Source organism: Oncorhynchus mykiss, chromosome 7, assembly GCF_057628025.1.
Source record: "Oncorhynchus mykiss isolate SJ-2025 chromosome 7, ASM5762802v1, whole genome shotgun sequence".
NCBI classification, from domain to species: Eukaryota; Metazoa; Chordata; class Actinopteri; order Salmoniformes; family Salmonidae; genus Oncorhynchus; species Oncorhynchus mykiss.
Window position 1 is genome coordinate 66,473,259 of NC_143028.1, and position 114,837 is coordinate 66,588,095.

The 114,837-nt window shown below is 43.9% G+C and overlaps 1 protein-coding gene across 1 annotated transcript; it reads right to left on the bottom strand.

Annotated features, from left to right (window-relative positions):
- Window positions 1-775: 775 nt before the first annotated feature.
- Window positions 776-104,560, bottom strand: LOC110528436 (ERC protein 2). Its single transcript, XM_090241801.1, has 20 exons — window positions 104,463-104,560; window positions 95,069-95,902; window positions 54,503-54,664; window positions 53,976-54,242; window positions 51,225-51,299; window positions 48,728-48,883; window positions 47,129-47,296; window positions 44,037-44,204; window positions 38,486-38,623; window positions 34,488-34,628; window positions 34,114-34,254; window positions 29,299-29,334; window positions 26,779-26,999; window positions 17,989-18,129; window positions 4,366-4,498; window positions 4,127-4,287; window positions 3,693-3,840; window positions 2,633-3,256; window positions 1,233-1,303; window positions 776-966 (listed from the first exon to the last, which is right to left on the bottom strand). Exons 2-19 carry the CDS (start codon window positions 95,741-95,743, stop codon window positions 1,277-1,279), a joined length of 3,582 nt encoding a protein of 1,193 aa, XP_090097927.1. The 5' UTR covers window positions 95,744-95,902; window positions 104,463-104,560; the 3' UTR covers window positions 776-966; window positions 1,233-1,276.
- Between the last annotated feature and the right edge of the window lie 10,277 nt (window positions 104,561-114,837).

A 114,837-nucleotide genomic window follows, 5' to 3' on the forward strand; every position in this document is an offset into this window, starting at 1 on the left:
AGGTAAGCAAGGTGGAGTTAGGAGAGTGAACCAATTAGGCGCAGGTTGGTGAGAATGGGGGGGCAACAGGTGAGCTGAGCAGCTTGACAACTGGGCCAGAGTGGCTGTGTGAGTTTGGCTGTGTGAGCAGGACCACGGAGCTGAGACCAGACAGCTCGTCCGTCCGTCCGTCCGTCCGTCTGTCTGTTTGTCTGAGGGGGACCCAGTCTGTCCAACCCAGTCTAACGTCCCAGAAAGCACCTCTGTGTCTGTGTAGGGCCACTCATCCTCCACAGAGTCACTCTCAAAGATCTGGCCAGTTTCTCCAATGTCTGTAGAGTGCTCTTCACATGATGGCTCCTCAGTTATCTGTAAAAATACACATAATGGTGTAATTAACACTAGAGTCGTTCCTGTCCATTTACAGTGATTGTCAAATGAACACTAAACAATAATTCACAGTGCTTTATTCTATATATATCAATCAATATATATATATAGCCCTTCTATCTATATCTATAGTCCTTCTTACATCAGCTGATATCTCAAAGTGCTGTATAGACCTTCGGTAAGGGGACAAGGATTGCAAGATTCAGGTATCTTTCCAAACATTCCCAGATTTTCCTGATATCCCAGTTGGAATATTCCTGGAATTAGGAGGGAATAATGAGGAAATCCAGGAATCTTCCAACCGGGATTTCTGGAAACCTAGGGGATTCTTTCAGAAAGTTACCACTAAAGGGGACCCTCCAAATCAAGTGTTACTGAATCTAGAAATACGTTTTACCTGCTCAACCATCAGTCTCCTCGTCTGGCCTTCCCACCTGCTTCATCCCTCCTCTTCTTCATCATCTTCCTCATCCTCAGTAAAAATAAAGGCCCCATTTTGAAGTGTGGATTGTGTGGCGGTAAAAAATGTTTGGTCAGGTAGTCAATGTGTTTCAGCATCATGGCATGGCTGTGCTCCTCCAATAGTGACTGAATCATCTAGGATTCAGAGAGATGAACAGAGAGAGAGAGAGAGAGAGAGAGAGAGAGAGATGTGGCGAGGGAGGCAGGCAGGCAGGTTTGGGCGGGAGGGAGGGAGGGAGGGAGGGAGGGAGGGAGGGAGGGAGGGAGGGAGGGAGGGAGGGCAAGAGTCAGTCAGCTAAACAAATAAATCCACAGCACACAGAGGTTTGGAACAGAACTGAAGAGAAAACAGGAAGTGAAAGCGAAAAGGTACGAAAAAGCAGTGTTTCAAAACATCTCACCCCTCAGAACAACATCAGAGCTTTGGTTGTCATCGTTGGCACGATTATGCCCAAATGCCCTCCTCGTCATCCTATTGGTGAGAGTGTTATAGGCCGGCAGAAAAGGTTAGCAGGAAGTGAAGAAAGGGTTATCAAGAGTTAGCATAGGTCAAAGGTTATTATATGTCATGAGTAGGTAAATATGCAGGAGAGAAATGATTGAAAGCACTATATTAAGGGTCATGATAATGTTACACTGTATATAGGATTCATATAGAGAAGAGCAAAGGCATAAAGGCATTGTAAGTCTGGTTTTTGCTTTTCAATCCAATCTGCATTGCATAGGTTAATTACAGGCCCACTCTGTAATATTTACAGACAGTATTGGTTGAATGGGCTAACACTGGTCAACTTGATCCAGGCATGAATGTTGAACAAAGCTGAGAATAAACATTGGGTCTATTTTGACCTCACACCAGGAAGGCCCTACAGTAGAGCGGTCATAGAGCCCTGGTCAACAGTAATGCACTTTAGGGAATAGGGTACCACTTGAGACACAGCCTTAGAGTTCATCTAAACATAGATTTAAATGCACAATGCAACAGTCTAGCCATTAGACCACCACACCACAACAAGGATAGGAAACAGATGGACAGCCTGCTTTTTGTCTAATAGTGTTCAAAAAAACATCTGTAATGCCTCCCGGGTGGCGCAGTGGTCTAGGGCACTGCATCGCAGTGCTAGCTGTGCCACCAGAGACTCTGGTTTCGCACCAAGGCTCTGTTGCGACCGGGAGGTCCGTGGGGCGATGCACAATTGGCCTAGCGTCGTCCGGGTTAGGGAGGGTTTGGTTGGTAGGGATATCCTTGTCTCATCCCGTACTAGCGTTTCCTGTGACGGGCCTGGTGCAGTGCACGCTAACCAGGTCGCCAGGTGCACGGTGTTTCCTCCGACACATTGGTGCGGCTGGCTTTCGGGTTGGATGCGCGCTGTGTTAAGAAGCAGTGCAGCTTGGTTGGGTGTTTCGGAGGACGCATGGCTTTCGACCTTCGTCTCTCCCGAGCCCATACGGGAGTTGTAGCAATGAGACAAGATAGTAACTACTAACAATTGGATACCACGAAATTGGGGAGAAAAGGGGGTAACATTTCAAATAAAAAACATAATGGCAATGCAATTCATTCTGAGTAAATACGAGAATGTGGTTTGGAATAAGTCAATTATGTGCTTTAGTAGCTACAAAGAGTTAAAGCCTTACAATCAGAATTCTGGGCCCATAGTCATAAAACATATCAGTTTTGCCTTTTAGATCATATGATTATATGGACAGGGGGGACCTGATCCTAGATCAACACTGCTGGTCTAAGATGCTTTATAAATCCAGCCCCTGATTGTAAACACAAGAAAGGGAGACATGTGACCTGGTCGTGGGAGGGGCGGTGGCCGGCATGGGGGGGTCCTCTGGCAGGCCCTGGTCCTCCGCGGTGGTGTGGGGGCGTGTGGCGGGGGTGGCCGCCTTGCTGTTGCGGGGCATGGGGTATGGGGTGATGGGGATGCTGCTGGGGGTGTTGGGGGTGTGGGTGCTGGGGGTGGGGGGCTTGCTGCAGGGGGCCGTGAAGGTGTGGCTGTGGGTGCTGTTGGGGGTGGGGGTGCTGCTGCTGTGGCGGAGGCCCGTGAGGATGCTGTCCTGGATGGGGGTGTTGTTGTTGTTGTGGGTGTGGCTGCTGGGCTTGCAGCGGGTGCTGGGGCCGTGGTTGGTGTTGGGGCTGTTGGGGGTGCCCCTGCGGGTGCTGTTGGGGATGAGGGGAGTACTGCTGTTGAGGCTGCTGGGGGTGAGGGTGTTGTTGGGGTGGGGGCTGGGGGTGCGGGGCATGGGGGTACGGGGCGTGCTGCTGCTGGGGATGTGGCGGGTGCTGGTACTGGGGCTGGGGGGACTGAGGCTGGAGGCCCGGGTGGGGTTGCTGGGGTAGGGAATGGAAGGGAGGATGGGGGTGGTAGTGGTCGTCTTCATAGTTGTCTGCCATCAGCTTCATCCTGCTCTGTGTCTGTGGAACAAAACACAAACATGTAAGTTCTACAATTTAATACGAGAGACCCAAACACTGAGTTAGTCATTATGAATGGAAGGAATTGATTGAGTTAGCAAAGAGAGAATAGCAACTGAGTAGCAGAAATAAGCTTAGAACGGAACAACTGCTGCTATTGTGAGCAGGTCCTTCCTGCAAAAGAGACTTTTTGGATCTCAATGAGACAAACCTGTGTAAATAAAGGCAGGGTTGGAGTCAATTCCATTCAAATTCAGTCAATTCAGGAAGTAAACTGAAGTTCCAATTCCAATTAAATATTTCTAAATACTTTTCAATGAGAAAGAAATGGAATTGCCATTTCAGTTTACTAACTAAATTGACTTAATTGAAATGGAATGGACCCTGAGTAAAGGTTGAATAAAATGTCTACCTGAGTTGTGTCACCAGTCCTGACCTGCTGTTTTAGCTGGTGCATCAATCTGTCCTTCTCCCTCTTCAGAGCCAGAACCTCTTCCTGGGTCTTCTTCTTCCCAGAGGCAGACAGCTCTAGCAGAGCGATGTTAGCATCCTTCTCACTGATGGCTGCCAGCAGGGCCTGTTGTCTATAGACAAACAAGAGAACAAGATACCAGTCAGCACAGCTGAGACAAAACATGCATCTTTCCCACATATGAAGATAACATAATTTACCATTTCTCACTATTTACGTGAAACAAAAAAGTATTGACATGGCGTTTGAGTATTCACACGACCAAGTTTTTCTTTATATCCTTGACCTATTTGAATAATTCCAGTGCAGTTCTTTTGATTACCATTGTTAAACAGAATATGAACATAAATATGAACATGTTTCATTGCTCTGCTGATGTACGACATCCCATGACTTACTTCATCTCCAGGATCTCCTCCAGCTGTTTCCTGCGCTCCTGTCTCATGTTGGTCAGGTGACCGTCCCTCTCCTGCAGGGACTGCTGGGTAGACGAGAGGCGCTGCTTGGTGGCATCCAGCTCCTGTCTAGTTCTCTCTAGGGTGTTCATCATCTCCTCCAACTGACACACACACAGGAATTACAGACACACTGTATTTTCTATGTCTCACACGCACACACACACACTTTATAAACAGACCTTCAGATGCTGACCAAGGTCCATGGTGTTGTCTTTTCGAGGGTCCCCCATTATCTGACCAGGCTTCTTTTCCCCCTGGGGGCCCAGTTTGAGGTTGGGACCCCCCTTCTTAGTAACCTGCTCCTTGGTCTGCCTGTATGGAGAACCACAGATTATGTCAGAGTTCAACCCTCTATCATACTAGTCACCGTCTTACCACACCACTAGCCGAACAACTGGTATCAATGGTTCATACATCCCCTTGAGGCATTACTAAGGCATTACTAATACTTTGTCTACTGTACTTTATAAGTAAATGTAGACACACAGAACTCACATACCACACATACAGGGTTGGGTAGGTTACTTTCTAAATGTAATCTGTTACAGTTACTAGTTACCTGTCCAAAATTGTAATCAGTAATGTAACTTTCAGTTACTTTGAGATTACTTTCCCTTTAAGAGGCATTAGAAGAAGACAAACATATATTTTACCAATTGAATGAAATCTATTGCAGGATAAATCAATATTATAATTTACATAGCTGGCTATTAATGGATGTTGGATTTTACTTTATGGGTTGGTTACGTAGGCTTCTTCTAACCGATTGCTTTTTACAAAAGATACGATTAGGCTACACTGTAAAAAGTGTCAGATTTACAGTCATTCCAATTGATGTAATATCCTTTGATCTTCAAGAATATGACATAGAAATCTGTAAATACAGTATATACTATGAAACATTTTAGGAGATCTCAGTTGGGGTCTCAGCTTACTGTTCAGAGTCAGAATAGTAGAATACACAAGGTGCAATTTAGAAATGTGGTTGTGCATCAGAAGTTTTTCACTTGTTATGTCAATCACTGACTGTCACTCAACTAGCCATATCAGCTAACAATTATTAGATTTGTAAGTTAGTCAAGCCAATTATCTAAACTTGTATTAATCATGGCTGACTACCGACTGGGCACACAGGGTATGTACCCAGGGGCCCTGACCTCCAGGGGGCACCCATTGATTTTGTTAGTCACTCTCACTCAGATATCATTTACATGGCATAAGTTGAGGCAAAATGTGTAGAATTGCAGGTAATTAGCCCTGAATCAGTTACCCAACCAAGGCAGGGCCCCCTAACTTCTCTCCTCCCCACATCTGATGATTAGCAGAGCGGCAGCAGGCTATCTACACTCATAGAGAGCTGGCTCCTGTGGTTGGCGGTTGCAGTAAAAAAATATATATATACACATTTCCATTTTTCTCTGCCTCTAGAGCCCCCTACGGGCTTGGGCCCGGGGCTTCAGCTCCTGTAAGCCACTGCATTAAGCAGGCCCTGGATTTGCACTATGCAGCTGTTGCAAGAGCACATTTTTCACTGGCTGTCCACTGGTTGCAAAAATAATAATTGGTAGTCAGCTTAAACTTCTTTAGTTCAACCACTATTGAGTTAAAATACACATGTACATTTGTGAACAGCCACCCACTACAAATACAATACGTAAGGTGCATAAAGTTAAATGAGAGAGCAGCAGTGTGATTCACTTGAATTCGCTATGTAGATGTCAATAATAAGTGATATCTGTATCGCCATAGACTACATGTCACGCCCTGACCTGAGTATTCTTTGTTTTCTTTATATATTTTGGTTAGGTCAGGGTGTGACGAGGGTGGTATGTGTGTTTTTGTCTTTTCTAGGGTTTTTGTACTGTCTAGGGGTTTTGTAGATTTATGGGGTTGTTTACATTCTAGGTGTTTATGTAGGTCTATGGTTGCCTAGATTGGTTCTCAATTAGAGGCAGGTGTTTATCGTTGTCTCTGATTGGAAACCATATTTAGGCAGCCATCTTCTTTGGGTATTTCGTGGGTTATTGTCTATGTCTAGTTGCCTGTGTTTGCACTTTTGTATCATAGTGGCACGTTCATTTTGTTATTTCGTATAGTTTGTTTAGTGTCTATCTTTATTAAAAGTTTAATGTATTCTAACCACGCTGCGCTTTGGTCTACTCCATACGACACGACGATCGTGACACTACACCACTGCTGTCATCCTTACCTCAAAGCCTTTATTCAAATTGATTATCCTTGAATGCCTTTGACAGCAGTCGCACCATTGGAAAACATAGCTTGGACTGTAGCCTTTAAACGCCTATTCCTGCTCTTTTACCGCGATCAAGCAAATACGTTTAGTGTGTCATCATAGTGGTCAGACTCGCTCAGGTGGAACACACTTAAACGTGAGCCTTTTTTCAATGCTGATTTGAATGTTGTGAGTAAACAGAAAGGTGTCTTTTTTCTTGCAAACTTCCTTTATGAATTAAAAAGTATTCCTAGAATAAATCACCTAGTTTTTCAAAAGTATCTGAAGTCTGATGATAATATTATTTTTGATAATGTAATGTATTAAAGTGTTTGTTTTTTTGTAATCCATTACTCCCCAACCCTGCACACATATACAGTTGAAGTCGGAGGTTTACATACACTTAGGTTGGAGTCATTAAGTCATTAACTTGTTTTTCAACCACTCCACAAATAGCTTATTAACAAACTATAGTTTTGGCAAGTCGGTTAGGACATCTACTTTGTACATGACACAAGTCATTTTTCCAACAATTGTTTACAGGCAGATTATTTCACTTATAATTCACTGTATCACAATTCCAGTGGGTCAGAAGTTTACATACACTAAGTTGACTGTGCCATTAAACAGCTTGGAAAATTCCAGAAAATGATGTCATGGCTTTAGAAGCTTCTGATAGGCTAATTGGCAAATTTGAGTCATTTGGAGGTGTACCTGTGGATGTATTTCAAGGCCTACCTTCAAACTCAGTGCCTCTTTGCTTGACATCATGGGAAAATCAACGATATTAGCCAAGACCTCAGAAAAAAAATTGTAGACCTCCACAAGTCTGGTTCTTCCTTGGGAGCAATTTCCAAACGCCTGAAGGTACCGTGTTCATCTGTACAAACAATAGTACGCAAGTATAAACACCATGAGACCACACAGCCGTAATACTGCTCAGGAAGGAGACATGTTCTGTCTCCTAGAAATGAATGTACTTTGGTGCGAAAAGTGCAAATCAATCCCAGAACAACAGCAAATGACCTTGTGAAGATGCTGGAAGAAACAGGAACAAAAGTATCTATACCCACAGTAAAATGAGTCCTATATCGACGTAACCTGAAAGGCCGCTGAGCAAGGAAGAAGCCACTGCTCCAAAACCGACATAAAAAAGCCAGACTACAGTTTGCAACTGCACATGGGGACAAAGATCGTACTTTTTGGAGAAATGTCCTCTGGTCTGATGAAACAAAAATAGAACTGTTTGGCCATAATGACCATCGTGATGGAGGAAAAAGGGGGAAGCAACATCTCAAGACATCAGGAAGTTAAAGCTTGGTTGCAAATGGGTCTTCCAAATGGACAATGACCCCAAGCATACTTCGAAAGTTATGGCAAAATGGCTTAAGGACAACAAAGTCAAGGTATTGGAGTGGCAATCACAAAGCCCTGACCTCAATCCTATAGAAAATGTGTGGGCAGAACTGAAAAGGTGTGTGCGAGAAAGGAGGCCTACAAACCTGACACAGTTACCCCAGCTCTGTCAGGAGGAATGGGCCAAAAATCACCCAACTTATTGTGGGAAGCTTGTGGAAGGCTACTCAAAACATTTGACCCAAGTTAAACAATTTAAAGGCAATGCTACCAAATACTAATTGAGTGTATGTAAACTTCTGACCCACTGGGAATGTGATGAAAGAAATAAAAGCTGAAATAAATCATTCTCTCTTCAATTATTTTGACATTTCACATTATAAAAATAAAGTGGTGATCCCAACTGACCTAAGACAGGGAATTTGTACTTGGATTAAATGTTAGGAATTGTGAAAAACTGAGTTAAAATGTATTTGGCTAAGGTGTATGTAAACTTCCGATTTCAACTGTATGTGAGTAATACAATGACGACTGTTAGACTCATTAGAAACACATGCAGATGGACACAACAAAACACAAGAAGAATTAACACAAATATAGTGCCTTGCGAAAGTATTCGGCCCCCTTGAACTTTGCCACCTTTTGCTACATTTCAGGCTTCAAACATAAAGATATAAAACTGTATTTTTTTTGTGAAGAATCAACAACAAGTGGGACACAATCATGAAGTGGAACGACATTTATTGGATATTTCAAACTTTTTTAACAAATCAAAAACTGAAAAATTGGGCGTACAAAATTATTCAGCCCCTTTACTTTCAGTGCAGCAAACTCTCTCCAGAAGTTCAGTGAGGATCTCTGAATGATCCAATGTTGACCTAAATGACTAATGATGATAAATACAATCCACCTGTGTGTAATCAAGTCTCCGTATAAATGCACCTGCACTGTGATAGTCTCAGAGGTCCGTTAAAAGCGCAGAGAGCATCATGAAGAACAAGGAACACACCAGGCAGGTCCGAGATACTGTTGTGAAGAAGTTTAAAGCCGGATTTGGATACAAAAAGATTTCCCAAGCTTTAAACATCCCAAGGAGCACTGTGCAAGCGATAATATTGAAATGGAAGGAGTATCAGACCACTGCAAATCTACCAAGACCTGGCCGTCCCTCTAAACTTTCAGCTCATACAAGGAGAAGACTGATCAGAGATGCAGCCAAGAGGCCCATGATCACTCTGGATGAACTGCAGAGATCTACAGCTGAGGTGGGAGACTCTGTCCATAGGACAACAATCAGTCGTATATTGCACAAATCTGGCCTTTATGGAAGAGTGGCAAGAAGAAAGCCATTTCTTAAAGATATCCATAAAAAGTGTCGGTTAAAGTTTGCCACAAGCCACCTGGGAGACACACCAAACATGTGGAAGAAGGTGCTCTGGTCAGATGAAACCAAAATTGAACTTTTTGGCAACAATGCAAAACTTTATGTTTGGCCTAAAAGCAACACAGCTCATCACCCTGAACACACCATCCCCACTGTCAAACATGGTGGTGGCAGCATCATGGTTTGGGCCTGCTTTTCTTCAGCAGGGACAGGGAAGATGGTTAAAATTGATGGGAAGATGGATGGAGCCAAATACAGGACCATTCTGGAAGAAAACCTGATGGAGTCTGCAAAAGACCTGAGACTGGGACGGAGATTTGTCTTCCAACAAGACAATGATCCAAAACATAAAGCAAAATCTACAATGGAATGGTTCAAAAATAAACATATCCAGGTGTTAGAATGGCCAAGTCAAAGTCCAGACCTGAATCCAATCGAGAATCTGTGGAAAGAACTGAAAACTGCTGTTCACAAATGCTCTCCATCCAACCTCACTGAGCTCGAGCTGTTTTGCAAGGAGGAATGGGAAAAAATGTCAGTCTCTCGATGTGCAAAACTGATAGAGACATACCCCAAGCGACTTACAGCTGTAATCGCAGCAAAAGGTGGCGCTACAAAGTATTAAATTAAGGGGGCTGAATAATTTTGCACGCCCAATTTTTCAGTTTTGGATTTGTTAAAAAAGTTTGAAATATCCAATATATGTCGTTCCACTTCATGATTGTGTCCCACTTGTTGTTGATTCTTCACAAAAAATACAGTTTTATATCTTTATGTTTGAAGCCTGAAATGTGGCAAAAGGTCGCAAAGTTCAAGGGGGCCGAATACTTTCGCAAGGCACTGTATACACTGAACAAATTATATACAAGATGTAATGTGTTTTTCCCATGTTTCATGACCTGAAATTAAAGATTTTCCACATGCACAAAAAACATATTTCTCTCAAATTTTGTCCACAATAAATGTACATCCCTGTTGGTGAGCATTTCTCCTTCACCAAGATAATCCATCCACTAGACAAGTGTGGCATATTGATTGAACAGCATTATCATTACACAGGTGCACCTTGTGCTGGGGACATTAAAAAAGGCCACCCCAAAAAGTGCATTTTGTCACATAACAATGCCACAGATGTCTCAAGTTTTCAGGGAGCTTGCAATTGGCATGCTGACTACAGGAATGGCCACCAGAGCTGTTGCCAGAGAATGAAATGTTTCTTTGTCTACCACAAACCGCCTCCAATGTAATTTCAGAGAATTTTGCAGTATATCCAACCGGCCTCACAACCACAGACCATGTGTAACCACGCCAGCGCCGGACCTCTACATCCGGCTTCTTCACCTGCGGGATCGTCTGAGACCAGCTACCCGGACAGCTGATGAAACTGTGGGTTTGCACAAACGAAGAATTTCTGCACCAACTGTCAGAAACCGTCTCAGGGAAGCTCATCTGTATGCTCGTCGTCCTCACAAGGGTCTTGACCTGACTGCAGTTCTGCATTGTAATTGACTTCAGTGGGCAAAATTCTCACCATCGATGGCCACTGGCATGCTGGAGAAGTGTGCTCTTCACGGATGAATCCCAGCTTCGACTTTACCGGGCAGATGGCAGACAGCATCACGTGGACGAGCGGTTTGCTAATGTCAACATTGTGAACAAAGTGCCCTATGGTGGTAGTAGGGTTATAGTATGGGCAGGCATAAGCTACAGACAATGAACACAATTGCATTTCATCGATGGCAATTGAATGCACAGAGATACTGTGACAAGATCTTGAGGCCCATTGTCGTGCCATTCATCTGTACACAATTCTGGAAGCTGAAAATGTCTCAGTTCTTCCATGGCCTGCATATTCACCAGATACATAAGCCACTGAGCATGTTTGGAATTCTCTGGATCGACGTGTATGACAGCGTGTTCCAGTTCACGCCAATATTCAGCAACTTCGCACAGTCATTGAAGAGGAGTGGGACAACATTCCACAGGCCACAATGAACAACCCAATCAACTCTATGCAAAGGAGATGTGTCATGCTGTATAAAGCAAATGGTTGTGACACCAGATACTGACTGGTTTTCTGATCCACGCACCTACCTTTTTTTAAGGTATCTGTGACCAACAGATGTGTATTCCCAGTCATGTGAAATCCATAGATTATGGCCTAATGAATTTATTTAAATTGACTGATTTCCTTATATGAACTGTAACTGTAACATTTTGAAATTCTTGCATGTTCAATTTATATTTTTGTTTAGTATATACAGTGCATTTGGAAATTATTCAGCACCCTTGACTTTTTCCACATTTTGGTACATTACAGCCTTATTCTAAAATTAATTAAATATTTTTTTCCCTCATCAATCAAAACACAACACCCCAAAATGACAAAGCAAAAACAGGTTTTAAGAAAACATAAATAGTTTATTTACATAAGTATTCAGACCCTTTGCTATGAGACTCGAAATTGAGCACAGGTTCTGTTTCCATTGATCATCCTTGAGATGTTTCTACAACCTGATTGGAGTCCACCTGTGCTAAATTCAATTGATTGGACATGATTTGGAAAGTCCCACACCTGTCTATATAAGGTCCCACAGTTGACAGTGCATGTCAGAGCAAAAACCAAGCCATGAGGTCAAAGGAATTGTCCGTAGAGCTCTGAGACAGGATTGTATCAAGGCACATATCTGGGGAAGGGTACCAACCAATTTCTGCAGCATTGAAGGACCCCAAGAACACAGTGGCCTAGATCCTTCTTAAATGGAAGACATTTGGAACCACCAAGACTCTACCTAGAGCTGGCCGCCCGGGCCAAACTGAGCAATCCGGGAAGATGGGAGGTAACCAAGAACCCGATGGTCACTCTGACAGAGCTCTAATTCCTCTGTGGAAATGGGAGAACGTTCCAGAAGGACAACCATCTCTGCAGCCCGCTTGCAGTTTTCCAAGAGGCACCTAAAGGACTCTCAGACCATGAGAAACAAGATTATCTTTGGCCTGAATGTCAAGCATCACGTCTGGAGGAAACCTGGCACCATCCCTACGGTGAAGCATGGTGGTGGCAGCATGTTGTGGGGATGTTTTTCAGGGGCAGGGACTGGGAGACTAGTCAGGATCAAGGGAAAGGTAAATAGAGCAAAATACAGAGAGATTCTTGATGAAAACCTGCTTGAGAGCACCCAGGACCTCAGACTGGAGCGATGGTTCACCTTCCAACAGGACAACGACCCTGAGTAAACAGCCAAGACAATGCAGGAATGGCTTAGGGACAAGTCTCTGAATGTCGTTGAGTGGCCCAGCCAGAGCCTGGACTTGAACCCAATCTAACATCTCTGGAGAGACCTGAAAATAGCTGTGCAGCGACGCTCCCCATCCAACCTGACAGAGCTTGAGAGGATCTGCAAAACAGTTTGTGAGAAACTCCCCAAATACAGGTGTGCCAAGCTTGTAGCATCATACCCAAGAAGAATTGAGTCGTTAATCACTGCCAAAGGTGCTTCAACAAAGTACTGAGTAAGGATCTGAATACTTATGGACATGTGTAAATGATAACTTGCAAACATTTTTAAATTTTTTTTTTGCTTTGTCATTATGGGGTATTGTGTGTAGATTAATGAGGGGGGAAAACTATTTTATCCATTTAAGAACAAGGCCGTAACGTAAAAAAATGTGGAAAAAGTCAAGGAGTCTGAATACTTTCCGATTGCACTAATATACACTCAGGTTAGACATGCAGGTACTGTAGTTGACACGGAAATTTAAATGCAAAAACAATGAACAACATTCAGGAGATATGAGACACAGATGAGATAAAGACAAGTCCATGTTAATACAGTATGTTCAGAGATCTCTGAAATGACTCACAGGTTTAGGCACCAGATTTAGAATAGTAGGGGGGAAGTCGCACCTCTCAGGTGTACGGATGGGGCCGGTGGTGGGGGGAGGGGGATTCTAATGGAGGTTCGCTACTTACCTGGGAGCTAGGCTGCAGGTGGAGAAGAGGAGGAACAGGAGGAACAGGAGGAGGAGGTGTAAGGAGGGATGGCAGGACAAGAGGAAACAGCAGACAGAAACAGGAGACAGGAGAAGAGTAAATAAATGTAACATTAGTATCATAACAGAAAAGAAGGACAACAGAGGACCCATAACCAGAATAAAGTGTACACAATCAGAGACAGACAGGGAGAGATCATCATCATCATAAGAGGCACCAATGAGAAACAGTCACTGGAAAACACAGACATAGCTAACGCGGGATGCACAGGATACACCTTCTCCTCTGACAGCCAGGTTAGAGCCCTGTATTAGCTGCTGGCTGCACAGCCTGTGAGTGCGGGGCAGGCATGCAGTCAGTCAGAAAAGGGGACAGAAGACACTAGCTGTGATAGAGAGAGGGGGGGGTGAGCGAGGTTAGGCTAGGAGGAGGGGAGGGACAAGAGAGCTAGTATAGCTAAACAGCAAGGAGAAGAGGAGACCAAGTGGGCAAGGCAGCAAGGGAACCAGTCAAGGGAGCCATGGCAGACAGCCAGACAGAGGGGGACCAACCAAACAACTGGGGGGGTACAGTACATACAGACCCTACCTACTAAACAGCTCACTCACTGAGCAGAACATTGTTGACCTGGAGAACAGCAGCTCTAGTCATGCAGACAAGCCTACTAGGCTGAGAGCTAGCCTTTACATTGGGCACAGCAAGCCAGACAGGGAAGTGGAGAGGGCAGGGAGATCAGGGCGGAGGTCAGTGTAGAGAAGGTGGGAATCACTGTTAGTAGTAGGGTGGAGGTATCGAAGCAGTGAAGAGTGAGGATGGTTCTGGAGGAGGGTTAGGGATGAAGGTATCAGAACAGACAAGAGTGAAGATGATTATGGGGGAGGGGTGGAGGTATCAAAACAGAGAAGGGTGAGGGTGGTTCTGGGGGAGGGTTAGAGGTGGAGGTATCGGAACATCGAATGGGTTGGTTCTGAGGGAGAGTTTGGGGTGGAGGTGGGCAGATGGGGGTCAGGAATGAGCAGGGGAAGCAGCGTGCCCACAGCAGTAGAAGGACTAAAGACAGGACCTTCCGACTCTCTTAGAAAAAAAGGTACTAGAACCTGAAATGATTCTTTGGCTATTCCAATAGAGTTGTGGCCAAAAGTTGCGAATGACACAAATATGAATTTTTACAAAGTCTGCTGCCTCAGTTTCTATGATGGCAATTTGCATATACTCCAAAATGTTATTAAGAGTGATCAGATTAATTGCAATTAATTGCAAAGTCCCTCTTTGCCATGTAAATTAACTGAATCCCCAAAAAACATTTCCACTGCATTTCAGCCCTGCCACAAAAGGACCAGCTGACATGTCAGTTATTCTCTCGTTAACACATGTGTGAGTGTTGATGAGGACAAGGCTGGAGATCACTCTGTCATGCTGATTGCGTTTGAATAACAGACTGGAAGCTTCAAAAGGAGGGTGGTGCTTGGAATCATTGTTCTTCCTCTGTCAACCATGGTTACCTGCAAGGAAACAGGTGCCGTCATCATTGCTTTGCACAAAAAGGGCTTCACAGGCAAGGATATTGCTGCCAGTAAGATTGTACCTAAATAAACCAGTTATCGGATCATCAAGAACTTCAAGGAGAGCGGTTCAATTGTTGTGAAGAAGGCTTCAGGGTGCACAAGAAAGTCCAGCAAGTGCCAGGACCGTCTCCTAAAGTTGATTCAGCTGCGGGATCGGGGCACCACCAGTACAAAGCTTGCTCAGGAATGGCAGCCGGCAGGTGTGAGTGCATCTGCACACACAGTGAGACGAAGACTTTTGGATGATGGCCTGGTGTCAAGAAGGGCAGCAAAGAAGCCACTTCTCTCCAGGAAAAACATCAGGGACAGACTGATATTCTGCAAAAGGTACAAGGATTGGACTGCTGAGGACTGGGGTAAAGTCATTTTCTCTGATGAATCCCCTTTTCGATTGTTTGGGGCATCTGGAAAAAAGCTTGTCCGGAAAAGTCAAGGTGAGCGCTACCATCAGTCCTGTGTCATGCCAACAGTAAAGCATCCTGAGACCATTCATGTGTGGGGTTGTTTCTCAACCAAGGGAGTGGGCTCACTCACAATTTTGCCTAAGAACACAGCCATTAATAAAGAATGGTACCAACACATCCTCCGAGAGCAACTTCTCCCAACCATCCAGGAACAGTTTGGTGATGAACAGTGCCTTTTCCAGCATGATGGAGCACCTTGCCATAAGGCAAAAGTGATAACTAAGTGACTTGGGGAACAAAACATCAATCTTTTGGATACATGGCCAGGAAACTCCCCAGACCTAACTTAATCCCATTGAGAACTTTTGGTCAATCCTCAAGAGGCGGGTGGACAAACAAAAACCCACAAATTCTGACAAACTCCAAGCATTGATTATGCAAGAATGGGCTGCCATCAGTCAAGTTGTGGCCCAGAAGTGAATTGACAGCATGCCAGGGCGGATTGTAGAGGTATTGACTCTTTGCATCAACCTCATGTAATTGTCAATAAAAGCATTTGACACTTATGAAATGCTTGTAATTATACTTCAGTATTCCATAGTAACATCTGACAAAAAATATCTAAAGACACTGAAGCAGCAAACTTTGAAAAATAACATTTGTGTCATTCTCAAAACCTTTGACCATGACTGTAGGAGAACCCTTTGAAGAACTGTTTTTGTTTCCAAGTAGAACCCTTTTGGTTCGAGGTAGGACCCTATTGGGTTCCATGCAGAAACCTTTCCCCAAGAACCAAAAAGGATTATCCTAGGGGGACAGCCATTATGGAACCAATTTTCTAAGAGTGTACAGAAGCTACACAAAACAGCCAAAACACAAAAGGCCACAGACAAAATGTGTGTGTGTGTGTGTGTGTGTGTGTGTGTGTGTGTGTGTGTGTGTACATGCGCGTATGTGTGTACATGTGTGTGTGGAATCAGTGTCTGGTTATTGTCTATGTGTAAAGGTACATGGGAGCTGTACTGCATTTGCTACAGTACAGATCCCATAATGGTGCTATGTTGTAATGAGAGTGAGTTCATGGTAAAGGGAGGGAAGAGGGCATACAGACTGTCAAATTAAATATCATCCAGGAAATGAAAAGAAATACATATGATTCAGTATATACGGTGCAATCGAAAAGTATTCAGACCTCCTGACTTTTTTTCACATTTTGTTTTAAGTTATCCCGAAGCCACTCCTGCGTTGACTAGGCTGTGTGCTTAGAGTCGTTGTCTTGTGGGAAGGTGAACCTTCGCACCAGTCTGAGGTCCTGAGCGCTCTTGAGCACGTTTTTGCTCTGTTCATCTTTCCCTCGATCCTGACTAGTCTCCCAGGCCGTGCCACTGAAAAACATCCCCACAGCATGATGCTGCCACCACCATGCTTCACCGTAGGGATGATGTTATGTGCCTTTTACTGAGGAGTGGCTTCCATCTGGCCACTCTACCATAAAGACCTGATTGGTGGAGTGCTGCAGAGAAGGTTGCCTTTCCAGAAGGTTCTCCCATTTCCTCAGAGGAAATGGGAGTGACCATTGGTTCCTTGGTCACCTCCGTGAACAAGGCCCCTCTTCCTTAATTGCTCAGTTTGGCCAGGAGGTCAGCTCTAGGAAGAGTCTTGGTGGTTCCAAATGTCTTCCATTTAAGAACGATGGAGGCCACTGTGTTCTTGGGGTCCTTCAATGCTGCAGAAATTGTTTGGTACCCTTCCCCAGATATGTGCCTCGACACAAGCCTGTCTCAGAGCTCTACAGACAATTCCTTCGACCTCATGGCTTGGTTTTTGCTCTGGCATCTAATGTCAACTTTGGGGCCTTATATAGATAGGTGTGTGCCTCTCCAAATCATTCCCAATCAATTGAATTTACAACGGGTGGACTCCAATCAAGTTGTAGAAACATCTCAAGGATGATCAATGGAAACAATGGAAACAGGATGCACCTGAGCTCAATTTCGAGTCTCATAGCAAAGGATCTGAATACTTATGTAAATAAAGTATTTCTGATTTTTAATACATTTGCAAAAAACTATGTCATTATGGGGTATTGTGTGTAGATTGATGAGAAAAAAGAAAACAAATCCATTTTAGAATAAGGCTGTAACGTAACAAAATGAGGAAAAAGTCAAGGGGTCTGAATGCTTTCCGAAAGCACTGCATGTGTTGAAACTGACATACTGTATATGAGAAATATATGACATCCTTATGGCTTTCATATGTGAAATCATATGAATACAGTAGAAGTTCAGTATTAATACAAATATGAAAGTATTGATTCATACATGCTACTACAGATTCGTTTTTTGATATAGTTTGTTTACCTGGCTCCTTGTTTAGATGGCAGGTAGCCTAGTGGTTAGAGTGTAGTACTAGTAACCGAAAGGTTGCAAAATCGAATCCCCGAGCTGACAAGATAAAAATCTGCCGTTCTGCCCCTGGACAAGGCATTTAACCCACTGTTCATAGGTCGTCATTGAAAATAAGAATTTGTTCTTAACTGACTTGCCTAGTTAAATAAAGGTAAAGGAAAAATATGTTAGATTGAGTCGTAAAGTGTGTGCAGGCATGGGTGGAGAAGCAGGCTGAAGACATGCGCAGACACACGTGCACAAAGATGCATATACAACATGACTACTGGCGCAGGCTTTTGCAAGACTACTGCTGTAGAGGTTGCACAACATATCTAGTGATCTTTACATAACACGGATGGGCCGATGGGCTTCCAAATCAAACCAAATCAATTAAAAGGCGAGACCATATGCAGGTGCAGTCGCAGACGTAAACCACGAGGGCAGCCTTGCTGAAGTGCCAGGGGAAGAGCACTCACTTTCCCAGGAAGTCCCACACCATGCCCCCAATCTGCTGGGGGGCAGCGGACACAGGGGGGAGCGGGTCAGGGGGAGCTCTACCACCGGGACCGTGACGAGGGACGGGGCCAGGACGAGGGACAGGGGCAAGGTGAGGGGGGCTGTGACAGGGGGAGTAGGAGGAGAAGCATTGGTGAGGGGAAAGTGTTGGAGAGAGAGAGAGAGAGACGGATATGGAAGAAGAATGAGAATGACACACTGAAATGCAATGGCACCGTATTACTGCTAAGGGATGCTCATGTGGCGAGCACATACAGTTTGACCTACCTGGACATACCCTTTTCTGAAAAATTGTACACTAAAATGGCCAATCCAAAGTCTAAAGATGAAATGTTCTATTCATCAATACTCATACTAGGTATGATGTAGATTTTCACTATCAGCCAGCATAGTACCCGGGGGGGGGGGGGGTACAGTCCAAGATTTACAGGATGACGTGACATCCACATATCAACAAAGACCGGATGAGAGAGTAGATTAACTACACAAGAGCACATTTAAGCCAATTTGCACAGAGTTATAGGAATAGCAATAAATAGACAGGGCCTTTTGGAGAGGACCATGCACATCCAGTGCCTTGTCATACAAATCCAATGAGCTTTCACCTTCACTGCACATTGTAGGGGTTTCACCCATAGCCTTGCTTGCTCACTAAAAAAACTATCAAAACCTCCATTCATACTGTGACTCAATCAAGTGATTTGTAGTAATTAAATAAGACTTTCAAACATTGCATTAACAGTAAGTATGTCATGACTCCCACCAAAGGTGGCTCCCCTGCCTGTTCGGGCGGTGCTCGGCGGTCATCAATCCCTTTTCCTTTTTCTGTTTGTTTTGTCTTATTAGTTGCACCTGTGTCTAATTGTGTTTTCCTGATGTGCTTCCTTATTTAAGCCTAGTAAACCCGCCCTTGTTTTGTGCGGGATTAATTTTGTGTTACGTGTTGTGTCGTTGGGTGTGTTAGTGCTCCGGACCGCGTACCCTGTGTTTTGGGTTGGTCAGTATTTTCGCGCCCTGTGTTTTGGGCATTGTATTTTGGTGCCAGATTAAAGTGCACTTTTCCCTTTGGAACTCTCTGCTCTCTGTGCCTGATTCTTACCTCACACACCCAGTCAGCCGTGACAGAATCTTCTGTTATGGAATCAGCAGGAGCAGCCGCACCTCCTCTCCCATCGATGGAGGAGAGGGTCCTCCATCACACCACCATTCTCCACCGAATAGGATCGGCAATGGATCTGATAATGGAGAGGATTGACCGATGGGAGAGGAGTGGCCTTCCCACCTCATCTCCAGCGCCCCCTCCACCAGCACCACCTACCCCTGCTTCAGCATCCGGCTCCAGGGGGCCCTGCGTCTGGCGCTCCCCAGGGAGTATGATGGGACGGCGGCTGGGTGTCAGGGGTTCCTCCTCCAACTGGAATTATACCTGGTGACCGTCCGTCCTAATCCCTCAGGGGAGGAGAGCGTGAGTGTCCTCGTCTCCTGTCTGAAGGGACGAGCCCTGGAGTGGGCTAACGCAGTGTGGAATGGCCCAGACTCGGCGAAGGATCACTACCCCGAGTTCACCTGCCGATTCCGAGCTGTGTTCGATCACCCACCAGAGGGTCGGGCGGCGGGTGAACGGCTTCCACCTGTGACAGGAGACGAGGAGCGCGCAGGACTTTGCCCTGGAGTTCCGGACCTTCGCCGCAGGAACAGTGTGGAACGACAGGGCTTTGATGTAGCCTCAGGGAGGACGTCCGCAGGGAGCTAGAGTGTCGGGACACCACCCTCACCTTGGATGAACTCATAGACATGTCCATTCGTCTAGACAACGTGCTGGCTGCCCGCGGGCGTCCGGAACAGGCCCTGTTGTTTCCACCCCCAGGCCCTCCTGCTCCCATCCCCATGGAGTTAGGGGGGGCTGCATCGAGGGGGACCGGAGGAGGAGTTTCCTCCTGCACCAGTCGTGGTCGGCAAGGACACACGGCCGACCGGTGCTGGAGGAGCTCGTCTGGGAGTCGGGAGGGCAGGCGGAGCACTGCTCGGTCACCCCAGGTGAGTCAGCACCAGACTCACCCAGAGATTCCTGTCGGTCATATGTTTGTGTTAACCTCTTTTCCTGGGTTTTCTCCCTCTCTACAGCATTAGGCGCTAGTCGATTCAGGCGCAGCTGAGAACTTCATGGATCGTGGGCTCGCGTTAAGGCTAGGGATTCCCCTGGTGTCGTTAGACCTACCTTTCCCCGTGAACTCCTTAAATAGCCGACCATTAGGGTCAGGAGTGGTCAGGGAGGCCACGGTGCCACTGGACATGGTAACGCAGGGGGGTCATGAGGAGCGAATTACTTTATTCCTTATTGATTCACCTGCGTTTCCAGTGGTGTTGGGAATTCCCTGGCTAGCTCATCACAACCCGGTGATTTCATAGCGACAGGGGGCGCTTAGAGGGTGGTCAGAGGAGTGTTCAGGCAGGTGTATAGGAGTTTGCGTTGGTGCGACGACGGTGGAGAGTCCAGACTAGGTTTCCACCGAGCGCATTCCCTTTGAATATGCCGATTTGGCTATCGCCTTCAGTAAGAGGAAGGCGACCCAATTACCACCCCATCGTCGAGGGGACTACGCAATAGATCTCCTGGTGAACGCTGCACTTCCTAGGAGTCACGTGTACCCATTGTCCCAGGAGGAGACCGTGGCTATGGAGACATATGTTGCTGAATCGCTGGGACAGGGGTACATTCGGCCCTCCACATCACCCGTCTCCTCAAGCTTCTTTTTTGTGAAGAAGAAGGAGGGGGGTCTGCGTCCGTGCATTGATTATAGAGGTCTAAATTCTATCACAGTGGGGTTTAGTTACCCACTACCTCTCATCGCTACGGCAGTGGAATCATTTCACGGGGCGCGCTTCTTCACAAAACCTGACCTGAGGAGTGTGTATAATAAGGTGCATATCCGGGCGGAGATGAGTGGAAAACCTCATTTAGTACTACATCTGGCCATTATGAGTACCTCATCATGCCATATGGGTTGAAGAATGCTCCAGCCGGCTTCCAATCCTTCGTAGACGAGATTCTCCGAGACCTGCACGGGCAGGGAGTGGTAGTGTACATCGATAACATCCTGATCTATTCTGCCACACGCGAGGCGCACGTGTCTCTGGTGCGTAAGGTATTTGAGCGACTGCTGTAGCATGACCTATATGTCAAGGCCGAGAAATGCGTGTTCTTCAAAAAGCCCATTTCCTTCCTGGGTTATCGTATTTCCACCTCCGGGGTGGTGATGGAGTGTGACCGCGTTACAGCCGTGCGTAATTGGCCGACTCCGACCATGGTGAAAGAGGTGCAGCAGTTTTTAGGGTTTGCCAATTACTACCGGAGGTTTATCCGGGGTTTTGGTCAGGTGGCTGCTCCCATTACCTCACTGCTGAAGGGAGGTCCGGCGCGCTTGCGTTGGTCAGCAGAGGCGGGCAGAGCTTTCAGTCGTATGAAGGAGCTGTTCACCAATGCGCCCGTGTTGGCGCATCCGGACCCCTCTTTAGCATTCATAGTGGAAGTGGACGCTCGGCCGCCCTTGTTCTTTTCTTTTCGAAGAAGCTTGGTCCAGCAGAGCGAAACTATGACGTAGGGGACCGGGAGTTAGTTGTAGTCAAGGCTCTGAAGGTGTGGAGACATTGGCTTGAGGGGGCTAAGCACACTTTTCTCATCTGGACTGACCATCGTAATCTCGAGTATATCCGGGCAGCGAGGAAACTGAATCCGCGTCAGGCTAGATGGGCCATGTTCTTTACCCAGTTTCGCTTCACCATCTCGTACTGGCCAGGCTCCCAAAACACTAAAGCTGACGCGCTGTCCCGCCTCTATGATACCGAGGAGCGGTCCGTCGAGCCGACCCCCATTCTTCCACCTTCATGTCTCGTGGCACTGGTAGTATGGGAGGTGGAAGCGGAGATAGAGAGGGCATCACGGTTAGAGCCTGCCCCCCCTCAGTGTCTCAGTATGTGCCGAGGGGTGTCCCTGATAAATGAATACATTGGGCTCATACTCTACCCTCCTCGGGTCATCCTGGCATCGAGAGGACAGTGCGGAGTCTTAGGGGGAGATACTGGAGGCCCACGTTGGCTAAGGACGTGAGATTTTATGTCTCCTCCTGCTCAGTTTGCGCTCAGAGCAAGGCTCCTCGACATTTGCCTAGAGGGAAGTTACAGTCACACCCTGTTCCACAACGGCCGTGGTCATACTTGTCGGTGGACTTCCTCACCGATCTTCCCCCGTCCCAGGGAAGTACGACGATCCTGGTCGTTGTGGATCGGTTTTCTAAGTCCTGCCATCTCATCCGGTCTCCCTACGGCCCTGCAGACTGCGGAGGCCCTGTTTACCCATGTCTTCCATTTACTACGGGGTGCCTACGGACATCGTTTCTGATCGGGGCCCCCAATTCACGTCCAGAGTTTGGAGGGCGTTTATGGAGAGGCTGGGGTCTCAGTCAGCTTGACCTCGGGTTTACACGCCGAGAGTAATGGGTAGGTGGAGCGAGTAAACCAGGATATGGGCAAGTTTCTGTGGTCATATTTCCGGGACCGGCCAGGTGAGTGGGCGAGGTATGTTCCTTGGACTGAGCTTGCTCAGAACTCCCTACGCCACTCCTCAACGAACATGTCTCCCTTCCCGTGTGTGTTGGGCTACCAGCCGGTCCTGGCCCCATGGCATCAGAGCCAGACCGGGGCTCCTGGAGGAATGTGTACAGCGCTCAAAAGACACCTAGAAAGCCGTCCAGGAATCACTGAGACTGGCCGGGGGGACGGCAGAAGAAGAGCGGGTCTGGCTCTCGACCCGAAACCTGCCCCTCCGCCTGCCCTGCCAGAAGCTGGGGCCGCAGGGTGTGGGGCCATTTAAAGTCCTGAGGAGGATAAACGAGGTGTGTTACAGGTTACAACTTCCCACTTATTATCGTATTAACCCCTCGTTTAATGTGTCTCTCCTCAGGTGGCTGGTCCCCTTCAAGAAGGTGAGGTGCCTGAGGTCCCTCCGCCCCCTCTGGACATCGAGGGGTCCCATGCGTACACAATACGTGGCATACTGGACTCGAGATGCCGGGTGGGGGGCCTACAGTACCTCGTGGACTCCCGCGCTGCGGGAGCTGCGTGTCGGAGGGGGGGTTACTGTAACGACTCCCACCGAAGGTGGCTCCCCTGCCTGTTCGGGCGGTGCTCGGCGGTCGTCAATCCCTTTTCCTTTTTCTGTTTGTTTTGTCTTATTAGTTGCACCTGTGTCTAATTGTGTTTTCCTGATGTGCTTCCTTATTTAAGCCTAGTAAACCCGCCCTTGTTTTGTGCGTGATTAATTTTGTGTTACGTGTTGTGTTGTTGGATGTGTTAGTGCTCCGGACCGCGTACCCTGTGTGTTGGGTTGGTCAGTATTTTCGCGCCCCCGGAGTTTTGGGCATTGTATTTTGGTGCCAGATTAAAGTGCACTTTTCCCTTTGGAACTCTCTGCTCTCTTCGCCTGATTCTTACCTCACACACCCAGTTAGCCGTGACAAAGTAATAGTATTGCTTTAGACGTTAACCCAGGTATATGGTGTTAGTCTGATAATCAGTTCAATAAATATGCTAATCTTTATCTATAATTCTGTCTGTTTCTCTATCCATAGCACTTCCATGCTTACGCCACACCTCCAACTACTCAACATCAATATATATATTTGTCTATTATAAGACATACAGTGCCTTCAGAAAGTATTCAAACCCCTTGACTTTTTACACATTTTGTTACATTACAGCCTAAATCTAAAATGTATTAAATAAATAAAACTCCTCAGCAATCTACACACAACACCCCATAATGACAAAACAAAAACAGGTTTTTAGAATTTACAGTGCCTTGCGAAAGTATTCGGCCCCCTTGAATTTTGCGAACTTTTGCCACATTTCAGGCTTCAAACATAAAGATATAAAACTGTATTTTTTTGTGAAGAATCAACAACAAGTGGGACACAATCATGAAGTGGAACGATATTTATTGGATATTTCAAACTTTTTTAACAAATCAAAAACTGAAAAATTGGGCGTGCAAAATTATTCAGCCCCTTTACTTTCAGTGCAGCAAACTCTCTCCAGAAGTTCAGTGAGGATCTCTGAATGATCCAATGTTGACCTAAATGACTAATGATGATAAATACAATCCACCTGTGTGTAATCAAGTCTCCGTATAAATGCAACTGCACTGTGATCGTCTCAGATGTCCGTTAAAAGCGCAGAGAGCATCATGAAGGACAAGGAACACACCAGGCAGGTCCGAGATACTGTTGTGAAGAAGTTTAAAGCCGGATTTGGATACAAAAAGATTTCCCAAGCTTTAAACATCCCAAGGAGCACTGTGCAAGCGATAATATTGAAATGGAAGGAGTATCAGACCACTGCAAATCTACCAAGACCTGGCCGTCCCTCTAAACTTTCAGCTCATACAAGGAGAAGACTGATCAGAGATGCAGCCAAGAGAACCATGATCACTCTGGATGAACTGCAGAGATCTACAGCTGAGGTGGGAGACTCTGTCCATAGGACAACAATCAGTCATATATTGCACAAATCTGGCCTTTATGGAAGAGTGGCAAGAAGAAAGCCATTTCTTAAAGATATCCATAAAAAGTGTCGTTTAATGTTTGCCACAAGCCACCTGGGAGACACACCAAACATGTGGAAGAAGGTGCTCTGGTCAGATGAAACCAAAATTGAACTTTTTGGCAACAATGCAAAACTTTATGTTTGGCGTAAAAGCAACACAGCTGAACACACCATCCCCACTGTCAAACATGGTGGTGGCAGCATCATGGTTTGGGCCTGCTTTTCTTCAGCAGGGACAGGGAAGATGGTTAAAATTGATGGGAAGATGGATGGAGCCAAATACAGGACCATTCTGGAAGAAAACCTGATGGAGTCTGCAAAAGACCTGAGACTGGGACGGAGATTTGTCTTCCAACAAGACAATGATCCAAAACATAAAGCAAAATCTACAATGGAATGGTTCAAAAATAAACATATCCAGGTGTTAGAATGGCCAAGTCAAAGTCCAGACCTGAATCCAATCGAGAATCTGTGGAAAGAACTGAAAACTGCTGGTCACAAATGCTCTCCATTCAACCTCACTGAGCTCGAGCTGTTTTGCAAGGAGGAATGGGAAAAAATGTCAGTCTCTTGATGTGCAAAACTGATAGAGACATACCCCAAGCGACTTACAGCTGTAATCGCAGCAAAAGGTGGCGCTACAAAGTATTAACTTAAGGGGGCTGAATAATTTTGCACGCCCAATTTTTCAGTTTTTGATTTGTTAAAAAAGTTTGAAATATCCAATAAATGTCGTTCCACTTCATGATTGTGTCCCACTTGTTGTTGATTCTTCACAAAAAAATACAGTTTTATATCTTTGTTTGAAGCCTGAAATGTGGCAAAAGGTCGCAAAGTTCAAGGGGGCCGAATACTTTCGCAAGGCACTGTATTTCAAATGTATTAATATGTATCTTATAAGTACTCAGACCCTTTGCTATGAGACTCGAAATTGAGCTCAGGTGCTTCCTGTTTCCATTGATCATCCTTGAGATGTTTCTACAACTTGATTGGAGTCCACCTGTGGTAAATTCAATTGATTGGTTATGATTTGGAAAGTCACACACCTGTCTATATAAGGTCGCACAGTTGACTGTATATCAGAGCAAAATACCAATCCATGAGGTCGTAGGACTTGTCCGTAGAGCTCCGAGACAGTTTGGCCACCTGACCAAACTAAGCAATCAGGGGAGAAGGGCCTTGGTCAGGGAGGTGACCAAGAACCTGATGGTCACTCTGACAGAGCTCTAGATTTCCTCTGTGGTGATGGGATAACCTTCCAGAAGGTCATAAGACACATGACAGCCTCTTGGAGTTTGCCAAAAGGAACCTAAAGACTCTCAAACCATGTCAAGATAGAACTCTGTAGCCTGAATGCCAAGCGTCATGTCTGGAAGAAACCTGGCACCATCCCTACGGTGAAGCATGGTGGTGACAGCATCATGCAGTGGGGATGTTTTTCAGCAGCTGGGACTGGGAGACTAGTCCGGATCGAGTAAAAGATAAATTGAGAAAAGTACAGAGAGATCCTTGATAAAAACCTGCTCCAGAGCATTCAGGACCTTAGACGGGGACGAAGGTTCACCTTCCAACAGGACAACAATCCTAAGCACACAACCAAGACAACTCAGGAGTGGCTTCGGGACAAGTCTCTGAATGTCGTTGAGTAGCCCAGCCAGAGCCCAACACAATCTAACATCACTGGAGAGACCTGAAAATAGCTGTTCAGCAACAATCCCCATCAACCTGACAGAGCTTGAGAGGATCTGCAGAGAAGAATGGGAGAAACTCTCCAAATACAGGTGTGCCAAGCTTGTAGCATCATACCCCAAAAAACTCCAGGCTGTAATAGCTGCCAAAGATGCTTCAACAAAGTACTGAGTAAGGGGTCTGAATACTTAAGTAAATGTGATTTTTTATTATTTTTATTTTTATAAATGAGCAAACATTTATAAAAAGCTGTTTTTGCTTTGTCATTATGGGGTATTGTGTGTAGATTGGTGAGTGAAAAAAAAAGATGTAATCAAGTTTAGAATAACAAAATGTGGAAAAAGTCAAGGGGTCTGAATACTTTCCGAAGGCACTGTATATACTTGATATATCTGTAAATATAAAGCACTTCCGCTGAGTACCATAGAAATGTAAAGCTAAGGGTAGTATAGCCCAGTTACCTTTCCAGCTCGGCGATCTTCTTATCCCTGTCGTTCTTCTCAGTCTCCACCTCTCGGAGGATGGCTAGTAGCCTATCCACCTCGGCCTGGGCCTTGCCAGACTCCTCCTTATAGTAGGAAACCTCCTTCTCTAGGACCTTGACTCGCTGCTCCCGCTCCACATACTCTGGGTTCCCCCTGGAGCCCACTCCCACCTGCTGCTGCTGGACCTCATGGGCCTTCTGCATGGTCATGGAGAGAAAAAGAAAAGAAGAAAAAAAACACACACACAAATGGAACACACGCACATACATGCACACACGCACAAACTCTCACAAATAGGAGAAAGGGGAGAGAACCCAGAACAGACAAGCTCAACAGTTAGTGTCTTTTATGAACTTCTCACTCTCCTCTCTCCCTCTTTCCCTCTCTCTGTAATGTATAAATAAAGCATAGTGAACAGGGGACATCAGTACTGCTATGGCTCATTAGCTCTGACTGAGGCTGTTATTTAGCTCAGTTCTGTGAGACTAGTGTACCATAGCGATTAGAACTAAAGGCTGCTTGTGCCTGTTACAATATGCTAATGCTAACTTGAAAAACAAGCGATATAGAACAGTTGAGATTTGTACATCTGTCATTTAGTATCGTTAGTTTTCCTGATTAGCTTCTTACAGACTTGTTGACCTCATGACAATAACTTTTTAGGAGCCAAAGTGGACTGTGGGACAGTTTCTCAGACACAGATTAAGCCTAGTCCTGGTCAAAAGAGCACTTTCAATGGAGATTCAACATTTAGCATGAATTCCCTTTAGTCTAGAAGCAGGATTAATCTGGGTTGGGGAAACAGGCCATGTGTGTATAGGAAGGACAGGACCAGGGCCTGTAACCACAAAGCATCTCCCAGTAGGAGTGCTGATCTGCGATCCATATAATCATATTCATTATGATCTAAAATATTAAACTGATCCTAGATCAGCACTCCTACTCTGAGCCCTGTCCTTCCTGTTATAATCACTTGGTAGAATCACTCATCTCTGCTCTCATGTCTCTCTGGATAATCACACCTGATCACCTCTAGTGTGTCTAAGTCACTGAAAGAGGAAAGGCTTTTGACCACCAGTCAGTAAAAACTGAACAGCTTGAGTCATCTTTCAAACACACAGAACAGAAGTACACAACACAGATCAGAATTACACAACACATCGACAACGCTGACAGTCACAGAGCAACACAACAGTCCCAACACAACAGACCCAACACAACGGACCTAACACAACAGACCAACACAACAGACCCAGCACAACAGACCAACACAACAGACCCAACACAACAGGCCCAACACAACAGACCCAACAGAGCAACACAACAAAGCAACACAATAGACCCAACAGAGCAACACAACAGACCAATACAACAGACCAACACAACAGAGCAACACAACACAGAGCATGACTAGATAAATATAGACCCCCACAGTGAGCCACGGTAACCATTCCCAGTGTTAGAAGGTTAATATTAGGCCTCTGTTCTATTGACCACTTATTAACATGGAGACAGTGAAGGGGGCCAAACAGTGACGAGCAAACAAAGCATGCGATAATAAGGAGGACAAATTATAGCATGCAAACCAACACAGCTGGGAAGACAATCTTTGCAATGCTTTCCACATGAACCGATTTAGGTCAATCCAGCAGTGACAACAAGTGACATATTTCAAGCATGAGGAGTAAAGTGAGCACCAACAGTTTGGGGGGAATCTAAAGGTCTCAGAAGTGGGTGGCGTGTACCTCTAGGACTTGCCTGTGGGCCCTGCTCAAAAGTAGCGCACTATGTAGGGAGTAGGCTGCTGTTTGGGACACAGTTCTATAGGCAAACTAACTGTATGCAAGGCCTACAGTTAGATAAAAAATGTGTCGATTATTAATTCTGAGTTTGTTAAAATAATGGTACAGAGCTGACTGATATCTTGGCATCTTACTATCAGTCATGATGCCGGATGTGAGAACACTATAGAAGAAGAAACTATCCGTAACTTTCAGTTAACTCAGCTTTTTTTGCTATGAAGCTTTGTAAGAAACATTCAACCACAGTAAAAAACACATTATATCACCATTGTACAGGTCTTTGTACAATTCTTTCTAACAGAGACCAATGGTTGAGCAACAACAGTAGGTTAGGCTATCAAGATGCAAATAAATAGAACCGCAACTGTGTGGTCATACAGATTAAAGCTATGCTAAGATAAATGCTAAGATAAACGATAAGCTAAATGCTCACTTCACATTCTGTTCACCCAGAACAGAGGCTAATGTGCGTGCAGTTGGAGAGCTAAATCATACTTATACAGTGTAAAGATCAACATGTCTACATTATCTGAAAGAGATACCAGGGACAGTGGGACTGAGACCATGTGGCCATGACACGATTACGCACTAGCTAGCTAGCATGTTCCAGGGTTTTAGAGAAGCTTTTGGTGGGTGTCCTCATGCTTTCAATATGTGCCACCACAGAGAGCTCCAGATGGAGCAAAGGACTTACAGGGTTGTTCATCTGAGTGAACAGCTGCTCTGCTTGCTACATTGCAAAGGAAGGTGGTGAAGGGGGAGACGAGGAGGGAGGGGGAGGGGGGAGATCGGGGAAGATAGCATTAGCATGTAGCTACATTAGCCAGAGGAGAGTAGAAACAGCAGGATCCGGGGAGAACAGACTAGCCTGGTACCAGATCTGTTCATCCCAAACAGACAATGACCAAAGGAGTTGGCAAGACAGCACAAACAGTTCTGGGACCAGGCTAAGAAAAATTATGTTACATGTTAGCCTACATGTTACATGTTAAAGGAGTGTCAATATAGAGAACATGTTTAATGTACATCTTGAACAGTATGTTGAGACCATAGAAATAAAATTACACCCAATTTGGAAGCCGGTCCATCCATCATGGAACATTGACTTGATTTTGTAATTGGATTTCTATGGTTGAGACAGCTAGGAGGAGGATGAGGAGTGAGGAGTGAGGAGGATACAGAATGGGTGGTTATGGGACAGAGAGACACAAGGAGGAGATCTGATGGACATCTTTGCTCCCCATCTCAGGGGTTCTACGGTGTTGTAGGAACATTAGGTGAACGTTATCCAGACATAACGATTTCCACTAGTTACCACAGCAACAAAATCAAAATTGTCTGTATGTCACCCGTTTCAGGAAACTAGGTGTACCTCACACGAGAGACATTTAAATGTAATCTTTAAAATGCCTTCTGGAAAATGTGAACTTTCATGTGCCTTAATAACAAACATGTATGCCATCTGTAAATACAAATAAAATTGTTAAATTACGAGCCTAGTTGGTTTAGCCACAGAAAAGCCAGTGTAACCGATGTGAAATGGCTAGCTAGTTAGCGGTGGAGCACGAAGAGCTCTCCAGTAGGTACCAAAACATTCAAAGGCCATTTTCTCAAAAGTGAGGCTACAAGTTCATTCAAAGCAGAATTACTTTCCCATTGTTCCTCAAATGCAGTGTATGATATACTATTTTGTAGCTCTGTGTCTCTGCTTTTATTCAATGTAAAAAACATAATTAAACATTTTGTTACATAATACCGAATCAAGCCGGTCACTCACATACTGTAAAAATGTATAAAAACAAAAATGTATTTAAGGTTAGGGTTAGGCTTAAGGTTAGCATTGGGTTTAAGGTTAGGGTTGAGGTTAGGGTTCGGTTTAAAATATATTAAGAAGAGAAACGGTAGAAATAGGCAGGGTTTATTACTTTGCGATTGTGGTAACTAGTGACGACCAGACATAACTGGTCCAATAGTATCCCGTTAGTAAGTTAATTAAATGCAGAAAACTCAGATCCGGGTTTTACATTCAGGTGATTGGTCAAAACCAAATTATTTGATTGCGTTGATAAGAGGGTTATAACAAACAGAGAATTTATGGAGGATTGGACGTTTTCACAATGTTGCTACAGCGTTGTATATGCATGTGCTAATAGTAGCAGCAGCAGCATTGAATAAAGGATGTGTGTTGGCAGGGACTGATGAGGAAGTATACATTAGACATGCTAATAGTAGAGAATGCTCTAAAATTATCCACCAGGGTTTGATTCAAGTTCAATCGAAGGTAGTCAATTCAGGATGTAAACTTAAATTCCAATTCAATAATTGATCAAAAAACCATCTACTGTATTTTCAATAAATTCTCAATAAACTAAAAGCTATTAACTTCTTGAGTGTAGGGGGCAGGATTTTCGTTTTTGGCTAAACAATGTACCCATTTGAAACTGCCTATTTCTCAGGCCCAGAAACTAGAATATGCATATAATTGACAGATTAGGAAAGGAAACACTCTAAAGTTTCCAAAACTGTCAAAATATTGTCTGTGAGTATAACATAACTGATATTGCAGGCGAAACCCTGAGGAAAATCAAACCAGGAAGTGGCCTCTATTTTGAAAACTCCATGTTCCATAGCCTGCCATTGCACCATTTAAAGGGATATCAACCAGATTCCTTTTCCTATTGCTTCCTAAAGGTGTAAACAGTCTTTAAACATAGTTTCAGGCTTTTATTTTGAAAAATGATCGAGAAAGATAACATTGTGTCATTGTATGGCCAGGTGCCAACAGCGTTTTGCTTGGCGTAACAGAGTTTGGGCAGCCATTGCCTTTCCCTCTCCTACTGAAAAGGACAGTTGCGGTTGATATATTATCGATTATATATTTAAAAACAACCTGAGGATTGATTATAAAAAACGTTTGACATGTTTCTGTGGACATTACGGATACTATTTGGAATTTGTCTGCATTGTCGTAACCTCTCTATCCTGTGGATTTCTGAACATAACGCGCCAAACAAACTGAGGTATTTTGGATTTAAAAATAATCTTTGTGGAACAAAAGGAACATTTATTGTGTAACTGGGGGGCTCGTGAGTGAAAACATCCGAAGATCATCAAAGGTAAACTATTAATTTGATTGCTTTTCTGATTTTGGTGACCAAGCTACTTGATACAAGGTGTTCATAATGTTTTGTTGAGCGATCGATACATTTACATAAATGCTTGTCTTGCTTTGGCTGTAAAGCATATTTTCAAAATCTGACCAGACAGGTGGATTAACAAAAGGCTAAACTGTGTTTTGATATATTGCACTTGTGATTTCATGAATATAAATATTTTTAGTAATATTATTTGAATGTGGCGGTATGCAATTCAGGGGTTGTTGATGACAATTATCCCGCTAAAGGGATGGGTAGCGTCAAGAAGTTTTAACCATACCCGTATGTCCAAGATTTTGTGTCCAACAGGTGAATTACAGAAGAAGGTGATTCACTCAATCCAACCAGGAGACTGGGTGTGGATCCAGTCCCTGAGGAGAAAAGACTGGAAGCAGACCAGTTGGGAAGGCTCATACCAGGTTCTGTTAACCACCGCCTTTGCCATTAGAACAGCTGAGAGAGCCACTAGGGACCACGTTACCCACTACAAAAAGGTAGGAACACATACAAGCACCGCTGATCACACACAGAGTTAGGGGAAGAACCGAGTACCAACAAGGTTCGGGGGTTACCTCCTTAACGAAGATCCCTTATTCCGACCTCTAATTACTGTGTGTGTTCTTAGAAGTGTGAGTATGGGGTGGTACCTAGCAGACTGACTAAGGGCAGGAGAGGGTTGGCGGTTTTTGGGAATATTAGGGACTCTGAGCTGCATCATAGTCTTGGTAATCTTTCTGATACATTCAGATCCACCACCTTCCTGTACTAACTATATGATGCCGTTGTCATTGATAAGAAGTAAAAGATAAACTATATAATACACTGACCATCAAGGATGAGTGACTTACAGAATAGGAGTCAAATAAGTTATCGGAGAACTCTGGGGTGGATACCTCACTGACTGGGTGGTTCGACAGTATGTTTGGAAAATTGATTTTTTTAATAATTACTGTGTTATGAGCTGCTTTCACCTGTATGAGTGTGTTGGTGTTGTGTGGTTTCTGTTTGATTCCGTGTGTGAGAGGTTTAATTACCAGGACTCTAGCGAGATCGATGACGCAGCAAATGATGAGGTGACAACTACATGCCTCCAAACCTAGTAGATGCCACTGATTCCTTCAACCATGAGGAGCCCATGCTGGATGAGACGATCTTCAATGTTTAGACAGACTGTTTATTTAATGAAGATTATAATGAAAATCCTAAAAAGAAGAGTTATTATTGAATATAGGCCTAGAACAGTCGTTGATGAGTATATGATGTAAATACATGTATTGGTTTTGTTTGCTTTTGTGTGACATTTATAATTCCAATAAAGGTTGAAATATTAGTGTGTAATATTTAGTTAAAGGGTTGATTGATAAGATCATTTATATGTTTAAAGTAATGACTAAAGGATTCCACCCTGAAATCATATAATTGTATAAAATGTGTTAAGAGTCATAGTCTAGGAGTTATAAAATGACTGTTTTTGCATTTTTGACTTCAGAACATTCTCTGAATAAAGAACCAACCTTTTGCAGAAATCTGGGACTTTGCCTAATTCTTATTAACCCTAGCTTTACAACCTAGGGGGGATTGTTCAAAGTTATAGTGATTGTTATCATATTTTGGATTGAAAATTCTTGTGACAGTGGTTTAAAGGAAAGTTCAGTATTTTCCAACCTAATGTAAGATGGCTCCTCGTACTGAAAGTAGTCTACGGGCCAGGATATTCTGTAATACATGGTTCGGTTTTCTTTAAACAGCCACTACAAACTTCAGCTAATTTTAGCCACAGCTAGCTAAAAAGCAACGGAAGTGATAGGGGAAAACACACAATACTGAACTTCCCTTTTAATGTGACTATCCATGCCAGCTGGACTTGATACAGGGTAAAATAAAAGTCTTCATCAGCCATACAGGTATAACACTGTCTACATACTGCAGGGTTAGACTGAATTGTAAAAATGCAACTGAAGGTAAACAGATTAGTAGAAGACATTATCATGGTATAAAAGGGATCTCTTCCACTTGTTTCCTTGAACCATTTAACCTAATACTTGCTGAACTGTGCACAATGCACTGTAGGTTTCTCACCGTTACCAAACACTGTAAGTAAGCTCTGTACCATACAGTGTTACTACAAATCCTTGCCATCCCTTTAACAGGGATTCTAACAGTGATTTTAACTGACAGACTAAATCATTGAGGCCGTCCCAAATGAGTTGTTCAGGTGGTCATTGCTAGTTTACATAATAGACATCAGAATGAAACCGCAAAGGCCTCTGGGAGTATGCTGTATTTTTGAATCCCAGCCATGCATTCCCCACTTTCATTTACACTTTTAAGTTGTGCAGTGCTAGGACACCTACCTTCTGTAACTGTGTCTCCAACTTGCTACACTCCTCTTTCTTCTGCTCGATGGCCATCTCCAGAGACTTGAGCTTGGATTCTTTCTTCAGGCTGGAGGAGGCCAGGGAGGAGGCATGCTCCTTCAGGTCAATGAGACAGGACTTCAGGGGGACAGACAGGGACAGCACTGACAGTTAGGACCAGTCCAGACCAGGTGGCACAGCACAGTAAAAACACTGAACAGTCCTAACTGGGTCACGCTACCAGAGGGAGCAGCGTTCCATGTATTGGAAAGGGTACAGTTATTTTGCTCACTGTTCACTGCCAATTGTTCATGCAATACACATGTACTGTATATTCACACAAACAAATACACACGCACACACGCACTGACCTCCTTCTCTGTTAATTCCATATGGAGGGTGTTGACTTTCTCCTTGAGGTCCTTGTTCTCCTTCTTATAGGACTCCACCTCGTCAATCCTCTCATTGTCCTCCCTCGCTCTCTGCTCCTTCAGTCTCTCTATTATCCGCTCCTGAGAGAGACACACATACACACATCCACACATTATGTCCACCATCAACACATTATGTCCACCATCAACACATTATGTCCACCATCAACACATTATGTCCACCATCAACACATTATGTCTAGCACAACACATTATGTCCACCATCAACACATTATGTCCACCATCAACACATTATGTCTAGCACAACACATTATGTCTAGCACAACACATTATGTCCACCATCAACACATTATGTCCACCATCAACACATTATGTCCACCATCAACACATTATGTCCACCATCAACACATTATGTCCACCATCAACACATTATGTCCACCATCAACACATTATGTCTAGCACAACACATTATGTCCACCATCAACACATTATGTCCACCATCAACACATTATGTCCACCATCAACACATTATGTCTAGCACAACACATTATGTCCACCATCAACACATTATGTCCACCATCAACACATTATGTCTAGCACAACACATTATGTCTAACACAACACATTATGTCCACCATCAACACATTATGTCCAACATCAACATATTATGTCTAGCACAACACATTATGTCTAGCACAACACATTATGTCTAACACAACACATTATGTCCACCATCAACACATTATGTCCACCATCAACACATTATGTCTAGCACAACACATTATGTCTAACACAACACATTATGTCCACCATCAACACATTATGTCCACCATCAACACATTATGTCTAGCACAACACATTATGTCTAGCACAACACATTATGTCTAGCACAACACATTATGTCTAACACAACACATTATGTCTAGCACAACACATTATGTCCACCATCAACACATTATGTTTACCATCAACACATTATGTCCACCATCAACACATTATGTCTAGCACAACACATTATGTCTAACACAACACATTATGTCTAACACAACACATTATGTCCACCATCAACACATTATGTCCACCATCAACACATTATGTCTAACACAACACATTATGTCTAGCACAACACATTATGTCTAGCACAACACATTATGTCTAACACAACACATTATGTCTAACACAACACATTATGTCCACCATCAACACATTATGTCCACCATCAACACATTATGTCTAACACAACACATTATGTCTAACACAACACATTATGTCTAACGCAACACATTATGTCCACCATCAACACATTATGTCTAACACAACACATTATGTCTAACACAACACATTATGTCCACCATCAACACATTATGTCCACCATCAACACATTATGTCTAGCACAACACATTATGTCTAACACAACACATTATGTCCACCATCAACACATTATGTCCACCATCAACACATTATGTCTAGCACAACACATTATGTCTAGCACAACACATTATGTCTAGCACAACACATTATGTCTAACACAACACATTATGTCTAGCACAACACATTATGTCCACCATCAACACATTATGTTTACCATCAACACATTATGTCCACCATCAACACATTATGTTTACCATCAACACATTATGTTTACCATCAACACATTATGTCTAGCACAACACATTATGTCTAACACAACACATTATGTCTAACACAACACATTATGTCCACCATCAACACATTATGTCCACCATCAACACATTATGTCTAACACAACACATTATGTCTAGCACAACACATTATGTCTAGCACAACACATTATGTCTAACACAACACATTATGTCTAACACAACACATTATGTCCACCATCAACACATTATGTCCACCATCAACACATTATGTCTAACACAACACATTATGTCTAACACAACACATTATGTCTAACGCAACACATTATGTCCACCATCAACACATTATGTCTAACACAACACATTATGTCTAACACAACACATTATGTCCACCATCAACACATTATGTCCAACATCAACATATTATGTCTAGCACAACACATTATGTCTAACACAACACATTATGTCTAACACAACACATTATGTCCACCATCAACACATTATGTTTAACACAACACATTATGTCTAACACAACACATTATGTCCACCATCAACACATTATGTCTAACACAACACATTATGTCTAACACAACACATTATGTCCACCATCAACACATTATGTCTAACACAACACATTATGTCCACCATCAACACATTATGTCTAGCACAACACATTATGTCTAACACAACACATTATGTCCACCATCAACACATTATGTTTACCATCAACACATTATGTCTAGCACAACACATTATGTCTAACACAACACATTATGTCCACCATCAACACATTATGTCCACCATCAACACATTATGTCCACCATCAACACATTATGTCCACCATCAACACATTATGTCTAACACAACACATTATGTCTAACACAACACATTATGTCCACCATCAACACATTATGTCCACCATCAACACATTATGTCTAACACAACACATTATGTCTAGCACAACACATTATGTCCACCATCAACACATTATGTCCACCATCAACACATTATGTCCACCATCAACACATTATGTCTAACACAACACATTATGTCTAGCACAACACATTATGTCTAGCACAACACATTATGTCCACCATCAACACATTATGTTTACCATCAACACATTATGTCTAGCACAACACATTATGTCCACCATCAACACATTATGTCTAGCACAACACATTATGTCTAACACAACACATTATGTCCACCATCAACACATTATGTTTACCATCAACACATTATGTCTAGCACAACACATTATGTCTAACACAACACATTATGTCTAACACAACACATTATGTCCACCATCAACACATTATGTCCACCATCAACACATTATGTCTAACACAACACATTATGTCTAGCACAACACATTATGTCTAGCACAACACATTATGTCTAACACAACACATTATGTCTAACACAACACATTATGTCCACCATCAACACATTATGTCCACCATCAACACATTATGTTTACCATCAACACATTATGTCTAGCACAACACATTATGTCCACCATCAACACATTATGTTTACCATCAACACATTATGTCTAGCACAACACATTATGTCTAACACAACACATTATGTCTAACACAACACATTATGTCCAACATCAACACATTATGTCCACCATCAACACATTATGTCTAACACAACACATTATGTCCACCATCAACACATTATGTTTACCATCAACACATTATGTCTAGCACAACACATTATGTCTAACACAACACATTATGTCCACCATCAACACATTATGTCCACCATCAACACATTATGTCTAGCACAACACATTATGTCTAGCACAACACATTATGTCTAGCACAACACACTATGTCTAGCACAACACATTATGTCCACCATCAACACATTATGTCTAGCACAACACATTATGTCTAGCACAACACATTATGTCTAACACAACACATTATGTCCACCATCAACACATTATGTCCACCATCAACACATTATGTTTACCATCAACACATTATGTCTAGCACAACACATTATGTCCCCCATCAACACATTATGTATACCACAACAAAACGATCTATATCAAAATCCGTAATACTTTTGAAAACATACAGTCTCTCTTCAGAGGAAAGACGAGCCACAAAACAACACTGAAAGCAAGTTATTGATCTATTGTGTGTTGCTCACATTTCCATCTTAACTCAGTAATGCATATCCAGGTCATGTGATCTGAAATTGTGGGCTCTGGTTCTAAGTTCTCCTACTGTAAAACTCTGGGCCCTGGTTCTAAGTTATCCTACTGTAAAACTCTGGGCCCTGGTTCTAAGTTCTCCTACTGTAAAACTCTGGACCCTATATTTCAAAGTTCTGTACCTTCTCAGAGAGTGCCTCCTCCAGGGTGGCCAGGGCAGTGTCAGTGTTACTGGAGTCAGTCTGCAGAGACTTCACCCTGTCCTTCAGGTTCCCCAGCTGCTTGTCCTTATCACACAGCTGCTCCTGCAGATTCTCAATCTGGGGAGGGGAGATAGAGAGAAAATTAGCATGAGGTCAAAATAACTGTAGATAGAGAAACTGCATTAAAAGTTAGTTAGTGTGAGTGATGTTCGTAGGCTAAAAGACTAGAGGGACTGTGGTTGTGTCCCAAAAGGCACTGTATTTGATATAGTCAAAAGTAGTGCACTATATAGGGAATACAGTGCCATTTGGGACATATGACTGTTATGGACTTTTTAAGCCTGTGAGAGGAAGTCTTTATTATTTTAGCCAAAGACATCAAATACTTTGGGATCTCTGAATTTAATTTAAGCTCTTTTAGATTTGCTGGTAATTGAGGGAGAGGAAAGAGAGAGAGACACAGTTTAGATGTAAATGACTATATACGGTATCTCCATTTTCACAGTGAGATGTTTTTCAAAGATAGTAAGAAATAAAACAAGATAGTCTAGCCAGAGAGAAAGAAAGAGAAAGAGGGATATCTGAGAAAGAAACCAATCAAAAATACAGAGACACCTTGTACTGACAGAGAGTATAGCCATAGCAGAAAAAGAGACAGAGAGAAAGATATAGTTAAAAGAGAGAGAAAGAACGGGAGAGAGAGGGAGAAAGAGAGATGGCCAGGGTGAGATAATAACCCTCAGTGTATATTTTTAGAACACATTAGAGGCAGTGTGGCAGAAACTCCCTCGTATCCTCCTTTTCTGTGTGTGTGTAGACACACTTTTAACCTGAGAACAGCACAGAGACACTTGATGGACAGAGCTACAACCATCCATTTGTATCCTCAGAGACCAACTAGCCCAAGCATGTGTCCCAAATAGCACCCTATTCCCTATTCAGTGCATTTCTTTCGACGAGGGCCAATAGGGGAGGCAACCCAGGTCTCAGGGAGACAGGGATCCAACCAAACAACCTGCACTGATATACAGCAAGCTCTCAAATAGGTTCTATGTAACAATTCTCAAGATTTTTCTCATTTCGGGGGAGGGCTTTCTTGTTGTTTTTTAAAATTTCATCTTTATGTAGGCTAGTTGAGAACAAGTTCTCATTTTCAAATGCGACCTGGCCACGATAAAGCAAAGCAGTATGACACAGACAACAACACATAGTTACACATGGAGTAAACAATAAACAAGCCAATAACACAATAAACAAGTCAATGACACAGTATAAAAAATAAAGTCTATATACAGTGTGTGCAAAAGGCATGAGGAGGAAGGCAATAAATAGGCCATAGGAGCGAAAAAATTACAACTTAGATTAACACACAGATTAACACTGGAGTGATAAATGAGTGGATGATGATGTGCAAGTAGAGATACTGGTGTGCAAAATAGCAGAAAAGTAAATAAAACAAAAACAGTCTGGGGATGAGGTAGGTAGATTGGGTGGGCCATTTACAGATGGACTATGTACAGCTGCAGCAATTGGTTAGCTGCTCAGAAAGTTGATGTTTAACTTCTTCGATATAGGGGGCGCTCTTTTAATTTTTGGATGAAAAACGTTCCCGTTTTAAACAAGATATTTTGTCACGAAAAGATGCTCGAATATGCATATAATTGACAGCTTTGGAAAGAAAACACTGACGTTTCCAAAACTGCGAAGATATTGTTTGTGAGTGCCACAGAACTGATGTTACAGAAAAAACCCAGATAAAAATACAATCAGGAAGTGCCGCATTTTTTGAAACCGCCTTATGGCAATGACTCCTTATATGGCTGTGGAGGAGCTAGGAGTCAGCTTACCTTTTCCACGTTTTCCCCAAGGTGTCTGCAGCATTGTGACGTATTTGTAGGCATATCATTGGAAGATTGACCCTAAGAGACTACATTTACCAGGTGGTCGCTTGGTGTCCTCCGTCGCAATTATTGCGTAATCTCCAGCTGCAGTACTTTTGCGTTTGCTACTGAGGAGAAACCCAACTGCCACGAATGATTTATCATCGAATAGATATGTGAAAAACACCTTGAGGATTGATTCTAAACAACGTTTGCCATGTTTCTGTCGATGTTATGGAGCTAATTTCGAAAAAAGTTTGGCGTTGTAAGTGACTGCATTTTCGTTTTCTTTTCTTAGCCAAACGTGATGAACAAAACGGAGCTATTTCTCTTACACAAATGAACATTTGCTATCTAACTGAGAGTCTCTTCATTGAAAACACTCGAAGTTCTTCAAAGGTAAATTATTTTATTTGAATGCTTTTCTTGTTTTTGTGAAAATGTTGCCTGCTGAATGCTAGGCTTAATGCTATGCTAGGCTATCAATACTCTTACACAAACGTGTCACGTTCTGACCTCTATTTCTGTTGTTTTGTATTTATTTAGTATGGTCAGGGCGTGAGTTGGGTGGGCAGTCTATGTTTGTTTTTCTATGTTTTGGGGCATTTCTATGTTTTCGGCCTAGTATGGTTCTCAATCAGAGGCAGGTGTCATTAGTTGTCTCTGATTGAGAATCATACTTAGGTAGCCTGGGTTTCACTGTGTGTTTGTGGGTGATTGTTCCTGTCACTGTGTTTGTCGTCACAGGATAGGACTGTTTTGCGTTCTCACATTTCTTGTTTTCGTTAGTTTGTTCATGTGTAGTGATTTATTAAAATATGAACAACCACCACGCTGCGCTTTGGTCCGCTTCTCCTCCTCCTACAGACGAACGCCCTTACAAAATGCTTGTGTAGCTTTGGTGAAAGCATATTTTGAAAATCTGAGATGACAGTGTTGTTAACAAAAGGTTAAGCTTGTGTTTCAATATATTTATTTAATTTCATTTGCGATTTTCATGAATAGGAAACATTGCGTTATGGTAATGAGCTTGAGGCTATGATCACGCTCCCGGATACGGGATTGCTCGACGCTAGAGGTTAAAGTTGGTGAGGGAAATAAAAGTCTCCAACTTCAGCGATTTTTGCAATTCGTTCCAGTCACTGGCAGCAGAGAACTGGAAGGAAAGGCAGCCAAATGAGGTGTTGGCTTTGGGGATGATCAGTGAGATATACCTGCTGGAAAGTGTGCTACGGGTGGGTGTTGTTATCGTGACCAGTGAACTGAGATAAGGCGGAGCTTTACCTAGCATAGACTTATAGATGACCTGGAGCCAGTGGGTCTGGCGACGAATATGTAGTGAGGGCCAGTAAACTAGAGCATAGAGGTCGCAGTGGTGGGTGGTATAAGGTGATTTGGTAACAAAACGGATGGCACTGTGATAGACTGTATCCAGCTTGCTGAGTAGAGTCTTGGAAGCTATTTTGTAGATGACATCGCCGAAGTCGAGGATCGGTAGGCTAGTCAGGTTGACTAGGGTACGTTTGGCGGCGTGAGTGGAGGAAGCTTTGTTGCGAAATAGAAAGCCGATTCTAGATTTGATTTTGGATTGGAGATTAATATTAATCATAATTAATATTAGTCTGGAAGGAGAGTTTATAGTCTAGCCAGACACCTTGGTATTTATAGTTGCCCACATATTCTAGGTCGGAACCGTCCAGGGTGGTGATGCTAGTCGGGCGGGCGGGTGCGAGCAACGAACGGTTGAAAAGCATGCATTTGGTTTTACTAGCGTTTAAGAGCAGTTGGAGGCCACAGAAGGAGTGTTGTATGGCATTGAAGCTCGTTTGGAGGTTAGTTAGCACAGTGTCCAAGGAAGGGTCAGAATTATACAGAATGGTGTCGTCTGCGTAGAGGTGGATCGGGGAATCGCACCCGCAGCAAGAGCGACATCGTTGATATATACAGAGAAAAGAGTCGGCCCGAGAATTGAACCCTGTGGTACCCCCATAGAGACTGCCAGATGTCCGGACAACATGCCCACGAATTTGACACCAACTACAACTCTGTAGTTGGGCCAAAATGGGCCAAAATACCAGCAACAGTGTGTGAAAACCTTGTGAAGACTTACAGAAAATGTTTGACCTCTGTCATTGCCAACAAAGGGTTTATAACAAAGTATTGAGATAAACTTTTGTTATTGACCAAATACTTATTTTCCACCATAATTTGCAAATAAATTCATTAAAAATCATACAATGTGATTTTCTGGATTTTTTTCTCATTTTGTCTGTCATAGTTGAAGTGTACCTATGATGAAAATTACAAGCCTCTCTCATCTTTTTAAGTGGGCAAACTTTTACAATTGGTGACTGACTAAATACTTTTTTGCCCCACTGTAGGTCTGTAAGTTGGGGTTTAGGATGTCACCCCCTTTGAAGAGGGGGATGACCGCGGCAGCTTTCCAATCTTTAGGGATCTCGGACGATACGAAAGAGAGGTTGAACAGGCTGGTAATAGGGGTTGCAACTATGGCGGCGGATAGTTTTAGAAAGAGATGGTCCAGATTGTCTAGCCCAGCTGATCTGTACGGGTCCAGGTTTTGCAGCTCTTTCAGAACATCTGCTGTCTGGATTTGGGTGAAGGAGAAGGCAGCTGCGGGGGAGGCAGAGCTGTTGGCTGGGGTTGGAGTAGCCAGGAGGAAGGCATGGCCAGCCGTTGAGAAATACTTATTGAAATGTACTATTATCATGGATTTATCAGTGGTGACCGTGTTACCTAGCCTCAGTGCAGTGGGCAGCTCAGAGGAGGTGCTCTTGTTCTCCATGGACTTTACAGTGTCCCAAAACTTTTTGGAGTTATAGCTGTAGGATGCAAAGGTAATTACTTTTAAAGAATGACCAGGCATCCTCGACTGACGGGATGAGGTCAATATCCTTCCAGGATATCCGGGCCAGGTCGATTAGAAAGCCCTGCTCGCAGAAGTGTTTTAGGGAGCGTTTGACAGTGATGAGAGTTGGTCGTTTGACCGCGGGCCCATAGCGGACGCAGGCAATGAGGCAGTGATCGCTGAGATCCTGATTGAAAACAGAAGAGGTGTATTTGGAGGGCATGTTGGTCAGGATAATGTCTATGAGGGTGCCCATGTTTATGGATTTAGGATTGTACCTGGTGGGCTCCTTGAAGATTTGTGTGAGATTGAGGGCATTTAGCTTAGATTGTAAGACTGCCGGGGTGTTAAGCATATCCCAGTTTAGGTCACCTAACAGAACGAACTCTGAAGTTAGATGGGGGGCGATCAATTCACAAATGGTGTCCAGAGCAAACCTATGTCTGATTCTCAAGATTTTTCTAATTTCGGGGAGAGCTTTCTTGTAAACCTGTCTGAGTCAAATGTATCAAATGTTTCCCTCAGATTTGCTCTTAGGCGAGTAGCTGAGGCCCTCCGAGTCGCTATCCATTACACGTATTTCTACTGAAAAGCATGTTATGCCTAAAAGCAGAGCTAGGCTCCCCCACTTCCAGTACTGTAAGCAATGGTTGGAGAAAACAATGTTGTTCACTGATGCCGTCCATTTAAACAAACTAGTGAACAATCGCAGTCTACCTTAACCAATCCCTGATCCTTAACCATGACCCTAAATCCCTGACTGCTGCCCCCTGCCCCTAACCTTCTTCTGCAGGACATTGATCTTCCTCTCCTTGACCTCCAGCATGTCCTTCATGTCTCGAATCTCTCCGGCCAGTGTACCCTTTTCTTCCGTCAGGTCCTGCAGCTGCTTGGTCTTCTTGTTCAGGAAGGACTCCTTCTCCTCCAGGCGCAGGCGCAGGGCGTCCACCTGGGAGGGGAGGGGAGGGGTCACAGGTCAAAGGTAAAATTTCACAGTTCAGAAATCAAATTCAATCAAATGGATTTCATAAAGCCCTTTTGACATTAGCAGTGGTCACAAGGTGAAAACCACCCCAACACCCAACCCACTGGAGGAAGTTTGTGAATGCTCCCCAAAGAGCAAAAGTGTTTAAGTGAGTCAAGTTGTCACAAAGTGCTTTCATAGTAACCCGGCTGAAGGGCATTTAACACTGAAGGGCAATGCTCAAAGTTCAACGGTATTATTATTGTCTAATTGACGAAGGAGAGTCCTCTCTGAAATACTTGGCATTTACAATACAATGTTCATTCCCCACTAAAGGGTATCGGGCAAGAGGGGAGGTGATACAGTTGAAGTCAGAAGCTTACAAACAGTTAGGTTGGAGTCATTAAAACTTGTTTTTCAACCACTCAACAAATTTCTTGTTAACAGACTATAGTTTTGGCAAGTCGGTTAGGACTATCTACTTTGTGCATGACACAAGTCATTTTTCCAACAATTGTTTACTGTCACGACTTCCGACTGCCGAAGTCTAACTAAAAATAAACAACATCCCATAAACCCCAGGTGGAAAAAATGCTACTTAAGTATGATCCCCAATTAGAGACAACTATAACCAGCTGCCTCTAATTGGGAATCATACAAATCACCAGCATAGAAAATCAAACCTAGAACCCCACATAGAAAATATAAACTAGAACAAAAACCCTAGTCACGCCCTGACCTACTCTCCCACTGTCTACGTGACAGTACACCCCCCCCCCCCCCCTCCAAAGGTGCGGACTCCGACCGCTAAACCTGAAATAAAAAGGGCGGGTGTCTAGTGGCGGTGGCGGCTCTGGTGCTGGTCGAAGTACCCGCTCATCCGCCAGCATCGGGGGCGGCTCTGGTGCTGGTCGAAGTACCCGCTCATCCGCCAGCATCAGGGGTGGCTCTGGTGCTGGTCGAAGTACCCGCTCATCCGCCAGCATCGGGGGCGGCTCTGGTGCGGGACGAAGTACCTGCTCATCCTGCGGATCCAGCCATGGATCTTGAAGTTCTGGACCGTTCACCGTCGCAAGAGGTTCCGGACTATTGACCGTCTCAGGAGGTTCCGGACTGTGGACCGTCGTTGGAGGTTCCGGACTGTGGACCGTTGTTGGAGGTTCCGGACTGTGAAACGTCGCCGGAAGCTCTGGACTGGGAACTGTCGCCGGAAGCCTGATGAGTGGGGCCGGCAATGGTGGTACCGGGCTGGTGACACGCACCTCACAGCGAGCGAGAGGAGCAGGCACAGGACGTACTGGACTGGGGAGGCTTGACATCATGGGAAAATCAAAAGAAATCAGCCAAGACCTCAGAAAGAAAAATGTAGACCTCCACAAGTCTGGTTTATCCTTGGGAGCAATTTCAAAAGGCCCAAAGGTACTACGTTCATCTGTACAAACAATAGTACGAAAGTATAAACACCATGGGACAATACAGTCACACCGCTCAGGAAGTAGACGTGTTCTGTCTCCTAGAGATGAACGTACTTTGGTACGAAAAGTGCAAATCAATCCCAGAACAACAGCAAAGGACCTGGTGAAGATGCTGGAGGAACCAGGTACAAAAGTATCTATATCCACAGTAAAACGAGTCCTATATCGACATAACCTGAAAGGCCTCTGAGCAAGGAAGAAGCCACTGCTCCAAAACCGCCATAAAAAAGCCAGACTACGATTTGCAACTGCACATGGGGACAAAGATCGTACTTTTTGGAGAAATGTTTCCTGGTCTGATGAAACAAAAATAGAACTGTTTGGCCATAACCACCATCGTTATGTTTGAAGGAAAAAGGGGGATGCTTGCAAGCCGAAGAACACCATCCCAACCGTGAAGCACGAGGTGGCAGCATCATGTTGTGGGGGTGCTTTGCTGCAGGAGGGACTGGTGCACGTCACAAAATAGATGGCATCATGAGGAATTAACAATTATGTGGACATATTTAAGCAACATCTCAAGACATCAGTCAGAATGTTAAAGCTTGGTCGCAAATGGGTCTTCCAATTGGACAATGACCCCACGCATACTTCCAAAGTTGTGGCAAAATAGTTTAAGGACAACAAAGTCAAGGTATTGGAGTGGCCATCACAAAGCCCTGACCTCAATCCCATAGAAAATGTGTGGGCAGAACTGAAAAGGCGAGTGCGAGCAAGGAGGCCTACAAACCTGACTCAGTTACACCAGCTCTGTCAGGAGGAATGGGACAATATTCACTCAACTTATTGTGGGAAGCTTGTGGAAGGCTACCGAAACATTTGACCCAAGTTAAACAATTAAAAGGCAATGCTACCAAATACTAATTGAGTGTATGTAAACTTCTGACCCACTGGGAATGTGATGAAAGAAATGAAAGCTGAAATAAATCATTCTCTCTACTATTTCACATTCTTAAAATAACGTGGTGATCCTAACTGACCTAAGACAGGGAATTTTTACTAGGATTCAATGTCAGGAATTGTGAAAAACTGACTTAAAATGTATTTGGAAAAGGTGTATGTAAACGTCTGACTTCAACTTTATGTAAGTGTGTGATGCAGAGGACCAGGAGAGAGTGATATAATGTGCCCTTAGATGTGGACCAAAACAGGACAAGGACCAAAATACATGCAGGGGAAAAAACATTTTATTAATGACCCCAACGAGATTCTGCACACGTCATTTAAACGTAAATATTTTACATCATCCAAGGGTGTACATAGGCATGTGTGTGTTTTTGTGTGTGTGTGTGCACGCGCATGCTGGTGCGTGTGTGTGCTTGTCTGCATATGTGTGTGTGTGTGTGTGTGTGTGTGTGTGCGCGGTGTGTGTGTACGGTGTGTGTGTACGGTGTGTGTGTGTGTGTGTACGGTGTCTGTGTACGGTGTAGCTACCTCTGTCTGCAGTATGGCAGCGCGCTGCTCCTTAGCAGTGAGGGACTCTTTGAGAACCTCTATATGCTGTTTGCAGTCTGAGTTCTGGTTGTTCAGGGTCTCCAGCTTGGTCTGCAGGGCCAGCAGCTCAGACTCCTTCTTGGACAGCTCCTGCTTCAGCTGGTCAATCTGTGGAGGAGAGACACACATACACACACAGAACAGGGAGTATCACAACTAGCTATTGTATGAAGTTGACAGCTAACTAGTATGATTATGGCAGGTGTGTGCCTGTATGTGTGTGTGTGTGTTTGTATTAGGTGTCTGTGTATGACTGTACTGAGTGTGTTTTGTGCAGTGGACATTGGACAGAACAGCCTCTCACAGAAATGGGCTGACAGTTTATCCACTGTGTTCCTTTCAGCCAGGATCTCCTCTCACTAAAGATGCATTTTGGATTGACTCTCCTGCATTATTCATGAGGTATACATCAGCCCTATCTATGATTGATGAATAATGGGTTAAAAAAACGCGACTGGGAGGTCTGTGGGACTCCTGTGGCGGGTCGGGCACAATGCACGCTAACCAGGTCGCTAACCAGGTCGCATCCAACCCGGAAGCCAGACGGAAGCCAGACACATTGGTGCGGCTGGCTTCCGGGTTGGATGCGCACTGTGTTAAGAAGCAGTGCGGCTTGGTTGGGCTGTGTTTCGGAGGACGCATGGCTTTCGACCTTCATCGCTACAACTCCGTAAGGGAGTCTTGTAGCGACAATTGGATACCACGAAATTGGGGAGAAAAGGGGGTAAAATTGAAATAAATAAAAATACAACAACAAACCCCCCCGCTGGATTCAGCCACAAATGGATAATATGCATGTGGAGTTGGATGTAAACACACGGACACAATTCTATAGATAGGCTAGAGGCTAGATGACATGCCACAGATAGAGGGCTCGAAAGACAAACACGTCTGTTTGACAGGCAGACAATGGACGGACAGACAGACAATGTGACAGACATACAGACAGGGAGGCTTAGAAAGAGGCTGGGAACTTAACCTGACTGTGAGACAACTGACGACAGACTGTATAATACGACTGAGCAAATCAAAGCTGGACCAACTGAATAAGAAGTGATAAGATAAGGGTTAATGAGAAAATTAAACGTAAGCAGTTTGGTGCAGTTGGTTCCAATGGTAATACTCTACTATCAGTCATATTCTACTATCAGTCATATTCTACTATCAGTCATATTGACAAGGCTTCAGATGTGATCAGAAAATATAGATTTTAATAACAAAATAATGATGTTCTTTATTGTCTTCCTCTGCTCTCTCTGCTGTCTCTCTGCTAAATGTACAGTCAGTAACAAATCAACAAGTAAGCATCTCCCAGTCAGATAGCTGCCAGCGAAGCACTTCCCTGATGAAATCAGTTAATTTAATACTAAAGCTAGTTTATTTACAGTCAGCTCTGTTCTGTTCACTTTGAACCTGCACAGCAAAACCAAGATTGTGAGTGATTGTGTTTGGCACATCATTCACACAGTAAATGTGTGTGTGTGTTTGTGTGTGTGTGTGTGTGCGTGTGCGTGTTTTTTCCTCTATATGTGTGTGTACCTTGGTCTTCATAAACTTGGAGTGGTTCTTGTAGACCTCCATCTGTTTGATCTCCTCCTCTCTGTCCTCGGTATTCAGCAAGCCGTTAGCCTTCAGTATCTGGATCTCATCCTCCAGGTCCCTGATGTTGCGCTCCAGAGACGCTATCTTGGTATCCTGGTCAACACACACACACCAGCTGTAAGACTCTATCTTGGTGTCTTGGATAACATACATACACACACACATGCACACACACGCACTAGTTGTACACTACATCCACACTTAAAATCCAGTGGTAGAACATTTCTAAAGGTTGACCAGTATACAAAACACAAAACACTTGAAAGAGAGGGAGAGAGAGAGAGGGGGAGAGAGAGAGAGAGAGAGAGAGGAGAGAGAGAGAGAGAGAGAGAGAGAGAGAGAGAGAGAGAGAGAGAGAGAGAGAGAAGAGGGCAACGAGACAGAGAGAGAGACAGTCAGAGAGAGTCGGAGTCAGAGAGTCAGCGAGGAAGAGAGAGAGAGACAGTCAGAGAGAGTCAGAGATTAAGAGATAAAGAGAGAAAGAGCTCTATGAAGTAATAAGGAGAGCCGCTGCAGTATCTGGAGAAAAATCAAAAGCTTCCTCCTCCTTCTCTGCCTGCTGCAGATCCAGCTTGAGCTCCCTCACAGCCTCTCAGTGGATTAATCACCATTTGGAAATACTGAGCAGCACACATCACATCCAGCCCGGGACAATGTCAAACCCAGAAAGAAACGCCTGGAGAAGAAGCAGGAAGAAGGTCCGTACTGCTCTGTAGTCGCTCGCACATCAATGCAGGAGCCAGTCTCTGGACTGCGACTGCGACTCCGAGTGTAGCTTTGACTTCGCAGGGTTTTCAAATAAATAATACAGATTAGCCGTGGTCCGTCTCCCATGTACTCCTCCTGCAGAGCACTGAGAAATAACTCCTTTTCTTCTCCCTCTCTCCCGACCTGTCCTTCCCTCGACAGGTTCTGAACTTGTGAAATTGAACTAGAACTTTAGCAGGGGTCATCCAGAACTCAGAACTAGGAACACCGGCTGCATGAGATGCTCTCGCTATAGGATGACGGAAAAAACAACAGACGGTCCTGATCTAAGGGGTTAATGTGAAAGTGTGAAAGTTGTTATCATGGCCATATGCCTCGTCAATGCATCACTATCCTACAATTGCAGCCAGATGCAAGCTACCATAGAGAGAACATAGTAGATTAGTACATTAGAACATAGTATAGACAACAACATACCGTAGCTCAATGGGTCAGAGAAGCTATGTCATCCAATTGACTTCACTGCTACAGTAGATCATGCTGATCAAGCTGAGGATGTAATTCTCTCTCTCTCTCCCTCCTTCCCTTCCACCCTCCCTCCCTCTCTCTCTCTCTCAATTCAATTCAATTCAAGGGCTTTATTGGCATGGGAAACATGTGTTAACATTGCCAAAGCAAGTGAGGTAGACAACATACAAAGTGAATACATAAAGTGAAAAACAACAAAAATTAACAGTAAACATTACACATACAGAGGTTTCAAAACAGTAAAGACATTACAAATGTCATATTATATATATATACAGTGTTTTAACAATGTACAAATGGTTAAAGGACACAAGATAAAATAAATAAGCATAAATATGAGTTGTATTTACAATGGTGTTTGTTTTTCACTGGTTGCCCTTTTCTCTCTCTCCCTCCCTCCCTCCCCTGTGTTCTGGCCTCAGTGTCATAAACAACCACACCTGTTTCCATGGTACCAGCAAGCTGGCTACGTGCTCTCCTTGGTGTTTGAGGAGTAATGTAGAGAGCGAGAGAGAGAGAGAAGAGAGAGAGAGAGTCAGAGAGAGTCGGAGTCAGAGAGAGAGAGAGAGAAAGCATTACTCATGCTAACATCAGCATCAACATGGCTGTGAAGAGAGTGGAGAGGAGCGGGGAGTTCCTCTACCGAGAATGGAAGGGGCGGGGCTTGGCTCTGTATGCAAATCCAGAGCCTCCAGGAGCCAGCATGTCATGTGACCATGCAATTGGAGAGTCACATGACAGTGGTAGGAGATGTTGGGGTTTTGCTCAGCCCCAATCCATCTCCATCTGATGTGGTGTGTGAGAGAGTGGCGTGCTGGAGGGCTGTGAGCTCATGCTTTATATTTAGGAGGCGATATCACAGCTCTGCAGCTACAGTAGACTGATGGGCTCTATAGTGGTTCAGTTACTGCTTTGAATATATTTTTCATAGCTTTTTACATGTTAAGTACCTTTGTAACATCATCCACACAGACTAGTCTCACAAGGCCATACTTCCAAATATCGTCTTGTTGAACAAAGCCTTGGCTTTCGAGGCTATCCACAGACTAGAATCAAAGTGCAATCAAACTAAGAAAAGCCGTTCTTCTTAGAACTAATGTTTGCGTACTTCATCTGACCACATGGTTGGTCTCAGTGATGGTGCTAGTCAGGTGTAGCATGATGTACAACAGTACCCATAATGCCCCATGGTTCTTACCTTCATCTCTATGATGGTCTGGAGGGCTTTGGTTTTGCCAGGGTCCTGGTGCATCTGGTTTCTCCTGTGCAGTTCCTGGGAGAACACCAGTTGATATGAAATGGACAAGACAAGCATCAAATGTCGCCTCTCTTAAGACATAGTGCAATTGGCCCATATTTATGAAGCATCTCAGAATAGGAGTGCTGATCTAGATTCAGTTGAACCTTTTAGATCATCATGAATAAGATTTAATGGATAAGGGGGACCTGATCCCAGATCAGCACACCTACTCTAAGACTCTTTATAAATGTGGGCTCTGAATCTCTCCAAAAGCATCTTAGCAAATACCACAACACAACTTTTCAGTGTTTTCAATGGGTAATGACTTAGCTCAACACTCTAGAGACAGCATTGAAATAAGTTACGTTTATTTGCACGACCATTTACATCAGTCCTATACTGGCCCTGCTGGCAATAATACTGTACACAATTCAGAGGAGGCTGATGGGAGGAGCTATAGGATGATGGAATGTTATCAAGCACATCCAACATATGGAAAGCACATGTTTGACTCCTTTCCATTTATTTCATTCCAGCCATCCTCCTAAAGCTCCTCCCACCAGCCTCCTCTGACACAGATTGAACACTGTTCCTATCACTTCAGCCAGAGCACAGTAAACAGACAGAAAGACATACAGTATTGCCCTCTAGTGTTGATACGTATACACTTTACCTTAGAAGAAAAGTTTGGAAATTGGCAAATAATGTCTGCTTTAAAACCAGCACCGAACAAATAATATGACTCGGGCACAATCAGTAACACCTCAAACACAAGTGAGACCAGTGCCTACAGAGGCTACCCTAACCAGGTGGAATCTAGGGTCTACTGGGTCTACTGTAGGCAGATAGTAGGGTGGTTCAACCAATTAGATACTTTTTGAGTAATGTAACTTAATGGAAAATGTTTTTGGATTTCACCAAATTTTTACATTCTGTAATAAAGAGCACGTGTTCAACTTCCTAAAAAACATGTTTTGCCATTTCAAAAGGTTAAATAAATAGATTACTATAGTAAGTGCCTATTAAGTGCCAAGCAAAGCAACAAGGTTGACCATAACAGAGTTGACGACTTCATCTTAAATCATCAATAATGAATGTTGTGTGCTACAGGGAGGGGCAATTGAATGCAAGCTTCACGAAATATTTGAAATTGTTAAACCATTTCTAGCCTGTCTATCTATGGGTAAAAGGATTGATGTGTTATTCTAGCCTGTCTATCTATGGGTAAAAGGATTGATGTGTTATTCTAGCCTGTCTATCTATGGGTAAAAGGATTGATGTGTTATTCTAGCCTGTCTATCTATGGGTAAAAGGATTGATGTGTTATTCTAGCCTGTCTATCTATGGGTAAAAGGATTGATGTGTTATTCTAGCCTGTCTATCTATGGGTAAAAGGATTGATGTGTTATTCTAGCCTGTCTATCTATGGGTAAAAGGATTGATGTGTTATTCTAGCCTGTCTATCTATGGGTAAAAGGATTGATGTGTTATTGTAGCCTGTCTATCTATGGGTAAAAGGATTGATGTGTTATTGTAGCCTGTCTATCTATGGGTAAAAGGATTGATGTGTTATTCTAGCCTGTCTATCTATGGGCAAAAGGATTGATGTGTTATTCTAGCCTGTCTATCTATGGGTAAAAGGATTGACGTGCTCTGCTCAACCGGCTCAGATTTCACTTCAAAACACCAGAAAATGTCAAAAAGAGTAGAACCAGCTCACTTGCTTTTACACTATGATTTGATGTTCAATGTTTCTTTTGAAAACATTTTTTTTAGAATAAATAGTTTTTTCATGTTAAAACGAGAGTTCAGTTCACATGTTTCTTCAAATGAATCACTAATCACATGAAATAAATAACAATCTTCAGAAATGTAATGTAATTCGTCCTACTCTGTCGAGGAGTAGTCAAGATGTGACCAATGCTCAGCGAGGTATGTGTCCATGTTAATATTTAATAAATCAACTGAACACTGAATAACAAAACAACAAAGTGAAAGAACAAAACGACAACGAAACAGTCCTGTCTGGTGAAGACACAAAACAGAAAACAATCACCCACAAAACACAGGTGGGAAAAGGCTACCTACAGTGGGGCAAAAAAGTATTTAGTCAGCCACCAATTGTGCAAGAGGAGCCTCATAAAGAAGAAGTTGCAGGTTTGTGAGAGCCAGAAAGCTTGCTTGTTTGTAGGTGACCAAATACTTATTTTCCACCATAATTTGCAAATAAATTCATTAAAATTCCTCCAATGTGATTTTCTGGATTATTTTTCTCATTTTGTCTGTCATAGTTGAAGTGTACCTATGATGAAAATTACAGTCCTCTCTCATCTTTTTAAGTGGAAGAACTTGCACAATTGGTGGCTGACTAAATACTTTTTTGCCCCACTGTAAGTATGATTCTCAATCAGAGACAACGAACGACACCTGCCTCTGCCTCTAACTACGACCCAGTAGTTATATAGTTATGTACATTTAGTGGTTGAATAATACCACTCCATTTACTCCGAGTCTACTGTGGCCCTACAGTAGGTACAGTATATAGTACTATATGGCCATATGCTAACCATAGGCACTACATAAGTCACATCACCAATGGCACCCTATTCCCTACATAGTGCGCTACTTTTTGACCAGGCTCTGTTCAAAAGTTGTGCACTACATAGAGAATAGGGTGCTATTTGGGACGCAAGCCATATACTCTTGTACCTCTCGGAGGTGGATGTTCTCCTTCTCCTTCTGATCCAAGATGACCTCCAGGTGTCCCAGTTGTGCCTCGGCCTCAGCGATGCGCCTGGCCCTCTCCTGCTCCTCCTCCTCATTGACTCTGCCTGGCCCCCCAGGCAGACCCTTACTCTGGAGCATTTCCAGCAGCTTCTTGATAGACTCGTCCCTGGCCCCCAGCGTCTGCTTCTGCGTCTCCATCCGCAGCTCCATCTCCTCCAAGGTCTTTCTCAGGAGGAAGAGCTCTTTGGCCTGCAAGGAAGTATAAATTATGTCATCATTAGGGCAGCGCAATTCTGGGAACTTTCCCAAAATGTCCAAGTTGGAAGAAAATCCAGAAACCTCCGGTTGGAAGATTCACGGAATTCCTCCAGGTAATAAGAAGTAAATGGAAATTTGGAAATGTTGTTACCATAATGTTCAACCCTGGTCATAATAACTCGGAACTAATAACTAACTCATTTATTTAATCAGTCATTTATTGTTAATTATTAACTATTAAGATTCCTTGCCTGGCGGTCGTGCTCGGCCTGCAGTCGTCTAAAGTTCTCCTCGGTTAGCTCGATGTTGGTGTAGTGTTCCCCAGAGCGGCCGCCACTCTCCTGCAGCAGGTGGTTCAGATCCCTCTGGGTCCTCAGCTCATCCTGCAGGGCCTGGATGGTCAGCTGCAGGTGCTGTGGGGGTCACGCACACACACACACACACACACACACACATCAAGGAGTCTCAATCTGGTAGGATCACAGCACTTAGCCTAAGATGGATTCAAATAAACTACAGATCAGACAATGATGGGTCACTGAATACGTACTCATCTAAGGACATATTCAGGCACACATGCAAACTCACACACAAAAAAACATGTTATAGAGAGGGGGGACAAGGAACATTTTGATGGCCCTGTGGAAAGCAGATGTGCATTAGGAAGAACACACACAAAGAAACTCACAAACACACATTGTAATCTATTCACCCTCTGGAGAAGTTACAGCTGAAAAAACGGAGGCCTTACCTGGCTATGGCATGAAAGACACATAGAAAACACACGCACACACACAAAGTATGACAACACGAGAAAGTATGGGTTGAAGAGGTAAGAGAAAATACAACTGTTTTATATACTGTTCATAATCAACTATACGGCTTGTTGCTTTCTATCTTCTGTTACCATTTTTAGGGTGAGTAGTGAGTACTGTAAATTGCTATCTATTTACAGGACTGTATATCAGTCATCTAATCTTTAGGAATGTCTCTCAAGGTTTTGACAGCAGGAATACTAAAAGAGACATTTAAACAAAGCCATCCAGTGAATGACTGAATCTGTGTGTTGCTGGGAGAAGCCGATTGTGCAACCGAAATTGCAGGAAAGCGAAGAACTTGTAGGACCAAGATCCTTCGATAATAGTTTGACGATCATGTCAAGTGTTCATTGTTTAACCGTTGCGTTCAACAGCTTGCACTTTCAAAGGAGTTTTGTGCTGTGCTGCTATCATGTATGATTGTTGCAGCATTATTGATAATTATCTATCATTATTGTAGGGCGGGTGCTGTCCATACGGCCTGAGTCGAGAGCAGCAGAGATCCATGTAGAGCACAGTAAACAATGTTCCCACTGAGAGCTGGAGACTAACCGACAGCAGTAGACTCAGCGGACTTCTGGGTTCATGCCCATCCATATGCTGTGTGTTAGGGTGGTGTGTGTATGTGTGTATGTGTGTATGCGTGCGTGCGTGTATGCGTGCGTGCGTGCGCGTGTGTATGTGTGTGTGTATGCGTGCGTGCGTGCGTGCGTGTGCATGCATGCATGTGTGTGTGTTAGGGAAAAGCAATGCTCCTCCATTAGACTGCACACACTGCTTCAGGAAGCACATGGGAAAAGTAAAGGGGTACAGTACCTAATAACTAAATGAGTCACACATCGATTGTAGTGTGTGTAGTGTGTTTAGGACAAGGGAAAAGGAGGCTGAGGCTCTGTGACTCTCCCAATGTACACACTAGCATACCACTGTGCACTGATTGGGCCATGCATTCTCAGTGGTATCTAGTATGGACATTGGAACCTAGCCTGGGTGTTGGAGTTTAGGGGGCAGATAAATACAGAACAAAACACTATATACTATAGCATCACAAGGGATGCACACACAGTGCAGAGGAGCAGCCACACCCCTATATGAGAACCACACTCACAGTATGTTGGTCTGTATAGGGGGAACATACGAGGAGGACCAGGTGTGCTTGGAGTAAATAAGGAATAGCTGAACAAACAACACTCTATTAAACAGAGCGTGTAGGGGAAGGGAGAGGGTCAGAGGGTAGGGTGTAGGGAACAAAACAGGCTAAACCCATCACACTCCTTTTGGGTGTGTATAAAAGTCAAATTAGGAGTATGTCCAAAATGGCGCTCTGTTCACAATATAGGCCTTAGTGGACTACTTTTGGCCAGATCTCACAAACTCTGGTCAAAAGTAGTGCACTATATAGGGAAGAGGGTGCCATTTCAGATATGACCTAGGGGTGTGGGGGTGTGTGTGGGGGGGGTCTCTGGTGGTCACTGAGGAGACACGACGACATCACACTGGTGGTGACTCTATGTTGTACACACACGGCAGCCAGGGCAGCGGTGGCAGACATAGGGACAAACCTTGGTCCTCCTGGCGTCCAGCAGCTGTAGTAGCACGGGCGGAACCAACAGAGAGAACACAGTGCACGGAGAACACAGCATCAGAACACTCGGTAGCATGAAGCGCATGTGGAGAACATATGAGCTACTGCAAAAGCTCCCATGAGACACGTGAGAACAATGTGTGAGGAACGTGAGAACAACGTTGTGAAGAACGTGAGAACAACGTTGTGAAGAACGTGAGAACGTGTGAAGAATGTGTGAGAAACGTTTCAGAATTTTAGCCATTTATTTATTCATCCATCCAGCCCTCAAATCATGTATCACTATCCATTCTGATGTAAATGATACAGTTAGAAACCTCACAAACTAACACAAACACATACTATAATCACTCTAAAACATAATGGAAACCTTAATGTAAAGAGTGAAATTGTGAGTTTATTTGATGGTGAATACATTTCGGCATTAAGTTTCACCATGATAATTGATACAAGGCAGAACAAATTCATACTAGTAATACACACTGGGTACATCTAATAGGTGTGGTATTGTGGGGACGGTTTCCCAGACAGAGATTAAGCCTCGTCCTGGATTAAAAAGGAAGATTAATTAATGTACTTTTAAGTCCAGAACTAGGTTTAATCTGGGTCCGGAAAACAGCCCATTATATCAGGGATAATCAACTAGATTCACCTGCGGGCCAATTTTTTCTTGAGTGGATGGTCAGGGGGCTGGAACATAATCGGGGCCTTTCTCCCCCGATTGCTCAGTTTGGCCAGGTGGCCAGCTTTTGTTGGTTTCAAACTTCTTCCAATTAAGAATGATGGAGGCCACTGTGTTCTTGGGGATCTTCAATGCTGCTGAAATGTTTTGGTACCTTTCCCCAGATCTGTGCCTCGAGACAATCAAGTTGTAGAAACATCTCAAGGATGATCAATGGAAACAGGATGCACCTGAGCTCAAGTTTGAGTCTCATAGCAAAGGGTCTGAATACTTATGTAAATAAGATATTTCTGTTTTTGTTTTTTTATAAATTTGCAAACATTTTTAAAAACCAGTTTTCACTTTGTCATTATGGGGTATTGTGTGTAGATTAATGGGAAAAACATGTAATCCATTTTAGAATAAGGCTGTAAAGTTACAAAATGTGGAAAAAGTCAAGGGTGCTGAATACTTTCCAAATGCACTGTACACGATTACATATATATCTCTACTCTATCTCATATATATCTCTACTCTATCTCATATATATCTCTACTCTATCTCATATATATCTCTACTCTATCTCATATATATCTCTACTCTATCTCATATATATCTCTACTCTATCTCATATATATCTCTACTTTATCTCATATATATCTCTACTCTATCTCATATATATCTCTACTCTATCTCATATATATCTCTACTTTGGAACCGGTTTCTTAAATTAAAATCACTTGGAGCTGATTTGCTAGTGTTTTTACAGTGTTTTATGTACAACAATTGAAGAAAATAAACATTGCTGTGTAAACTTGTTTGGAGAACCCTGCCCTATTTGTGTTAAGCCTGTGATGTGGTAGTATGTTCTTCCAACCAGCAGAGGGTAGTGGTCCCTTTAGCAGGGTGCAGTCTCTCAGGCTGTCTCTAATGGACTGCCAGTATCTCATATTTCCGCTGCGTTGGGCAACACTCCCTCATGTAAGCATCCCAGCCTTCTTGGGCCAATACACTGGCATACAAACCATTTAAAACCTGTCAAATCTTTAGTCATACTCACAAAACCACATTCACACATGCTCAACCAGTCTTCTGCAATCCGCTCTCTTCCTCACACTTAATCACTGTTGCCTCTATCTCCCTCTCTCACACTCACTCCACCTCTCTTGCCCTCTTTTCCTCTCTCTCTCTCTCTCTCTTATTTTTCTCTCTTTCAAATATAGAGGGACATACACACACAGCAGACACACCATAAAATAGACAAAATATGAATTCCATATTGTCGATAAAACGCCATAAATACTGTGAGACTAAATAAGGAGACATTAAAAGTAAATATGTAGAGGGAGCGATAAATAAGATGTATGTTTACACATAAGTCATATGCTGAATAATCATAATTTATTCATCAAAATGCTGTATGTAAACTAAGTAACACTAAATGAGGGGAAATTCATTTATCCTGACATTAGTTGTAAACATGTTTATTCAGAATATTATTCCCAGCTAGTCAGTAACATTATGTATGAATGTATTAGTGTAGTCAGTAACATTATGTACAGTATGTATGTATTAGTTTATTCAGTAACATTATGTATGAATGTATAAGTGTAATCAGTAACAGTATGTATGTATAAGTGTAGTCAGTAACAGTATGTACAGTATGACTGTATTTGTGTAGTCAGTAACAGTATGTACAGTATGAATGTATTAGTGTAGTCAGTAACGGTATGTACAGTATGCATGTATTAGTGTAGTCAGTAACATTATGTACAGTATGCATGTATTAGTGTAGTCAGTAACATTATGTACAGTATGCATGTATTAGTGTAGTCAGTAACATTATGTACAGTATGAATGGATAAGTGTAGTCAGTAACATTATGTACAGTATGAATGTATTAGTGTGGTCAGTAGCACTATGTATGAATGTATTAGTGTAGTCAGTAACAGTATGTACAGTATGAATGTATTAGTGTAGTCAGTAGCATTGTGTACATTATGAATGTATTAGTGTGGTCCGTAACATTATGTACAGTATGAATGTATTAGTGTAGTCAGTAGCATTGTGTACATTATGAATGTATTAGTGTGGTCCGTAACATTATGTACAGTGTGAATGTATTAGTGTAGTCAGTAACATTATGTACAGTATGAATGCATTAGTGTGGTCAGTAACATTATGTATGAATGTATTAGTGAGATCTGACCTGCCCCTGAGCCCACTCAGACACTCTTGACTCCCATTCCAAATGGGCACTACAAATGTGGCTCATGCTCACAGTGCAATAGCACTTCAAAAATATCCCTCTTCAGACACCCACACACAGGTTGACAAATTCATGTTAGAGGTATCATCTAATGCAAGACAAAGGGAGTAATCTATCTCATCACCTGTATATGTGTGAATGCCTAAGTAGGACAAACGAAAAGACAATTAAAACAACGCATCCCTGAACACCTCAGCTCAATCAGGTGTAAGAACATTGACTATCCAGTAGCAGCTCACTTTGATAAAGTTAACCATCCCATCTCCTCCCTCAAATACACAGGCATTGAGCATGTTGTTCTACCAAGGAGAGGAGGTAACATTGACATCTTACTACTACAGAGGGAGGCTTACTGGATATCATATTTAAAAACATTGAGCCCTAGGGGTCTGAATATTGACTTTGATATCAGGCCCTTCTTAGGAACAATTCTAAACTCAGCAAAAAAAGAAACTTCCTCTCACTGTAAACTGCGTATATTTTCAGCAAACTTAACATGTGTAAATATTTGTATGAACATAAGAACATTCAACAACTGAGACATAAACTGAACAAGTTCCACAGACATATGACTAACAGAACTGGAATAATGTGTCCCTGAACAAAAGGGGGGGTCACAATCAAAAGTTTCAGTCAGTATCTGGTGTGGCCACCAGCTGCATTAAGTACTGCAGTTCATCTCCTCCTCATGGACTGCACTAGATTTTCCAGTTCTTGCTGTGAGATGTTAACCCACTCTTCCACCAAGAAACCTGCAAGTTCTCTTACATTTCTGGGGGGGGGGGGGTGGCCCTAGCCCTCACCCTCCGATCCAAGAGGTCCCAGACATGCTCAATGGGATTGAGATCCGTGCTCTTCGCTGGCCATGGCAGAACACTGACATTCCTGTCTTGCAGGAAATCAAGCACAGAATGAGCAGTATGGCTGGTGGCATTGTCATGCTGGAGGGTCATGTCAGGATGAGCCTGCAGGAAGGGTACCACATGAGGGAGGAGGATGTCTTCCCTGTAACGCACAGCATTGAGATTGCCTGCAATGACAACAAGCTCAGTCTGATTATGCTGTGACACACCGCCCCAGACCATGACGGACCCTCCACCTCCAAATCGATCCCGCTCCAGAGTACAGGCCTCGGTGTAACGCTCATTCCTTCAACGATAAATGCGAATCTGACCATTACCCCTGGTGAGACAAAACCGTGACTCATCAGAGAAGAGCACTTTTTGCCAGTCCTGTCTGGTCCAGTGATGGTGGGTTTGTGCCCTTAGGCGACGTTGTTGTCGGTGATGTCTGGTGAGGACCTGCCTTACAACAAGCCTACAAGCCCTCAGTCCAGCCTCTCTCCGCCTTTTGCGGACAGGACACTGATGGAGGGATTATGCATTCCTGGTGTAACTCGGGCAGTTGTTGTTGCCATCCTGTACCTGTCCCGCAGGTGTGATGTTCGAATGTATCGATCCTGTGCAGGTTTTGTTACACGTGGTCTGCCATTGCGAGGACTATCAGCTGTCCGTCCTGTCTCCATGTACCGCTGTCTTAGGCATCTCACAGTATGGACACATCTGCAGTCCTCATGCCTCCTTGCAGCATGCCTAAGGCACGTTCATGAATGTATAAGGGACCCTGGGCATCTTTCTTTTGGTGTTTTTCAGAGTCAGTAGAAAGGCCTCTTTAGTGTCCTAAGTTTTCATAAATGTGACCTTAATTGCCTACCGTCTGTAAACTGTTAGTGTCTTAAAGACCGTTCCACAGGTGTATGTTCATTAATTGTTTATGGTTCACTAAACAAGCATGGGAAACAGTGTTTAAACCCTTTACAATGAAGATATGTGAAGTTATTTGGATTTTTACAAATTATCTTTGTGACACCGAAACTTTTGTGGTTTACCCAATAAATTGCTGGCCGTTTATACATAGACTGTGCAACTCTGTTTTTCAAGCTTCCAGTTTATTCCCCCGTTAGTCAGCACCTCAACACTAAATAATGTTCTCCAGTTTTTTATTATCTTTCTTTCCCAAAACTATTCAACACAATCACAATAGCTTTTTTGTCTTTTAATCATGTTCAGCATCTTTTAACATAATGTAGGCCAGGTCCTGTTGTTACCTCATATCCCAGCGATATGTTATCGTATAATCATAGAGCTACATACTGCATTGGATGAACACTCACATGCAAATCAATCATCCACCTTGATAATCAAAGACCTCTACCACAGTCATTCTCCTACCACACCCCCACACGCAGTCACTGGCAAATGAATAGACACACACACCTACACAGAAGCCATAAGAGGTTGTATTTTATATACAACCTCTTATATATATATATATATATATATATATATATATATATATATATATATATATATATATATATATATATATATATATATATATATATATCTGTCTGTCTCTCTCTCTCTCTCTCTATCGCTCTCTCCCGCTCTCTCTCGCTCTCTCCCTCCTTCCCTTCCTTCCTGATCAATATTCAGTCATGTTGGAACTGAATTGGAGGAAGCGGTCCAATAATACCAATTCCCCTCTCCTCCTCCCCCATCCTCCTCCCCCATCCTCCCCTCTCCCCATCCTCTCCCCATCCTCCTCTCCTCCCCATCCTCCTCTCCTCCCCCATCCTCCTCTCCTCTTCCCATCCTCCTCTCCTCTCCTCTCATCCCCCATCCTCCCCTCCTGTCCTCTCCCCATCCTCTCCCCCTCCCCTCCCATCCTCCCCTCCTCTCCCCATCCTCCCCTCTCCTCTCCCCATCCTCCCCTCCTCTCCTCTCCTCGCCCATCTTCCCCTCCTATCCTCTCCCCATCCTCAATGTCCTCCCCTCCTCTCCTCTACCAACCTCCCACTTCTCCTCCCATCCTCCCCTCCTCTCCTCCCCTGTCCTCTCCCCATCCTCCCCTCCTCTCCTCTCCTCGCCCATCTTCCCCTCCTATCCTCTCCCCATCCTCAACGACCTCCCCTCCTCTCCTCTCCCCATCCTCCCACCTCTCCTCCCCATCCTCCCCCCTCTCCTCCCCATCCTCTCCTCTCCTCTCCCCACCCCCTCCTCTCCTCCCTCCCCCTCCCCATTCTCCCCTCCACATCCTCCCCTCCTCTCCTCCCCATCCTTTCCTCCTCCCCCTCACCTCCCCCATCCTCCCCTCCTCTCCTCTCCCCAACCTCCCCTCCTCTCCCCATCCCCCTTCCTCTCCTCTCCCCATCTTCCCCTCCTCTCCTCTCCTCTCCTTCCCATCCTCCCCTCATATCCTCTCCTCTCCCCTCCTCCCCTATCCTCCCCTCATCTCCTCTCCCCATCCAGCCCTCCTCTCTTCCCCATCCTCCCCTCCTCTTCCATCCTCCCCTCCCCCTCCTCTCCTCTCCTCTCCTCATCACCCCCTCCTCTCTTCCCCATCCTCTCCTCATCCTCCTCTCCTCTCCCCATCCTCCCCTCCTCTCCTACCCCATCATCCTCCCCCTATCTCTGCCCCCATCCTCCCCTCTCCAGAGACAGCCTTAGACTGGGCCCACAGGGGCCGTGGCCTGTCAGTCGTGACAGATATTGCAGCAGATATTGGGCAAGGGGGGAGGTTGAGGTTGAGGCTGTCAGTCTCCAGAGTGGGCTTCTGTTTCACTGCAGATCCTATAAGTCTGTAAGCGAGCTTGTGAGGCCTGATGAAGACAACACACGGACTCCATCTCCTTGGTTCAAGGAGAGGTACAGGGTAATATTGGCTGTCCTCCCTTATACCTCCTAAAATATCCCAAGGAGCAAGGGACAGGGAGGAGACATGTCACTACTGTGACTCAGTTGGTAGAGCGTGGAGCTTGCAATGGCACAAACCCAGCGGGTTTGATTCCCGCTGGGGCCACCCATATGAAAATTGATAAACTTGCACATAATTGTCAGTGCAGTTTAAATGATTGGTTTGAGTGTACACACACACCAAAGGGGCAGATAAACACAAACACCCTGACATCTGTGTCCCAGGGAGCAGAGGTGGTAGCTGCTGCATCCCCTTGAGTGTGTGTGAGTGTGTTTTATCAACCCTGTGTGTGTGTGAGTGTGTGTTATCAATATGGTACATGTCCAAATATGGGCATCCGGCCAGGACATCCTGTTCCTGTTGTCACGTGTTAGAGGGTGTGTTATTTTATATCTATATTGCATCTATTCCTTTGAAGTTGTCATGCTGATTGATGTCAAGGGACCTGGTTGAACTGGGGGGTTCTGTGTTTTAACTTTTTGAAAGAGTATGGCACCACACACCTGTTTTATTGCCCTTAGGGTTGCTATCTATGAAGCAGGAATGTCTGGGGTATTAGCTGTGGCAGACGCATTATAAATAAAGTCCAGAACAAGGCATGCGACCCCAGAACAGTAAACAAGATTTTTTTAAATAAAGCCCAGAATATTAAACATAAAAATATGTCTCCTAGGCCAATTCTTGGGGTGCTATGCGGCTCATGTCATGAAGCCAATGACAAAAGCCTGGAGGATGTTTTGCGTGAGTCCCCAGAATGTTTTAAAGGAGTTTTGGGTACGAGTGAGGGACATATGTCTTACATATTCCAACCTGTGGAATCTACGGTTAAGATATTCACAGACAGCGGCCCCAAACCCCTTTATCGGGCAGAACCCGGGAGTTTTTCTCCAGCGCTAAGGATGAGAGAATGGCTTAAGATACAGTGCCTTGCGAAAGTATTCGGCCCCCTTGAACTTTGCGACCTTTTGCCACATTTCAGGCTTCAAACATAAAGATATAAAACTGTATTTTTTTGTGAAGAATCAACAACAAGTGGGACACAATCATGAAGTGGAACGACATTTATTGGATATTTCAAACTTTTTTAACAAATCAAAAACTGAAAAATTGGGCGTGCAAAATTATTCAGCCCCCTTAAGTTAATACTTTGTAGCGCCACCTTTTGCTGCGATTACAGCTGTAAGTCGCTTGGGGTATGTCTCTATCAGTTTTGCACATCGAGAGACTGACATTTTTTCCCATTCCTCCTTGCAAAACAGCTCGAGCTCAGTGAGGTTGGATGGAGAGCATTTGTGAACAGCAGTTTTCAGTTCTTTCCACAGATTCTCGATTGGATTCAGGTCTGGACTTTGACTTGGCCATTCTAACACCTGGATATGTTTATTTTTGAACCATTCCATTGTAGATTTTGCTTTATGTTTTGGATCATTGTCTTGTTGGAAGACAAATCTCCGTCCCAGTCTCAGGTCTTTTGCAGACTCCATCAGGTTTTCTTCCAGAATGGTCCTGTATTTGGCTCCATCCATCTTCCCATCAATTTTAACCATCTTCCCTGTCCCTGCTGAAGAAAAGCAGGCCCAAACCATGATGCTGCCACCACCATGTTTGACAGTGGGGATGGTGTGTTCAGGGTGATGAGCTGTTTTGCTTTTATGCCAAACATAACGTTTTGCATTGTTGCCAAAAAGTTCAATTTTGGTTTCATCTGACCAGATTACCTTCATCCACATGTTTGGTGTGTCTCCCAGGTGGCTTAAGTGGAACGACATTTATTGGATATTTCAAACTTTTTTAACAAATCAAAAACTGAAAAATTGGGCGTGCAAAATTATTCAGCCCCTTTACTTTCAGTGCAGCAAACTCTCTCCAGAAGTTCAGTGAGGATCTCTGAATGATCCAATGTTGACCTAAATGACTAATGATGATAAATACAATCCACCTGTGTGTAATCAAGTCTCTGTATAAATGCAACTGCACTGTGATAGTCTCAGAGGTCCGTTAAAAGCGCAGAGAGCATCATGAAGAACAAGGAACACACCAGGCAGGTCCGAGATACTGTTGTGAAGAAGTTTAAAGCCGGATTTGGATACAAAAAGATTTCCCAAGCTTTAAACATCCCAAGGAGCACCGTGCAAGCGATAATATTGAAATGGAAGGAGTATCAGACCACTGCAAATCTACCAAGACCTGGCCGTCCCTCTAAACTTTCAGCTCATACAAGGAGAAGACTGATCAGAGATGCAGCCAAGAGGCCCATGATCACTCTGGATGAACTGCAGAGATCTACAGCTGAGGTGGGAGACTCTGTCCATAGGACAACAATAAGTCGTATATTGCACAAATCTGGCCTTTATGGAAGAGTGGCAAGAAGAAAGCCATTTCTTAAAGATATCCATAAAAAGTGTCACAAGTTTGCCACAAGCCACCTGGGAGACACACCAAACATGTGGAAGAAGGTGCTCTGGTCAGATGAAACCAAAATTGAACTTTTTGGCAACAATGCAAAACGTTATGTTTGGCGTAAAAGCAACACAGCTGAACACACCATCCCCACTGTCAAACATGGTGGTGGCAGCATCATGGTTTGGGCCTGCTTTTCTTCAGCAGGGACAGGGAAGATGGTTAAAATTGATGGGAAGATGGATGGAGCCAAATACAGGACCATTCCTGATGGAGTCTGCAAAAGACCTGAGACTGGGACGGAGATTTGTCTTCCAACAAGACAATGATCCAAAACATAAAGCAAAATCTACAATGGAATGGTTCAAAAATAAACATATCCAGGTGTTAGAATGGCCAAGTCAAAGTCCAGACCTGAATCCAATCGAGAATCTGTGGAAAGAACTGAAAACTGCTGTTCACAAATGCTCTCCATCCAACCTCACTGAGCTCGAGCTGTTTTGCAAGGAGGAATGGGAAAAAATGTCAGTCTCTCGATGTGCAAAACTGATAGAGACATACCCCAAGCGACTTACAGCTGTAATCGCAGCAAAAGGTGGCGCTACAAAGTATTAACTTAAGGGGGCTGAATAATTTTGCACGCCCAATTTTTCAGTTTTTGATTTGTTAAAAAAGTTTGAAATATCCAATAAATGTCGTTCCACTTCATGATTGTGTCCCACTTGTTGTTGATTCTTCGCAAAAAAATACAGTTTTATATCTTTATGTTTGAAGCCTGAAATGTGGCAAAAGGTCGCAAAGTTCAAGGGGGCCGAATACTTTCGCAAGGCACTGTAACACGGATCATTACAGAAATACCCAAGAACGCACATCCTTAATTATCCAAATGGCAGAACCAAAGGAACAAGTTGAGACAGTTGAACGCCTCTTATCACAGATACCGCCAGAACTCCTAGAAATTATTACTCGTATGAACGAGGTGGGGGTAACAGACATAATACCGATAGATGAAAGCATATTATCACAGATTCCAGCCAAACTCCTAGAAATGATTAATCGTATGAACGAGTCAGGGACACCCGATGAAAACCTGTTATCACAGATTCCCGAAGCCCTCATAACCCTAATTAATCGGATGAACGAGAGCCTCCCACACCACCATCGACATCCCAACCGTTAACGCCCATGTCCGTAGAGTTTGAAACGCAACACGATGTTTTTGGGGAATTGGAAAATTGTCTAATAAATCAGATGAACGAGAGACAGACATCTTCGACATCCCAACCGTTAACGCCCATGTCCGTAGAGTCTGAAATGCAACACAATGTTTTTGGGGAATTGGAAAATTGTCTAATAAATCAGGAGGGAGATGGTATTGATAGAAGTGTCCGGGTTGTGTACCGAAATAAATTCAACAATACAGAGATTCGACAGTTTTTCAATTTCATATGGGTGAATCAGAATCTTGACTATGCTGTGTGTTACGTAATGATATTGGACACTCGATCTGTTAGACAGGGCAAGAGATTATGGCGAACCACGTGATGTCTTACAGTTGGAAATTTGTGGAGATAGCCTGCATAACACGGTATCTCTTATTTTACCCAATGGCGAAGCAGATCTTGAACAATTTATTGCACTGCTAGAACGCCTTGTTCAGTCAAATTTAGCCCTCATAGCAGATTGGACCCTCGAGCTTGTAGTGCAAATAATACGTCAACCCCAGGGTGGTGGTCAGAGAAGGAAGCTTGATAGCCTAATGCAGTCAGAAATCATAAGCAATAAAAGGGCCTACCTCATAAATGTTCACAATCCAGGTAATAAGCTACGCTTTGCAATAGGCCTAGCACATTTACTTTACCCTGGATGTACTGAATAGACGGCATTGCAAAAGGCTAGAGAGCTCCAAACGGCCGTGGGTTTCGGTATACAGGATGCTGTGGCTTTCTCTGACATAGTCAAATTTAAAAATGTTCTGAATATCAAGATTGTGGTTTTGTACCACAGCAGAACTAATGCAGCTCTCTTGAAGTTCCAAAACCACCCCCAACCGCATCCTCAGATTCTGTACTTTTATGTGCAAAACGAACATTACTATGCCGTTACTAACATCACTGTGTTTTTAGGGGCACCATATGTGTGTCCATCCTGCCATACCGGCTACACCCGAAAGGGGGGGCACTCGTGCCGTTATAACTGTTCAGTATGGCAGGATGCAAATTGCCCAATGCAACCCATAAACTTGACACCCTGTGAGGATTGCCACCGCACATGTCGTTCGACCTACTGTTACAAAAAAACACAAAATTGAAACATGGCACCCCAAGGCCTGTAAATCTGTAAGCAGTTGTGACATTAACAAGAAATGCCCAAAATGCCATTGCAATTACAACCTTAAAATAGATAGCCCTAAACCGCATGTGTGTGGAATCATACATTGTCCAATCTGTAAAGGGCCTTTGAAAAGCAGAGACGCTGAAGTGGTTCAAGAAGTGCCACACGAGTGTTATATTCAGCCCTTGGCTAAAGATGAACATTCAGAGAAATATGTGTTCTATGATTTTGAGACAAATCAGCAATCGGGGGTTCATTTACCTATTTTTGTATCTACCATGATTTTCAAGGGTGAAAAGTTGTCGGCAGAGAGGCCCAATTGTGCACTGCTCTTTCTAAAACACTTTAGAAAACCCCAGTACAGAAACTTCACGTTTATAGCGCACAATGCTAGAGCCTACGACTCTTACCTTCTTCTGAACCCCTTGATACAGCAAGGCGTGGAACCCAGTGTCATAGCTCAAGGTAGTACAATCTTGTGTTTTGTAGACCCAGCCTTCAACCAGAGATACATTGACAGTTTAAGCTTCTTACCCATGAGATTGGCTCAAATGCCAGAGGCCTTGGGTTTTGAAAACTCTGTGAAAGGCTGGTTCCCCCACTTCTTCACATCTGAGGAGAATCTACATTATATCGGATCATATCCCAGCCCAGAAATGTACGGGTGTGATCAAATGTCTCCCAAAGAGCGTGAGAGATTCATGACGTGGTACGAGACAGTAAGACATGGCACCTTTGATTTCCATAAAGAGATGGAATCATACTGTGACAATGATGTGGTTATACTTCGTGAAGGATGCCTCAGATTCAGAGAAGAGGTAATCAAAGATGCAGGCATTGACCCCTGGAGTTGTACAACTATTGCATCGGCATGCATGAAAACCTATCGTACACACTTTCTGCCTACATCATCTATAGCAATCCCCTCGCCTGACAACTACCGACGCCAATTCAAGTCATACTCTAGTGGGTCTAATCAATGGTTGGAGTACTTGGCCCAGGATAAAGACATTTTTATTCAACATGCTTTGAATCGGGGGGAGAAGGCGTTTGACTCTTACCATGTAGAAGGATACACCCAGATTGACGGGGTTGAGACCGTGTATGAGTACAACGGTTGTTTCTTCCACGGTTGTAAATCTTGCTTTGTGCCCCAGGCCCTATGTGTCCTAACCCAAAATACTTTTGGGGAAATGTACCAAGAGTTTCAAGACAAATTGGAATCTTTACAGGCTACTTACGGGCTAAAAGTGAAGGTTTTCTGGGAGCACGAATGGGCCGCCCTCAAAAAGTCTGATCCTCATGTTCAAGCCTTCCATTCCAGCTATGACACACCAGAACCACTGGAACCACGGCAGGCCTTGTATGGAGGCCGCACCAATGCTTTGACCTTGCGGTATGTAGCGCAACCCGACGAGACAATAGGATATGTAGATTTTACATCCCTTTATCCTCATGTAATGAGTTCCTCATGCTATCCTATGGGGCATCCGGAAATTATTCATCACGATTTTGACTTACCTCAAAACTATTTTAGTCTGATCAAAGCAACTCTCTACCCTCCTAGGGGTTTGTTTATACCAGTTTTGCCTTACAGGGGCCCTCAAGGAAAACTTTTCTTTCCCCTTTGTCGCACCTGCAGTGAAAACAACCAGCAAACCCCATGTGATCACTCAGATCAAGAAAGAGCTGGGGTTTGGGTCACAGTTGAATTCTCTAAGGCTTTAGAGATGGGGTATCGTGTGGCCAAAATCTTTGAAGTGTGGAACTTTTCCAGGAAATCAGACACTCTTTTTAAAGAGTACATCAAGACCTTATTGAGATGCAAGCAAATGGCTTCAGGCTATCCTGCATCGGTCACAGATCAAGAGAGCAAAGACAGGTACATTCAAGACTATCACGACAGAGAAGGCATACTTCTTGACCCTGACAGAATAGAGGTCAACAAAACCAAACGAAATGTGTCGAAATTGTACTTGAACTCACTTTGGGGGAAATTATCGCAGAGATGTAATATGCTAACAACGTCGATTATTAAAGACCCCGAATAATTTTGGGAATTTGTTTTTTCAGACCAATACGAAATTTCACATTTTTCATTCTTGAGTCAAGACATTGCCCTGGTGCAATGGCGACGTAACAAGAAGTGGGTTCTACCCCCGGGTAATGTAAATGTGTTTCTTGCAGCATTTACCACGGCCTATGGCCGACATGAACTGTACACGCTCATGGAACAGCTTCAGAGGCGGGTTCTTTACCACGGCACAGACTCTATGTTCTATGTAAGCAAACAGGGGGATTGGAGCCCCCCACTCAGCAACTATCTGGGTGGCTTAACGAGTGAACTCGAAGAGGGTGACCATATCACAGAATGGTCCTCCTGTGGTCCCAAAAGCTATGCTTTTAGGACTAAAAAGAATCACGTGGTGTTGAAAGCCAAAGGCGTGACTCAAAACTATGAAAATGCCCCGCGTGTAAACTTGGAATCAATCACACGCTTGGTCGAGGGGTTCATAAATGACAGGAATAGTGACTTGGAGATTTTGAGCTCCTACAAAAAAATAGTTAGGGATAAAAAGGGTTTCCATCTAAGGAATGCCCCACTTACTAAAAGATTCAGGGTAGTCTATGACAAGAGACTGCTTTTGCCTGACGGGACCACATTGCCCTTTGGCTACTGACTTATGCTACAAGCATGTGTCTTAAAGCTTAAGATATAATGACTGCTGTAGAAGGTTTTGACCCCCGGTTGCAACTACCATTTTCGGGCTTAATCGCAGGGCCATCTAATAGTGGTAAAACTTGTTTTGTAAAAAGTATTTTAGAGAATTCTGAACATGTGTTATCTCAAAAGCCTGATAATGTTGTGTGGTGTTATTCTTGTTATCAACCTCTGTATGATGAATTGTTGAAGACAATACAAATCAAGTTTGTTGAAGGAATACCTGAATCCCTGTCTGATGATGAACTTCTCCCTCCTCATAAAAACAATCTGCTGGTTTTGGACGATATGCTATTTGCAGGTAGCGAACATCCCGAAATTGCTCATCATGAATATACTCATCATAGAAACCTGTCCGTGCTTTACTTGGTACAGAATGTCTTTCACCAAGGTAAAAATAGCCGCACCATCAGTTTGAACGCCAATTACATGGTTTTGTTCAAAAATCCTAGAGACAAACTACAAATTAACACTCTAGCTCAGCAGATGTACCCGGGAAGGAAATCCTACTTCATGGAGAGCTATGAGGACGCTACCAAAGCGCCATTTTCTTATTTAATTGTGGATTTAAAAGCAAATACTCCAGAACACCTGAGGCTGCGAACAGGTCTGTTCCCGTGGGAGTGGCCGGCTGCGTACATTCCTAAAAAGTAACCGCTATGTCTCTGCGTTTAAAAAGAAACCTGCCCCTCTTGAGAAGCCTAGTTGGGGCTACATCTAATGAACGGAAGGCCATCTTGAGTCACTGTTCTTCAGATCTCATATTATCCCTATGTGAGATTGCTTTGAATCTTCTCAAAGGACGCATTCCACTCACCCTGACCCAACTGAAAAAATTAAAGAGACAAAAGACCGCGATCAAACTCTTTGCCAATAAAAGGGCCAGTCTTCAAAAGAAAATACATAGCATACAACAGTCTGGGGGTTTTCTTCTACCTTTACTAAGTATAGCTAAGTATTCATGGATACGGCCATGAAGGATATTTTGAATCGAAAAGGATTGAACCCCTAAGAACCCCTAAGTCCAAAAATACACAAACCTCTTGCAAAGGTATTCGGCCTTGGTGAAACAAGGGGAGAGAGAGACCGGCCATTTAACTATTTCCCTACCGGACCCTTTAAAAGATGACGAGCCTAGCGAGAGCCAAGCCCCTGTAATGCCTGCGAGCTTACTGTCTGAAGATCAAATGCCTGTTGAAGATAAAGTTATGCATGACATGTTAACCCATGTTCCGGCACGTAACAGGAAAAATGTTAGATACATTATGAACAAGATAAAAGACTCAAATGGGGCCGCTACTTGGAACGACAAAGGAGAGTTTATCCTTCAGGGCTCTGATGTCAGGGGTTCACATGTGATTGACTTGCTTAAAAGTATCACATCGGCCCACAAGGTTGCTGATGACAGAAGACCTCCAGGATGGCTTCAGTTTCTTAAGGCCCTGGCCATCCTCAACATTCCCCTCTCGGGTATACCCAACTATAAGCTTCGTCAACAGAATTCACGCTTTAAAACAAAAACCTACAGCACCCCTAAAGATGCCCCAACAACCCCGCCTCCTTATGAAATTAATGATGATAACTCATTTACCCCCCTGAACGCCTCCGGACCTTTTCCTAATCCCGATCTCTCTGGGTGGTTAGACTTTTGAATGACTTTTGAATGACTATGATTAAATTCAATAAATTGTATTTGAAAAATTAAGCAATTTAACATTTGTGGCATTCTTGAAACATTTGACGTGAGCATACGCCTTGATTACACGGTCTTAAAGGACACACATTTGAACACTTTTGATATTTTCTAACAAAACAAGCTACAATGTTATCATTACTTCTTAAATCATCCTTATAAACAGACATAACATCTTCAAAAGAAACTCCCCAGGCTCTTTGGCATAGGTAGAATACACAGTGGTGACCGCATGTAGTGGAAAGGTTATCTTGCACTTGTTTGATGCTGTAGTATATCTTTGAGCCGTTTTTGGTCAAAAATTCTTTAATAGATTTGGGGAAATGTAAAAAACCGGGGGGAAAGCCGTAGGAATCAAAAAAAGTTGAAATTTTTCTTCCTCTTCTAATGTCACAGCTAGCCAATGTCACCCGGCATGTGTTTAGGATGGGTATTGACAATAAACATGGCAGGCCGCTCCGGCCATTTCTCAATAGGTAATTCATCACAAGCCAACACTCCACAAAATTGTTTTCCAATCAGTCGGCTCATGACCCCTTCCAACTCTTGGGTATTCATGTCTTTGCTCAACGATCCTTAATAATAATCTACTAAAACCTGTCTTCGGCTATTCACCTCCAAGATTGAATCAGAGCAGGCATAAACAATCATGCTAACGGTATGGGCTAAAGGTGTACGGAAACGCATTTCCAGCCTGAGGTTACCTTGGGACACCACCGAAAGATTTCCTGAGGTGTCATCATCAGGGGATAAATTGAAAACATACAATGTGTAACCCTCTGCAAAATAATTTCTGTCAATAGGTAAAGAGAGATCTTTTAGATGCCTCCCGGTAGCCAGGAATAGATTGTAAAATTCTCGCACAGATATGTTGTTATTAAATTGCGGTTGGAAAGCCTTAGCAGGGACCTGACATCCGTCCTGACAGAGAGCTACATACTCTGCATTGAAGTGTTGAAAATTAAATGGGTTTTTATTTAAGCTGCCCGTATTAGAGGCGTGATCAACCAAACCTATAACCATGTATTGTGGTAAAGGGCCTAGAAATAGGTTTTCTTGACTGCAGATTCTACTGCCCACAGGTATGCTAAAGGTTTGATGGTAATTCTTTGGAGAGGGTAAAGGGCATCTCCTTTCATCAAAGCCTGTGAGTGACCCAGACGAACTGCCGGAGATACAGACACTTTTTTAATAAAAAGCGTGGCCCCCAACACTTTTAAACTAAAGTCCCTGTCCTGGGCAGACATTAGGCAAAACTCATCCTTGGCCCTGGTTAATTTTAGTCTTAAATCAACCGCATTTAAGAGTAAACGTTCTTGAAAGAAAATGTCAGAGTGTATAGAGCCTAGCAGATGAAACTCTCGAGATTCGGCACAGTAGCGAGGGCGTGCCTCCAGTCCTTTGTTTGCACCGGTGGATGGGTCTGTCGATTCCATAGAGACTCCTGCAGCATCCTTGCTAAACAGCCTGGCGCTGAATTGTGTCTTGAGAGTGTCTTCAGAGTAGTTGAGTAAACACTCCATGATGGCCCTATATGGGTATGTGGCACTGCTTTGACTGATTAGACGTTCACCCAAAGTCACATCCACTTGGGAGAAGATGGTGGCCACTGGGTAATTAATGAGACTCACGTTGGCATCGTTTGCAATATTAGTACCATCTCTTTTGGTCACTTTTAGACGCTAATGCACCAAGGTGTTGTTGAGGTCCAGATAGTTGTCACCGTGGCCTGGTATGAAAAACTCAATGAGACCGTTGTCTGTAATGGCAGAGAGTGGGGCTATCTCCACATAACTGGACCTCTCTATTGAATGTTGGGTTAAGGGGGCCGTGAAAAGATCGAGCTCTGTCTTTATAGCTTCAGAGGACATGCAGTGTAAAAGAGCCATGGTGCTTGTTCTTTTAGAAAATACTTCAGAGTATTCTTTTTACCGTTTTTGGTCCAGACCTCCTCACTTTACCCCGTCTTTGACTTACTAAGTTTATTTTAACTGTTAACCTCCGTTTCTTAGGTGCAAGTCTGCGCCTTATACCCGGAGGTCTCTTTTTTGGTCTTCGAGACAACATCATCAGCCCCGAGCCTTCTTGACGCTCGACATCGGGTGACGCCCTTCTGGTCATAGCATTGGCTACAACCTCACTTACTATATTGTTTGCTGCTGATTTTAAATGCGGTTTGGCTATGCTGAGGCCTCTCTTCATAAACGGTAAAACCATCCTAAAGAGGTTACGAAATATAGCTCCTATCCCCGAACCGTACATGGTTGGGGATCCATGATAGCCGGGTAACCCATTACCCACTTGATCAACATAGTATGAGACATAACGGTTAGGGTCGAGATGTTGGTGGTCCATAACCCTTTTGAATTTATTTGTATTATGTATATAAAATATATAATACTAATATTATATATGTAGAGAGGTTTTGGTAGGTCTAAAGTGGATTTTTACAATCGTTTTACCATAAGTAAATTCAATGTTTTCGTTCTGATCCATTTTAAGCTCAACAAGAATGTTTTCAATATATTTCTTGCTTACAGGTACGTAGTGTGGCTTGTCGTAGGTGACAGTGACTATATCCCCATCCTTTCCATCTATATGAACTGTTCTCAGGAGGGGCACACAGCTGTCTCCGACCCTTTGATAGGATATGATGTCGGTATACACAAATATGTTGTAAAATCTTGCATGTATATCCGCGGGGAATGGGAATAATTTATCTTTCACATACGTCCATTTATTGGGACCCATCCCCAACATGTAGGCTAAATTACCGCCGGTCTTTATCCCCCCCGGCAGCATCTCCTGAGATTTGTACACATTTATGTATAGGGTTGTATATCAGGAATATTTACATATTGTTCAGTGTTAGGAGTTCATTCAACTCGGAGACGATCCTGTCGACGGTTCTATAGAACCCTTTTTTAACCTTAATAAGTTTTGCAGGTTCCGATCACTTTTTGCAATAAAAATCACAGTCCTTATCTTTGATATTATACCAGCTATGGGGGTATGTAATCTCGCTGAGACCTACTTCCCAGGCCTCTGATAACTCTATAGGCTTTGGAAAATTGGTTGTATACCGTAATTTCCAGACTATAAGCCGCTACTTTTTTCCCACACTTTGAACCTCGCGGTTTATACAATGACGTGGCTAATTTATGGACTTTGCGACCTTTTGCCACATTTCAGGCTTCAAACATAAAGATATAAAACTGTATTTTTTTTGGTGAAGAATCAACAACAAGTGGGACACAATCATGAAGTGGAACGACATTTATTGGATATTTAAAACTTTTTTAACAAATCAAAAACTGAAAAATTGGGCGTGCAAAATTATTCAGCCCCCTTAAGTTAATACTTTGTAGCGCCACCTTTTGCTGCGATTACAGCTGTAAGTCACTTGGGGTATGTCTCTATCAGTTTTGCACATCGAGAGACTGAAACTTTTTCCCATTCCTCCTTGCAAAACAGCTCGAACTCAGTGAGGTTGGATGGAGAGCATTTGTGAACAGCAGTTTTCCGTTCTTTCCACAGATTCTCGATTGGATTCAGGTCTGGACTTTGACTTGGCCATTCTAACACCTGGATATGTTTATTTTTGAACCATTCCATTGTAGATTTTGCTTTATGTTTTGGATCATTGTCTTGTTGGAAGACAAATCTCCGTCCCAGTCTCAGGTCTTTCTTCCAGAATGGTCCTGTATTTGGCTCCATCCATCTTCCCATCAATTTTAACCATCTTCCCTGTCCCTGCTGAAGAAAAGCAGGCCCAAACCATGATGCTGCCACCACCATGTTTGACAGTGGAGATGGTGTGTTCAGGGTGATGAGCTGTGTTGCTTTTACGCCAAACATAACGTTTTGCATTGTTGCCAAAAAGTTCAATTTTGGTTTCATCTGACCAGAGCACCTTCTTCCACATGTTTGGTGTGTCTCCCAGGTGGCTTGTGGCAAACTTTAAACGACACTTTTTATGGATATCTTTAAGAAATGGCTTTCTTCTTGCCACTCTTCCATAAAGGCCAGATTTGTGCAATATACGACTGATTGTTGTCCTATGGACAGAGTCTCCCACCTCAGCTGTAGATCTCTGCAGTTCATCCAGAGTGATCATGGGCCTCTTGGCTGCATCTCTGATCAGTCTTCTCCTTGTATGAGCTGAAAGTTTAGAGGGACGGCCAGGTCTTGGTAGATTTGCAGTGGTCTGATACTCCTTCCATTTCAATATTATCGCTTGCACAGTGCTCCTTGGGATGTTTAAAGCTTGGGAAATCTTTTTGTATCCAAATCTGGCTTTAAACTTCTTCACAACAGTATATCGGACCTGCCTGGTGTGTTCCTTGTTCTTCATGATGCTCTCTGCGCTTTTAACGGACCTCTGAGACTATCACAGTGCAGGTGCATTTATACGGAGACTTGATTACACACAGGTGGATTGTATTTATCATCATTAGTCATTTAGGTCAACATTGGATCATTCAGAGATCCTCACTGAACTTCTGGAGAGAGTGTGCTGCACTGAAAGTAAAGGGGCTGAATAATTTTGCACGCCCAGTTTTTCAGTTTTTGATTTGTTAAAAAGGTTTGAAATATCCAATAAATGTCGTTCCACTTCATGATTGTGTCCCACTTGTTGTTGATTCTTCACAAAAAAATACAGTTTTATATCTTTATGTTTGAAGCCTGAAATGTGGCAAAAGGTCACAAAGTTCAAGGGGGCCGAATACTTTCGCAAGGCACTGTATATGTGCAGACGCATTACTGGGGAGAGTCAGGTAGAAGCCGTTGTGTTCCATGATGCACTCCTGTGTACACGCGAATGATGGTGTATTTATCATGCATGAGGGTTTAAGATAACCTCTGATGCCTCCACCACATCGTGCTCTAATACCCAACTGTTGAACTTTTGGAGCCAGTTTTTCCAGCGGACCAGCACCCATTTTTTTTACCCTTTTCTCTCTTTTGATCTAGAATCTCCTCCACGTGAAAGACTTTGTCTTTACCCAACTGTACCTTCTGTAATTCCTTCTCATAAAAAGATCCCCTCTATAAGTTCCCCGTCATAATCTTTCAATTTGTAGACCAGGGGTATGCGCGGCAGACATTCGGTAACCGTGAACAACTCATCGCTGTAGCCTTGCTCATATTTTTTGTCGAAAACACCGCTCAACTTGGATATACGGCACCAAGCCCCCCACAATGATTTCAAAATATATTATTTTCTTACGGCGAAGGGGGAACAAACCATACAGATTTTTAAAGACTTGAAAAGAGTTTTCAGAAGAGACCTCGGAGGGTTTCATACGTATACTTGTGGTAGCTGTTGTTGTACCCAATTACTAAATCTTGAACTATATCGATATATCTATGCGTGTTGTGAGCTGTAAAATAGCGCCACATCCGCTCCTTCAGAGTTCTGTTAAAGCATTCAACAACTGAAGCTTTCAAATCCGAGCCTGTAGCAAGATGTACTATATTGTGCTTCTTCATGAGTTTCTGAAAAGTATTATTAAAAAAAAAAATCTGCCATCAGTCTGCACTTTCTTGGAGGCTCCTCCATCCTTCAAGATAGAGTCAAAGGCCCGGGTCACCTCTGCCCCGCTTTTATTTTTTAAGACCCTTACAAAAGCTATTTTAGAGAAAATATCTATAACCGTTAGCATGTAGCGATTTCCATAATTTTTATCTGCAAGGGCCTGCATGTTACATAGATCCGCCTGAAATTGGGACAAGGGTTGGGTAGAAAAAACTATATTTATTGGAAATTGTTTTCTTACGGGTTTATGTAGAGTATGTGCATCCTGCTCTGATAACCACTCATTCACTTTAGCATCGCTTAACCGGCTACCTGTTTCTTCGGCTATAGCTCTCTGTAAACGTTCCTTACCCCCATAAGATCCAGGGATAGAGGGATTATAATAAATGTTTTTCAACATCTGCTCCGCCATCCTTCTTGCCTCTCTGAGGCACAATAATGTTAATGAGCCACTTTCAAATAACGACAACATTTCATTTTCATTTTTGGATTTTTATTTTCAAGAAAACATAATGTATTACGTATACAGACAATTCAGAATTCGTTGCAGGATACATGTTCCCGTTTTCTCAACGATCACAGCATGCAACACCCTATATATTTGGTTTAGATTAACAGGCTTGTGTCGCTGAATTTTTAAAACACACACATCCGCTATGTAAGTATATAAACAACAAATATGATACATGTTACAATTAAACGGTGTTTCAAACGAATAAAGTAAAATCTTAGACAAAGTTGTTTCTAGTTCTTCAGAATCATCCCCAAGACGGGATACCAATTGTGTCCATTGTAGACTCTCGCCCGCATGTCGTACATGATTCATGATTTGTTCCATTTTCAGCAGTTCACTTTATTTTCAATAATTTGATGCATAACATTTGTAAGTTCTCTCAAAAGAAAAAATGTATTTATTCTCTCTAACATCGTATGCATACCCATTGCTTTACATCTAAATAACAAATTGTCACTCAGTCTCTTGGGGTTTATTGAGCCAGAAAGTCATCACATCAGCCACCACAGCTTCCCTGTATTTGTTGTCGTCCACCAGGGTGTGTCGCCTCCTTCAGTTCATGTAGGAAAGCCTCGGTTACCCCGTAAACTCTGGGGATAGAAGGCACAAGACCCATAGACTCCAGGGCTCTGACCAGCGATGGTATAAACCTGCAGGACCAAAGTATTTTCACCAGTGCCTCAAAATGGTTGAAGAAGTAGTATCTTGGGGGGTCGTATAGGCAAGGATGCCTGAGCTGGCTGGGGTGATTGATCTCACAACCGATGCATTTTTCTCGTATATACTCTCCAATCACCACGTCGAAAAGCGTGGCTACAGAGGCCTTGATGGTGTCCACAAAAATAGTACTGAACACCCCATCAAACACGTCCTCAGGCTGTGTACATGTAGGGGGTGTCGTGGGTCTTGCCAGGGGGGAGTAGAATGTTGGGCTGCGAGGCATAGAGTCCTTAGGGTCGGGCCCCCATGACTTTTGGGAGTCCTGGTATGTGGTAGGAATATCCATGGTATATGCGTAAGTGAAGAACTGTAGGTTTTAAGGACCCTCCTTTTATTGTTGAACCAGTCCTCTGGGTATCAGGGCGTGGTTAACGCAGCCGCGTACTTAGTTTTCTTCTGACAATGTACCTTCTTGGGGCTCCTAAAATCCCCAGTCAGGCCTCCATCACGAATCTTTTGGTTGCGGGTTTCCTCGTTGCTGATATAGAACTCCACGCAGCCACATGGAAGTCCATTCTTTCTTTTATTTTCACCCTGAGGAGTCAGGGGTACCTTCCCAACGGGTCTCGTAGCCTGTGAACAAGCTATACCCCTTGGTGATAGGTCTCAATTCGGGACACAAAATCTTGCAAAAAACCGTCCAGTCTTCAACCCCATAGTCCACTCCTAATGTCTGGTCGGTATATTCTTCTCCTTTGGCTACCGTATAGAGGTTCACTCTACAGGCCAGGTAATCAAACTGATGACCCCATTGCTGTCCATTAGACATCAGCACTTTATCTTTCAGCGCAGTTGCGGGCGGTATCTGGGTTCTATACACACTTAGAAACCGCTTTTTTGGCGCATCGTATATTGTGGCATTATACTTGGCCCTTTCTCTATGTCTCAACCGCGGTCCTGCTTCCGTTGTTACAGTCATCACAGCTTTGCCACTGATCACAAAATCCATGTTAATTTTAAAAATCTTGTTTACTGTTCTGGGGTCGCATGCCTTGTTCTGGACTTTATTTATAATGCGTCTGCCACAGCTAATACCCCAGACATTCCTGCTTCATAGATAGCAACCCTAAGGGCAATAAAACAGGGGTGTGGGGCCATACTCTTTCAAAAAGTTCAAACACAGAACCCCCCAGTTCAACCAGGTCCCTAGACATCAATCAGCATGACAACTTCAAAGGAATAGATGCAATATAGATATAACTAACACACCATCTAACACGTGACAACAGGAACAGGATGTCCTGGCCGGATGCCCATATTTGGACATGTACGCGCCATCTGGACACAGGGCCATAAATCTCAATTTTGACCCGTGCCGTCTACTTTATTCTCTCTTATATAGATGTGCCTCTGCCTCTTCCTCTCCCTGTGCCTCTACCTCTACCTCTCTGTCTGGTGCATGTTCTAAACCACATGCCTTGTGAAGCACTAGGTGACTATGGAAAGTAGTGGTCAGAACATAATGGACTACTAGACCATAATGTAGGTCTACAGTATTTCTCAGTCCTGGTCCTGTGGACCCTCTTGCCCTAGCACTAACATACCTGATTCAACTAATGAACTCCTCACCAAGTCTTTGATTTGAATGAGGTGGGTTAGTGCCAGGGCCAGGATTGAGAAACACTAATGTAGGAGACTGTTAGACATCACAGTAAGGACTCACATTGAGGGGATGGTTGCCTAGATGTCCTGGATATAGCAGATACATGATGCTACATGACATATCATCATTCATTCTTAATTTCTGGGCAGGCCAGTCATCCGTTTGCTGACGGGGGCTGCATGCGTCAGTGACAGGTCTCACCTTCATAGAGAGTAGCACAACCTGTTACTCACACACACAGGGAGGTTCAAAACAACAAACAAGGGGAACACACTGGCCCAGGTTTCCACTAGAGATGGATCTGTGGCTTTCCCACCCGACCCGATAAGCATAAAAGATAATGAAATGGATACCCATTCCGAACGGACCAGAGGACAGTCAGACCCGTTCCGAAAAGGCATATGGAAAAACAGACCCAAAAATAATTATGCTGGTTGAGATCCAAGAGACCCGTTGAGATCCGAGAGACCCATTCAGGTCTGAGAGACCCGTTCAGATCCGAGATACCCGTTCAGATCCGAGAGTAGAAAGAGAGCGAGAAATAAACCAGCGCCATCAATAAACGAGTGATATTGGCTAAATGATCCACAGTTGTGTCCTAAACCCTAGAGAGACCGAGAAAAAGATGCCATGTTCCCAACACCAGCATACATTTCTTTACATTTGCCAGATAAGCTACTACTGCAAAACAGATAGTCAGTGCCTTCAGAAAGTATTCACGACTTTTACCACAGTTTGTTGTGTTGTGTCACTAGCCTACAATCAACTCCACAAAATGTCAAACTGGAATTATATTTCTTTTAAACAAACTGATAAAATATTAAAAGCTGAAATATCTTGAGTCAATAAGTACTAAACCCCTTTGTTATTGTAAGCCTAAATAAGTTCCGGAGTAGAAATGTGCCTAACAAGTCACATAATAAGTTGCATGGACTCACTCACAGTAATAGTGTTTAACATGATTTTTTTAATGACTACCTCATCTCTCTTCCCCACACATACAATTATCTGGAAGGTCCCTCAGTCGAGTAGTGAATTTCAAACACAGATTGAACCACAAAGACCAGGGAGGTTTTCCAAAGCCTCGCGAAGAAGGGTGAAGTTATGAATTACACTTTGGGTGGTGTATCAATACACCCAGTCACTACAAAGATACAGGCTTCCTTCCTAACTCAGTTGCCAGAGAGGAAGGAAACTCAGGGATTTCACCATGAGGCTGATGGTGACTTTAAAACAGTTACAGGGTGCAATGGCTGTGATGGGAGAAAACTGAGGATAGATAAACAAAATTGTAGTCACTTCACAATAATAAACTAATGGACAGAGTGAAAAGAAGGAACCCTGTACAGATTCAAAATATTCCAAAACATGAATCCTGTTTGCAGTAAGGCACTAAAGTAATATTTAAAAAAACATTTTAACTTTATGTCCTGAATACAAAGTTTTGTGTTTGGGGCAAATCCAACACAACACATCACTGATTACCACTGTTCAAGAATGGTGGTGGCTGCATCATGTTATGGATATGCTTGTCATCAGCAAGGACTAGGGAGTTTTTTAGGATAAAAATAAATGTAATAAAGCTAAGCACAGGCAAAATCCTAGAGGAACACCTGGTTCAGTCTGCTTTCCAACAGACACTTGGACACAAATTAACATTTCAGCAGGACAATAACCTAAAACACAAGGCCAAATCTACATTGGAGTTGCTAACTAAGGTGACATTGAATATTCCTGAGTGGCCTAGTTAGAGTTCTGACCTAAATGGGCTTGAAAATCTATGGCAGGACTTGAAAGACAATGATCAACAACCAACTTGACAGAGCTTGAAGATTTATTTAAAGAATAATGTGTAAATGTTGTATATTCCAGGTGTGCAAAGTCTGCAAAGAGACTTACCCATAAAGACTCACAGTTTCCAAAGATGATTCTATCCTATATTTATGTATTTACATTTCAATCAATTTGCTACATTTCTAAAAACATGTTTCACTTTGTCATTATAGGTTTTTATGTGTAGATGGGTGAGATTTTTTATTTATTTAATCCATTTTGAATTCAGCCTGTAAAACAATAAAAATGTGGAATAAGTCAAGGAGTATGAATACTTTCTGACTCACACACATCAACTCACACACATTACATTTACAGAGGACGTGTCCAATTCCAGGTCCAGTTGGTAAATCAATTTTAATTGCACATACCCGAGACCCTTGACAATTACAGTGCATTCGGAAACTATTCAGACCCCTTGACTTTTTCACATTTTGTTACGTTACAGCCTTATTCTGAAATGGATTCAATTGTTATTTTTCTTTATCAATCTACACATGATACCCCATAATGACAAAATGAAAACAGGTTTTTAGACATTTTTGCAAACATATTAAAAATAAAAATATATCAGACCAGACCCAGATCTGAGACTAAAATCTGAATTTGGGACCAGGACCTGCTTGGGACTCGGGTCAGATATCAGAATTCAGGTCTGTCAGACCCATGAAGACCTCTAGCTCACACTGTCACGTTCTGACCTTAGTTATTTTATTATGTCTTTGTTTTAGTATGGTCAGGGCGTGAGTTGGGTGGGTTGTCTATGTTCTTTTTTCTATAATTTGTGATTTTCTGTGTTCGGCCTGGTATGGTTCTCAATCAGAGGCAGCTGTTAATCGTTGTCCCTGATTGAGAATCATACTTTGGTAGCCTGGTTTCACTTTTAAGTTGTGGGTGTTTATTTTCCGTGTTAGTGTTTGTGCCACACGGGACTGTTTCGGTTTGATTAATTCACGTTTATTGTTTTGTTCGGTGTTCATTACTTTAAAAAAAAACATGAACACTTACCACGCTGCGCTTTGGTCCTCACCTTCTTCCACCACAGATGTTCGTTACACACACACACACACGCATGCACATATCCACAAATGTACACGAACACACACACACACACACACACACACGACACTCTCAGCCACCACAAATGCACACACATGCACGCACACACATACACACACACATTGTCATGCTGTATGAATGCGCACACTCGCACACACTGAAGGCCTTTGAGGTTCAGGTGAAAGACAGTCATCTGCTTCAACATTACTATTCACTCATACCACTGACTACTACAGTAGTATGAACTTCACCAGAGGAATACAAGGCATTTCCCTGCTTCAGTTCAGCTCAAAGCATCTGACTAAAACTAATCTAGAATCAGTCATATTGACCTGAGATGACAAATACAAATTCACACAAATGGCTGAAATGCATTGTGACTCTTTTGCTGTGGCTACGGCTGGCTGATCATTCCCTAGGAGCCAACCAAGAGCATCGGACCAGACACCGGGGAAAGTTTCCATCTGGAAAACTCTGACAGCCCCACTCCACTTCGTTAAACCAAGGAGCTCTATGAAGGCCAAGCGCTGCAGAGCGTGACTCCATCCGGATCGATAATCCCAGCTCACTGACTCCAGGAATTTACTGTTCAGTCCAACTGTCTCATGCCTCTGCTGTACATAATGGATAGATGGCGGACAAGGAAGCACAAGCTGATTTGGTATGCTTTGACTTTTCTACCCTTATTTCTACTCTACTCATCTCTCATATCTCTCATTTCCTCTCTCTCTCTCTTCCATTATTTCCTTCCTTCTCATGAATCATCCTTCTTGAACTGTCTTTTCCCCCCTCCTTCCTCTCCACTCATCCCCTCCTCTCCACTCATCCCCTTCCTCCCGCCACTCATCCCATCCCCTTCCTTCCTCTCCACTCATCCCCTCTCCGCATCTCCTCCCCTCTCACCTCCACTCATCCCCTCCCCTTCACTCATCCCCTCCACTCATCCCCTCCCCTCTTCTCTACTCATCCCCTCCTCTCCTCTCCACTCATCCCCTCCTATCCATGCATCCCCTCCTCTCTACTTATCCCTTCCACTCCTCCATCCATCTTCCTCTTCTCTGATCTAGACTTAAACCCTGTCTGTGATATGGGGCCAAGATGTTACTCACTCTAATGAGGCCTCTCATCTCCTCACTTTTCTCTCTCTCTCTCTCTCTTCCCCTTCCTTAGCGTCAAAATATCACCCATAGCTAACTCACTCTTCTCATGTCATTTCTACACCTCTCCTCTCCTCCTCTCTTCCCATTCTCCCTGGTTTAAACCGGTCATGTTAAAAGCTCAGGTTAAAACTAGATGTCACAGGAATATCGGTCTGTCAATCCAGGAGGAGTGTTTAATCCCAGGGTCCTTAGTTTAGTGATGAGCTTGGAGGGCACAATGATGTTGAACTCTGAGCTGTAGTCAATGAACAGAATTCTCACGTAGGTGCTCCTCTTATCCAGGTGGGAGAGGGCAGTGTGGAGTGCAATAGAGATTGCATCATCTGTAGATCTGTTGGGGCGGTATGCACATTGGAGTGGGTCTAGGGTGTCTGGGATAATACATATTCATATGATTACTGCACATTCATGACTATTAAATTATATATTATACTGCACAATACTCTAATCGTCTTTGATTACCACACATTCTGTTAATCTTTGTTTAAAATAAACACAAGCCGGCCTCCCGGGTGGTGCAGTGGTTAAGGGCGCTGTACCGCAGCGCCAGCTGTGCCATCCGAGACTCTGGGTTCGCGCCCAGGCTCTGTCGTAACCGTTCGCGACCGGGAGGTCCGTTGGGCGACGCACAATTGGCCTAGTGTCGCCCGGGTTAGGGAGGGGTTGGCCGGTAGGGATGTCCTTGTCTCATCGCGCACCAGCGACTCCTGTGGTGGGCCGGGCGCAGTGCGCGCTAACCAAGGTTGCCAGGTGCCCGGTGTTTCCTCCGACACATTGGTGCGGCTGGCATCCGGGTTGGATGCGCGCTGTGTTTAGAAGCAGTGCGGCTTGGTTGGGTTGTGTATCGGAGGACGCATGACTTTCAACCTTCGTCTCTCCCGAGCCCGTACAGGAGTTGTAGCAATGAGACAAGATAGTAGCTAATTGGGGAGAAAACGGGGTAAAAATTCAAATAAATAAAATAAATACAAGCCTACCACACCCATGAACAGTGGGCACAACAACACATTTGTAACCATCCTGCACCCACAACCACACAGGTAGATTAGTGGGCTCCATACACACACACATACACAAACACACATTCCCACAACCTGGGAGGAGGCTACAGGCTGGTTACAGGCTTGTTGGATCTAAGGAGCACTGAGGCTGAGCGAGGAGCCTAGCTGCTGGCCATTATAATGCAGAACTGCCGACAGGAAAGAGAACTGTTCCCCTGCTGTGAGACTAACGCTGCCACTAAAAATCTGTGTGTGCGTGTGTGTGTGTGTGTGTGTGCGTGTGGCTGTGTGTGTGAATGTATATGTGCGTGCGTGCGTGTGTCTTCACGCGTGAGATGAGACGACTAACAGAAGATTACAGATCAGAGAAATATGGCAGTTTAGCAGGAACCAACAATCTCATCTGTGGAAACTGTGTGCCAGTGGTGTGTCTGGGCATAAACACAGCAGTGATATATCCTCCATTTTGGGGATTGTGATGATGGTTGCTGACTGCCTGGCTCAGCAGCAGAGCTCCAGCAGCTCCGGCCCAGCTATAACAGCACATTTACACACACGTTGTTACACACACACGCTTACACACATACACACACACACATGCATTAACAGAAACACACGTTGTTACAGACAAAGGGACAGGCACACACACACACCATTATGAGTTGGGATGGCAGTGTTTGACGTTGATGTTAAATAATGACCCTGAGCTGATGCTAAATAATGACCCAGAGTAGAGGCTAAATAATGACCCAGAGTAGAGGCTAAATAATGACCCGAAGTTGATGCTAAATAATGACCCCGAGTTGATGCTAAATAATGACTCTGCGTTGTTGCTAAATAATGACCATGAGCTGGTGTTAAATAATGACCATGAGCTGATGCTAAATAATGACCCTGAGCTGATGCTAAATAATGACCCTGAGCTGATGTTAAATAATGACCATGAGCTGATGTTAAATAATGACCCTGAGCTGATGCTAAATAATGACCCTGAGCTGATGCTAAATAATGATCAAAATGGTGAATGTTCAAAATGCTGTGGCCATAGCATCTACAGTAATCATTACCTTCAGCTCAGCTAAGACCCACAGGGTGCTGCATGATTTGATGATAAGGTACCATTAGTAGAAAACTAGCTTTTCAATTAAACAGATCTAGGCTAATTGTGAGTCGTTTGAGTGTGCTTGAATCGTGCGTTGAGTCATATGAGTGAGTTTTCTCCGCTACAACTCACGACTTCCACCGAAGTTGTTCCCTCTCCTTGTTCGGGCGGCGTTCGGCAGTCGTGTCACGTTCTGACCATAGTTCTGTTATTTTATTCTTTGTTTTAGTATGGTCAGGGTGTGAGTTGGGGTGGGCAGTCTGTTTGTTTTTCTATGATGGTTTTTGTGTTCGGCCTAGTATGGTTCTCAATCAGAGGCAGGTGTCGTTAGTTGTCTCTGATTGAGAATCATACTTAGGTAGCCTGGGTTTCACTTTTGGTTTGTGGGTGTTTGTTTCCATGTGAGTGTTTGGGCCACACGGTACTGTTTCGGTTTTGTAAATTCACGTTATCGTTTATTGTTTTGATTCAGTGCTTAGTGCTTTCTTTAATTAAAATCATCATGAACACTTACCACGCTGCGCTTTGGTCCGATCCTTACTCCTCCTCAGACGAAGATGAGGAAACCCGTTACAGGTCGACGTCACCGGCTTTCTAGCTGCCACCGATCCATGTTTCATTTTTCCTTTTGTTTTGTCTGTTTACACACCTGGTTCCCATCTCATAATTATGTTCCTTATTTAACCCTCTGGTTTCCCTTTGTTTTGTGCGTGATTGTCTTTCGTGTATTCCGGTGTGTTGTATTTTGAGTCCTGTTTTGTCTTGTTTGGAACGGGATTTTGTTACGTTTTGGATTGAGTAAATCAGTGATTGTTACTCTTATGTGTCCTGCGCCTGCCTCCTTCGCTATCTTTTAGATTGACTCTGACAACAATGATGTAAGAAAGAACACACTGTATTTTCAGTATATAAATATATAATATTTACTTTGGCTAATAGTGGGCTGCTAGAATAGACGGACTGAGCTAAAAGCAGACTGGATGTAATTTACTCTCTTCAGTCAGCAGCTCAACAAGTCTATTGGGCGAGGAATTCTTCCACCCTCCAGAACCATCGGACTGGGGGGGGGGGGGGGGGTTCTGTGTGTGAGTATGTGTTTGCCTTACAATGCCCCAACCGCAACCCTCTGAATCAAGATACAAGTGAGCAATTACATTGGCAAGACACAGCTGCTTTTTATTAGCCAAACGCAATTCATTAATGTAGACTAACTCTGTCTCCAGGGAGGGAGATATCATCCACAGCAATAAGAGCAACACTGTGTCAGAGAAGACAAAAATTGAGAGGATTTACTCCACCTACACACACACACACACACATTGTAGATGTCACTGTAGATGTCACAAAATCTATAATTCATACACTGTATGTAGGCTCTGCCTCTTGTATGAGCTAAATCTATACATCATACGTGTCTTATCCCCTTATGTATACTCATATACTTTACTTCTCATGTGATAATGACAAAGTCACCATACACACCCTCAATGCACTGTATGAAAACAAGACATCCTGGATGTTAGATATACACTACATGGCCAAAAGTCGAATATTAATATGGAGTTGGTCACGCGTTTGTTGCTATAACAGCCTCCACTCTTCTGGAAAGGCTTTCCTCTAGATGTTGGAACATTGCTGTGGGTACTTGCTTCCATTGAGCCACAAGAGCATTACTGAGGTCAGGCGCTGATGTTGGGCGATTAGGCCTGGCTCGCAGTCGGCGTTCCAATTCATCCCAAAGGTGTTCAATGGAATTGAGGTCTGGGCTCTGTGCAGGCCAGCCAAGTTCTTCCACACCGGTCTCAAAAAAACATTTCAGTATGGACCTCGCTTTGCTTTGTGCACGGTGGCATTTTTATTTTTTATTTTTCCCAAGATGGCATAGCAGTTCAGACGTATTTTTGTCCTCGTCCTGTCGTGTATATAAATATATAGATATATTTACAACTTTTTTTTCACATACATTTTTAATTTTCCAAAAACTCATCTTCAGAACACTCTCCTGCAATCCGCTTCACCAATTTATATTTATATAAAAAAAGTATTATTTACCTCAGATCTGTAATCCTCCGAGAGGCTAGCCAGAAATTAGCCAGAAGCTAGCCGGGAGCTAGCCAGAAGCTGGTCCAGAAGCTACTCTGAAGCTGGTTCAGAAGCTAGTTAGCTTATTTACTGGCTAATCGTTAGTACTCAGCTAGCCACGGTTTGTGGTCATCGGCTGTCCTTTGGCTCGAGAATCTATCGCCAGTTTTGTACAGTGCAGTGCACCGCGGCTCGGAACGGAACATACCGGATTTCGGCCGCTGGCTCTGGACATCCATACCTGGATCTCACAGCTAGCTAGCTGCTATCCGTGTGACTATCGGCTTTCGTCGATTCCGGAGCTAACATCAATTGTTCTGGAGCTAGCCAGCTGAAGAGCTCCATCAATCACTCCTGGGCTGCAGTCACCTATCCGGACCCGTTTTGCTGCCTACGCGGAGCCCCACCGGGCCTTCACAGTTGGACTGCCGACGTTGTCTACCCGAGGGGATTGTCCGGCTGGCTCCTCCGGCGCAACGTTGCCTGGGCACCCATCTGCGGCCTGCTAGCCGTTGGCTATCTTATCGGCTGCTATCTGAATAGACAATCGGACAATTTTTATTTTATTTTTATTTATTTATTTATTTTTCTTCTTGGGCCTCTATAACTATATCTATTGTTTTTATTTTTGTTATTGTTGTGTGATTTGGATTAATCTCCTCTACCACACGGAAACCCACTAATCTACTGACGGAACGCAAGAGTTGGCTAATAACAGACCTCCATTCTATGCTAGCTTGCTCCTATGCTAGCTTGCTACCGATTTAGCTGTCTAAATCGCCGTGACCCCCAACCAACCTCTCCACTCACTGGACCCTTTTGATCACTCGACTGAGCATGCCTCTCCTTAATGTCAATATGCCTTGTCCATTGCTGTTCTGGTTAGTGTTTATTGGCTTATTTCACTGTAGAGCCTCTAGTCCTGCTCATCATACCTTATCCAACCTATTAGTTCCACCACCCACACATGCAATGACATCTCCTGGTTTCAATGATGTTTCTAGAGACAATATCTCTCTCTTCATCACTCAATACCTAGGTTTACCTCCACTGTATTCACATCCTACCTTACTTTTGTCTGTACATTATACCTTGATGCTATTTTATCGCCCCCAGAAACCTCCTTTTACTCTCTGTTCCAGACGTTCTAAACGACCAATTCTTATTGCTTTTAGCCGCACCCTTATTCTACTCCTACTCTGTTCCTCTGGCGATGTAGAGGTGAATCCAGGCCCTGCAGTGCCTAGCTCCACTCCTATTCCCCAGGCGCTCTCTTTTGACGACTTCTGTAACCGTAATAGCCTTGGTTTCATGCATGTTAACATTAGAAGCCTCCTCCCTAAGTTTGTTCTATTCACTGCTTTAGCACACTCTGCCAACCCGGATGTTCTAGCTGTGTCTGAATCCTGGCTTAGGAAGACCACCAAAAATTCAGACATTTTAATTCCAAACTACAACATTTTCAGACAAGATAAAACTGCCAAAGGGGGCGGTGTTGCAATCTACTGCAAAGATAGCCTGCAGAGTTCTGTCCTACTATCCAGGTCTGTACCCAAACAATTTGAACTTCTACTTTTAAAAATACACCTCTCTAAAAACAAGTCTCTCACCGTTGCCGCCTGCTATAGACCACCCTCTGCCCCCAGCTGTGCTCTGGACACCATATGTGAACTGATTGCCCCCCATCTATCTTCAGAGCTTGTGCTGCTAGGCGACCTAAACTGGAACATGCTTAACACCCCAGCCATCCTACAATCTAAACTTGATGCCCTCAACCTCACACAAATTATCAATGAACCTACCAGGTACCTCCCCAAAGCCTTAAACACGGGCACCCTCATAGATATCATCCTAACCAACTTGCTCTCTAAATACACCTCTGTTGTTTTCAACCAAGATCTCAGCGATCACTGCCTCATTGCCTGCATCCGTAATGGGTCAGCGGTCAAACGACCTCCACTCATCACTGTAAAACGCTCCCTGAAACACTTCAGCGAGCAGGCCTTTCTAATCGACCTGGCCGGGGTATCCTGGAAGGATATTGATCTCATCCCGTCAGTAGATGCCTGGATATTTTTTTTAAATGCCTTCCTAACCATCTTAAATAAACATGCCCCATTCAAGAAATTTAGAACCAGGAACAGATATAGCCCTTGGTTCTCCCCAGACCTGAATGCCCTTAACCAACACAAAAACATCCTATGGCGTTCTGCATTAGCATCGAACAGCCCCCGTGATATGCAGCTGTTCAGGGAAGCTAGAAACCATTATACACAGGCAGTTAGAAAAGCCAAGGCTAGCTTTTTCAAGCAGAAATTTGCTTCCTGCAACACTAACTCAAAAAAGTTCTGGGACACTGTAAAGTCCATGGAGAATAAGAACACCTCCTCCCAGCTGCCCACTGCACTGAAGATAGGAAACACTGTCACCACTGATAAATCCACCGTAATTGAGAATTTCAATAAGCATTTTTCTACTGCTGGCCATGCTTTCCACCTGGCTACTCCTACCCCGGTCAACAGCACTGCCCCCCCCCACAACAACTCGCCCAAGCCTTCCCCATTTCTCCTTCTCCCAAATCTGCTCAGCTGATGTTCTGAATGAGCTGCAAAATCTGGACCCCTACAAATCAGCCGGGCTAGACAATCTGGACCCTTTCTTTCTAAAATTATCTGCCAAAATTGTTGCCACCCCTATTACTAGCCTGTTCAACCTCTCTTTCGTGTCGTCTGAGATTCCCAAAGATTGGAAAGCAGCTGCGGTCATCCCCCTCTTCAAAGGGGGTGACACTCTTGACCCAAACTGCTACAGACCTATATCTATCCTACCATGCCTTTCTAAGGTCTTCGAAAGCCAAGTCAACAAACAGATTACCGACCATTTCGAATCTCACCATACCTTCTCTGCTATGCAATCTGGTTTCAGAGCTGGTCATGGGTGCACCTCAGCCACGCTCAAGGTCCTAAATGATATCTTAACCGCCATCGATAAGAAACATTACTGTGCAGCCGTATTCATTGATCTGGCCAAGGCTTTCGACTCTGTCAATCACCACATCCTCATCGGCAGACTCGACAGCCTTGGTTTCTCAAATGATTGCCTCGCCTGGTTCACCAACTACTCCTCTGATAGAGTTCAGTGTGTCAAATCGGAGGGTCTGCTGTCCGGACCTCTGGCAGTCTCTATGGGGGTGCCACAGGGTTCAATTCTTGGACCGACTCTCTTCTCTGTATACATCAATGAGGTCGCTCTTGCTGCTGGTGAGTCTCTGATCCACCTCTACGCAGACGACACCATTCTGTATACTTCTGGCCCTTCTTTGGACACTGTGTTAACAACCCTCCAGGCAAGCTTCAATGCCATACAACTCTCCTTCCGTGGCCTCCAATTGCTCTTAAATACAAGTAAAACTAAATGCATGCTCTTCAACCGATCGCTACCTGTACCTACCCGCCTGTCCAACATTACTACTCTGGACGGCTCTGACTTAGAATACGTGGACAACTACAAATACTTAGGTGTCTGGTTAGACTGTAAACTCTCCTTCCAGACCCATATCAAACATCTCCAATCCAAAGTTAAATCTAGAATTGGCTTCCTATTTCGCAACAAAGCATCCTTCACTCATGCTGCCAAACATACCCTTGTAAAACTGACCATCCTACCAATCCTCGACTTTGGCGATGTCATTTACAAAATAGCCTCCAATACCCTACTCAACAAATTGGATGCAGTCTATCACAGTGCAATCCGTTTTGTCACCAAAGCCCCATATACCACCCACCATTGCGACCTGTACGCTCTCGTTGGCTGGCCCTCGCTTCATACTCGTCGCCAAACCCACTGGCTCCATGTCATCTACAAGACCCTGCTAGGTAAAGTCCCCCCTTATCTCAGCTCGCTGGTCATCATTGCATCTCCCACCTGTGGCACACGCTCCAGCAGGTATATCTCTCTAGTCACCCCCAAAACCAATTCTTTCTTTGGCCGCCTCTCCTTACAGTTCTCTGCTGCCAATGACTGGAACGAACTACAAAAATCTCTGAAACTGGAAACACTTATCTCCCTCACTAGCTTTAAGCACCAACTGTCAGAGCAGCTCACAGATTACTGCACCTGTACATAGCCCACCTATAATTTAGCCCAAACAACTACCTCTTTCCCTACTGTATTTAATTTATTTATTTATTTTGCTCCTTTGCACCCCATTATTTTTATTTCTACTTTGCACATTCTCCCATTGCAAATCTACCATTCCAGTGTTTTACTTGCTATATTGTATTTACTTTGCCACCATGGCCTTTTTGCCTTTACCTCCCTTATCTCACCTCATTTGCTCACATCTCGTCGCCAAATATAGACTTGTTTATACTGTATTATTGACTGTATGTTTGTTTTACTCCTTGTGTAACTCTGTGTCGTTGTATGTGTCGAACTGCTTTGCTTTATCTTGGCCAGGTCGCAATTGTAAATGAGAACTTGTTCTCAACTTGCCTACCTGGTTAAATAAAGGTGAAATAAAAATAAAATAAATAAAAATTGTCATGCTGAAACAGGAAAGGGCCTTCCCCAAACTGTTGCCACAAAGTTGGAAGCACAGAATCGTCTAGAACGTAATTGTATGCTGTAGCATTAAGATTTCCCTTCACTGGACTAAGGAGCCTGAATCATGAAAAACAGCCACAGACCATTATTCCTCCTCCACCAAGCTTTACAGTTGGCACTATGCACTGGGGCAGGTAGTGTTCTCCTGGCATCCACCAAACACAGAATTGTCTGTCGGACTGCCAGATGGTGAAGCGTGATTCATCACTCCAGAGAATGCGTTTCCACTGCTCCAGAATCCAATGGCGGCGAACTGCCAGCCGACGCTTGGAATTGTGCATGGTGATCTTAGGCTTGTGTGCAGCTACTCAGCCATGGAAATCCATTTCATGAAGGCCCCGACGAACAGTTATTGTGCTGTCATTGCTTCCAGAGGCAGTTTGGAACTCGATAGTGTCACAACCAACATACAGAGACACAGGGGGAAGGTACAGAGACCAATCAAATCACATTTGGCTGTGGACATAGCCCTTACATCATCCATCTGTGGCTCAGTGGTGGCTGATGTGCGGACTGTATAAGAATGTCTCATTGTAATGACTGAAATGGAATGAATGGAAAGATATCAAACACCACAAACGCATGGAAACCATTCCATTCACATGGATACCATTCCATTCACTACATTCTAGCCATTATTATGAGCCAGTCCTCCTATATCTCCACCCACCAGCCACCACTGTTGTGGCCAAATCCCTAAAATCAGCTGTGGCCGTACTGCAGCCTAACAATCACTTGGGCACAATTTGGATAAAGCCTCCAGAAAAACAAACCAGGACGAACCAGGATGCTTTAACAAAGTGCAATATTTGATATACTGTACAGTGTGTGGTGCGCTGCACTGAAACGTAGAGTTGCGAAGTTGTACTTAATTATGATTTTACCACAGTAAGATACTGTAGAATCTAGATAGATTATTTTAGAAGCTTCTTACTGCATGCGTATCCACCTCCCTCCCCACCTCCGTCCCTCCCATTCATTCTGAGGACTCCTCTAAAGGGGGGATGAGTGGGTTATTAAACATTTATGACCACCAACACCTCTTTCCAAAAAGGTTTCCACATGTATTAAATAAACATGACGTGTGATAATTATTGGACATCAGGGAGTAGAGACAGAGAATATCTTGGGACAAAAAGAGAATAGTTAGAGTGACGAGACAGGAGCGAGAACAGTGAGAAACTGTGACAATAAGGTAGAGAGATCCAGAAAAAAACATAGAGAGAAGGGACAGATGTCGGAGTGAGATGCAAAGGGAGATTGAGTTGTAGAAGTGCACACTAATCCTAGTACACACCAAGTGTATTCTACCAAGAAGTAGCATAAGGGAGAGGAGGGGAGAAGGCATGTTGTGTTCTAACCTGGTTCTCCTCGTGAGTCACCCTCATCTGCTCCTTGAGGACGGAGGTGCGCGCCGCCTCCTCCTTACGTATCATCCTCTCCTTCTTCAGCTCGGGGCTCCAGAAGCTCTTGATGCTGTTGGTGGACGAGCCCAGCTTGCTGTCCTTCAGGTCCAGCTCTCTCCTCAGCAGGTCATTCTCCCGCTGCATGTCCCGGAGTGTGGCCTGCATCTCCAGCAACTCCCCCCCACCACCCCGTACCGCCTGCCGCAGCAGGGCAGACGGCACCCCCTGGTGGTGGTGGTGCTGCAGCATGGACAGGGAGCCTAGATCGCTGTAGGACAGGAGGTCAGTGTGGTGGCCCAGCCCCACCGTGGCAATGTTGGGGCTGCTGCCCATGGCCGTGACACGCCCCCCGTACATGGCCCGGTTGGAGGCACGCCCCAGCGTCATGGTGCCCTTGGGGTAGGTGGCGGTGGAGCCCACTCCCTCATGGTCGCTCAGATACATGGGCCCGGATGTGGCGTAGGCAGCGTTCAGCGACTGGATGTTCTCCATGGAGAGCGTCTTGCCCCCTCCACTGCTCCCACCCCCACTACTGGCCCTCCGGTGGCCCAGCCTGGGGGACCTAGGCAGTCGTGGGGACCGTGCAGGGCTGCTCTCGATGTGGCCTACTGCTCGGGCACTGCCGTACATGTCCTGGGTGAGGGAGGTGTGGCCTGGGCTGGCCGGACGCACGTCACAGGGTCCTTACCAGGGGCGCGCTGCAACGATCACAGTGTACTCTCTCTCTGCGAGACTCACAGGTGGCTCACTGCATGCCTGTGTGGGTGGAGGGCCTCAACGTCAACAGATCTGTGGAAATGGGAGTAGAATTTGTCATCATAATGACAAGAAATATGCTGCATATTTTGTGTTAGATAAAATAAAATAACTTCAAAAGCATATACAAAAACCATTCCTCTCTCTCTCTCTCACACGCACACACACGCACACACACACACACACACTAACCCCCCTGTAGGGTTTGGTGGGTGTGGTGTTGAAAAGAGCTGCTCTCCTCCTGTTCACATTGACAGCTGGGTGAGTGAGTCACCAGCCTGTGGCTCTGTGGGTTTATTTTACAGGAAGGGATTCCAATTCTAAGTGAACCCACTGGGAATCACAGCATCACCCTGGTTTCCCCCGGCCCAGGCACTCATCCCAGTCCTATTAGTGCTGACCCAGTCAGAAAGCAGAGAACACCTATCCTACTGTGCATAGTAGTACATAGTATAGCAACTATAGTATCATAAAGGCATAAAACCAGGTGCCATGCCCATCTGACACTCCGAGGCAAATGATATTCAACGAGGGGCTATGCGTTCTATGGAAAATACTGAACGACGTGGAAGGTGTGTTCCTCAAGGAACTGACATTCCGTGGAGTTGCATTATTTTCCAGAGAACGCATAGAGCCTCGAGTTGATAATCCCTTTTATACCATGGCTATTTAACCTTTATTTAACTAGGCAAGTCAGTTAAGAACAAATTCTTATTTACAATGACGGCCTACCAAAAGGCAAAAGGCCTCTCATATAAAAATATAGGACAAAACACACATCACGACAAGCGAGACAACACTACATAAAGAAAGACCTAAGACAACGACATAGCAAGGCAGCAGCACATGACAACACAGCATGGTAGCAACACAACATGGCAGTAGCTCAACACGGTAGCAGCACAAAACATGGTACAAACATTATTGGGCAAAACAGCACAAAGGGCAAGAAGGTAGAGACAACAAAACATTTTTATTTTAAATGTAACCTTTATTTAACTAGCAAAGAACATTTTCTTATTTACAATGACAGCCTACTCCAAATCTGGATGACGCTGGGCCAATTGTCCCCTATGGGACTCCCAATCACGGCCAGATGTGATACAGACTGGATTCAAACCAGGTACTATAGTGACGCCTCTTGCACTGACATGCAGTGCCATAGACCGCTGCGCCACTCGGGAGCCCCATCACGCAAAGCAGCCACAACTGTCAGTAAGAGTGTAAATGATTGAATCTTTGAATGAAGAGATTCAGATAAAACTGTCCAGTTTGAGTGTTTGTTGCAGCTTTAACACATTTGCCTCTAGAAATGTGTTCAACATCCACTAAAGTAGCTAGCAAGTTGACTAGATAGCTACAGTAGTTGCCGTGGTAACCAAACAAACAGTCCTAGCTTGCCATTTTGAAAATCGAATTCAACAATGAATTTGACTTTTGTTGTCAAAAGCAAGTCAAACATGGAACATGTAAGAATAAACTACAGGCAGGCATTGAATTCTACTGTGCGTTATATGAGAAATAATGCACACTCTAGAATGCCCCCTTCATGCCAAACAGAAATAAGTATTCAACAATGGCATGGTCTAATTAAGCAATAAGGCTGAGGGGGTGTGGTATATGGCCAATATACCACGGCTAAGGGTTGTTCTTCGGCTAGACACATCACAGAGTGCTAGGATACAGGTCTTAGCCGTGGTATATTGGCCATATATCACAAACCCTGAGATACCTTATTGCTATTATAAACTGGATACCAAAATAATGAGAGCAGTAAAATTAAATGTTTTGTCATGCCCATGGTATACGGTCTGATATGCCATGGCTTTCAGCCAATCAGCATTCAGGGGTTGAACCACCCAGTTTATAATAATATATAATACATGTCAATAAGCAGTCACCTTAGTGAGTGACTGGGTATCAGTTAGAGACTACATCCCCCAGAGTTGCGCACGCTTCCATTTCCTCTTCTGGAGCACTCAGCCGTATGTAATCACTCTTATCCCTCCACACCCCAGGGTCACATTCACTAGACACCAAACGGAAGAAAATGGACTGAAACAGGGAGGGACTACCCTAATCTTGTTGAATAATAAACACTGGTTTTCATTTTCTGTTGCAAACTGTTTTGCTACGGTTTGCACTAATGATTAGAAACCAGGGGAAGGCAGAATGCCTGCAAGTGTACCTCATCTTTTGTTCTAAAAATAAAGACAAATGGAGCTTCTGCTGTTGTATTAATGGCACATAATCAATGGGTAAAACGAATGTATTGTAATTGTCCATCTATAGACCTACATCATACAGCTGTGCTGTCATGGTATAGCTAAGGGCTCTATTCAGTCTCTAACGTTGAAGATCCACTTTATAGCACGATTGACAATTTAAGGCAATGTTCCCACGGTCAAAGAGACTGCGTTCACGGTAAACGCTGCATATGCCGGCTCAATCGGAAATAACCTTTACATTTTTAGGCGGATCTTCCACAATACTTTGGTGATACGGATTTAATCCAGCCATTTAAATCTATGTTTCAAATTAATTGTAATTCCCACCTAGAAAACAGAGTACAGAGTGGTGTGTGAACGTAATGCTACCTACTGTAGGCTACTGCTAGTGTTTGCTAGACACACATTAGCATGCACAGAGCTCAATTCCATGTGGAGTCATTATACACCAGTCGTCAAAATGGCAGCCACGTTTCTGGACATCACATTTAGCTGAGCGGTTACCGCCTCCAGTATATGGTCTTTGTCCGAAATGGTATTCCCTATATTGTGCACTACTTTTGACCAGAGCCCTATGTGCCCTGGTCAAAAGTAGTTCACTATATAGGGAATTGTTGCCATTTGGAATGCTCCCCCAGTGTTATCAAAGGGCTCCGGAGGTACAGGAAGCAAATAGGATTCTGGTAGGAGAAACCCAAAGATGAATGGTGCTTCTCTGTCTATGGGGATAACTGGGCTGTTTTAAGTGATGATGGTGCTGTCTGTCTGTCTGTGGGGATAACTTGTTCGTACAGAAACAATACATTTATTTCAGCTCTGAAGGATTTACCAACATAATTGCAATTAGTCTTTTGGCTGTTCTGTGTGTGTGGAGGGGGGTAGTTTAATACTGTGTACACTACAGCGTGTTGGTCTGAGTGTGAATGTGTAAAATGGGCTCAAAACGTCTCCCTCTCTATACTTAGTATTTCTACAATTCCATTCAACTGTTTTTGTTTTACACTGAACAAAATATAGACGCAACATGTAAAGTATTGGTCTCAGGTTTCATGAACTGAAATAAAAAATCTCAGAAATGTTCCATATGCTCAAAAAGTCTCCCAAATGTTGTGCACAAATTTGTTCAGATCCCTGTTAGTGAGCATTTCTTCTTTGCCAAGATAATCCATCCACCTGACAGGTGTGGCATATCAAGAAGCTGATTAAACAGCATGATCATTACACAGGTGCACCTTCTGCTGGGGAAAATAAAATGCCACTCTAAAATGTGCAGTTTTGTCACACAAAATCCCACAGATGTCTCAAGTTTTGAGGGAGCGTGAAATTGGTATTCTGACTGCAGGAATGTCCACCAGAGCTGTTGCCAGACAATTGAATGTTAATTTCTCTACCATAAACTGCCTCCGATGTTGTTTTAGAGAATTTGACAGTATGTCCAACTGGCCTCACAACCGCAGACCAGGGGTGTTTCTCAAAATGCATACCATCGTGTTCCAGAGCACTCAAATTGGAGCATGAGACCGTCGGAGCATGAGTCCAAATATGCGAAACGGAGCACGGAGGGCACTTCTCGAATGCGTGCTCCGTTTGTACAAATTTTGAAGCATGCATCGATGCAAGCTTCAACGGAAAGTATGCAATGAAATAGGATGCAACCAATTAAAAAATTAAGCACATTTTCTTGAAATCATTATTTGAGCTGAAGAGAGAGCAAATACACTCCTACTTCGGAATGAAATGCTGCATATTCACATCTCATATGTTGCATGACTACAATATTGTATATTGATACGTTAATAAATACATGCTGTGTTCATTTTGGCATGGTTACCTGCCTACAATACCCACTGTAGTGTGTGTAGGTCGCAAGCCCATAGTAAGTCAATAGAGCTAACTGGCTAGCTACTACTGTTAGCTAGCCAGATAGCCACAACGAATTGTTAGCTAGCTACCCATGAAGAATTGACATCTACTGTACCTTGCATAACATTCGTTTTAGGTTATGTTTGCCTAGCTAGATTACAAGGATTCGCATAAATCCAGTTGATAATTATGAAGCAAAATGTTGGCTTTGTGTATATCTTGTTTGGTCTCTATTGTTGCCATTGTCTTAGCTGGAAGAAAGTTTGGTGAATGGGGAGAAGCAAGTGCTTATAATGTTTTATCCGTTCTCCACACTCTCGTCCTGACAAGAACATACTCAAAATAACGTCCTCGGAGAATGCACTTGGCGCATGAGAGTGCAGAGCACGGTAGTATGTATATTGGAAGAAAGAAAAAAACAGGTGTATGGCGTCGTGTTGATCAGCGCTTTGCTGATGTCAACATTGTGAACAGACTGCCCAGTGGTGGCTGTGGGTTATGGTATGTACAGGCATAAGCTACGGACAACGAACACAATTGCATTTTATCAATGCCAATTTAAACGCATAGAGATGCCGTGATGAGATCCTGAGGCCCTTTGTGAGGCCCATTTTTTTATTAGGTATGTGTATATCTGTATTCCCAGTCATGTGAAATTCTTATATTAGGGCCTTATGATTGTATTTTAATTGACTGATTTCCTTATATGAACTGTAACTCAGTAAAACCTTTGAAATTATTGCATATTGTGTTTATATTTTTCTTCAGGTTTAGTTTGATGATCTTCTGTGAGGAAGTAATGATAATGTACATTTCGTGTACATGTTTGAATTTTATTACGTTTTAGGTATCCAAAGTGGTAGTTATGTCTGTATGTAGTCAGATTCTACAACTGAATATGAGAATATGTGTCCCGGGTAGAACCCTGTGTAGTCCACTACTTTTGACCAGAGCCCTGGTCAGGGGTGGTGCCCTATATGGGGAATGGTTAGGCATTTGGTACGTATCCTAAAATACAATTTTACAACAATCAAGCAGCATCATCAGGTTCTAGCACCATCAGTAGTCTTCTAAACACTTTAGTGTCGCACATTTCCAGCAACTTTCCCAAAATTATCTGATTTTCCAAAAATGCAGGGTTTCTGGAAATTTTGGGAAAGTTACTGGAATTTTGCAACACTTAGCCACTCCCAGTAGCACTCTCAGACTCTAGCCAATCATCTTTGAGCCACATGGTGGTTGTATGTAAGTGTTATGTAATGCAATGTTTTTAGATTTTAGATGTGTTATTGTTAGACCACTCATTTTACCTAATGTTAGGAGGCTGTGTGTTATACTCAGGCTCTTCAGTGTCAATCTAACATTGTATTTATTTGTACTTTTGTCCCAGTGCCAGTCTTTTTGTGCTATCATGCCAACTTAATGGAGTTGGCAAGAGCACAAACAGATCTGGGACCAGACTCATTTTGTTAGGCTCCAGTGTTAAAAAGTGCAATATGTCTAAGAGCATTTTCCATTTTTCCCTCCCTCCCTCCCTCCCTCTTTCTTTCCATTTATTTCTAATAAGATTCTATTATCAAGTCAAACATTTAATTGGTTGTAGCTGTTCTTCATGGTCCCTCCCACTGCCCTCTCATTTTGATTTGATTGGTTGTATTATGACGGAGATGACTGAGATGTGGTTGTCCCACCTAGCTATCTTAAGATGAACTGTAAGTTCCTCTGGATAAGTGTGTCTGCATTTAATTACGAAAATGTAAATGTATTATCAGAATAACTGGGTTGTTTTAAGGGATGGTGTTGTCTGTCTGTGATGATAACTGGGCTTCCTTCCGGGCCACACTTGCATCATCTTCTCAGAAGACATGGTTTCCATGGTGACTGCATTGTCTGGGCTTACAGCGATAAAGCACCTGGGTTGGCAGTCCTCTTACATCACGCTAACTTAAGTTTGAAAAGGCAAGAAAAAATAGTATTGCTGTGAATTCCAGTGTGGGTGGATAGAGGAAGGAGAAAGGAAATGTGAGAGTGACTGCAGATGGTCTGGTCACCTGTACCATTCACTCCTCCCTCCATGCCAGGCTAAGGGTGAGGACAAGATGACCACTCTTTACCGGAACCATTATGTGCCTGCCCTACAGCCAGACCTGACTTTGCCTATAGCACCACCTCTCCCTTTCAGAATCAGATAGTGATGTGATATGGCTGTATGTCTGTCTATGAAGTCCCACAAGGATATTGGAGGCAATGAAAGTATTTTACAGCCTGGTGTTTGGAAATTACAATGACCATATGACTTGGCAAGACAGCAGAAACAGATATGGGTCCAGGCTAAGCATTTTGCGGACAAGATAGAAATATTGAAGTAATATCTGTGAGAAAATACATAAGTAGGCAATTACAACAACACGATGACAGACTTTTTCTGCAACAAGAAGCATTAAAATGGGATGCGAGTGTTACAAATACAAAATGGCAGAGCGAATCAAATTAAATCCATTGGAAAGGGTGTAATATGTCAGCCTACATTAGCTGAGAGGACTGAAGCAGTTGTATTAGCTAAACAAGTTGCTTTTTCAGCAGCCAGTCCCTCAGAGGCTGTAGCTAATTAAGTTCAAACAAGTTATACAACATGCATATCAGGAGGCTGCCAATTCTTATCTTCAATTGGCTTCCAATGGCTACAAAGTGTTTGTGAAGTCTGTAGTGGAAATGTTGGAAAAGCATCAAGAACTGCATGTGGCCAGCTGGGTTCAAACCCCAGGTCTCCTGGGTGCAACAAGACTTTGATATCCCACTGAGCTAAACGCCTATGTCTTCTGTCTGTGAAGCCACATCAACACAGGAGCCTACAATCCTCTCCCATTAAAGCGGTCCGGGGTTGTGATGCTGAATCGACCAAACATCAGTGCTGAATCCACAAACAGCGTTAGCGCTAACTGCGGTACTGTCCATGGTGCTGAACCAAGAGTCAAACACATTGCATATATTTGCATATGCAATCAACAAGCCAGACGATGATAATACTCTTAGCCTAATAAAGGCAGGTGTTATGTGGCAGAAAAGCGTAAGCAGCTGTGTTTGCGAGGGCCAAAATAACTACAAGGGAAGGACTGTGCAGAAGAAATTGTCGCCCGAGATTCAGAGATGAGGCACGGAATCGGTCGCACATATAGGCCCTGGGTGTTTCTGTGTAAATAAATAATGCTGCTTTTGGTTTTGGGGCTGTCTACATTTCTATAAGGCCATGTCATTTTCCTTTCATCAACCACGCGCAACCTTAGAAAACCTTTATTTTGGTGGCATTTACTCTTGCCATGATGGCATCGAAATCCACATAAGACCACAGCAGTGTCTCTCTAAATATCATTATAAATCACATAATTACACGCCAATGTGGCATCATTGTTCCAGTCGCAAATGTATGTAAATGGTCAATGTTTCAGCCATCATGCATACTGTACCTTAGGCTAGAGTTTGAATACAAACATTCACACCAGGACATCACGAGGTCAGCTGCATAGGCTACAACTGTGCAGAATAATTACGTGGGGCAAAATATGTATATGGTCCACTAAGTAGGCTACGTAATATTGAATGACCATCATCAAGCGTTACCATTGACAAGACACCCAACCCCACAATTGAAACCACTCCCCTTGCCTTTCATTATTGGTTGAGAGGATCAGATAGCAGAAAAACGTTTTTCCTAATAGCTGTCACCTTTGTCAGTTAGCCAACATGAAACGTCGATTTCTGAAGGGGGCTCATTAGTTTGAGGGGGGACATGTAGCTTCTCATATCGCTTTTAAAAAATTGTTGGAACATAAAACGATAATGTTTAGTAGCCTAATATCCTAAATGATATACAGTATCAATAAGATCCTGGTATCAATATTGCAAAATATGTCTAATTCATAATGAAAGCATATGTAAAATGCTTCCCCCTGAATTATTCTAGTAAGGACATATATGACATAATGAAACCCTGGGGCATTACAGACGTTTAATATGTCGAATTGTCAGTGTTTAATATGTGATATTTCTATATACATTTTATCTAAATACAATGTGATAATGTATGACAATTAGCCACTAGATGTATAAAACCGTATACATTACAGAGCACTGGGCCCTATTAAGATAAAATACGATTCTAACGCCCTCGAAATCCTTTATATTGAAAATTAAATACACTTATATGCAATTCTTTCACTTTTCCTGGACACCGATTCTACTCGAAATGAGCCGACAAAAACAAATTAGATTTTCACCCGGATCGAATGAGTGAAATGGGCCTTTACATGATAAAAACAGAGTGACTACAAATTACCTTACGTTTTTCCCATGCATGCATCTACAATACCATCCAACGAAAGGATTGGGAGTGATTTTTTACGCACACATCGAAAAAACTTCACTATTTACACATTTACTGAGTCAGTACTGCTCAATATCATACATATCAGCATTGATCTTGAATAAATCAAATAGAAATGTACCTTTTCCTACAGTTAATTCCTCTCCATCACCTTTCAGAGACAGCAACTCCATTCACACCAGTCAAGCATCCTGCGCTGTCATTGGGCAGCGGACACGCGCTCTCTCTCGCTACCTACTACAGAGCAGCACAGTCTGATTTAAAGGGACAGTCAAAAGAGAGCAGAGTATTGAACAATCGAAACGTGACTGTGTAATCCCAATATAGAAATCAATTTTTTCAACTCACAAATTCATCAGACTTAATCATTAACCTCCCTGCTTTTTATGGTCACCATCCTCACGGGTATAATATGGGGGGTGTAGGTTTAACAACTTATTTAGTTAGTTGAGGAATTGTTTGGTAACTGGCTGGTGTAGTTTGCCAACCCCCACCATCCCCAATATTATCTAGTCTAATTTCACAGCCACTGTGCCATCAATCACCATTATGCACCATTAACCACTGTGTTCAACCAGAGATTACAGTTCATCCAGGCTTGTCATCCCCTATAACTCTTATCATTTGTGTGCTGATTTTAGGACCTTTTTTTAGTGCGCTATATAGGGAATAGTGGGGCTCAGTGGGGAGGTGTGGGGAGGTGTAGGTATAGGGAGTATCCTCATTTCAGGAACATGCCTCTGGACGTAGGATAATCTTTTGTTCTTGAATGGAATAAACCCATGTCCCTTGGGGGGAAACTTTTCAGTTGTTCTGGGAATGGATGGAGTTTGGATGAAGACAGATGTTTACCACCCACTGTAGCAGGGAGACCAGAGGGAGAGAAAATAGAACAGAAGAGAGTGATGCAGTGAAGAACAGGAATCTTCTCAAAGCAAGCCATGCCTGAAGCAGATAGAATTGTTCGGATAGGATTATCTTTTTATTGTATTTACATGTTTCATTTTAGTTATTTAGCAGACGCTCTTATCCAGAATGACTTACAGTTAGTGCATTCATCTTCAGATAGCTAGGTGGGACAGCCACATCTTCAGATAGCTAGGTGGGACAGCCACATCTTCAGATAGCTAGGTGGGACAGCCACATCTTCAGATAGCTAGGTGGGACAACCACATCTTCAGATAGCTAGGTGGGACAACCACATCTTCAGATAGCTAGGTGGGACAACCACACCTTCAGATAGCTAGGTGGGACAACCACACCTTCAGATAGCTTGGTGGGACAACCACATCTTCAGATAGCTAGGTGGGACAACCACATCTCCAGATAGCTAGGTGGGACAACCACACCTCCAGATAGCTAGGTGGGACAACCACACCTCCAGATAGCTAGGTGGGACAACCACACCTCCAGATAGCTAGGTGGGACAACCACATCTCACATGTGTGGTGCTGGTTAAGTGTTCTTTTATTATTTATTATTATTTGGGGGGATTGGCTTGAGCGGGAGCTGCACTCCCGTAGGGGTGGGACGGCCAAGAGACCTGAGGTGGCAGAACGGAGTGCTCGGGTTGGGATGTAGGGTTTGAGCATAGCCTGAAAGTAGGGAGGGGCAGTTCCTCTTGCTCCTCCATAAGTAAGCACCCTGGTCTTGTAGTGAATGCGAGCTTCAACTGGAAGCTAGTGGAGGGTGCGGAGGAGCGAGGTGAGCATCCTGTGTGAGGTAGGTTCGTACTCTACGGATGTTGTAGTGCATGAACCTGCAGGAGTGTCACTGCTTTGATGTTTGCATAGAATGACAGAGTGTTGTCCAGGGTCACGATTCTTTGCACTCTGGGAGGGCGACACTGTACAGTTGACAACCGTGATGGCGAGGTCTTTGAGCAGGCAGGCCTTCCCCGGGAGGAACAGCAGTGCTGTCTTGTCGAGTTTGAGCTTGAGGTGGGTCTACATCCAAGTTAAGATATCTGCCAGTCACATAGAGATGCATGTCGCCAACTGGGTGTCAGAAGGGGAAAGAAGAAAAGTAGTTGAGTGTCATCCGCACAGCAATTATAGGAGAGACCATGTGAGGATATAACAGAGCCGAGTGACTTGGTGTATAGAAAGAAGAGGAGAGGGCCTAGAACCTAGCCAAGGGGGACACCAGTAGTGAGAGTACGTGGTGCAGACACAGATCCTCTCCACATCACCTGGTAGGAGCGGCGTGCCAGGTAGGATGCAATACAAGTTCACGGTGTCAAAGGCAGTGGATAGATCTAGGAGGATTAGAACAGAGGAGATAGAGTCAGCTTTGGCAGTGCAGAGAGCCGCCGTGACACAAAGAAGAGCAGTCTCGGTTGAGTGACCCGTCTTGAAGCTGGTTAGGTTCAAGAAGATCATTTTGAGAGAGATAATGAGAAAGTTGATCAGACAGCACACTCAAGTGCTTTGGAAGAAAAAGAAAGAAGGGACACAGGTCTATAGTTTTTTGTGTGGTTCCTTGAGGAGGCACCGTATTACCTATATAGTGTACTACTTTGCACTACTTTTGACCAGGACCATTGGTGCCATTATGACACCGATGAATCACAATCAACACACAATACAATCTGGTTGTTTGTTTATGTGGCATAGGTGGTTGTTAACGTGTGAGTATGCGAGGTGTAGCTATAGAATGGTGAAATAGGTGGTTCCTCTATGGGTCGGTGTTGGGTGTGTTACCTGGCTGTGGGGGTCTCCGTTCAATAACCCAGTGAATCAGCCAACGACTCTCTCTCTTAGAATCAAATAACCTTAGAGCCCTGCCTTCAGTGCCTTGGAATCATTAATCACATGATGGATTCTCCCATCGTCATGGTGATGGCAGCCCAGGTTCCTTCCTTCCTGTGTACAGCCAGCTCTGACTCGTAAATTAAGTGGCCATCGCCACGGCGACCCAGCACACTGTAAATTCGATCTGAGTGCATTACATTTACTTCGCACATCATGACATCACTAGGTGTGCATTTCACCCAGAGAAGAATAGCATCACTAAACCTTACAGGCTCTTCTGTGGATGTGAGTGATGTTAATGTTGAAAGAAAAAAAATTCCCCTCAGTACAGCCCCACCCCTCTGTTATAGACATGCACATGCTCGCAACTGTGCTGCAAACACTGATGATGAATGTGGGTGACAGGCTCAAGAGAGAAGATCATCAGAACCATTATGCACACACAAATGCGCACACACACATGCATGTACACACACATGGAGAGATACCTGTTCATTAATTACACATTCATTAATTCATTGTCCTGTTTCTATATAGTCAGGTCAGAATTTTCTTTAGCTCCCCTCTATGCAGTGTGTGCATCCCAGATGGCACCCTATTCCCTATATAGTGCACTACTTATGACCATGGCTATAGGGCACTATATAGGAAAAAGTGTTCAATTTGGTACGCAGGCAGTGAGATTTTGCAGTGTACCCCTGGCAATATTCAGTTATTTTTCTCTTCCCAGAGATGACTATCAACACATTACAGAGAGCCATTGATCTCTCTTGCAGTCCAGACAGCAATGATTCCCATTCCCATTTCCGGGGGAGCCTCTTAAGAAAGTGTGGAGGAATGGGGAGAAGGGAGGGGGGTATTGATTATGCAGTCTAGAAGAATCTCACGCATGCCATGCACATTGGAAGGGCCGGGGTCTGTGACTGGCAGGTTGGAGAGGAAAACCAGAGGGTGCATTCATTCATTTCTCTCTTCACCCTCCTTTTTCATTTGTCATCTCTTCCTTTTTACTTACTAATGTTAGTGTAACTGTAATTCATTTAGACATAATGCTGCTGGCTGATTCACAGTCTGTGGCTGATTCAATCTGCTCTCTGTTGGCCTCTGCTTGTTGACTGGGACACGCACCAGAACATCAACGACAGGTTCTTCTGAATACATTTTTCACAGAGCAAGTCTCAGCAGGTTCTCTTGGGTAGAAATTATCTTATAATTATTTTCAGTAATCAGTGATAATGAGGGGATAAACACTCAACTAATCACACATCTGAAAACTCATCTTCCTGGTTTCTCTTCTGCATCTGAAGCAAGCTGTTGTCATCCCCTGTCTCAGTGCTGAAGAGGTGTGCTCTCCCACTGTCTGAATTGTTTATTTGGGTCCCCATTAGCTTTTGCAGAAGCAGCAGCTACTGTTCCTGGGGTCCACAAAAAAAACACAAAACATGACAAGTAACAAAACATTGATCCACTGATAGACAAGGACATTCACACACATTTTAAGTACAACGATATACAAACATTACAACTAAAAACAAATGTAAACAATTCAATAAAACAATGATGTTAGTGTCTGTGTATCCCCTTACAGTCCCTGAGGTACATGAAATGTTGTTTCATCCTTTTTAATGTTACTGTTTGCTGAGTAATTGGAAATGGAAGGGAGTTCTATGTGATCATGGCTTTGTATAAATCTGTGCTTTGCTGTGAATTTATTTTGGACTTGGGCACTGTAAACAGACCCCTGGAAACCAGGAAAAAATGGCAAGCATGTTGTGGTTGTTAGTTCTGTTCTGAGCCAGCTGCAGCTCTGCTGAATCTTTTTTTGCTACACTTTTCTTTGCTGCACAGTAATTAAGATGGGACAAGACCTGAACAACCAATACGGTTGATTTTTGTGTCAAAAACACAGAACATACTTTTATAACAGACACACCCCTCCCCATATTTACAACAACTTTGTCAATATAACTTGACCATGATAATTGTACATCCAATGTCATACAGATGTTATAGCAGTTTAGCTTCATCAAGGTTTTCAATAGTCATACCTGTCTTGTTTTGAACACTTTGTACAAAATAATAAAATGCAGTACTACAGGATATTTCTTAACGTAGCTCTTTATTAGCTAGCTATAACTGGCATGTTCACGTGTCTCATACCATGATTAACTGACCATAGCATCAACACCTGGGTGGTCTTAACCAATCATAGGCAGTAAAATGCATCCAATTACAATTCAGTATGTTTACACATATTAATATCACACCACCCTTTATGCACAACTCCAGTAAGACCAGTGGCAAATCATTTGTAAAAATATAGAAGAGTAACGGCCCAAGGCAGCTGCCATGAGAGACACCACACTGTACATACAGTATCTGATGTTAGAGAACAAACCCTGGGTTCTATTGCATAAATCATTCTCCAACATTTTGATGGTAGGTGACGTAAAGCCATAGCAAGTGAGTTTCTTCAGTAACAATTTACGATCAGTAACATCAAAGGCTGCACTTAAATCTAACAATACAGCTCAACTATCATCTTATTATCCATGTATTTTAACCAATCATCTGTCATCTGAGTCAGTGCAGTGCAAGTTGAGTGCCCTTCTCTTTATGCATGTTTAAAGTCAGTAGTTAACTTCCTTCCATGCCTGTGGACACACACACTCATTTAGGCAGTCTGCTACCATTCTCAATAGTTTCCCATCAATGTTGTCTATACCTGGTGGCTTATCATTATTAATGGATAACAATAGTTTTTCCACCTCTCCCACCCTAACTTGACCAATTTCAAAACAGCCATTTTTGTCTTTCATTATTAGATAATTTTTTGAAAAATATGATGGTTCACTGAAATAGTAATTGACATGATTGGCAATATCAAATGGTTTCGTTATAAATGACCCATCAACTGACTCATATCATTTAAGCTACTCAAAAGTATTTTTCCATTGTGTTTTGGGTCATCTATTGTCACGTTCTGACCTTAGTTCTTTTGTTATGTCTTTGTTTTAGTATGGTCAGGGAGTGAGTTGGGTGGGTAGTCTATGTTCTTTTTTCTAAGATTTGGTATTTCTGTGTTTGTCCTGGTATGGTTCTCTATCAGAGGCAGCTGTCAATTGTTGTCCCTGATTGAGAACCATACTTAGGCAGCCTGTTTTCACCCTTGAGTTGTGGGTGATTATACACTGCTCAAAAAAATAAAGGGAACACTAAAATAACACATCCTAGATCTGAATGAATGAAATATTCTTATTACATACTTTTTTCTTTGCATAGTTGAATGTGCTGACAACAAAATCACACAAAAATGATCAATGGAAATCAAATTTATCAACCCATGGATGTCTGGATTTGGAGTCACACTCAAAATTAAAGTGGAAAACCACACTACAGGCTGGTCCAACTTTGATGTAATGTCCTTAAAACAAGTCTAAATGAGGCTCAGTAGTGTGTGTGGCCTCCACGTGCCTGTATGACCTCCCTACAACACCTGGGCATGCTCCTGATGAGGTGGCGGAGGGTCTCCTGAGGGATCTCCTCCCAGACCTGGACTAAAGCATCCGCCAACTCCTGGACCGTCTGTGGCGCAACGTGGCGTTGGTGGATGGAGCGAGACATGATGTCCTAGATGTGCTCAATTGGATTCAGGTCTGGGGAACGGGCGGGCCAGTCCATAGCATCAATGCCTTCCTCTTGCAGGAACTGCTGACACATTCCAGCCACATGAGGTCTAGCATTGTCTTGCATTAGGAGGAACCCAGGGCCAACCGCACCAGCATATGGTCTCACAAGGGGTCTGAGGATCTCATCTCGGTACCTAATGGCAGTCAGGCTACCTCTGGCGAGCACATGGAGGGCTGTGCAGCCCTCCCAAAGAAATGCCACCCCACACCATGACTGATCCACCGCCAAACCGGTCATGCTGGAGGATGTTGCAGGCAGCAGAACGTTCTCCACGGCGTCTCCAGACTCTGTCACGTCTGTCACGTGCTCAGTGTGAACCTGCTTTCATCTGTGAAGAGCACAGGGCGCCAGTGGCGAATTTGCCAATCTTGGTGTTCTCTGGCAACTGTCAAACGTCCTGCACGGTGTTGGGCTGTAAGCACATTCCCCACCTGTGGACATCGGGCCCTCATACCACCCTCATGGAGTCTGTTTCTGACCGTTTGAGCAGACACATGCACATTTGTAGCCTGCTGGAGGTCATTTTGCAGGCCTCTGGCAGTGCTTCTACTGCTCCTCCTTGCACAAAGGCGGAGGTAGCGGTCCTGCTGCTGGGTTGTTGCCCTCCTACGGCCTCCTCCAAGTCTCCTGATGTACTGGCCTGTCTCCTGGTAGCGCCTCCATGCTCTGGACACTACGCTGGCAGACACAGCAAACCTTCTTGCCACAGCTCGCATTGATGTGCCATCCTGGATGAGCTGCACTACCTGAGCCACTTGTGTGGGTTGTAGACTCCGTCTCATGCTACCACTAGAGTGAAAGTACCGCCAGCATTCAAAAGTGACCAAAACATCAGCCAGGAAGCATAGGAACTGAGAAGTGGTCTGTGGTCCCCACCTGCAGAAACACTCCTTTATTGGGGGTGTCTTGCTAATTGCCTATAATTTCCACCTGTTGTCTATTCCATTTGCACAACAGCATGTGACATTTATTGTCAATCAGTGTTGCTTCCTAAGTGGACAGTTTGATTTCACAGAAGTGTGATTGACTTGGAGTTACATTGTGTTGTTTAAGTGTTCCCTTTATTTTTTTGAGCAGTGTACTTTCTGTTTAGTGTGTCTTGCACACACTTGGAGCTGTTTCGGTTGTGCTTTTTTGTTTGATGTTGTTCAGTTTAAATAAATAATAATAACACAGGTCCTCACCTTCTTCCACCGACGACCGTTACATATATCTTGGTTTGGTGATATTTCTTCTTTTTGTTAAGTTTAGTCACAACATTTGTTTACGGTATGTCAACCAATCAGCTGAGCAGCCAGACTTGCCACCTCTTTTGCATAATTTCTTTGAACCATAAAATTGTTCAATTCATCATCAATCAAGGGAGCTCTAACAGTTCTCACAGTTAATTTCTTAACAGGTGCATGGTTGTCAACAATTGGCTTGAATCAATTTACATATACTTTGAGTACTGCATCTGGATTCACTTTCTCATAAACATCAAACCAACATACATGTTTTACATCTTCAACAAAAGAGTCCTGAGAACATTTTGTATGATATCTTACAAATTACTTTAGGCCCAACCTTTGGCACTTTGGCTTTCCTTGTTATTGCCACAATGTTATCGTAACTACAGTCAATGGGAACTGATATTGCTTTGGAGCAAAGCTCTGCAGCATTAGTTAACATATTATCAATACAAGTGGATGTCACAGATCCGACACTATTGGTATACACTCTAGTTGGTTGAGCTATAACCTGGGACATATTACAGGCATTAGTCAGAGTTAGAAGTTTCTCTTGACAGGACAGCTAGTTGCTAACCAGTCAATGTTTAGGTTACCCAGAAAATAGACCTCTCTGTTAACATCACACACACACTATCAAACATTGCAGACATACAATATTATCCAAATACTGACTGCTAGCACTTGGTGGCCTATTGAAGCACCCCAAAATGGCTCTGACCATATAAAGCAACACCTCTTCCACAGGTATTCCTGTATTTTCTGCAGATGTTATATCCCTGTATTGCTATATTGTAATGCTCCGGGTGTCGTGGGTGTGGAGTCAAACGCAGGCGACAGAGAGTGCAATGCTGTGCGTCTTTAATAGCACCAACGCACCACAGGGTGCTCACAATAGTTACGTTCCCAGACACAGGAAATCAAAATGTACAACGGAAAAAATCACGACCAGGCACTAACACGTACCTCTACAACAGAGCCGAAGGTTACACTGAAATAATCCCGCACAACAACCAGGCGGGCCGGCTGTCTAATAAAGACAAACTAATTATACATAAACAGGTGGTACCAATAAACATACAAGGAGGGGGAGGAAAGAGAATGAGTGGCAGCTAATAGGCCGGTGACGACGACCGCCGAGCGCCACCCGCCCGGGAAGGGGAACCACCCTCGGTCGGACTCGTGACAGTACCGCCCCCCCCCCCCCCGACGCGCGGCTCCCGCAGCGCGCCGACACCGGCCTCGAGGTCGCCCCGGAGGACGAGGTACAGGGCGATCCGGATGGAGGTGATGGAAATCCCTCAACATGGATGGATCCAAGATGTCCCCCACCGGTACCCAGCACCTCTCCTCCGGGCCGTACCCCTCCCAGTCCACGAGGTACTGCAGCCCCCTCACCCGGCGTCTTGAGTCCAGAATGGCCCGGATCGTGTACGCCGGGGACCCCTCGATGTCCAGAGGGGGGGGGGGAGGGACCTCCGGCACCTCACTGTCCTGCAGGGGACCAGCTACCACCGGCCTGAGGAGAGACACATGAAACGAGGGGTTAATACGATAATAGGAAGGGAGTTGTAATCGATAACACACCTCGTTTATTCTCCTCAGGACTTTAAAGGGCCCTACACACTGCGTACCCAGCTTCCGGCAGGGCAAGCGGAGAGGTAGGTTTCGGGTCGAGAGCCAGACCCTGTCCCCCGGTACAAACACGGGGGCCTCACTGCGGTGGCGGTCAGCACTCCTCTTCTGCCGTCCACTCGCTTGTTGTAGAGATTCCTGGACGGCCCTCCAGGTCTCCTTGGAGCGCTGTACCCATTCCTCCACCGCAGGAGCCTCGGTCTGGCTCGGATGCCATGGTGCCAGGACCGGCTGGTACCCCAACACACACTGAAAAGGGGACACGTTAGTAGAGGAGTGGCGTAGTGAGTTCTGAGTCATTTCAGCCCAGGGAATGTATCGTGCCCACTCCCCTGGCCGATCCTGGCAATACGACCGCAGAAACCTACCCACCTCCTGGTTCACTCTCTCCACCTGCCCATTACTCTCGGGGTGATAACTGGAGGTCAGGCTGACAGAGACCCCCAAGCGTTCCATGAACGCCCTCCATACCCGAGACGTGAATTGGGGGCCCCGATCAGAAACGATGACCTCCGGCACCCTATAGTGCCGAAAGACATGGGTGAATAACGCCTCTGCAGTCTGTAGGGCTGTAGGGATACCGGGCAACGGGAGGAGACGGCAGGACTTAGAGAACCGATCCACAATCACTAGAACCGTGGTGTTCCCCTGAGATGGCGGAAGATCGGTCAGGAAATCTATGGACAGATGTGACCATGACCACTGTGGAACGGGGAGGGGTTGTAACTTCCCTCTAGGAAGGTGCCTAGGAGCCTTACTCTGAGCGCACACTGAACAGGAGGAGACATAACCCTAAACGTCCTTAGCCAAAGTAGGCCACCAATACCTCTCCTGAAGGCTCCCCACTGTCCTCGTCACCCCAGGGTGACCCGAGGAGGGTAGGACGTGAGCCCACCGAATCAGTTTGTCCCGAACACCAAGCGGCACGTACCTTCGCCCCGCTGGACACTGAGGAGGCGCGGGTTCAGCCCGTAACGCCCGCTCGATGTCCGAGTCCACCTCCCATACCACTGGTGCTACCAGCTTTGAGGCGGGAAGGATGGGAGTAGGTTCGGTGGACCCATCCTCTGTGTCGTAAAGGCGGGACAGTGCGTCAGCCTTTACGTTCTGGGAGCCCGGTCTATAAGACAAAGTAAACCGGAACCGGGGGGAATAATATGGCCCACCTTGCCTGACGTGGGTTAAGTCT

Bases quoted from the DNA above. Each gene is read 5' to 3' on its own strand.
- LOC110528436 (XM_090241801.1), bottom strand. From the start codon at position 95,743: ATGTACGGCAGTGCCCGAGCAGTAGGCCACATCGAGAGCAGCCCTGCA. The intron at 54,243-54,502 runs GCAAGGAATCTT...ACTTCCTTGCAG, and splicing joins AGGCCGAGCACGACCGCCAG to GCCAAAGAGCTCTTCCTCCT. The intron at 34,255-34,487 runs GTCAGTGCGTGT...GTCCCCCTGAAG, and splicing joins TGGAATTAACAGAGAAGGAG to TCCTGTCTCATTGACCTGAA.